The 103,627-nt window shown below is 40.3% G+C and overlaps 1 protein-coding gene across 2 annotated transcripts; it reads right to left on the bottom strand.

The window, feature by feature from the left end:
• Nucleotides 1–11,483: 11,483 nt before the first annotated feature.
• On the bottom strand, nt 11,484–92,225 carry PAPSS2 (3'-phosphoadenosine 5'-phosphosulfate synthase 2). 2 transcript variants are annotated; one of them, XM_037497351.2, is made up of 12 exons: nt 91,984–92,225; nt 47,679–47,796; nt 43,191–43,426; nt 41,750–41,888; nt 41,072–41,190; nt 40,838–40,951; nt 38,534–38,645; nt 30,124–30,329; nt 19,969–20,104; nt 17,570–17,838; nt 15,993–16,222; nt 11,484–15,421 (listed from the first exon to the last, which is right to left on the bottom strand). In XM_037497351.2, the coding sequence occupies exons 1-12, from the start codon at nt 92,008–92,010 to the stop codon at nt 15,280–15,282; spliced, it is 1,848 nt and encodes a 615-aa protein (XP_037353248.1). In that variant the 5' UTR covers nt 92,011–92,225; the 3' UTR covers nt 11,484–15,279. The 2 variants fall into 2 exon arrangements, with proteins under 2 accessions (XP_037353248.1, XP_054546597.1); XM_054690622.1 differs by lacking the exon at nt 91,984–92,225 and adding an exon at nt 65,302–65,385.
• Nucleotides 92,226–103,627: the final 11,402 nt, after the last annotated feature.

Genomic DNA, 103,627 nt, shown 5'->3' with positions numbered 1-103,627 from the left:
TATCTCAAATTATTCTCAAACTTTTTAAAATAAGAGTTCAGTAACTCATTTGAGTCAATTCACTATATAATTCTTCTGTGTCATTCTACCCACTCTTCCCCTACCCTCACCCTGCAGGATATCCCAGAACTCACTGTGTTTACTAGAGCTGGATTGGAGTGATTAGAATAATCTATATGGACCATAGTCATCTAACTTCACCTAGTAGCTGTAACTTGCAGCTTTGATCTTAAATGAGGACGTCTCAAGCCTTGAGTGTGCAGTATAACGACAGTCTCATTAATGGGGATATCTTTTTACTGGAATTGTGTTGTGGACAAATGTTAGAACTTTCTTCTGGATAAAGATGAAAACTTGGGTGTTTATTTTCTAATTCTTTTTAGCTTCTCTTATAGTCAGAATATTGATTAGAATTCCAGTATGCTTAGTCAGCACCATCTGGATGCTCAAATAAAGCCTTAAAATCATTCCATTTAGAATGGATAGAAATCTTTAGAGGGCCTTCATTATTAAATTTGAAGATTTAATTATTAAAGACAATCCCCTTAGCTCTTCAAAAGTTAAAATTGTTTACATTATAGGTGAAAATTCTAAGTTGGCACCTTCATGAAATTGTATTGAGATGTTACGCACAGATGCCAGATGCAAATGAGAGCAAAAATAAACCACCAGTGTGAAAAAAACAAAACATCCTCAGTAACACTGGTGTAAATTTTATACTATTAATTACTAACAATGCATGTTGGCCTCATTACTAAAGCCACTGAACTGGGAGTGTATTTTTATGATTGTTTATAGTTATAAATTGAGAAAACACTTTCAGTTGGAAGCTTTCATGCTTTGAAATATAGTTGTAGTGAATATTAATGCCATCATGGAATGCATTAAGGAAACAGGTTTGCAAATCCTAACACCTTAGATTCAAACCAGAGGCAAAAGGGCCTCCCTGGTGCGCAAGGGGTTAAAATGCAGCACTATGAAACAGTCTGCAGCCACTGCAGCATGAGTTCATTTCCCAGCCTGAGGTGATCCACATGGCGCAGCAGATCTTTCCTGTCTCGCCTGTTGCTTCCCTCAGCAGTGTATTCCAGTCAAGCCACCTGTTCTGTTCCCCATTCTGGTGAACCCTTTCACCCCCTGTACCTCTGGCCTGTACGCCAGCTCTTGTATGCATAAATAAATCTTTTTTTAAAAAAATAAACCAGAGGCAAACACAGCCAAGGTACAGAAACAATCTAAATACCTAGAAACATATGAGTACATGAAGATGTATGTAAACACACACGCAGTAGAATACTACTCAGCAATCAAAAAAGATGAACTCACGCCATTTGTAGCAACATGGAACTGGAAGGGATTATGATAAGTAAAATATGCCAGAAGGAGAAATACCTGATAGTGTTACTTATATGTGGAATATAGAGAAGTCAAGTAAAGCACAAACTATAAAACCAATCCTTGAACAGTGATCAAAGGTGAGGCATCCAAGAGAGGACAGGAGAGCTGGAGGGGAAAGGGGGAGAGCACAATGGACTATGGTGGAGAACTATGGGTGCATTGGTGTCAGGAAAGCTCCCATGACCATATCTAAGGGTAGAATTGCTGTATTGTGAAAATATTAACAAAGATGTGAAACTGGTAATTAATAATTTAAAAAAAAGCCAGTATGGACATAATGACAAAATTTGGAACTGAGCCTAGAACAAAGCAATGTGTGTCCCATTGTTATGAAGATGCATAGCTTCTAAAAACTCTAAGAATAACCAAGATACTCAAATAGGGGATGGTTGTATATCACCCAGTGATACAAAGCAAATTCCTTTGCAGATGTGTCTGAGGGAGACAAGCTTTGTCTTCTGGGCCATAGCTATGGTCTTGTAAAAAAAGAGTACTAGTTAGGGTTCTATAGCAAGTAACTAACTAGCTGATCTTAGCAATGAAGAATTTATTTGAAGAATATGGAGAGCTCATGAGGTCGAGGGGGAAGCAAAAGAACTAATGTTGCTTTTATATCTTCCCTGGATTATTTTTCCAACTGTTTTTAAATTGCCTCATTTGAGATTCAAAATTCTGAAAGTGAAGGTGTAAACCCAGGTCAAAAATCACCCCTTGCAGTCCTGTGACTCTATGCAAATGACCCTCCAGTAACTCTTGGCTTTAGTGTTTAAGAACAAATCTCTGTTAATTCTTCTAATCCATGAGCAGGGGATGTCTTTCCATTTCTTTGTGTCTCCTATTTCTTTTAACAGTATTCTATAGTTTTCTTTATATAGGTCATTTACCTCATTTGTTAGGTTTATTCCCAAGTATTTGATTTTTTTTGTTTCAATAATAAGAGGGATGGTTTTCTTGATTTCTTCTTCCAATTGATTGTTTTTTGTCTAAGAAGGCTACTGGGTTTCTGTGTGTGTGTGTGTGTGTGTGTGTGTGTGTTTTGATTTTGTATCCTGCCACTTTACTAAACTGATTGATTAGTTTGATTAGTTTTTCTGTGGAGTTTTTGGGGTTCTCTATGTATATTATCATATCATCTGCGAATAGTGATAGTTTTACTTCTTCCTTGCCTGTTTGGATTCCTTGTATGTCTTTCTCTTGCCTTATTGCTCTGGCTAGGACTTCCAGTATTATATTGAAAAGCAGTGGTGTTCCAGATCTTAATGGAAATGATTTCAACTTTTCACCATTGAGAATGATATTGGCTATAGATATGGGCTTTATGATGTTGAGGTTTGTTCCTTGTATCCCAAGAGTTTCAAGGGCCTTTATCATAAATGGGTGTTACACTTTGTCAAAAGCTTTCTCAGCATCTATTGATACTATCATGGTTTTTATATTTATTTTTGTTGATGTGTTGGATTACATTGATTGATTTTCAGATATTGAACCATCCTTGTGTCCCTGGAATAAATCCTACTTGGTCGTGGTGAATTATCTTATGGATACATTTTTGAATTCTGTTAGCTAAAATTTTATTGAAGATTTTTGCATCAGTGTTTATTAGAGAGATTGGTCTGTAGTTTTCTTTTTTTGTGTTGTCCTTAGTCAGTTTTGGTATTAGTATAATGTTGGCTTCATAGAACATGTTTGGTGTTATCCCTTCCTTCTCAATTTTTGAAAGAGTTTGTGAAAGATAGGCACTAATTGGTTACTTAATGTTTGGTAGAATTCATTTGTAAATCCATCTGTTCCTGGGCTTTTGTTTTTGGGGAGGGTTTTGATTACCATTTCAATTTCAAATTGGACTGTTTAGGTGTTCTATTTCTTTTTTTTTTTTTTTTTTTTTATAGAGGCATGCTTTTTTTATTTGTTTGCTGGTTTGTTTGTTTTGTTTATACATGCACTGGGTACAGTCAGAAGCGCGGGAGGGTGAGAGAATTCACCAGAGCCAGAGCGGTGTTCTATTTCTTTTTTATCTAGCTTTGGGTGATTGTAAAGTTGTAGGAATTTGTCCATCTCTTCTAGATTGTTGAACTTGTTTGCATATAACTGTTCAGAGTAGTTTCTAATTCTTTTGATTCCTGCTGTGTCTCTTGTGATTTCTCCTCTTTCATTTGTGATCCTATTTATTTGTGCTTTCTCCCGTTTTTTCCTTTATGAGTCTGGCTACCGGTTTGTCTATTTTATTTATTTTTTTGAAGAACCAACTTTTGGTTTTATTGATCTTTTGGATTTTTTTAGTTTCTATTTCATTTATTTTGCTTCGATTTTTATTATTTCCTTCTACTGGTTTTAGGGTTTTTTTTTTTTGTTCATTTTCTAGTTCTTTGAGATGTGAGATTAGGTTGTTTCTTTGAGTTCTTTCTTGTTTCTTGATGTGAGCCTGTATTGCTATATATTTTCCTCTTATTACTGCTTTTGCTGCATCCCATACATTTAGGAAATTGGTGTCCTCATCGTTCAACTCAAAGTATTTTTTAATTTCTTCTTTGATCTCCTCATTAATCCAGTGGTCTTCCAGTAGTGTGGGTTTCAATCTCCATGAAGTAGGAGGGTTCCTTGCCTTCTTTTTATGGTTTATTTCTAGTTTGATGCCTTCATGGTCAGAGAAGATGGTTGGTATTGAGACACAGGGCAAGCTAGGAATTACGCAGTTTTAGGGACAGTGCAGGAGGGGACCTCTGAAGAATTTAGGGAGGCTTCAGAGATAAGGACAACCAAGGGAATGTAACCAATTCCACTAGGAAAAACAAACATTTCAGGACCAAGGACAACATTGTTAAAGCTGGTACTGGTTTCCTTCAGGTGGTAAAGGGAGGCAGAGATTGGAGAAATGGAGAGTGGTTTAATTTATGGACAACTTAGAAGGGCAGCTGTTTAACTTCAATGCAGGGATGCCCATCCAGAGGACTGGGCCATAAAGATAAAGATGCAACAAATGGGGAAAGACAAAGCTGTTAGATAAGGAATGTGAAGATCCCCCACTCAGTAGCAAATTAAGTGAGACAGACGAGAACTAACCAATCACAAAGAGACTGGTGGAGCTTTAGAATAATCAGGGAAAAAAGGTCTATATTCCCTGAGACACAACTTCACTTTGGCTTCCTTGCCCCTCCCAGGCCTGGTTTCCTGGCCTGGGAGTCCCACTTTATTTCTGTTCTTTTTCTCCTCAATAAACTTTTCTTTCTCTAAACAAACCTGTCTCTTCTTGCTTGCTTGCCTGAGCGTCTGCGAAGTTCCTGCTGCGGCTTCATGAGACACCAACCTGTGGGGGTCTAGTGGCTGGGACTCAGCGCTGCCCTGCAGCCTGGGATCCGTTCCTGGCTGGGAGACTAGACCTGACAATTCCGGTATCAGTATGATTTCAATCTTGGTGTATCTGTTGATGTTTGTCTTGTGTCCCAGTATGTGATCGATCCTTACTTATTTTTTGTGTCCTTACTTTTTTTTTGTCTCATTGAGCTATCCATTGTTGATAGTGATGTGTTGAAGTCTCCCATTACATGTGTATTTTCTCTGTTGTCTGTTTTCAGAGACAATAATAGTTGTCTGATATATTTTGGTGCTCCTTCATTTGTTGAGTATATGTTAATGAGTGTTATTTCTTCTTGAAGTATTGTCCCCTTGATCATAGTGTAGTGACTGTCTGGGTCTCTTTTTAACTTTTGGAAATCTGTTTTATCTGATATAAGTATAGCTGTGCCTGCTTTCTTTTTTGGTCCATTTGCTTGTAAGATTGTTTTCCATCCTTTTACTTTCAGTCTATTTTTATCTTTTGTAGTTAAATGTGTTTCCTGGAGACAGCAAAAGGTTGGGTTTTGTTTCTTAATCCAGCCTGAGACTCTGTGTTTTTTTATTGAGGAGTTTAGTCCGTTTACATTTAGAGTTAATATTGATAAGTTAGCAGATGTATTTGCCATTTTGTTTTGTCTTTTCTGTGGTTTATTTATTTTAATAAGATTTATTTATTTATACAATAACAGGGTATAGGCCAGATGTGTGGGATGGTGAGAGGATTCACCAGAGACAGAGTGGGGAACAGAACAGGCAGACTGACGAAATACACTGCTGAGGGGAGCAGTGGGCGAGACAAGAGAGGTCTCTTCCACCATGTGGGATTCTTGCCGGCCAGCTGGGATTGAACCCACGCTGCAGATTCTGCGGATAGCTTCACAGTGCAGCGCTCAATCGCCATCGTCTGTGGTTTTATTTTTTGTCTTTCATTCTTACTCATCTCTCTGTTGGTTCTGGTTTTAGGACTCCGTGTTACAGTATTTTTTGGAGTGGGGGTTTAGTCGTAATGAAATTCCAGAGTTTCTTTTTGACTGGGAAGGTCCTTATTCTTTCTTCATAGAGGAAGGTAAGCTTTGCAGGATAGAGTATTCTTGGTTGGCATTTGTTGTCTTGAAGTCTGTTGACTATGTCCCTCCACTCTCTCCTTGCCTGTAGTGTTTCTTCGGAGAAGTCTGGTGTCAGCCTGATTGGTTTTCTTTTGTATGTTATCTGTTTCTTCCCTCTTGTCAGCTTCATTATTTTTTCCTTGTCTTGGATTCTTGGGAGCTTTACTATTATATGTCTTGCTCTATTTTTCCTTTCATCATGGAAGTTTGGTGTTCTTGCTTTTTGTACGTCTATTTTCAGCTCCTTCACGTTTGGGAAGTTCTTTTCAATTATTTCCTTGAATATTTTCTCTCTTCCTTTGTCTCTCTCCTCTCCTTCTGGGATCCCTATAATTCATATTTCCTTTCCTCATGGAGTCAGATAGTTCCTGAAGTCTTTCTTCATTCTTTTTCTTTCGTACTTCTCTTTCCTTTTCTGTTTTGGTTCTTTTTATTTCTGTGTCTTTGAAAGTACTTACTCGTTCTTCCATTTCATTTATTCTGCTTTCATTGCCTTTCCCAGATTTCTTCAGCTCCTCCATTAGTCCTTTGATCTCTTGCATTTCTTTCACTTCCCTCTTTAGGGACTCAATTTCATTCTTCTGATCATTGATTCTTTTTCTTTTTTTATTTTCTTTATAATTTTTTTTGTATCTTTGTTCATTTTTAAACAATATTTGCTTCCCCCACCTCCTCAGGTGTAGTCCCCATAGAATTTCCTTCCCCAATGCACCCGTGCACCATCACCACAGTCCCCTGTGCTTCTCTCTCTCTCTCTCTGATCCCTCTCCCTCCTCCTCCCCTGCAGTATGTCTCTGATTTATAATTTTCTGTTTTTGCCTTGTGTTTTATACTGTTATTATTTTTTTACACTCATGTCTTATTTGGTTCCCCTATATTCCTGCTCTAAGTGAAACCATCCAATATTTTTCTTTTTCCTTCTGGCTTACTTCACTGAGCATGAGCCCTTCCAGCTCCATCAATCTAGCTGCAAATTGCATGAGCTTATGTTTTTTGGTAGCTGAGTAATATTCCCTTGAGTATGTATACCACATTTTCTTGATCCAGTCATCTATTTTTTGGGCATTTGGGTTGTTTCTAGGTTTTACCTATTGTAAATAGTGCTACAATAAACATAGGGGTGCAGGTGTTTTTTGAATCAATGTTTTTTTGACCTTTGGGTAGATCCCTAGGAGTAAAATTGCTGGGTCATATTGTAGCTCAATTTTTAGTAGACTGAGGAACCCCGAGACAGCTTTCCATAGTGGTTGGACCAGTTTGCACTCCCACCAGCAATGTAGGAGATTCCTTTTTCACCACATCCTTGCCAACATTTGTTGTTGCTAGTTTTTTTTTTAAAATATGTGCCATTCTTACTGGTGTAAGGTGGTATCTCAATGTGGTTTTCATTTGCATTTCCCTGATGGTAAGGGATGTTGAACATGTTTTCATATGTCTGTTGGCCATTTGCATTTCTTCTTGGGAGAATGTCTTTTAAGTTCTTCTTCCCATTTCTTGACTGGATTGTTTACTTTGTTGAATCATGTGAGTTCTTTGTATATCTTTGTGATCAGTCCCTTATCAGTTGTATGGAGTGCTCAGTGATTAAAAATAATCATTGATTATTTTTCCCATATCATTTTTGACTTCTTTCAGTTTTTAATCATGGCGATTTTAATTTCTCTGTTGGGAAGGCTCAGAAGTTCTTCCAAGTCACTGTTGTTGCAGTCTGGTGGTTGATTTTCTTTTTGTAGTGAGGACTTGCTTGGTTGCTTGTAGTTTTTCTTCTCCCTGCTGCTTGTTTTCTGATTTGTCCTATGCATTGGGGCACTGTGTCTCTGGTACTGGCTGGCATCCTCTGAGTTCCTTCTGGGTTGTCAGAAGCTCTGACTGTGGGGACAGCCCTTTCTCAGTTCCACACAGTTTTGGTGAGGTCAGGATGTGAAGCTCCCTGTCTTAAAGATGGCACATCTGGGAGGCACTCCCCTGCGTCCTCGGTCTGCCCCAGCAGTGGCTGGATCCCCCTCTGGGCTCCAACTCATGGCCATTCAGCCATTCGCAGGGCCTGGCTTGTGCCAGTTTTCAGCTCACCTCTGACTGTGGGGACAGCCCTTTCTAGTTCCACAGTTTCGGTGAGGTCTGGACAGGAAGCTCCCTGTTTTAACGATGGCGTGTCTGGGAGACACTCCCTTGTGCCCTTGGTCTGCCCCTGGCTGTGGCTGGATCCCCGTCTGGGCACCAACTGGTGGCCAGTCATGGGACCTGGCTTGTGTGGGGTTTCAGCTCACCTCTGAGTGTGGGAAGAGCCCTTTCTCAGTTCCACACAGTTTTGATGAAGTACAGATGTGAAGCTCCCTGTCTGAAACATGGCACGTCTTATGCCTGGTTTTTGATTACTCCATGAGGGTCATTCACCTCAGTGATGGGAAGGGGAGCACCTCAACACAGGGGCTCTTGTTCAAGCTGCGTGTTATGTCTGCCCCATGTTCACCCGGTATTGTGCCCACAGCCATATGGATCTCGCACCCTGAATTTATTACTCTAGGTCTCAGTTTCAGGGCTATCAGATCCAAAACGCTGGCTGTCACCCTGTGCAATGCCCGCTGTTATGGTGTGTCCCACACCCCCATCCTGTGCATGGCTCTCAGTTCCAGAATGGAGTCTTGCTTCACGCCTTGTTTCCCTTCTTACCCCCGTTTGCTTGGCCCACCCCTTCTCAGAGCCTGAGGATGGTTTTGGGATCCCCCAACTATCAGGAAGTTAGTAATTTTGTTATGGTCACTAGGTGGCACCAGAGATCTTTCCTTGTATCCTTCCAGAGCTGCGTTTCCCCCGCCCCCCCCACCCCGTGGGTCTCAAGGGAACAAAGTGGGGGTGGTGTGGAGCGCCTCAATGGCGTGGGGGTGCTGTGTCTGCCCTGTGCCTCACTGTCCTGGGGATCCCATGCCCCAAATTTTGTGCCCCAGTTCTCAGTTCCGAAGCCCTCACATCCAGGTGGTAGCCCAGTTAGTTCAGTGTCCGTAGAAATGGCACCTTTTGCACCCGACTCCCACGTCCGAGCGCCTGGCTTTTTGATTACTCAGTGAGGGTCGTTCACCTCAGTGATGGCTCCCACATGTCTCCCCACAAACCTAGGCCATGGGCATGGGGACCTGGGCAGCCAGGACCCGCATATGCTTGTCGAGTGAGCACGCGTGCGCACTTTTCCCCGCACAAGCTTACCGGCTGGCCTTGGGCTGCTTGCAGGTCTTTCCACGGAACCCTTATCTTCCTCTAATGGTGCCCAGAGCTGTTCACTCACCTCCGTGGCGAGTCCCGCACAGTTCTCCAAGGTTCTTGTCCTCAATGTGGGGTGCAGTGCCTGCAGTAGTTCCCTTGCACTCACTGTACTGCTTGATCTGTAGTTTGTTCTTGTTTTTATCCCCTCCTTTCTGTTGGTCAGAGAGTGCCAGCTTTGTGGATGGGGGAGGGAGGGTAGCAGGGTTCTGAGCTTTCTTCTTTTCTTGTCCTTTTTTATGGCAACTTTCCTCTTCAGGCAGTTTGCCAGGGTAGCCCGTGTATCTTCCGTGTCCCGGTTCTCTCAGGGACCTGTCACTTTTCCTCCCTATTAACTTTTTTTTTTTTAATGGGAGGACTTACGCGCAGCATTTCCCACCACCATGTTGATCCGTCTCTCGCAGTTTGTTTTTGAAAGTGATGTGTTTCCACATTTCAGTCACTATTATCTGAATCTTTGCATCTAAGGCAGTGCTTCTCTTCCACACCTACATCCAGACTCAGGAGTCTGCTCCCAGGATAAAAAAAATACCTGCTCACCTCTGAAAGTTTCTCTTTGAAAGTCAGTTTATGAAGAATTCCTTACATGCACTGTCATTGGCTAGCCTCATAGAAAAATATTTTTATTTTGTCTGGATTTTTCTTGTTAATGTGGTAGTGAAAGTCTTTCACATCTTTCCATAGTCTAGTAGAAGAAATTATTTAAGTATTTATTGTAAGTCATGTAAAGTTCACCTCAACTTTATAGGTTTCAATCCCAGCTGTGGAACTTTTATAATGTTAAATTGTAACATGGCAGTGTAGCCTTGGGAAAAATCTTTTACTTCTATGGGCATCTGTTCCCTTATCTGTAAGAGGAATCATAATTTATACTTTCTGGGATTGTTTTCAGAACTATATGAAATGCTTTGGAAGTTAGGAAGTGAATATAATAAGGTAGTCTTCAGGATGTCATCTAATATGTCTGGGCCTCTACTTCCTCATTTGTACAATAACAGAAATGCTAAAATACATGTGCATTAAGTTCCCAACACAGTTTTCACTACCATACTGGCAGCAGCTGCCATCTTGACTGTAGTAGGGTTCTTAGCAATGCTGACCACCGGTCATCAGGGCTTCTACATGGGGAAGCTTTCTTAGCTACTGGTAAATGTATTTAATAGGCACAAACTATGAAACATGCCATTAAGTAGACAAGTCAAAGACGCTTTCATGTACTTAGTGTTTTCTTTTGATTCGATGTGTTATTTTTTCATTCTGCTGGAAGTGTAAGATTTGGCTTTGGTTATTTATCTTTAGTACCCAAAGATCTGGTACTTCTTATAATCCCTTTAAGATCTGAGGTTAGGATAGAGCATACAACCTCTTTTGTGGTTGATGGATTAATTTCCTCCATAAATGTGCAAAATACTTGGTGAATATGTAATGCTGTGATAGCCATAGAAAGGGGAGATTCTGTGTCCCCTGTCCCACCCAAGGAAGGGAGGTGAAGCTAGAAAAAGACTGAAAAAAAGAGAAAAAGGCAGAGAGAGATAGTCAAAGAAGACTGGAGGAGGCACATGGAGCAGAAAGACACATGAGGAAGAAACTACTCTTGCTTCTAGGCCTTGGACTAGTACCAGTGACTTGGGGCACACAAAAGGAGACTCTTGAAACAGACGTGGGTGAGAGACCTTCATCTTGATTTTGATTTTGCTCTTTTCCTTCCAGACTTGCCTGTGCCCTTCTGCCCTTTTCTTATGGTTCCCTACCAGAAGGTGCCCTAGGCTCATGACAAGATTTTTGGGCCTCAGCTGCCATCATTTGGGCCAGCCCCATTTGGCTGGGCATTTGCCCACAAGAGGATGGGTAACTTGGGATGCTTGATTTTGAGAATATACTCTTTGTCTTTTCTCAATTATTGCACACTAATTGTTTTAGTGTTTCTTTTCCATTGCATTAAAATTATTTTCCATTGAAGGTCTTATTCACTGGAGTATGTTTGTCTTTCTGTGGTGGATGGCAGAACTCACCTACAGTGGGCAGTTTTGGGGGTCCTGGGGTGCCCCTCCTCACTGCCCAATAACAAATATAATCAGTCCAATTTTCTTCCTAGTTTAAAACACCATATCAGTATTGAAGTCATTTACATGAAAGGAATACAATATTTCAACCTGTTAGCTAAACTTTACTTTTAAAATATTTATGGAAAACAGGCTTATGCAATAAATACAAGTCAATATTTTTCATTACCCATGAAATTGTATGACATATTATTTTCTTGCATATTATATTAGTGAAAGAGGTACAGAGCAGATTTAAGCTTCTGAAACAAACCAACTATATTAAACAACTTTATGCAATAAAATGTATTTTATTAGTGACAGCAATCACAACTATGCTAAGACATTAGAGGAGCTGTGCCCGTCAGTCTGTTGCTCATGTATTTAAGGTAACAATATTGCATTACTTTTAAAAACATCCTATAATTTAGATTCTTCATAATTGAGGCTGGCCTTCCCTGCAATTAATCCAAATTGGAAGGTCTGTAAAAAAGACATTTAATGGCTGGGGTGGGGTAAGGAAAGGTGGCTTGGTACAAAGGGTAAGCCACTGAAAAATGATGTGAACAGCTTGTCTCTCAGTTCATTGCAGCCACCATTGCTGACCCTAGAAAAGTATTTTTATTACGTCTAGGTTTTTCTCATGTCAAACTAAAATGTCCAAACTCCAGCCAATGACCAGTTATTTTTAGTAATAATTTCAATAAAATTTTTAAAAAGCAAAAAAGAGAATTCTGTGCAGTATATATTAGGAATTGCTTGTATATCATTTTCATTATTTAGTGAATATGTAGGATCACTGACCCAATAATAGTGACTATTCATCATAGAATTAAATGCACGTTAAGGGGAAGATAAATAAGTGGCTATTCTTTTATCTGTGTATAGTCAATCCTTGATGATTTATGCATGTTAGTATTGGAGATGCTTAAATATGCTTAAGTCTTCATATATGCTTGTCATTCAGAATCTCATAAACAACATTTCCTAATCCATCAAACCTTTACACATAAGCATAGTTGACCAATCTGGCACCATCTGATTTCTTAATTCCCTACCTATAAGGAAAGAATGTTGAAGATTAGTGCTAAACCTGAAAGTCAGGAAGTGGAAAGGAAGAAGATGAGGAGAAAACAAAGAATGTGCTGTTCTGAAGTACCAAGATATATTTCTCCTTGTAGGGAAGAGTTGGAAAGAAATCTCATGTTGCTATGTTTATAAGGTCCACCACTATCTGACCAAATGATTTGCTTGCTTCCAGAATTTTTTCTCACTGTCCTGTATACACCATCACCACCACTTATATCTTCATGTACTTAAGCACACATTTCCTGCCCTACTTTGTCCTACTATCACTAGGAAGTAAGGATCTGAGGGGAGGGGGTGGGGAAGCAACAAACAACAACTCTTAGTTGGCTATTACACCAGTTTTATTTGGTGTGCGGACTAAAAGCAAGAATTTGCATGAAACCTTCAGGGCAGAAGGGAGCTGGGATTCAAGGAGCACAAGAAAAACTCTGAAGGGCAGGCCTGCCTGAAGGCCACTGAACTGGTTAGAACAGGTGTTTGTGCACACAAGCAGCAAGTGATGTAGTTTCCAAAGGTGTGGGAATTGCTGTGAGCAAAACATAGCTACTTCTAGTTTTGCTGCTAAAACTCCTGGGATGGAGAAAAAGACAGCAAGTTGAAAAAAAGAGAAAAAGGCCAGATTCTTGTGCAATGACATTGTGAGGTGAGGCTCCTGAGTAACTCCATTATCTCAGAAAGTATCACCGTAGTGCTTGACTGAGCCCATGTGTCTCTGACATGGAGAGCAAGGTTTGTTTGGTTGTTTTATTTTTATTTATTTATGCATACAAAGAACTGGGGTACAGGCCAGAGGTGTGGGAGGTGAGTGGATTCACCAGAGACAGAGAGGGGAACAGGACAGGTGGATTAACTGGAATACACTGCTGAGGAGAGCAGCGGGCGAGACAGGAGAGGTCTGCTGTGCCATGTGGGTAAGTTCCCTGGCCGGGGATCGAACGCATGCCTCAGTGGCTGGTGATAGCTTCATAGTGCTGAGACTTTAACCTCTGCACCACCAGGGAGGCTCTGGGGATCAAGGCTTTATTTATTTATTTAAGATTTATTTATTTATGCATACAAGAGCTGCGGTACAGGCCAGAGGTGCTGGGGGTGAGAGGATTCACCAGAGACAGAGTGGGGAACAGAACAGGCAGGCTGACTGAAACACACTGCTGAGAGGAGCAGCGAGCAAGGCAGGAGAGGTCTGTTGTGCCATGTGGATAGTTCCCTGGCCAGGGATCTAACTCGAGCTGCAGAGACTGCAGATAGCTTTATAGTGCTGTGCTTAACCCCTTCTGGCACCACAGAGGCCCTGGGATCATGGTTTTAAAAATGACATGAACAGGGAAGGACACACACTTTTTAATGATGATCTGAAGGAAGAGTTGCTGCTGTTGTTTTTCTCTAGTTATAAAAAGTCACAAAACCATCAACAAACAGTCTGACCAATCCACCCTGAAAGGTATCGGCAGAAAATAGCCTTTGTTTTGAGAAATTTATTAAAATAAGAACAAGCATCAGTTGTACACAGAAAGTCATTTGCACTAAACAAATAGAGCAGCAGAGCGATTTTAAATATATTTAAAAATCACAAAATATATTGGTTAAGGCACTACATCCTGTATCATGTTTTCAATAAATACGTTCTTTGTTAAAAAAAAAAAGGCAGTAGTGAGTACCTCTGATTAAACCGGCATAGACATTATGTTATTAAAAACAGTTAAACTTTGCTGTAACCCTTGTAATTCATTCTCAAAAGAACTTTCATTAGCTAAGAGCTTTTCCTTTAAATCTGAGAATATGAAAAAAAAATCACAGTTTTCTCTTTCCAGTTTAAGCCTCTTCCAGAGAGACCTACGTACAAAAGCTATTGGTTTCTTCATATTTTTCTTAGGAACAAGAATTATACATAAAGGATAAAAGAGAGCCACTCAGGAAGCAAAGAATTTAAAGGCTGGATGTCTCAACAGCATGAATCTTGGGGAATGTGTTGTTTTCAACTGCAAAAGATCAATTGGGTTTAGAAAACTCTGGACCTTCCAGCGTCTAAGAAGACTGCTTTGTAGGTGCCTGATGTTCAGGGAGCTTTGGTAAAGCATCTGAGGAGTCTGACCCTCTCCTGTGTTGTGTGGTATAGACAGCACCAGACTGGGAGGCAGGTGGTAGGATGTTTGTTCCGCCACCATTACTTCCAGTAACTGTTTTGTTACAGTACCCAGCAGCTCACAAAACAATGTATTTCAATGGTTGGATTCATTGTTTCCCACGAGCTTTAGTCTGATACTGTGAGTTATTCTTGGCTACAGCTGATGTAAGCAATCAGTGGGCATAGCCTGGCTCAAGGAGCACAGTGACCACAGCAAAGAGGAGAGGAGGGAACTTTCCGGAACCTGACCAGATTGAACATGGCATGTATCTTCTCAGAGCACTCTGCTACCGAGTTAAAAGTCACTGTTTAACTGGAGTTATGTTATTCGTGGAAGGGCATTAAGACATCTTTGTGGTAGAAGTAGGTTGTACAGGTCTCTGAGATTACATTCACATTTCACACATTTGTTTTCTCCAGTCAGATCGTTGTTCAGCACACAAGAGACTGGGCAGTTAAGCTGTATACAGACTTGGGACGAATTATTAGCAAGAATCTTGACATGAACCACACCTCATTTAGGGTGAGACTCAGCCAATTGTATAGAAAAGGCTGTTCATCTTACTGATTTATTTTACTACTGGTATGACATGGGGAGAGTGTGGGGTGTCAAGACTTAACCTGGAAAATAGGCCTTATGTTTTGGCCAGTAAACTAGACACATGATCCAAGTTTTAGGAAATCTAGGACCTACCTGCGCAGATGCATAATTTTATTCTGAAATAATATTGCTTACACCTGCCAGGATTTCAGTGTGACTTTTTTTTTAAATATATATTGAAGTTGACTTTAAATTACAGACACAATTTTATAAAATCCTAACTTTAGAAATCAGTCACTGAGAAGCAATTGCATATAAAGCATCTAATCACAAAAATAGAAAAGGCAATCAAAGAGCACTTCAGTAAGAAACTCTGGAGCTGAAGGCCAGCTAGTTGTTCTTCTCCAGGGACCTGTAATAATCTGTCAGCACTTTCCATGCTTTGGGGGCCATGAAGCCATCAGGGGGATTTTCTCCTTCCCGGGCCAGCTTCCTCATACGAGTTCCTGAGATGAAGTCAAACTGGTTGTGCCTGTCACAGGATAGCAACAGAAAAGGCAGTGGAGGTAAGTCACTTTTATCTCGAAGATTCCTGGAGTAGGGTACGAGATCTTAGACCACATTTTTTCTTTCCGTAAAATGCTACATCTTCTAAAATGGATGGTTTGCTAGCTCCTCAGCTTAGTCAAGAAACTTGCAGAAGAAAAGGGAAATAATGGCAGCCACCCATTCAATATTTACTGGGTACCTGCTCTGTTCATGGAGAGTACCTTCTTTCATTCAGCCTACTATTACAAGCTTTGAACAATATAAATACTCTGAAATCTCTTTTTACGTTGACTTCCTTTACTAAGTGTGCCAGGCACAGTGCCTGTTCAAGGAATGTATGCAGATTTATTAAAAGAGATTTATGGACCATCTACTATATGCAAGGAGCTGTGCTACAACTTAAAGGGACACAAAAGATCAGGGCTTGACCTTCAAGGGATTCATTCAAATTCGGAGCACATGGAGTTGCACACGAGTTTCTCAAAGATACAGAACCTGCCTCACCATTGCAGTTGTACAGACACTGGTTAAAGAATCTCCCCCTGAGAACACACCTTGCTGGGTCATAGAAGTCCATGGCTTTTTTGGTTTTATTGTAGGCAGCCACTCGGAATGGGATGATTTCCACAGAGGTGAGGCCAGGGGCCATGCTCAAGACCTTGCCCCCGTGAGTGGGTTCATACAAGTCCTTCTTGGTCTCAGGGTGGGGCATTCCTGCAGGGTCTCGGCCCACAATGTAGAAATTTGCCCCAGCAACCATCCGGCACCTGCAGTGCCACTGGACCTGGGAACATCAAGGACATTCTCATCATCATTCTCATCATCACTGGTCACCTATAGATATGCCTTTATTCTGCTTTAAAAGTAATTCAGCGATGTGGGTCAATGAATAATGATTGCAGGGAAGCCAGTCAGGTGTGTCCGAGAGTCTATGCTTTCTTCATCATTCTTTGTTATACTGGGTAAGGTAGGAACTTTTATTTTAACCTCTTAGCAGCTGAGGTGGTGTTTCCTAATCTCTCTGATCAGGCTATCAGAACAGGAACACTTGCTCTTACTGTTCTACAGAACTATGTGTATTTTACTTTCCAGTCCCTCCCTAATCAGAATAAATCATAGTTTAAAGGAAATGACAAGCTCCAGTAACCCTTATTTTCTGAATGCCAGTTATAAGCTAATTTTACCTGCTATACCAGACCTTGATTCCAGTTCAACACAATATTGGGACTTTAAAATGAGTTGCCTTCTTTTAAGTTCAGATAGAAATCTAGTGGATGGAGAGGAGAGCTAGGAAACTGGAACTTTGATCTGGCTGAAGAACATTAATTTATTAAACTCAGTTTGGGGCACTTGGTGTTGAGACCCTTTTAATTCATCATCCTCCTGCAAACTTGTTCAAATTCACTGCACTGGTGGTACAGTAGGACAAAGAAAATCTGTTTGATAGACTCACAGTGTTATGATGAAAGGGAGATACTAAGCTTTTAAAGAAATACTTTCCCTTCTAATGCAGCTCAAAGGGCAAAGCAAATCACTTAAGAGTTCCAAACCAGAATTTTGGAAACTAAATATTAGGCTAGCTAAAACTCACCCTATAACCTAGGTCAGATGCATTATTGACCTCATTCATATGTCAACCTCCATACTCTCAAAGGTATTTATAAGAGGTTTGATGTCTTTAGCACTTTTATAAATGCTAAATGGAAATACTAATTCAGTTGGATAAAGAGACAAGAAGATTGTGGAATCTAAAAAAAAAAAAAAAAAGGGCCTCCTCTGGTGGCACAGCGGTTGAGCGCTGGGTTGCGAAGCTGCCCGCAGCCTCTGCAGCGCCGGTTCAATCCCCAACCTCGGTGTGAGGGTCTCACGCCATGCCCGCTGCTCCCTTCAGCAGTGTATTTCGTCACTCTGCCTGTCCTGCTCTCCGCTCTGGTTCTGGTGAATTCTCTCACCCTCCCGTGCTTCTGACTGTACCCAGTGCTTGTATAAATAAATAAATAAATCTTTAAAAAAAAAAAGATTGTGGAATCTGCTCGTGAGGAAGAAGGAACCCCCAAACTCATTTGCTTTTCTAAATAGAGTTTGAGTCTATACTTCTGAGTGGTGTAGCCTAATTCAGGGAACTGCTCACCTCTGTGGGGCCAGCGTATAACATGGGAGATGGGAAGATGGCAACGATGGTTGACTTGGGATCCAGGACTCCTTCCTCCAGCACAGCTGCGTGCTGCTTCATCCGCCAGTCCAAGGGCACATCATCATCCTTGGTCCAACCACCCAGAGGGTGGAGCAGGAGGACTGGGTGCTTATACCCTCTCTCCAGGAGCCGGCGGCGGGTGTCCTGCATCAACAGAGCATGGCCATTGTGGACAGGATTTCGCAACTGGAATGCAAACACCGCATCTGGGAAAGGAAAGTGTGAAAAGGAAGGTCAAAGAAATACACAGTGTTTTGGTATCAGCAAGAACCAAAAGGAGGGCCTCCCTCGTGGTGCAAGGGGTTAAGACACAACCTATGAAGCTATCCGCAGCCTGCGAGCTAGCCATATGGTGCAGCAGACCTCTCTTGACTTGCCTGCTGCTCCCCTCAGCAGTGTGCTTCGGTCAATCCACCTGTCCTGTCCCCACTTTGTCTCTGGTGAATCCTCTAGCCCCCCACATCTCTGGCCTGTAACCCAGTTCTTGTATGCATAAATAAATAAATCTTAAAAAGGAAAAAAACCAAAAGGAAAGATGCAGCTATGTTTATTGTTCAGTACATTTATTATTGATATATCCACTTGCTTATGATAAACCAGCTGGAGAATTCCCCTGGGTTGTTAGGGGTTTAATCCAATGGTGCCAACCAATGCCAGACTGCTTAGATAGGGGTGGACACAAAAGAGGTAACCCTAAAGAGAGAGTGACTCACAAATGAAAAACGTTTGTTGCCAGGACCCTTCCTGCCAACCAAGGCTAAAGCAGGGGCTGGCATTAAGCCCTCTTGCACCCTACTCCCAGGCTCATTTATCCAGTGGGGTGGATACTGATGAGCAATGATTTCTGCTGTTTATCTAAAGATAAAAATTATTTCATCTTCGCTTTAAACAAATCTTCAAAACTCCATTTAGTGATGGATTTCTGAGAACCTTAATTTTTCTTTCTGGTTATGAAATAAATGACTATAAATCGATTATGGAAAACTTGCTAACTAGTAATAAGCTCTAAATGCAAAGGGAAATTTTCCCCAAGCGTTGGTCCAGGTTTGTAGTATGGTCATCTGAACTTTAGTACACATGCTGCCAGAGACTTCTGCTTCTGATCATATGATTTATGCTACTTAGCCAACTTGGCTAAGGTTTTAAAAATAAACTACAGTTGACTCTTGAATAACTTGTAGAATCCTAATCCCTAGTCCCTCAACTCTCCACTCCTGTCCACACATTCAAAAATCTAAGTATTAGTTTTATTACTGGAGAGTCGACTGCTTATGGGGAGATAAATAGGGTTATACAGTATTGCATCATGAGCTCACTGCAATAGCAACAGGAGGTAGCTGCAAAATTATCACAGTCATGTAGTATGCAGTACAGTTAATTATATGCAGCTTACATTTCTCTTGAAATGTAACAAATCTTCATTTGTTTACATTTCTCTTGAGTTCAAATGGTACCATGTATGGTCTATAAATGTGCATGCAAGGTTTGATGAATTTTAACTTTTCATAATAGATTTGCGTATAAAATAGTAAATGTAAAATAAACTTATTTTCAAATCTCCAAGAAGTTTTCCAAAATATTTTTTAAAGATTTGTTTATTTATGCATACAAGAACTGGGGTATAGGCCAGAGGTGCGGACAGAGTGGGGAACAGAACAGGTGGACTGACCAAAATACACTGCTGAGGGGAGCAGCGGGCAAGGCAGGAGAGGTCTGCTACACCATGTGGATAGTTCCCTGGGTGTGGATCAAACTTGTGCTGCAGTGGCTGCTGACAGCCTCACAAGTTGCATCTTAACCTCCTGCGCCACCAGGGAGGCCCAAGTGGCTCAGCAGCGGGCGGCAAGAGGTGTCTGCTCGCCATGTGGGAGCCTCACCTGGTGGCTGGGGATGGAACTGACGCTGCAGAGGCTGCGGGCAGCTTTGCAACCCAGCATTCAACCGCTGCACCACCAGGGAAGCCCCAATATTTTTATTAAAAAAAAGTTCATGTATAAGTGGACCTATGCTGTTCAAAACCATGTGGTTCAAGGGTCAACTGTATCATATTTTATTTATTTTTCCAAAATTAAACTATGTACATTGTTCTGCAGTTTGCATTTTTGCTCAAATACATGTTGAATATCTTTCTCGATTAGGGCATATTTTTAATTGCTGCATAGTATTCCAATATACGGCTGTAGTTGAAATCTATAAATTGTTTCCATATCAACTGGTGATTCCATGTACTTTTTTTATTTTTAAAATTATAAATATGCTTATAACTGGTATCCTTAGTTCTTTAATCAGAGTGTGGTAAGGAGTACTAACAAATGCTCTACAGCCAACTTACATACCAGCATTCATTTCTTTAAATTTCTGCTTGAGCTCCAGTGGTGTCAGGCGGTATTGGTCCAATCCATCATTCCATTTTATTCTCTCCAGCACCTGAAGGTCTCCACCAACCAGCCAATCCCCACTTTCCATCACCATCTAGAAAGATCAATGATAAAGTTGCTAGTGATTAATAGAAACATTGATTTCTATTTTATCTGAAAATTTTCCCTTCTATGGACTAATTTTGGATTCCTGTTGAAAAACAATTTTCAGTTCTCTAGCATCTCCAGCAGAATATATCTCAAACTCCCTTCATACTCTTAAAAATACTCCCTTCATATACCTCAGTCTCTTCATATTCTTAAAAATTATTGAGAACATCCAAAAAGCCTTTGTTTGTGATGATTATATAGATATTGAATAAATTTTTTAAATCATGATATATATCGTGATATATATGTGTGATACATATAATAATGATATATATATAACTTTATTTTAAAAAGATTTTTATTATTTAATATATTTTTTACATCATTCTTCATTTTTATACAATGTATGCTTTATCATCTTGGGTAAAGTCCCCATGGAATTCCCACTACCAAATCACCTGTGTACCATCACCATAGTCCCTTGCGCTCTTCCCACCCTCATTATTTTTTTTTAAAGATTTATTTATTTATTTATACAGTCAGAAGCGCGGGAGAGTGAGAGAATTCACCAGAGCCAGAGCAGGGAGCAGAGCAGGCAGAAGGACCGAAGTACACTGCTGAGGGGAGCAGCGGGCGGCAGGAGAGGTCTGCGCGCCATGCGGGACCCTCCTCCGGTGGCCGGGGAGCAGCCGGGGATCAAACCGGCACTGCAGTGGTTGCGGGCATCTTCGCAACCCAGCCTCAACCACTGCGCCACCAGGGAGGCCCTGATTAGAAATTAAAGCTGAGAAAGTTTTAAGATATTTTTAATAAATGTTTGTTAAACATAATACTAATAATGATAACCCTATTACATATTAACATAAAGACATAAATAACATTTTACTTATAGTGAAAATATTTTCTAAAGATGAGGAAAAAATGACTTTGTTTCACATATTTGTAAATCTCTTTTTTTAAAGATGTATTTTGTTTATTTATGCATACAAGAGCTGGGGTGTAGGCCAGAGGTGCGGGGGGAGGTGTTGACAAGATTCACCAGAGACAGAGTGGGGAGCAGAACAGGCGAATCTACTGATATACACTGCTGAGGGGAGCAGCGGGCAAGTCAGGAGAGGTCTGCTGTGCCATGTGGGTCAGCTCCCTGGTCGGGGATTGAACTCATGCTGCAGTGGCTGTGGACAGCTTGATGGTGCTGAGACTTTAACCCCTGAGCCATCAGGGAGGCACCCTGACTTATCCTATTTTCAATAAGGACCCAAAAGAGAGGTCCTGGAAAAATAAAAACCAGACGAGATGTTTTCTACCAGCTAATTGTGCTGAGCATAATCTCTATGGAAACTCTCAAAAGAAACATCCTTCTTAGTTATCTCCAATTTAAAAAGGAAAGGACAGGTGCAAAGAGCAGCAAAATGTAGCCAAATGAATATCTCAGGCTTTTTTACTGAATCTTTGACAGTGATGCAAAGACCATTCAATGGGGACGGACAGTCTCTTCAAAAATCATGTTGAAAAAACTGGATAGCCACGTTCAAAAGAAAAAGCTTAGGACTTATTTTATTTCATATGCAAAAAAAAATCAACCAAAAGGACTAAAAACCTACATATATGACTGAAACCTACAAAGCTTTCAGAAGAAAAACTTCATGACATTGGACTTGACCATGATTTCTTGGCGATGACACCAAAAGCACAGGCAAAACCAGAGATATGGGACTACTTCAAACTTAAAAATGCAATCAGTAGAACACAATCAACAAAGTGAAATGACAACCTATGGAATTGGAGAACATATTTGCAAATTATATGTCTATCAGGGGATTAACTCCTGCCTGGAAATGTGGGTCCCCACCGGCTGCTGGGATTTGCTGCCTGACTGCCAAGTGAGACCTTCCAGTTGGGATACTGCCCACTCCCAATTTGGGCTAACTCTGCACCTCCAAACAAGCTTAGCTTATCTGAACCAATTGCCTTAAGCAGTCAATGGACTGAGTCTGATTACTTTGGGCATAGACTTATTGCACCCCTCAGTAGCCTACCTGATTGTCCTTGCCCCTAGCTCCTCCACCCAATCCCTTGTCCTCATGAAATGGATCAAGAAGAGGATGATGTTCTCCCTGGGGCAGAGGGATGTGTTGGAAGCGCTACTTACTAAGACTTGTACCTGGATATCTTCATACTAGAGAAGGTGGCGCTGAAAACCTGCCCAAGTCCAGGTGTAGGAACTGTCTCATACCACACACAAAAATTAACTCAAAATGGCTAAAAAACTTGGATATCAGATGTGAAACCATAAAACACAGAAGAAAGCATAGATAGGCAAAACACTCCACAGACATATGCTTCAGAGAAATCTTGAACAACAAGAGAACCAAAAAAGAATATAAATTTTGGGGACTGCATCAAACCAAAAAGCTTCTGCACAACAAAACGAAAACAAATAACCCAATCAGAAGAGTTAAATAGGCAGAAGAATTAAATAGGCACTTCTCCAAGGAAGACATACAGATGACCAACAAGCACATGAAAAAATATCTGTCACTTATTGTCAGGGAAATGTCAATCAAAACCACAATGAGGTACCATCTCATGCCTGTGAGAACAAAGGTTTTCTTAATTTGCGGTCATCAAAAGCACCCTAGCAACTAAAGCACCACCACATTTTGTATAACCAAACACCACCAAAAATAAACAAAACTAAATCTTGAGGGAAAGGAGGGATGGACCTATCACCTTAAACAGAGGTGTTCCAATGTTTTAGCCAATACTTGGTTGAATGTTAGGAATGGATGGTGTCTCAAGTTCACTCACATTTCATGACAAACAACTAGTTGACACTGAAAAACGTTTCAGGGCTGTGTGAACTGTGCCTCTGATTGTCCTAGATACATTACTTTAAAAAAAAAAAATGTTTGGAGCCTCCCTGGTGGTACATGGGTTACATGCTATCGCCAGCCACTATGCCAGCCAGCCACTGCAGCATGAGTTCGATCCCCGGCCAGGGAGGTGACCCACATGGCACAGCAGACCTCTCTTGTCTCGGCCGCTGCTCCCCTCAGCAGTGTGTTTCATAGATCCACCTGTTCTGCTCCCCACTCTGTCTCTGGTGAATCCTCTCACCACCCACACTTCTGACCTAGACCCCAGTTTTCATATGCATAAATAAAATAAATCTTTAATGAAAAAAATAATGTTCATAGGAGTAAAAAGGTAGTTTAAGAGATAGTGTGTCACATAAATGGTACATATGTGGTTTTTAATCATGCTAGACTTCAAAACTGTGATCTCTTCTTATTGTATGCAATCTTGAACTCCACCTCTGCAGAGGTGCTTCTGTGATTAAATAGATTATAAACCAAATGAGAACAACTTCATATTTACCTAAATAAAAATTATCTTTTACTGGCGGTGAGTTACACAGAGACTTTACAACAACAAAATATCTTTGGACGAGGAGAGTGAGTGAAGGGAAACAAAAGGACTCTAATCACCTGCAATTTATGATTGGTACCCCTAACAATACAGAGACCTCGGTTAATTGCTCTAATCCTGACAAAATTATAAACTGAGATCACTGTTGTTTATACTTACAGATGTTAAATAGGAAAGTTATATTTGAATAAATCTTTTTTCCCTGGACTTGGCAGATATGTATAATTACATTTAAATGGATCTAACATACACATACACATAAGTAAGCAAAGAGTGGGAATCTAAATTGGCACAGTGTATGTAAAACAGTATGGTGGTTTCTCAAAAAATTAAAAATAGATGTACCATATGATCTAGCAATTCCACTTCTAGGTATCTACCCAAGAAATACAAAACACTTATTTTAAAAGATATCTAAACCCTGTATTCATTGCAGCACTATTGATAATACTGAAGATAAGGAAACAACCTGAGAGTCCACTGACAAATGATTGGATAAAGACGTCTTGTACTGCTATGAAAATAGGGTTTAGGGCCTCTCCAGTGGCGCAGCAGTTGAGTGCTGGATTGCGAGGCTGCCCGCAGCCTCTGCAGCGCTGGTTCGATCCCTGGCTGCTCCCAGCCACTGGAGGAGGGTCCCACGTGGCGCGCAGACCTCTCCTGCCGCCCGCTGCTCCCCTCAGCAGTGTACTTTGGTCCTTCTGCCTGTTCTGCTCCCCACTCTGGCTCTGGTGAATTCTCTCACCCTCCCGCGCTTCTGACTGTACCCAGTGCATGTATAAACAAACAAACAAACAAACAAATAAATAAATAATACATGCCTCTTTAAAAAAAAAAAAAGAACAATGATGTAAAAAATAAATAAAATAAAAAAGAATTTAAAAGAATATCAATAGTGCTGAATGGTTGTGAAACTCTGGGTAGAGAGACTGAGTAAAGGATTTGATTGTGTTTTCATGGTCCCCTTCTGTACTTGGAAAATTCACTTAACAAGAATATTGTCCAATACTCGTACTAATACATTTCCTTTCTTCTCATTGCTTAGAGTTAGACTACAGATAAAATTGAAAGGACTTCAAATCCCTGAGCATACAGTAACTCATTGTGGACACTAGGGGTCCACCTAATAACGATCTACTGGTGAAGGCAAAGTTGAATTGATGTCTTCTACTTCCCAGTCTGAAAATGTGCCTGTTTGAAGTGCAATGATGAAACAATGCTTTTGGTATTTCTATGATGGAGTGGGACAAAGCATGTTCCCTTTCCAAAACTGCCCAACTGTTCCCAGAACTACAGTCTATCATGAAGAGCGCTTCAGTGGTTAATTTCCTAGGACTTTGTGGCCTAGAATTCCTCACCTCCTTCCAATTCTGCCACAGGAGCTAGAAAATTTGCAAAACTGGACACACAGGAATGACAACCAGGCTTTAAAAAAGTCTAGTGAACTAGTAAAGGGGCGTGACACACAGACAATAGGACTACAAAAAGGAGAAGAGGGTGAGGTCAAACACTAGGATGAAGACTAGAAAGCTGTGGTGAATAGGTTCAAAGAGGACAAGGAGAGAAAGACTGGAAAGTGACAACCTGGAGAAGAGGGCATATGCAAATTGAAAAGAGAGGCGCAGGCATGGGTGGGAGGGTGGAGGGGTCAGAATATAAAAGGGGGCAAGGGAAGGGAAAGGAACCAGAAGGAAGGTAAAAAGTGGTGTGTTCAGGAAAATAAGTTCATGCTGTAAGAACTCAGAGAACAGAATTGAGAAAAAGAAAAACTAACAACTGACACATGTGGAGAATATATATTCACTCCTGTGATTTTCTTTTTTTTTAAATTAAATTTAATTTTTTTTTAAAGGAGAACTCTTTGTTTGTTTGTTTGTTTGTTTATTTATTTATTTATTTATACAAGCACTGGGTACAGTCAGAAGCACAGGAGGGTGAGAATTCACCAGAGCCAGAGCGGGGAGCTGAGCAGGCAGAAGGACCGAAGTACACTGCTGAGGGAGCAGCGGGCTGCAGGAGAGGTCTGCGCGCCATGTGGGACCCGCCTCCGGTGGCCGGGGAGCAGCCGGGGATCGAACTGGCGCTGCAGAGGCTGCGGGCAGCTTCACAACCCAGCGCTCAACCGCTGCACCACCGGGGAGGCCCAATTTAATTTTATTTTTAAGATTTATTTATTTATTTATTTATTTATACAAGAACCAGGGTACAGATTTGCAGGAGGGTGAGAGGATTCACTAGAGACAGAGTGGGGAGCGGAACAGGCAGATTGACTGAAACAAACTGCTGAGGGGAGCAGTGGGCGAGACAGGAGAGATCTGCTGTGCCATGTGGGTAGCTCCCTGGCTGGCGGGGTGGGGGGGGGATCGAACTTGTGCTGCCGAGGTTGCAGATAGCTTCCCAGTGCTGTGCTTATCCCCTTGCACCACCAGGGAGGCCCAACTTTTTAAAGACGGAAAGGAGTACAGAAGTGCCCACGGAACAAGTCCTTGTTGAGGGACTAGTAGCTACAAAAGTAAGAGAGAGGATGACGTAACATCCTACTCAGAATGACTAGAGGAGGGAATGTGTTAGGTGGTGGTCAGAGGAGAGGAGGTGGTGAGACAAAGCCATATCTTTACAAAGGAGTTCTCACATAAAAGTTGAATGGTTCACTCTAGTGAAGAATGGAGAAAGAATTAGAAGTCAAAATAAGACACAAGACAGGGGAGAAATGAAATGGCCTTGCTCAAACTGGAATAGAAGAGAAGGGAACAAATTCAAGCAATAACTACAAGGCAGAATGATCAGGACCTGGTGGTTGAATGAACAAGGGAGAAAAAAGAAGCAATAATGACATCATGTTTGGGACAGAGGCACTGTTTGATGGTGGAGTTGGTCACCGACATAGGGGATACAGGAGGAGGAGAGAGGTTTGGGGAGAGGTGCACATGGTGAGTGTGAGGTGCCTGCAGGATATATCCAGGTGGAGGCCTACAGGAAACAGCTCCTGTTTCCTAACAGGGTTCCTAAATAATCACCTAACACAGCCATTCTCGGTCATCGCAATCTATTAGGATCACAGGGAGCTTAAAAGCTCAACAGCCCAACTAACCCTAAGCCAATAAAATCAGAATCTATAAGGTGGGATCTAGTCCTGGGTAATTTTTGAAGCTCCCAGGTGATTCTGCTGATCTAATTGACCAAAGGGTCTTCATTGAAGAGCTAAAGACTCTAAAAACTCTCAATCCTAAACTTCCTTGGGAAGTCATATTCTGTTTTCTTGGTTTCTACATCTGTAAAATGGGAGTAATGATCTTAGGTGTTTCACAAGAGCATTGTGAGAAATAATTACTGTTTGGAAAAGCTTTGAGAGTCATGGATGAAAGGCGACACACAGGGCTCCTCCAAGCATTGTTTTTACAAGTTTCACCTGCTCCTCCTTGTGATTTTATTTATGCTCATGTTACCTGGTTCCATACTGGGAACTCAGGGAGAGGGTTGGGATGACTTGAATGGGAGGTCAGGGTGATGTAGTGAGGAGCTGTGCCATAGAGGCAGACCATTTATGTGATGACTCTGATCATTTTCCATGTAGGTGTCACTCCCAGTGCCCCATGGAAATAAATATGAGAAGGCCATATGATTACTTTTGGAAGGAATTCTTTTTGAAAGGTTTGGTATTCTTTAAAAAAAAAAAACAAAAAACAAAAAACATGTGCTTGGAAAGAGTTCTCCCAATCAAACCCATGTGTTGTGTGGTAAAAACACCTTCAACACTCCACATGAAGTATATACAAAGTAAGTGGTTTCTCTCTCTGGTTACCCATGGCCCATTGCTCACTGCAGGGTAAGGAAAAAGTATCAGGCTTTTCTGCCCTCCCGCCATTAGGATAGATGACGGAACCCTGTGGTCCTGAATTCATGCCTGATGGTGGGCACCTGGAGTGGGTACAACTGGGCTGAGAGACTGAGTTTATAAGGGCAGCATCTCGGGGACGCCAGCAGCAGGTGAAAGAAGAGAAACAGAGAGAACGCCAGAGAGCCCAGATAGAATGAGGATTTGCTGGGGGCTGGGAGGACTGCCAGCCTCCCAGCTCCCCAGCGCCCCTGCCTGCCATATGCCTGGTAAATCTAAATAAAAGACCTGCAAAAGCCATAGAGGACTCTGACTCCTCCTTTACCTGGTCTGCTGGATCAGAAAACCTGCTCAGTGTCATTCCTGCCCCTACACTCACCATTAGGGAATGTTCACAGAATCCCTCTAATGACCTAATGGTACAGAGTTTCTGAAAATATTGTCAAGACCTCAAGTCACACCACCACTCTCTCTGGCTTCTAGAAAATTCTGAGCTCTGCCAACATGCATTGCAAAATAAGATAAAAAGAAAGCATTGCTTAATAGCTTCCTTATATTTTGTGTGTGTGTGCTAATTATGTGTATGTAGATGTTAGACCCAAAATGTGGAATCACGCAGCAACGTGGATGGAGCTAGAAGGAATTATGCTCAGTGAAATAAGCCAGAAAGAAAAAGAAAAAATCGGATGGTTTCACTTATAACAGGAATATAGGGGAACTAAATGAGACATCAGTATAAAAAATAGTAATAACAGTACAAAACACAACAAAGCAAAAACAGACAATTGTAAGCCAGAGACATACTGCAGGGGAGGAGGTGGGAGAGGGATCAGAGGGAGGGAGGGAGGAGCACAGGGGACTGTGATGATGGTGCACGGGTGCCTTGGGGAAGGAGAGTCTATGGGGACTCAACCTGAGGGGGTGAGGGGAAGCAAATATTATCTAAAAAAATTTAAAAAACGATAAATGTTAATATAAAAAGAAGATACCAATACAGATGGAAGAAATGAATATATGGCAAAAAATTAATAATAATACCAAAGAAAAAAGTGGTATCAACTGGGTCGGCATCATGAATGGCCACTATTCTTTAGGTTGTAGAGTGAAAATAAGATCCTAAATCTATCTGATCATGATCGAAGAGAATAAAAACAGAATAAAAACCATCAGGGCCCAGAACACAATTCCTCAAATAGCTATCAGTCAATGCTCAGAAAATCAAGGACTGTCTGCCCACAACTTGGAGATACGTGGTCCAGCTGGCTTTTAAACTGAATGTGTGTTAAAATTAAAAATATTTATCTGCAGGATGGATACTTGTGTCCAAAAAATGAAAAATTGCTTTGTTTGCCCATAGACCTCTGCAGGAGCCTTGAAAATACACTTCCCACCTTGCAACAGCTAATAACTGAAACAAAACAAAACAGAGCAGAAGTTTGCCCAAACATCCATTTTGCAGAGTCATTGGAGCTAGAAGAAATGTCCAAGTTATTTTGAGTTTGGGCATCCTCCTTTTACAAATGAAGAAACTGAGGCCCAGAGAAAGGCTGTACCTTGTCTAAGCACAAGGCTTTCTAGTTTTCTTGGACCTCAAATTGTTCTCCATTCCTTAGAAATTTCTAGAAGTCAGTTTCTCCAGGAAGAGCATTTGACAAGTTATTTCAACCCTAATGCTCTAATTTTGAATGAAGGGTACATTTTGCATTAATTTCCATATATTTTTCTTTATGGTAAATAAAATGACACTGAGCAATTCCATAGCACCCTTTATTCCTTCTCTACTCATCACCAGCAACAACTGGATGTTGTAAAGGAATGGGAGGAGTTTTAGTCTATGGGCCTTCAGCTAGGACAGACTCAAAATAACCTTAATCAAATGAACACATTTTTTCCTTTTTAAAATGGGCAATAAACAAGTTTTTCAAAGTTAAAACCATGCACTGATGAAATTGTTATTCTTCCCTCTGGAAAGTCTTCCACTATCTGTGCTGGTTTTTATTTACCAAAAGGATGTCATTAACCTCCCTTCCAGGCCACAGAACATGAACTCTGAGACTCATTCCAGTGGTTGGCTGAAACCATTCTGCAAGAAGAAATTTATTTCCCTTGTGAATTTTCAAGATGAAGAAGACTATCAGCTTTAGCTGTGCTTTCAGGCACAGACACAACTATGATTTTGGTTCTCTATTTGTGATGCTAGACTGAATTTTCTACCTCGTCCAGTTTCCCATTAGCTGAAGAAACCAGCTGTCATCAGATCCCAGGACTGAGGAGCTTATTTAGACCAGGCCTCAGGCAGAAAGACATCTTTTCCCCTTTCCAAAAAGTTCTCCCAAGGCCAAGCCTGTAAAACCACTCTTAGAAATGTATTCTTGTGGGCCTCCGTGGTGGCGCAAGCGGTTAAGTTCTGCACTATGAAGCAATCCACAGCCTCTGCAGCATGAGTTTGATCCTCGGCCCACCAGGGAGAAACCCACATGGCTCAGCAGACCTCTCCTATCTTGCCCGCTGCTCCCCTCAGCAATGTATCTGTCTGTTCTGTTCCCCATTCTGTCTCTGGTGAATCCTCTCACCCCCTGCATCTCTGGCCTGTACCCCAGCTCTTGTATGCATAAATAAATAAATCTTAAAAAAAAAAAAGAAATGTATTCTTGTAACTCTGGTTTTTCTGTCCTTCAGGAAGGAATTTAAAGAAATTATGTTTGCCCTAAGTTGGAATGAATCAAGAAAGTCCTCCCAAAGAGTTTGCAACTTACTTTGATATGGGGGTGTTTTGCACATGCTGTCCCCCACACACGGGAGCAACGCTCTTCTTTTCTATGCTCATAGAATTCTGGCTCTTGTAAGATAGCCACCTTCCGCCCACCGTGAGTCAGGACAAACTTGCTGCACCCTTCCAGCCGTGTCTTGTCATCCGCAGAGACAGGGAGAACGATGGGAACGCTCAAGTTGATCACTCCATCTGTAGAAAGAGCCAGAAGATGCGTGAATATAGGCACAAGGTGCACAGCCCTGAAAGGATGCCTCGATGTACACACTGTCCCTCCCACATATATCCTGCAAAGGACATTAAGATCTAAATTCAACTTGGTTGTATTGGCTGCACAATTTCTTGAGAATCTATAATGAGATTTCCTGAAAAAGCCTCTCAACGCAAGATACGGGGCATTTGTGAAAGGATGGCCAAGTTTCAAATTGAGGAAGTGGCATCAATTATTTATTTGATATAGGGGACCGGGAGAATCTCCCTTTTGTGTCCCCTTTGTGAAGTTTGGTCTTGGCCTCAATGCACCAGAGACCCTAAGGTCCGTAAAAACCAAGTTAAACAAAATAAAGGTTGGCAAACACACAAAACCAAAAACCTTTCTTGGAAATGAAACTTGTAATGTTGGCAAACCTCTTATGGCCTGTTTAGGCACTAATTGTACTACCAACACACTGACGGAAAAAGACCAAAAAAAAGGACAATTTCTTGACATTTTTTGTCCACTGTGGTCCAGGCACAGTATCACCTTTAAATATTTTGAAAGTCACAGGTCTTACCAGCTCAACTAGCATTGAGAACTATCAATCAAAAACCATGGAGGAGTGAAAAACGACATAAAGTTTATTTACAAAGCTCATGTGCTGTCTTTGGAGAGTAAGCACCTCTCAACTTTGTACCAAGTCTCTTACTTTAAAAGAAACGAAAATACACTGTTCTGGTTTCTCGGTATAAGCACAAAACATTGGAAGGTATGGAATGTGGTATTCAGAGAATTTCCATTTTCACCTTCAAGAAATGTGAAATGACAGCTTGACTACAAAGGAAGAGGTAAGAATGCTACTTAAAAACTGACATAGAAACTTCCATGGTTAATTTTATGTGTCAACTTGGCTAGATTGCAGTACCCAGATAATGGGCCAATATCATTTGAGGTGTTTCTCTGAAGATATATTTTATTTATTTTTATATATATATTTATTTATTTGATATATTTTAGATGAGACAAACATTTAAATTAGTGGGCTCCATAATGTGGTGGGCCTCACCCAATCCGTTAAAGGCCTTAACAGAAAAAGTCTGATCTACCAGGATTAAAAGGGAATTCTGCCAGTAGATTTTGAACTCTAACTTTTCCCTGGGTGTCCAGCCTGCCAGCCTACTTGTAGATTTCGTAATTGCCAAGCATCCACAATTGCATGAGCCAACTCCTTAAAATCAACTCCTCAAAATCTCTCTCTCTATCTCTCTCTTCCTTAAACCTTCCTTCCATCCCACCCACCAGCAACTCAGTTTTGTCTCTCTGGAGAACCCTGAATAACAGTTAATACAGAAACTGGTATTGAATCACGGGGTCTTTTAGTGTGAGGGCCCACAATCCCATAAGTCTCCCAGCTCATAGGGCACCATTACATTGGAATTCATCTTAATAACTCTCATAACTGATGATGATGGAGTCATTTCTTAAAGTTTCTTTATGCTTAACATATTCTTTTTTTTTTCCTTATGTGAATAAGAAGTTGTTTTGGTTTATTTAGAAGGACATTTAAAAATATTTTCTAATTAAAATGGTTAAAAGCTGTAGTTGTTATTTATGTGAGGCTTAAAAGGATAAAATTGAGCTCCCTGGAAACATCTAATTTCTTTTTTTATTTTTTTATAAAGATTTATTTATTTATGCATATAAGAACTGGGCTACAGGCCAGAGATGTGGGTGGCGGGGCGGTGGGGGGGGGAGAGGGTGAGAGGATTCACCAGAGACAGAGTGGAAAACAGAACAGGCGGATTGACTGAAATACACTACTGAGGGGAGCAGCAGGCGAGTCAGGAGAGGTCTGCTGCATAATGTGGGTTGCTCCCTGGCTGGCTGGGGGATTGAACTAGTGCTGCAGTGGCTGCGGCTAGCTTCATAGGTTGCGTCTTAACCCCTTGTGCCACCAGGGAGGCCCTAATTTCTTTTTTTTTAAAGATTTATTTTAATTTATTTATGCATACAAGAACTGGGGTGTAGGCCAGAGGTGTGGAGAGTGAGAAGATTCACCAGGGACAGAGTGGGGAGCAGAATAGGTGGATCTATTGAAATACAATGCTGAGGGGAGCAGCGGGCAAAACAGGACAGGTCTGCTGCACCATGTGGGTTAGCTCCCTGGCATGGGGGAGGTGGGGATTGAATTCATGCCTCAGTGGCTGGTGATAGCTTCATAGTGCTAAGACTTTAACCTCTGCACCACCAGGGAGGTCCCCGGAAATAGCTCATTTCTTAATGAAGGAAGAAAATTTTTTTAAATATTACATAACTGTGTGCCCCCCCCCCCTTATGCAATAGCCCTGACATGCTAACAACTAAGTCAATTGAACTGACAGGTGAGATAATGGTGGCCCATGGTTAAGTGTGTAAAGAATATTGGGAATTTGGCAGGAGATACCAAGTTTAAGACTTAGAAGGGGATGAAAGAAAAGGGAATAAAGAAAACATTCAACTCCAGAGGAAACAAATGGAGTAATTTATGGATTTGAGGAACTTTCAAAATCCAGCATTAGAATGCCTCCAGTAGGTAAATATTTGAGATTTTAGTTCTATTCCTTTGAGACATAAGAATTCCCTTTGTAGCTATGAAGCCAGTCTCCAGCCTATGGCTTTGCCCATTTTAAGTATTCTCCAAAGTTATTAGGACCTTAATACTATTACAGGATATAGACAGCAACTGTTGGCAATAAGGAAATACTGTTCATCATAGAATTCTACCTACAATCTGCTCTGGGACCCTTTATAAACCGTACATAGAACACCGTGCATAGAAAGTATGGATTTTGTCATTCAAATAACTCCTTTGTTGCAAAGTTCATGGGTTAGTAAGAGTAGTCCAAGCCCTGGACTGCAGAGAATACTGAACTCAAAATCTGATGTTCTCCTGTGTTCAGTTTGCCCACTTGAAAAATGGAGTAATATACAACATATATGTCCCTGGGGTGCTAGGAGGGAGCAGACTGCCAAGCACTCTATCAACAGATTCATGATGAAAGATAATTAACCCACCACATAGTCTACTTGAGAAAAAGGAAAGAGAGAGTAACAAAAATGAACACCTTCCAGGATGCTGGTCATCTATTTAAATAGAAATCATGTTTTCTGGGAATTTTGATTACCAGTGACACAGCTAAAAGACCATGATATTTAACTCTGCTTATAAAAAGGGACTTGACCAAAATAAAGGAACAAAATGTAAAGCACAGTTTGGATGGGATGCTACAGAAAGGCTAGCTTTGACTGCACCAGGCTTGCAGTGCTGTCTTACACTGATTTTTCTGTGTTGAACCCAAGGAATACTTCACTTTCCTGTTGCAATCACCTCCTTCGAGCCAGTCGGTTCCTGGCCAAAGTAGCCTCTGCTCCACCTTCATCTTGGCCTAGAGTGAAAATCTGGAGTGCGGAAACAGGCCTTCCTAGCAGGTAGGAGATAAGAGATCTCCTGTCCACTAATGATGCCCACTGAGCTCCTGTAGCTACACATGCCACACGGTACAGCAGACTTAAGGCAGTTTCCCTATTTCTATCAACTTTTCTAATACCTAACCTTATCCAACAAATTAACTCTGTGTTGACACATCCTCCAAGGCTTTAAACATGGACTTGGGCTTTCAGTTTTTGTCAGGAAGGGCTTCAGCCTCCCGGGGAATCATCTTGATTATTCTATTGCAGTACATTTCACTTTGGAAAAGAGAATTATGTTTTTTAGCCACGGCTAGTTCGACACATAACTCCGTTCTATTGCATAACTATTTTTGCTTTGAGTAATTTTCAAACCTCTTGTTTTATTTAATATTGTACATCTTCACATCAGATGCCTGAACTGTTTCTTCATAAAAACTAAATTACTTTTTATTGCTTAACTAGGCTTTTTTTTTAAAGGAAAGCAATACCAAAACAATGTATTTTCAGAATTTTACCTTTTCACTCTGGTATGATGCAGAAGTTTATAGGCACAATAAGTATGTTTATTATGCGTTCTACAACTATCAATCATCATAGCTGGAAATTAAATTCATGCATAATCACATGTCTCAAACAAAGTACAATCATCCACAATCCAACCAGATGCATTCACTTTAAACTGCATCTAAAATTCTTATCCTTCAGCAATTAAAAATGTTGCATAAATGCAATAAAGATTTCTAGGTTTGTGAAAATAAATGAGGGCTAGTACTCAGAAATAATTAGCAAAGAAGATCACATTTTTTTAAAATATCAGGGACAAACTGTACAATGATAATTTACAAACAAGTTTAACCAAACTTTTGTTAACCAAATACAACAGTATAAACAACACCTTCATTTGACTGAGAAATTTCCTATTATTTGGACTCCATTTAATAGAAATACAGTAGCCTCCCTTCCCACCTCTTCCAGTTACCCACAGGCAACTGCTTTCCAAAAATGTTATTGTGCTATAAGATATTTTGAGAAAGAGACCATAGTCACATAACTTTTATTACAGCATATTGTTGTAATTGTTCTCGTTATTAGGTATTGTTGTTAGTCTCTTCCTTTGACTAGTTCATAAATTAAAATTTATCATACGTGTATATTCATAAGACAAAATATGGTATATATGGGTTTTGGTACTCTCTGTGGTTTCAGTCATCCACTTACAATGGATACCCCACAGGTAAGCGGGGGGACTACTGTATTATTATAACTGGTTGGATCATGAACTGATAGCAATACCAGCTAGTTCATTTGGATATTTTTTGGTTAAGTTTTTAACAGTTTCTAATTAGTGTACCATAACTAATCCCAATAATTTAATTACTTGGAAAGTTAGAGTACATACCAGGTAGGGCCATGCCTAGAGAAATACAAACACAATTAAGAAACATGTTTTCAGCTCTCCAACAAAATAATCTTAAAGCAACACAAACACATAACATATAAACACACTAAGCTCTTAGCTACCAGTATTTTTTTTTTTTTAATGGAGACTATATATGATAGCAAAAATTAAATAAGGGACCAGAAAAATGAATAACTATAAGAAAGCGAAAATCAAAATCAACAAAAAACTATGAACCAGAGACACTTTTTGGGGGGTGAGGGGCGGGAGGGGAGGGATTGGGGTCAGAATGGGGGGGTTGCAATTGTATGGGGAATATAAAAATAAAATTTATTATTTAAAAAAAAAACAATTGGTAAAAACGAAATTGTTATTGACTATTGTTCAATGCAATTGAATATTGATTATCTGATTCAAAATAATTATATGTCAGTAGTTCCTCCAACTCTGGAAAGTTATTTTGGATGGTGTAGACTGAGTACATTTTTTTAATTTAGGGGGAAATATGAACATTTAAGAAAATTAAAACCAATAAAATGTTTTGAGAGGACATGGTTGGAATAAAAAAAAAATTGCCTGCAGATTTTAGGTGATCAAAAAAATGTGCAATTGTTTGGTGGTGCATGAAAGTGGCCACATGTTTGTGACTGCAGAAATTATTTCAGGCTTTCAATGGTGGGGGTTCAAACTTTAACAAATTCATTAAATGATATCTATATGGATGATATATTAACCAGCTTTCTGATATATAAACAAATCACTTTTGGGGATTTTACTCTGCTTGCAACCCACAAGCCATCAGGCCAAGCTCTGCTATAAGACTGCCAGGTATATAGAAGGCAAGAGGTTTCTTGGCCTCTTCTAGCATCTTCAGAGCTGCTGTCCAAGCAGGAGAGAGGCAGAGCCCGGCCCCTTTTGTAGGAGTAGTTCCTGTTTTATCTATTATGTATATATTACCTCAGATTTCACTGAAATAGAGTTTTCTGACTTAAAAAAAGAAAGTGACAATAACTGATGTTGTGGGAAGAACCCATCGGACGAGGGGGCCAGAAGAGAAGCTGTATTGCCTGTTCCAGGGAGATGAGATCTGTCTTCATTACCTCTGTCTCAGCAATTATAATGAAGCCTGGCATATGGGGAACTCAATAAATATTTGTTGGCTGGCTGATGAACATCTTCTCTGTGTTCCTTCCAAACTGATGTGACCAGGGTCACATAATTTAGTTTCTTCAAGACTTCAAGTTCTTGGTGGCTACCAGAGATAGGAGGGCAGGGGATTGTAAAATGAGTGAAGGGGGTTAAAAAGTACAAACTGCCAACTATTAAAAAATTAGTAAATCATGGGAATGCAATGTACAGCATGGGAACTAGAGTCAATAATACTGTATTATATAATAGAAAGTTGCTAGGAGAGTAAATCGTAAATATTTTCATCACATGGAAATGAGTTGTAACTATGTGTGGTGATGGATGTTAATTGACTTTGTTGTGATGATCATTTCACAATATATACAAATACCACATTATTATGTGATATATCTGAAACTAATATTATGTTGTATGTCAATTACATCTAAATTAAACAGAATTTCTAAAGATTTCAAGTTCTTTTAATCATATGTAATAAGAGCTTGTTCATCTAGGAAAATTTACCACTGGGCCAAGGCTTCTTTCAATTTTTCAACATCCCAACAAGGTAGGTACAGTTATTAACATCCTCATTTTACTGATGAGGGAACTGAAGACAGAATTTAAGTGATTTGCCCCAAGTTCATAGCTCATCACTGGCATATAAACCCATACAGTTTGACTCTACAATTAATTTTCTACCCACTCTGATATTCTGCCTCTTCCTAGTTAGAGCTAGAGGTGGGCAACATGTAAATCCCTGATATCTGTTTTGATTGATTGATTTACATAGGAGTTTCTAGAAGGTGTTTCTAGAGTTTCTAGAGCTTTTAGCCTTCACTACAACTGGGGTTGCACAGGCATATCCAGGGGACTCTGGTTACAGGGTTTAAGTGGTAGGACCAGCAGAGAATCCCCAGGGGAGTCATGTAAAGTCCAAGGAACTGACCTTGCAGGTTGGAGAGGAATAGGATTATGAAACCAGCATGATATCAAACTCCCCCACCCCTGAGTAGCTACACTGGCAACTACAGCAGAATGAAAGGATGTACATGATTACAGGAGTTATTCCATTCAATCTTCTAAAGAATGTAGGACTCATGGAACCCACTAGAGAGTTCTTGACTAAGGTTGAGGGGCAGGGAACATTCTCATTCTATCTTAAGAAAGACTCCATGAATTCCACAGGTCTGCAGGTATAAGAGCTTTAGTGGCTGGAGTAAATGGGCAGGATCTGCACCTCTGTGGGTACAGAGAGTCACACAGATTGACATGGCAAGTGTGTGTGACTGTGGGTCTTATTGGGAATACAGGAAACACATCCCTTAAAAATTCCCATAAGAACTTTGGAAAGAAAATGTTTAGAACAAGAACATTTTCCCAAGGAAGAGCATCTGATTTTATTTTTCTTCCTAAAAGGTTTGGAGTCCTGTTCAGCATTATAAATTCAGTGTGATGGTACCACCTACCTTTCTCACTGAATTTTCCCTCCAGGTCTTAAAAGAGATGAATTTCACTTGCTAAATTCAGACAACTCTAAGAAAGGAATGATTCTCTTCCAGAATATGCTGGAAGGTTTATGGAAACATATGCTTTCATCCTTGACCAGATCAGTTCTCTAAAAGCCATTCAGAAAAGGCTGGACTCTAAAAGTCCAGAAAACTGCCTTAATACTACCCTGTTAGAGTTTTGTGGATGGAACCTCTGAATACACTTCATGTATAGGCATGCCTATTGACACTGGAGCATCCACCAAGGACAGCAGTGGTGAAATGATGCTTGACACAGTGACCCTAGAGGATGGGAGGGGACCTGCAGGTCAGCAACAGATGGGGGTTGGTCTCTGCTGCCACGGCCTTAGTCTAACAGCTACAATGGTGCTTCTGGCCATCTGTTGCTTCTGAATCAGGACCAATGAAGGGCAGGTCGAGGTGAAACAGACGTGGCCTTCTCTTGGCTTGTACAAGTAAAACCTTCATTTTCCAATTACTCAGTTTTAAGTAATCAATAACCCCTTGAGGATAACCAACCCCCCCCCAAAAAAAAAAAACCCAAAGCCCCAAAATGAAAGTGAATATGGAATAAATTGGAGACTCTATATAATATCTAAATATTTTCACAAGATCAACCAACCTAGGAGTAACATTTCTTATTCCTGTGATGATTTCTGGGAAATATTCTTTTCTTTAATAGCAAAGAGTAAGAAACCAAAAACCACCATACCATCTAGCAGGGTGTCAAAGTGTATAACCTGCAGGTACTCCTTCTCCCGCATAAAACCTTTGAGTGGAGTGGCCCAGCCTTCACTCAAAACTTGGACCCACTGAAGATCCAGCTGCAAAACACAAAAAGCAGTTGAACATTTCCATGAGCTCTGAATGTAGCCAACTGACCCTGGGCAGGCTGTACTTATTCAGTTGACAGAAGAAAGAAGATAGAACTGTGTATGTTTTAAGAGTTCCCATTTCTTACACTGCCCCATGATCTAAGGACCCAAATGTTTCCATAGGAAAGCTTGAGTCTAGAACTTTCCTACAGGAGAGTAGTGAAGAGTTTTCAAATTGAGATGATTTATTTGAATACTATAGGCTATATCTATCCCTGTGATGTGCAACTGGGTTGAAAATTCACTGTTCATTTTTTCTATTTTCACTAAATGCACTAGTTATTTGACTGAATTAGACAAAATCATTGACTCTAAGTTAAAAAGTCCAAAATTCTTACTGAAAGCCCTTCAAATTCTGACCACTGTAGTTCAAGTAAAGATTTTGCCTCTGCCTATTCACAACTTGTGGGCTATTTAAGAACAAGGCCAGATAATATGCAACCTAAACTTACATGTGTTTTCAGACTTAACCTCCACGGCACCTGGAAATGCCTATTCATCCTTTAAAACCCACCTCACAAACCACTACTCTGAAAGCTTTCCTGCCATCTCTAGGACCAAAAGAACTACTAGGTTCTTTGAAGTTCTTTTGTACCTTGAGATCATTTTGGGGCCTCCCCTGGTGGTGCAGCGGTTGAGCGCTGGGCTGCAAAGCTGCCCTCAGCCTCTGCAGCGCCGGTTTGATCCCCGGCCACCAGCAAGGGTCCCACATGGCACGACAGACCTCTCCTGCCGTGCCTGCTGCTCCCCTCAGCAGTGTGTTTTGAGTCTGCCTGTTCTGTTCCCCGCTCTGGCTCTGGTGAATTCTCTCACCCTCCCGTGCTTCTGACTGTACCCAGTGCTTGATAAATAAATAAAGAAATCTTAAAAAAAAAAGATCATTTTGTTATTAGCACAATCATTCTGCACTGTAATTATAACTGTTTTTCTCACCTGCCTGGAGCATTGGGGATTGAGAATTTATTTTGTAGAGACATGGAATTCCATTTATAAATATCATATGTATTAAAGTCTAGAGTCTTCATAATCTGAAACAGCTTGTCAATTTACTCTGCCTCTTATAGTCCAAAGTTTTATTAAATTTATTTATTTTATTACATTGTTGTTCATTTTTGTAGAGTATTTGATTTCTCCCTTTAGTTCCCCCCCCACCACAGCACTCATGATCCATCACATAGTCCCTTGTGCTCTTCCCTCCCCTGTTTTGAGTCCTCCCCTGCTCCCTTGACATTGGCCTCAGATCTATGTTCAGCTTTCAAGTTTTGTCTTTTCCCTGACTCTTTGCTTGAGTCTCTATAGCCCACATGTAAGTGAAACCATCCGATATTTATCTTTTTCCTTCTGACTTATTTCGCTTAGCATAATAACCCCTTCTGGCTCCATCCATGTTGCTGTAAGTGGCATGAGATTATCTTTCTTGATCACTGAGGAGTATTCCATGTATACATATATATATATACACATGTATATATACACACACACACCCCCCACATCTTCTTGATCCAAAAATGTCCAAGGTTTTAATGGAAGACAAAACTGCTACCAATGAGGACACAATCCACCATATAGACAAATGAATACTGACCCATAAAAAGTCAAGAGCATGTGTAGGGCAGTTACTGGGATTGTACTTTAATATCTCTAAGATAGTAAAATGAATGCAAACAAAGCTGTTTCTCCCTCTCTCCTCAGACTGGACTCTCCCCATTGAGGGAAGAATGGGATTTTCAGAATAGACAAAGACTGAGGCATTCACAGTACTTTAGATCAGGATCGCTTTCAGTTTACTTCAAATTCCTTCTGATTTCCCAAGAAACACTTGCATTTTGAACACAAACTGTGTTCTCAGAAACTGCCAACAAGTAATTCCTGCCTGATGCCTGTTCTCTGGCATAACTGAAGATATGACAACTATGTAAAATGGTCCTATGCAAATTACCTTCCCAATCTGCCTTTGTAATGGCGTTGATCTCTTGGAGACAGATTTGCTTGGAAAAGAGGATTGAAAAGCTCGGCAAAAATGAAATATGTAATCTTGCATCTCTCTTACCCACACTTTTCTTGTTATTAAGAGCAATTGTCAATGGATTATAATGACTGATATTGAGCCTAATTTTCCCTTGGTCAGGCTGCACCCTTACCTGAGTAATTGCTAATGTAGGGAGAGTTTCAGCCTCAGCTCGAACTTGACTCAGTTTGTTTTCTGGCACAAAGAGTTCATGGATGCCCTTGATTATAGTATGGGGGACAATGCTCTGAAATGAAACAGAATGGATAATAATTTCAAGTGAAGATTCTAAAAAAAATGATTTTTTATGTAAATAGATAATTTTACATGACTGTTTTAAAAATAAAAAGACAAATGGTCTACCCACCTGTTCTTGTAAAAGTTCCACTACCTGCTGGACACAGTCATTCACTGAGGACAAGTTGGTTTTAAGCACAAGCTCTGGAGCTTCAGGTTTCTCATAATCCGAATCAATACCAGTAAATCCTGCAAGGCAGAAGAATGGAAATCACAACTGCCACTGACAGAACAAACGTTTCATCAATTTGCATAACACATGGAATAAAATCAGAGTAATGTGTTAAACTGAAGATTCAGATTATATCAATAACAGAAAAGTTATACCGATGACCTCAAGTCATAGGTAAGAAAATGTAGAGCTGAATTTTCAATATCAAAAGCCCCAAATTATCAACAAAATCTGGCAAGCTAAGGTCAAGTCCTCTGCAGCTGTTTTGACTCAAAAAAGGAAGATTTGAAAGGAAAACTCTAAAATATTCTCCCTACATGTAACACATGCACTTTATCCATTTTAGTTCTGCAAACTTTATTGCTTATGGCTGAAGTAATAGTTCTTGGAAAACACAAGCCCATATTTTAATAAGCCATGGGCATATTGATTATATTATGATTCATTAAAAAGGTGTGTATACTTATGCAATTTTGGAAAACAGATTGGAAATTGCAGAAAGATTTCTGGCGACAGACTAAGAAGGAGAAGTAGCAAAAATGACTGGCAAAGATTCCACTGAGCATGATCTCCTACCTTTGATCTCCCCAGCTCTGGCCTTTTTGTAGAGGCCTTTCACATCTCTGCTTTCACAAATGTTTAGAGGCGCATCTACAAATATTTCAAAGAATGGCAGTCCAGCCATTTCATGGATTTTGCGGGCATTCTCTCGATCCTGGAAAAAATTGTGTTAAAAACGTAACAAGAGCTTTCACCATGGAATTCTTTTTCTTTCTAGTTTTTAAAAATTAATTAACTTATTTATTTTTAACTGAGGTTACATTGGGGTATCCCCATCAGGTATTACCACCACAGTGCACCCACCACTAAGCCTCCCCTGCTTCATCATCACAGACCATTATGCCTCCCTCTCTCCCCCTTTTTTTCCCTCCTCCACCCCTCCTCCCTGGGTGTCTCAGTTCTCTAGTCAGAGATCAAGGGTTAGTTTTTCAGCTTCTCTTTCTCTGACTACTAATTTAGTTACTTTATATTCCACATATTTGTGACACCATCCAGAATTTCGTATTCCACAGCCTTGTGTTAATACTGGTGTTTGTGGTCTGCAGAGATTGCAAGAAATTAGTCCTTTAGAGCAAGTCTTTTTTTTTTTTTAAGTTTTTTTTAAATTTATTTATGCAAGAACGCTGGTACAGGCCAGATGCGTGGGAGGGTGAGAGGATTCACCAGAGATAGAGCGGGGAACAGAACAGGCAGATTGACTGAAATACACTGCTGAGGGGAGTGTGGGCTAGACAGGAGAGGTCTGCTGCACCAAGTGGGACCCTCATGGGTCAGCGGGGATCGAACCGGCGCTGCAGAGGCTGCGGGCAGCTTCACAGCGCGGCGCTCAACCACCTGCGCCACTAGGGGAGGCCCGTAGAGCAAGTCTTGAAATTTCACTCTAGTAAACAGTTCTCTTGAGAACTTTCAGAGAAAACCATGGTAAAGAATCTCTACGAAAGGACAGGGTGGCAACAGGGGAGCATCTCATTCAAAGAATATGTTCAAAACACATAGTGTCTTATTTGTAACTCTGAGAAATTTCTTGTTTTAAAAACAAGAAGAGTGACACTCCACCTTGGTGATTTCAACATTAAATACACATAACCGGATGCCTTGGCAATGTACAGCCTTTTTTTTTTTTTTTTTTTTTTTCAAGCTGAGTATCTTGAATTTAGAGAAATGACAGAACTTTGGAATTTTTCTTGTTTATCTCCTTTCAGCTCTGGCCAAGGGTAACTTCCAACTGGGAACTGGGAGGGTTTATGTCAACTGGTGTCCTGGCCTCTGGGACATTTTTTATATAAAACCAGCATTAAGTAGAGAAAATGGAGGATCAAGTGAGGGAAGGAAGAAAGGTTGGGGAAACTGAAAGTGTAACATTCCCTTGGGCCGCCGACTGCCTGACTCCTTTTCTTGGCAATTTGAAGAACAGATTCTGCGTGTAGAAATCATGCGCAATGTCGGATGATTTTACCTTGGAGAAAGGAGAAATGAAGCTGGTGATGCAGACCAGACCAGCATCGGCAAACAGCTTGGCCACCTCGGCAATCCGGCGGATATTTTCTTCTCTGTCACCAGGAGAGAATCCGAGGTTCTTGTTAAGGCCATGACGGACATTGTCCCCATCAAGGGAGTAGCAAGGGATGGCATGGGAGACCAGGTATTCTTCCAGAGCAAAACTTACTGTTGTCTTTCCAGCACCAGAAAGACCTGTTCAAAATAGGCAAGACAAGGCAGGCATTGTCCCTGATTGTTTAAGATGGTAAATTATGACTTGATCCTAATTTTTACCTAATTTAAGTATAATCTCAAATCAAAACCATGAGAATCTGGAAAAGGCATAGTTTACTACCAGATAAACTACTTGCATTTCTTTCAAGTCTCAAAATAACAATTTGTTCCTTATTAGGATTATAGCCTTTCAAAGCAATTGGGGTTCATATATGGGAGTGTCTGGAAGCTAGATACAGTACTTGGTGCGTTCAATCTTACATACCCAAGTGTTTTGAAGATTAGAAAGTTGTACACACAAGGCCAGATTCTGTCTTCACTTGAAAAACATCGGGAGATCTGGCGACAGTATTCTCACATCCCTCATGACAGCTGGAGTGGAGGGGACCACTACCCCTTGGGGATCAGGAGGCCCAACTCTCAGTTTGATGTAGCTCAAGAGCCATCTAATCACAGAGCCCACACACTGTCTTCATGCTTCTAAGATTTTTTCAAAGTGACCCTCAACATATTAAGATGGAGAGCCCTCCTGAACAAGGCATGGATGTGTAGGCATATCTCATTTTATCTCACTTGGCTTCACTGTGCTTTGCAGATACTGGGTTGTTTTGTTTTTTTAAGTTACAGATTGAAGGTCTATCAGTTCCATTTTTCCAAAAGCATGTGCTCACTTCATGATTTGCCAGTCATATTTAATTAAGGTGTGCACGTTGTTTTCTTTAGGCATAATACTATTGCACACTTTTTTTTTTTAAAGATTTATTTATTTATGCATACAGGGGTACAGGCCAGAAGTGCAGGGGGTGAGAGGATTCACCAGAGACAGAGTGGGGAACAGAATAGGCAAACTGAGTGAAATACACTGCTGAGGGGAAGCACTGGGCAAGACAGGAGAGGTCTGCTGCTCCATGTGGGTGGCTCCCAGGCCAGCTGGGGATCGAACTCGTGCTGCAAGGGCTGTGGATAACGTCACAGTGTTGTGCTTAACCCCTTGCGCCACCAGGGAGGCACATATTGCATGCTTAAGAGACTACACACAAGTTCCATATGCAGCAGGAAACCAAAAAATTCACATAACTTGCTTTGCTTTAATACTTGCTTTATCATGTTGGTGTGGAACACAACCCCTAAGATCTCTGAGGTATGCCTGTATTTAGAGACACCATAAATGCTTAGGTGTTTAGAGTCTTTATAAGGAGTTACTTTGTGTCTTCAAAACACAATGACTGGGAATACACTTTATAATTTCTATATAGGGGGGAAAGCAACATGCTTAAATTACTTAAGAGCCTAAAATCTGAACTGCCCCAGAAAAGTTAGCACTCTACAAATTCTGTTGTTCTAAAGAACACTGAGCCTGGAGAATATTCCATCATAGCAAGCCACTCTCAGACCCCATCTGGGGAAGGGACGTGGTGGTGGACGAGGAAAAGTTAGAGAGGAAAGGAGAGTTTGAAAGGAAGGTGATACGTAAAAGGTAAACAAATATTTTTCATATTTTTAGTAATGTTTTAAAATTGTGCTCTTCTAATGACAGAGAAGAAATGGTTGCCTGAAGAAGGTGTTGATGATCATTGTAAATCATTGTTGAAGACATTGTTTATTATATTATTACTTCATTCAATTTCCTTTGGATAAAGACTTAGGTAGAAATTCCTAAGTCAGGTAGAAATTAGAAATTCCTAAGTTAGGTAGAAATTCCTAAATCAGACATAGATTTATGTTTGATGGGTATAGGAGAAATGGGATTCCTGAGTGTGTGGTGTGTTCTCTCTCATCGAAAAATGAGAGAAATAACAAAAATTCCTTTTGATTTTGTTTCAGCTCTCAGGGACATAGGCACTAAATCGTAGTAACTGTATTAAACCAGACTGTTGGCATAATTATTTTAAGACATTGGAATAACCAAATTATGTTAAGCAAGTGCTCTACAATGGGTCAGGTACTGTGTGAAGTACATATTTACTATATTTCGTTTAGTTCTAGCTATACCTCTATGTGTTCAGACACTCTTATTCTCATTTACAAATAAGGAAACTGAGGCTTAGCGAGGTTAATTAGCTTGTCCAAAGTGACACAGTTAATGTAGGTGGAGCTGAGGCTCAAGTCCAAGTGTCTGGATTTGAAGTAGTTGATTCCCTCTAGTCTACCTGGTCAATATTCTACCTCTGTTATATGAGAATAAAAAAATAAAGTAAGAGGGGGTGATCTTTTAGGAGTAAGAAAGGGGACATATTCACTTAGATTTTTTTCCTCTTTGACCAGAGGAAAAATGTATGTTCCACATGCATGTTCCACATTAGGAAAAAAAAGGACTCTGTGTATACGTCCCAATTCAAAAGCCCTGCAAACACTTAAAGCCCAATGTCTCATCAAGGCAAACACATAACAAGAGAGAGAGTTCTGGAGTATGTTGTACTTTATGTAATGCTACTCTTCACCTCAAGGGAGTGGGGGGAGACATTTCAGGAACCATGCCACATGGGCACTGCTGTCGGGATATGGCACTGTCTGTCCTCACACTGGAAACTGCAAGAAATTGAATCCATTGAATGAAATAAAAAAATGGAAGTATCACAGAAACTAGGGGAAAAGTTGAAAAAGAGAATGAGACTGATTTAGCCAGAGACAGGAAAGACTCAGAATAGCAAGAAAAGATATAAGGCAGGTCCCTGCCTTCAAATTTCTTAGAATTTCATCAGGTTAGAATAAATCAGCATTTAGGAGCAGATGGTCATATATAGGTTGATTTCATAATCTGGGTAAACATATCTTTGCATCTCTATTTGAGACTAACATAGCTATAAAATAAACTGGGTTTTTTCTTTTTAAAGATGTGTTTATTTATGCATACAAGAACTGGGGTACAGGCCAGAGGTGTGGGGGGTGAGAGGATTCACCAGAGATGTGCCAGAGGATTCACCAGAGACAGAGCGGGGAACAGAACAGGCAGACTGACTGAAATACACTGCTGAGGGGAGCACTGGGCAAGACGGCAGAGGTCTGCTGCACATGTGGGTAGCTCCCTGGCTATCCGGGGATCGAACTCATGCCCTGCTGCAATGGCTGTAGATTGCTTCACAGTGCTGTGTTTAACCCCATGAACCACCAGGGAGGCCCATAAACTGGGTTTTTTCTTTTGAGTCCTGGTTATGTCAGAATATAGTCTTCAATTTCCTCTACTAATGCTCAGAGTATAAGGTAGTGGCTCAGTACTAATTCCAGTTCTGTCACTCAACCTTAGCATTGATATTCTTTCTTTCTTTCTTTCTTTCTTTCTTTCTTTCTTTCTTTCTTTCTTTCTTTCTTTCTTTCTTTCTTTCTTTTTCTTTCTTTCTTTCTTTCTTTCTTTTCTTTCTTTCTTTCTTTCTTTTCCTTCCTTTCCTTCCTTCCTTCTTCCTTCCTTCCTTTTCCTTCCTTCCCTTCCTTCCTTCTTCCTTCCTTCCTTCCTTCTTCCTTCCTTCCTTCCTTCCTTCCTCCTTCCTTCCTTCCTTCCTTCCTTCCTTCCTTCCCTTCTTCCTTCCTCCCTCCCTCTCTCTCTCTCTCTCTCTTTCTTTCTTCTTTCTTTCTTTCTTTTTCATTTAACTAGGACAAGTTTATTAGGAAAAAGAGAGGCACCTGCATTGTCACAGGTGGGCAGGAGAGCTACCAGCTTTGACATTCTGTGGTCATAAAAATACAAGAAAAGGGAGATCATTTGGTGACCTCATGGGGGGTGGGTTATTTTAATAAACGTGTGGCAATCCTCAGCAAAACAGAAATCACTAGTTTTCCTTCTTGCACAGATTTTAATGCCTTTTTAAACTAAGTGAAAGTCTCTTAGTATGTTAAGTGAGAAAACAACAAAGAAGATCTCTAAATATCTCCAAATATAAATATTTATGGACAGCTATACCTTGATGTCAAATTTGAGATGCCCCATTCATACCTGACAGCAAGTGTGTTTAGGCACAAAATCCAGAGCTATAGAATTCCTGAACTGAAAGGGACTATCATAATTGACTCATCCCATCCTTTCTGGTCAAAGAGGAGAAAATCAACAACTAGAAAAATTCTGTGACTTAAAGTCCTATTTCCCACTGATGGTAGAATTAGGTCTAATATTCAGGCTTTCAGCTACAACTCTCAGTCTCCTCCTAATGTTAAACTAAACACACACACACAAAATAGATACACAATGTGCGAAACAAGTTAATTCCCTTAAACTGAGAGTCATATCAACATGGCATACCTGTCAACCACACAGTGCATCCTCGGAACCCTCCCCTTGTTCCAACCACCTGTCCTCTCTTGTTCCTGCTCACGTGGTGGGCTTGATAGACGACATTGGTGGCCTTTTGCTGATTTTCCTACAAAACAAGACCAAGCACAACATTTGATTAATTCAATGTGAAGCATAATATAAATATACTAAGGTAACATTACAGTCATTGCCTTCCCAAACAGAAATTTTTTTCTAATTGGCTACAGTTACATTTATTAATTCTCCTTTTTATTGTTGCAGCAGAGTTTCTGTCAGGAAACCACCCTGCACTCAGAGAGGGGGAGGGAAGTTCTTTATGCTGGTGGGCTCAAAGGAGATCCTTCTGCAATGTCTGAGCCCTGAACAACTAAGTTTCAGGGTATTTATTGACTTAAAGCAAGGGGTACAAGCAGCTGGGAGAACATGTATCAGGCATGTGGCCTTGACAGAGGTAACAGCCATTCCCTGAAACTTTTCTTTTACATGTTCTGTCCTAACTTCAGCTGGTCAGGCTAACATTTCCCACTTCAATTTACAAACAGACATTACCTTTTTAAAAAAAAAGGTTTATTATGTTTTTTTAAATTTATGCATACAAGAACTGGGGTATAGGCCAGAGGTGTGGGGATAAAAAGATTCACCAGAGATAGAGTGGGGAGCAGACCAGGTGAATCTACCAAAGTACACTGCTGAGAGAAGTGGGGCAAAAACATTAGAGGTCTGCTGTGCCATGTGGGTTAGCTCCCTGGCCAGGGATGGAACTCAAGCCTCAGTGGCTGGTGATGACTTGATAGTGCTGAGACTTAACCCCTGCGCCACCATGGAGGCCCACACAGACATTGCTTTCAGAATACCTATCATGAGCTTTTGAAAGTATAATTTGAATGAGGTCATTTTTGATACAATGTAGAAGTTCTGGTTCTATGATATTTTAGAATGTGAACCTTTTGGAAAAGGTGAGGGGAATTGTTTGTTTCTGTAAAAGCATGTTCTCCTCAAAGTCCTATGGGCATGAATTTAAGCTAATCCAGAAGCTCCAGCTGCTGAGGAAATATTAGTGTGAGGCTGCTTGAGCCTCTCTTACTGAAGAGCCAGGGAGAAATCCCTGTCACAGAATGAAGGCTTAAAGGCCTCTCACTCCCACCCAGACATCAGGGTCTTTCGAAAAGTCCTGCAGAAATGGAAATACACCTGTTAGTCTTGGAGACTAATTCAAATCTCACGTCTTTACTTTGACTGTGATAAAATCAGTTCAGGGAGGTACAGATAATCTGACCCTAAATTTATCAGAAGATACATGTGTGATGAATAAAAAAGGTAAAATGAGCCAATAAATACAGTTTTTGGTGGATATTTTTTAAAATAATGTGTGGGGCCTCCCTGGTGGCGCAGGCGGTTGAGCGCAGCGCTGTGAGCTGTCCGCATCCTCTGCAGTGCCGGTTCGATCCCCACTGGCTTCGGAGCAACCCACATGGTGAGCAGACCTCTCCTGTCTCACCTGCTGCTCCCCTCAGCAGTGTATTTCATCAGTCTGCCTGTTCTGTTCCCCGCTCTGTCTCTGGTGAGTCCTCTCACCCTCCCATGCCTCTGGCCTGTACCCTAGTTCTTGTATAAATAAAATAAATCTTTAAAAATAAAATAAAATAAAATAAAATAATGTGTGACCCAACAAGGGTGGTGCAGGAAGAACCCATAAAAGTAGTTAAATTAAAAGGCGGGGAGTTACCCATATATGTCTTTGGTGTGGTAACTGAATTTCTAACAACAGATGTAATCCAAGTTGCTGAACTATAAAAAAAAAATCTGTGGAGTCTTAAGTACCACACATGCACACCCACCAGAGCTAAGAAAGCATCAATATTCATTGAGCAAGACCAGGAAGTCTTAGAGAACTCTGTGCCACGTGAGGGTAACTGATATATTCTGGAGCAGATTAAATCACTTCTTTATGCCTCCTCCTTTGAGGATAAAAATAACAAAGGTTTTTTTGGAAGCTCATATGAAAAATAGATGTGAATGTGCTCTGTGAATGTTAAGTTTATACTTTCAACAGGAAAGGCTGGAGCTTAATGGGTTAGGATCAGGACAATGGTTTCAGATCAAGGAGCCCAGTGTTGGCCCTTGGGGACTCAGAACAGCAGCACGCACATTTGGTGGTAGCCTGCCTGCTAGGAAGGCATAGAGCTGGTGAAGGGCCCCCCATCAGGCAGGGATTGGCATTAGCAGAGAACAAGGAAGAAAGTATTGAAAGCTGGGACCAGCTTTGTCAATTACCTAAAACCCTCCAAAGTTAGAGGCAAAGCTCAAGAGAACCCAATGCTAGGGAGGATCTGAATATAGAGGCAGAACAAGGCACACTAGACAGTAATGGCTGGCATCATCCCCATAAATGGGGACCAATAAGTCTAGTCTGAGAGACATTCTAGCTATCTTTTCACTAAGTGAACAAACCCCCTGATGTTATCCTGAGTCTCTTGAGTCAAGTGTACTGTACTACTCAAAGATAACATTAAGAATTTTTGTCTTCTATTTCCTTGTTAATCACTGCCATAAAATTCAAGAACACTGTGTCTGGATATCAGTTCTTCAGTTCATTCACTGACTCATTCCCTCAATGTTCATGTAAATGAGCTATGTTCCAAGGACCATTCCAGGTACTGAGAATCTAGTATTAAACTAAACAGAATCTCTGGCATCTCTTGGGGGAGTGGGAGATAAAGAAAAAAAGATCAAGAAACTGGGATCCCACTCTCCAAAGGAGGGCGAGATCCATATATATATATATATCTGTATCTTATATGAAGATATATAAATAACACCACCGAGTCAATAATAGAAGACCACCCAACATTTAAAAATGGTCAACATGTTTGAAGAGTCACTTCACAGAGGTAAATACACAGTGACAAGAAAGCATTTGAGGAAGTGTTCAAGGACATTAGTAATGACAGAAATGCAAAATAAAACCAAAAGGAGATGCTACTGATAACATTCAATGATATCAAGGTCTGCATTCACATGATAACAGTGAAAGTATAAAGTGGTCCAACCATTCTAGAAAAAAACCTGGCAGTTTCTTATCAAACTAAACATATACCTCCCCTATGACTCAGCAATCCAATTCATACACATTTAGTCAAGAGAAATGAATACAATTATCTATAAAAATACTTGTATAAAAATATTCCTAGCAACTTTGGACAAAACTGAAAATAACCAAGTGTCCCGCAATAGAAAAATAGATAACAAAAACCCCACATAAATAGAAAAAAAATCTACACAGAAACTCAAACTGGGAACTGATTATATAATGGAATACTATTCAGCAAGAAAAAGGACACATGTAACATTGTTGATAATAAATGAAGGCATTATGCTGAGTCAGAAGGCTTTTTTTTCACAAAAAGCCACATATGATTCCATTTATATTAAGACCCCAAACAGGGAAAACTAATTTACTAAGACAGTTGCCCCTGGGTGATGGTCATACTGTATGTTTTGACAGGGGTTTGAGTACACATCTGTTTGCATTTGTTAGAACTCACTGACTGTATATTGTAGATGAGTATTTCATTATATGTAAATTCTACCACAGGCAAAAAAAAAATTGTCTTTAAAGCAAGCATGCAAGAAAATACATATTAAGATTCAGATGGTGAAATATATTGTTCAACACCGGTGCATTTATGCACAAGAGACTGATCTTAGTCAAAGCATATTCGACTTGCCACTGTCCATCTGTGTGCATGAATGCCCACAAGAGCTTAATTTGTCCACAAGAGGTTTATTTTCTCTCTTTTGGCTGTTTCTTTTCCCTTCAGGCAGAGGTCCAGAATAAACTCCAGACTTTGTGAGTGTTCTGTGGAAGCTTTGCTATGATCTTGTTAATTGCCTCCCCAATAAATGCTTGGTTTTCAAAACCAGTTCAGAACCCAGCGGAAGGAACTACTCTACTATAGTATTTAATAGTTGATCTCTGAAATTTGGTTTTTATTACCTTTATCTTAATCATGGGTGTTTTTATAGATTTTCTATCACTTCAACAACATTTAAACAAATAAAAAAATCGTTTCAGATCACCAGGTACAGGGATTTTTTGGTTCAGGAAGAAATTTTGCTTCTTATTTATCTCAAATTTGCCTTTTATTTTCTCCAAAACACTAACAGATAAAATAGAAGCAGATGTTTTGAACTGCAAAAGGGGAGGGGCAGCCAAAAACATTTTGCTGCTGAAATCTCCATTCCCTTCGAAAGAGCATGTGGTGTTCTAAGCTTTGGAAAGAATGTGGCTGTCAGAAAGAGGATTCTTTCTATGGAAAACAAATCACATGCTAAGGAAAAAATGCCTGCCTCCCCATGTGTAGAAACAGCACACAGACATCCTTGGTACCTGGTCTGATGCTGTCACTTTGCAGGAAGTGGCCCAGAAACCACAAAATTGGTGCATACTTCTTTCTATTCTGGATTTCTAAGGAAAAAATTACAAAGGTCTCTGGTCCAGAAACACTCCTTCCACCATGCACAGGAATCACATGATTTTGGGTTTTGGAGTCTAGAAAACCTGGGTTTAAAATCTGCTTCATAGCCTGCTTGCTCCGTGACTCTGGGCAAATTATTAACATTTGAACCTCCATCTCTTGCTCCAGAAAATGGGCCTAAAATAGTTTCCTCACAAGCTTGCTGAAAGGATTGAGTAAAATGATTTTCTATATAAAATATAGATGAAAAAACTATAGACATATGACAAGATGTTGAATCTGATGAGGCCCACGCAGCATTTAATCTAATCTGGAGAAATCATGGTCGTGTGAGAAATGTAAATCACCCAGATTTAGAAGTGTTCTGGGGATTTGGATCCACTCAAAGGCAAATCTGGAGAGGGAAGAGGGGACTCGAGGTCAAATCAGATAATGGAAAAAGTAGCACTTGATAGGGGTGAAGAGTCACATGCACAATATTGCTGTTGCTTCCATTACCATTATCTTTGACCTCGGGGCCAGCCAATGAGAATGTTCTCTAGACTGTGCTGGCTCTCACCCAGGAATCCTTAGTTAACAGTTCAGGGATGCCCTTCGCCCCAGGTCAGCCTCCTGAACTCAGATTCCAGACATCATGACCAAGTCCAGGAAAACAGTGTCTCTGCCAGGTCCACCCCTCACTCTCATTGGTGGTACAGATAGGAATGTGTGAAGGGGATTCTGGAACTCAGGTGAGTTCGGAGGGGTCAGGAAAGAAGCCTCAACTTTGATTTTGCATGACTACGAGGAAAAAGCCACATGGGGAAAGGATTGCAAGATGGCTTGAGGGGTGGGGGTGGGGGTGTCTTGGAGTCAAATACAAGCATGTGTCACAGTGCTATGAAAGGAAGGACCACTGGAGAAATAAAGAACAAGGAAGCTGGGAACCATGTGTCAGGTTATGAATTCCCCAATGTTCAAAGGTTTTGTGTATATAATGTCTTCAATAAAAAATGAGCAAGTGGATTTTAATTCCCTCTACACAATCCTACCTCCCACACAGCTCAAACAAATCCACTTTACTTCTCCAGTTACAACACTACCCTATCCCCTTTGAATTTAGCCCTCACTCCAGTGAGGCTGTGGTTTCACTGATCTGCTGATTAGAACTGTCCTGCAGTGCCCTGGCCTTGCAGTTGCAGTTCATTTAAAGATTCATTTTCTGAAAACAGCAACCTCCATAACTGCCCTCTCATCTCATAGCTGAAGCTCTACTTTCACATGCATTATGTCACTTAGTGACCAAAAGCTGGGAACTAAGGCTGGGTGTTGTGACCTACTTACAGATCTGAAAACTACCAGATAAAGTCACACACCTGGAAGATGCAAGACCTGGCGCCTGACTCTAAGTGCAGGTCTAACTCCATTCCTGACCGCGCGACCTCTGTGTCACAACTTCCTCACTGAGGATTGAGATAATGTGCAGGTCTGCCTCTATTTACAATGGGTTACTTCCCAATATGCACATTGTCAATTTAAAATATAGGTCGAAAATGCATTTAATTTTCCTAACTTACTGAACTTCATAGCTCAGCCGAGACTACCTTACACATGCTCAGCACCCTAACATTAGCCCACAGTTGGGCAAAATCACCAATCACAGAGTCTATGTGGTAGAGTGCTGGAGAGCCCCTGCAATTTATTGAATTCTGTACTGACAGTGAAGAACAAAATGGTCATCTGGGTCTCATCCTTCATGTACACAGCTGAAAGCGCGCGGGACCTGAGGAATGTTTGAAATATTAAACTAAAATGAATTACTGGATGAAGGGGATGCACAGGGACTGAGTCGGCAGTTACTTTCTCTTCTTTTTTTAAAAAAAATTGTACTACTGAATTTATTTTATTTTTTAATTTTTAAGATTTTATATATTTTTTACATCATTTCTAATTTTTGTACAATATATGAGCAAGGTTTAAAAAAAGGTTATGAGCTATTTCATAGGTCTCATTATGTATCCCTAGTTCATTTTCCAGAAAGACAAAGCCAATTGTTAGACCACCATAATATAGCTGATACTAAATATTCCAACTAATTTTTGTAGTTGCAATTTTATTGTCCTCCTCCCAGATTACCTTGTATCTAGCTACTAGCAAAAATATGCCTTTTTCCATGCAATATTACTTATGGTTTTGTCTTTGTTTCTTTTGATATTAATTAATTGCAGTCTGGTCACTGGCCTCATCTCCTTTTTAAAAATATATTTTGCTTTTTTACTTATTGTTTTGTACACCACATTTGTTATTAATTACAATATGCACTTTTTGTTTACTTGCTTTTCCTTTGATATATATTTTATTATATATATATCACAGAAAACAATTTTATAGATATCATAATTTAGGATATTTTAAGAATACTTGAATACTCCTGTTATTTGTGTTATCTTCCATTTGACCATTCATTCTAGCTGCGTCAAATATGTTCTTCAGATTTTTATCTTTTGATACGATTGAATTACATAAAAGGATTTATTGAATTGACAAGTGCCATGTGTGAAAAAGATATTTTAAAAGGAAATATATCCACAATTAAGTTGATTTGTCTTTTAAAAGCCACCATTATGACATAAACCAGAGGCTGATGTCAAATGGGCAAGAATTTTAATGTGAAAAAGCAAAAACAAAAAAAGTGGAAAAAAATAGTTAAGGCGCCTTAAAGAAATTCTGCATGGCTTTGCTTATTAAAATATTTTACAGGACCTCCCTGGTGGCGCAAGGGGTTAAGACACAACCTATGAAGCTAGCCGCAGCCACTGCAGCATGAGTTCGATCCCCAGCCAGGGAGCTACCCAAATGGTGCAGCAGACCTTTCCTGACTTGCCTGCTGCTCCCCTCAGCAGTGTATTTCAGTCAATCTGTCTGTTCTATTCCCCACTCTATCTCTGGTGAATCCTTTCCCCCCCTCATACCTCTGGCCTGTACCCCAGATCTTGTATGCATAAAAAAATAAATCTTTAAAAAAAATATTTTACAGTATTAACTTTTTCCCCTCAAAGCATCCAAAACCTATGCAAATGTTGGAAAGCCAAGGATGGCAAATTCAGTTTGCAAGCATCAATCAGATATTTGCTACGGAAAATAAAGATGTCTTTCTCTCTGTGGGATTAGACTTGGTATCAGAGGTCCTCCAGATTTAGTGTATTTACCTTGATGGTAACCCAGAGTCTGTACAAACATGGATTATCTAAACAGGAAAGGCAGGACCTATGGAGTCTCCAGGGCTTGGGGAACGCAGTCTTTTCCAGGTACCCTGCAGAAATAGACTTATGACACTGCTTTGAACCACTTTTCCTTCCCTTGTGTAGTCTCAGAGTCTTCCCACTCTTCTAACACATCACTGACTGTAAGAAGGTACTGTGCTCTCTGCTTTCCATCGGGCTTTTCTGGCCATACACCCTGGAGTCTGGATCAAGAAGATGTGGTACATATATACCATGCCTTATTGTCTTTTGATCGCAGTCACACAAATGGAAAAGCTAGGAAGAAGGTAAACTAGGTGTAGGGCTATGGGAGCACTGTACCATTTTCTAAATTTTTCTCTAAATCTAAAACTGTTCTAGGGGCCTCTCTGGTAGCACAAGTGGTTAAGATGCAGCACTATGAAGCTATCCGCAGCCACTGCAGCCTGAGTTCAATCCCAGGCCAGGGAGCTACCCACATGGTGCAGCAGACCTCTCCTGTCTTGCCCGCTGCTCCCTTCAGTCAGTTTGCCTGTTCTATTTCCCGCTCTGTCTCTGGTGAATCCTCTCACACTCCACACTTCTGGCCTGTACTTTAGCTTTTATATGCATAAATAAATAAATCTTAAAAAAAAAAAAATCAGGGCCTCCCTGGTGGCGCAGGCGGTTGAGCGCCATGCTGTGAAGCTGTCTGCAGCCTCTGTGGGTTCAGTGCTGGGCGGCCGGCGAGAATCCCACATGGCGAAGCAGACCTCTCTTGTCTCGCCAGCTGCTCCCCTCAGCCTGCCTGTTCTGTGTTCCCTGTTCTGTCTCTGGTGAATCCTCTCACCCTCCTGCACATCTGGCCTGTACCCTGGTTCTTGTATAAATAAATCTTGAAAAAATAATAAAAATAAATAAAAATAAAACTGTTCTAAAAAAATCAAGTCGATTTTCTAAAAACACTGCACTTTACTAAGATCTGGCAATAACCAAAACATTTCACAATCACTTTAGCTTCTGCTCTGCTGGGTTCTTTATCCTTCCTGGCCATATTTCTTAAATAGCTAATTTTGTTCTTTTACTTCTTATTGAAGAATTAAAATTACTTGGGGTTGTTTGAGAAACTGGTAACACCTATCAGTGCCCTCTTGACCCTTTGCCCCTCCAAAATGGATACGAATTCATTCTCACATTCAGCCCTTTATATTTCCCCAATGCCCCTACTATGACATATGCAGCCCTTACATTTCCATATGGAATGACTAAATAAGATAAAGGAGGAAAAAAGGAAATTGAAAGCCCTTGGGAGAGGAACTCAAAGGAGCTGTGTTTTTGGCTTCAAAAACAGGAAAGTGGAGGAGAAAATATTAGGTGAAGCTTATTGCAGGGTAAAAGCAAACACTTTTGGATCAAATAATCCCGGAATTTTACACTACCCTAGAATGAACTCAGGTTGGTGAATTACATAGCTGGAAGTTGGGGGTATATGTGCATGGAGGTACCTTTCAGAACCTTCAGAAGAGGAGTTTACACATGCACAGATGCCCCCGAATCTTCACAGCTGGACCCAAATCCTCCTTCAGTGACTTGGACAGGGATCACTCACACTCACACTGAGAAAGAAGCAGGTGGAAAGATAATAAGAACAGGGAAAGTTCTGGCTGTTTCCATGGTTATACTGGGGATGGCAATATTCCTGGTATACTAGATTTTATTTTAAAAGCATTTCCTTATGATGAAACTTTCCCAAGTTCCCAAATACAATTTCTAAAGTAAACCTTGGAACATAACTTGCTTTTAAAACAACTGAGGGTTTATAGACCTACATTCTTCTCTAATTTTGCATCATTGATCCATATTCTTCATAGTTATCACTCATATAAGGGTCTTTTATCCCAGTTTTCACTGTGCATGCCCTGATTCAGGCCTTCACTATCTCATTTCTGTGACTTCGACGTGAGTATCCAGGCCTGGCTTCATATCATGTGGTTACCAGGGCTCGGGATGGCCTTCAGATTTGGACTGGACGCTCTTGCCTCATCTGTGTCATGGCCCCTGATAGAACTTGTTCCAGGTCCTCCTGCCTCATTTTTCATTCACAGCCGCATTTCACTCCTTAGATCCCACTGATATTACTGAACTGCTTGTCTGACTCTTACCTTTGCTTGTCTTCTTGCATAATTTGGACTCTCTGGCTGCACTGCCCTCCACTGCTCTAAATAAATATCTCACTTGGTCTGCCCTGATTGTTTTGGACCTTATTCCTGGGCACAGTCCCCATGCACCCTGTTTCTTCAAGGTTGTAAAGGATCCATCACATCCATCCCTTGACCCAGAAGCCCTGCCTCTTCCAACTGACATTTACATTAATTTTTTATAACACTCTCGAGTCATGTTACTCTTATATTTAAAACTTTCAGCAGCTTCCTAGCCACCACAGAATAAAGTTCTAATTCTTAGCTTGGGACTCACGGCCCTCCCTTAGTTGGCTCCTATGACCTTTCAACCACACTTCCTACTCTAAGTTGCAGAAAATCTGGTTTAAGCCAGAGGTTTAGTCAAGGTTTCCTAAATAGTTCACTCATTCTGGCTTTGCACATTTTCTTTCAACTCTTCATACCTGAACAAATCTCTGCAGACATATATATACCTGCATACTAATCACTACATACATAATTTTCTATAACCTACAGTACAGACACATCACCTGTTCTTCAGCACAAATTCCACAGGTTCAAGTTGCCTTCCTTAATGCTTTTCTCCTAAACTCTCACCCATTATCTGCGTACTTAACTGTTACCTATGTCTTACCCATTTGATTTTCTGCCTTTTCTACTTTAATTCAAGTACTTGGACATTTTAGATTTATGGCTCATGTTTTACAGCCTCGTAGATTTAAGTCATGTTTCAGACTTCACTGTCAACCCTGCATGAGGGTGGCCATGGCTTAGTAGCTTTGATTTCTTGATAGGGCTCAGGTAAGAGGAAATGATTTGGATTTTAAAGTTGCACAGTTTAGAGTCAGTTCAAATTCTGGCTCCATTAAAACCTTGAAGGAATTAAGCCTAATCTCTCTAAATCTCACAAAATTGTAGGATCTTAATTATTGCTAACTGTTGTAAGGATGAAAGAGAATTAGCAAAGGTGGTACTTTTGGCTCCATGAAGTGCTCAGTAAATGTTTGTTGAATGACTCATAAAAGGCTAATAAATGTTTTGTTGGCTGATTGACTGATGTGGATATTTTTAAACAAACTCTGGTCCTCCCTGGCACAGATGCTTTAGTGTAAGTACTCAATAAAATGACATCTTTCAAACTTTGATATCTGTCACCTTTGTTATGTACTAAAGTCTTCCTAAAGTGAGACCTACTATTTCCTAAGCTTCTCACAGACATCATTATAGAACACAGCTCAAGCAGTTCAAACATAAAGTATATAGAACTCCACTTACAACTGCACTTGTAAAATATTCTTTGAAATATGCATCACAAACCATGTATAACAATTTGTGATTCTAGTTCTCAAAAGTCTCCCATATTCTTTGAGAATGATTTAAGTTGATGTGACCCAACACATTTCAGTTTGTGCTGAAAGCCAAGTCATCACCTAAATCCAGTGAGCCACATACTCTCTGAGTACAACCTTGCATGGATTATTCCACTGTTTTTTCCTTCACAAATATAACATAAACAACCCAAAGTTAACCAACTCAAACATGTTATTGTGAACTAAAATAGTTCTCCAACTTGAAAAGGTCTGAAATCACCATTCTGAAAAGTTTACATCAAAACGCTGGCACTTTCATATTTTGCTCTCTCTGAGATTAAGAACAATGAAGTTAAAAATTCCTCTGTTCCACTGCCTGTACCCTGCACACCGGGAGGTTGGTTCCTAAAGATAAGAGAGGTCACCAAACCCATCATGCTCTGCAGTCAACATAATCACTGAATTCTGGAGCAGTCATTCCTGACCAGTTCAAAGACATCCTTTATTGTGCAATATTTTGATGATTCAATTAACGGAACTCAGAAAAAGGAAACAAGATCAGAAGGCACACTCCCTTATTCAATCATCAGTTGGACCCCAGAAAAGGAGTTTGCCTTTGTGAGGCAGAGCAAAGCAAAGGCCATTAGTGAAAGACACAGATTAATGCCTTTATTAACACTTGCTGTCAGTTATTAAGAGTAGAAGACTCTGGGGCCTCCCTGGTGGCACAAGGGGTTAAGATGCAACCTATGAAGCTATCCACAGCCACTGCAGCACGAGTTCAATTCCCGGCCAGGGAGCTACCCACATGGAGCAGCAGACCTCTCCTGACTCGCCCACTGCTCCTCTCAGCAGTGTATTTCAGTCAATATGCCTGTTCTGTTCTCCACTCTGTCTCTGGTGAATGGTCTCACTCCCCCACATCTCTGGCCTGTACCCCAATTCTTGTATGCGTAAATAAATAAATCTTAAAAAAAAAAATAGTAGAAGACTCTGGACCTCCCTGATGGCTCAGGGGTTAAAGTCTCAGTGCTACCAAACTATCACCAGCCACTGTGCGTAAGTTCAATGGCTGACCAGGGAGCTAACCCATATGGTGCAGCAGACCTCTGTCTCAATTGCAGCTCCTCTTAGCAGTTTATTTCAGTAGATCCAGATAATCTGCTCCCCACTCTGTCTCTGGTGAATCCTCTTACCCACCCCTATCTCTGACCTAGACCCCAGTTCTTATATGCATAAATAAATATATAAAAAAATTTTTAAAAAGAGGAATAAAATATCAAACTGGACATAAAATAAAATGTCAAACTGGACACTTATTTAAGTTACTGTTTGAGTAAGTCCAGTGAGCCACATACTCTCTGAGTACAACCTTGCATGGATTATTCCACTGTTTTTTCCTTCACAAATATAACATAAACAACCCAAAGTTAACCACTGCACCCAAAGTTAACAGTCTCTAATCCACTGCAATGAGAATTCTATGCTGAGTAGTAGGCCCAAAAAATTCAATAAGCCACTGCATATGAAGAGTTTAAAATTGTGCCTAATCAATACTTGCTATCATGACCCTCACTGACAAGATCTTCAGTGTTTATCTTACTTGATCTCTTCCCCCCCACCCCCCCCCCCCCCCCCCCCCCCCCCCCGCACACTTCCATAAGTGAGATTGCCCACCTCCAGCTACTGACGCAACCTCACCTGCTACTCTAATTATATCAGATTGCATTCCATTGACTCAAGTGAACCAGACTAAATCAATTAGAGTCCTTAATAATTGAAGCTGTACAAAACAGACATCCTATCAGTCATATATTCAACCTTTGACTGGAGGTTCATGCAAAATCTGGACTAGAATTGGCAAATCAAGGCATTGGAACAAAAACTCTGAGCAATCAATAATCCCTAAAGCGATGTTTTCCTTCTATTTTATCTCATTGGCCACTATTTTCTGGAAAACTCTGCCTTTCATTGGTTTCCAAGGTATCTTTCTCTCCCTGTGCTTTTCTGCCTCATCACCTCTTCTTCACAGGCTTCTTTACACATTCCTCTTCCTTTACCTGCTTCACTTCCCTCAGGATTCTTGTAGTTCTGCCGCCAGCACCCTCTGCTCTTCCATGTACACCCCTAGTGAATCTCTCTTATTTCCCAAATCTCTCTATTATTGACATGCTGTGGGTTGCCAAATCTCTATCTTCAGATATGCAAATGCCTGGCAGGTATGGTTCCTCAAAACCACTGAAACTCAGCACAATGAAGATGAAACCCATGTTCTTGTCATCATTCCTTGCTCCTTTATGAATATTCCTTTCTGCTTGACTACACTTCTCTTCATTACTTAAACTCTATTTCTTAAACTTAAATTCTATTTCTTTCTCCTTCATTAAAAACAATTACATCACCAAATTCTGCTAATTTTAGCTAAGAAATGTCACTCAAACCATCTCACTGTTGTTACCTAACATTTCTCACAAGAACTTCCCTAATAGCCTGCAAACTGGACTTAAAATCCCCGTGACTTCTAGAAAAATCTACTGAGCTCACGACGGGGCATGACCTCTTTTTTCTGCTTATTGCCTTTCTTGGCATCTAACTGCATGAAGCAGTCTCACAAACCCCATGCATAGTCCAGAACAAATATTTTTCCCATGAGTCCAGGCTTTCACTCACATTCTCCTGGCTTGGCATGTTTTTCTCAGGTACCTGCCTGCTTACTCATCTATGAAGGTGTGGCTTAAACATTCTTGGGAGGCTTCTGCTCATATTCCCATTGTCTGTGGGTGGGACTTCACATCTGACCACACAGTATTTCTTTCCTACTGAGAGTTCGTTCCTTCCCCAAAATGACATAATTGTAAGAATCTGATGGAGCATTTGTTAACAACACAGATTCCCAAAGCTCTCCCTAAGAGATTCTGATTTGAGTGGTCTGGGGTAGGCTCAAGAAACTGTAGTGTGTTTGTTTTTAAAGTGCCTTGGATAATTTTGAGGCTTAGGCAAATCTAGGGAACACTAAAGATAGTAGAATACTTAGGTTATTTACTGCCTGCCTCACCAGACTGGGAGTTCTGTGGAATTGGCTCTGTTAGGGGGAGAGGATGTCCTGAACAGATTCCACAAATAAGTTTAATGGACTCCCCCACATCTACTCCAGACCAAAGATACCCAAGATGGGTTGCCCTGTAACAGTTCCACTCACATTTGTTTGGAACCCTATTTCTGGAATATTGTAGGAGTTGAAAATTTACTGAATAAATGGTATTTTCACTCATACTAATTTGTCAACCCATGATAGCTGAAAAATTTGATTAGTTTATTCAAGTGTTTATTATGGGCAGAGAGATGTAGGACCAAGTGCTGAGAAAGTTTTAGAAAAATGTGCCTACCCAGGGACTAGCACTGGGTGAGAAGAATAGAAATTTGTTGTTGTGTTTTCAATCTTGGCAGAGTTACAGATTTAGGAGCAGCCATACCTGTTTTGATTCCCTGATGAATTCAACCATATTAATTAAAAAAAATCACTGAGCAGAAAGAAAGACAGACATTCTTGCTCCATACCCCAGTTCCCTCAATAGGATGTATGTTCTCTCAAAGCAGCAGAATGGTAGAAAGGTTAAGAGCTTGGGCACTATGGGTAAGTTGGTGGTGGATGCACCACAGTGGTGATACCTGATGAGGGTATCCAAATATCTCCTCAATTAAAAGTAAATAAGGGGCCTCCCCAGTGGCGCAGCGGTTGAGCGCTGGGTTGCGAAGCTGCCCGCAGCCGCTGAAGCGCCGGTTCGATCCCCGGCTGCTCCCCGGCCACCGGAGGAGGGTCCCATATGGCGTGCAGACCTCTCCTGCCGCCCGCTGTTCCCCTCAGCAGTGTACTTCGGTCCTTCTGCCTGCTCTGCTCCCCGCTCTGGCTCTAGTGAATTCTGTCACCCTCCCGCGCTTCTGACTGTACCCAGTGCTTGTATAAATAAATAAATAAATAGTAAAAAAAAAAGTAAATAAGGGGCCTCCCACAAGGGTTAAGCACTATGAAGCTATCCACAGCCACTGCAGCACGAATTCGATCCCAGGCCAGGGAGATAACCCATATGACGCAGCAGACCTCTCAAGACATGCTGCTGCTCCCCTCAGCAGTGTATTTCAGTAGATCTGCCTGTTCTGCTCCCCACTCTGTCTCTGGTGAATCCTCTCACCCCTCAAACCTATGGTCTGTACCCCAGATCTTGTATGCATAAATAAATAAATCTTTAAAAAAAATAAATATTTTTTTTTAAAAAAAGAGCATGGACCCTGGTACGGTCTTCTGGTTCTTCTAGATGCCAGCTGAATGCCTTGAGCAAATTCCTTCATTAGTAAAATGGTTTTCATAACAATTGCTGCCTTAGTGAGCTCTCATGAGGATTAAATGAGAACATGTATATAAGACAAAAATAGGGCTTGGCCAGTAGTTAAACCCTCGCTATAAGTTAGTTAGAATAAAATAAAGTGTTGCTCCTAATGATAATTAAAGCAGTTACATTACTAATAAAATAATTATAAAAACAATAATTAAGCAAATGATCGTAGTCACTCTTATTAAGACAGTTCTCACATTTCCTCCTGTGTTTGCCTGGTCAGCCCACTTTCACACTATCTCTTGCATCTTTTCCCTTCATCTCTCACATGCTTTACTTTCAGTTTCTACACACAAGTTAATCTGAACCCAAGTTCCTCAAATGACTTAATTGTTCAAAAAGCATCCATATTCTGTCCAAAGTCTTGCTTCTACTCTCAGCTCCTATCTCCACAGTCTCCTTGCCTCCCACCTTGAAAATAGGTAATCACTTTTGTTACTTTCTTGTGTATACTGTCAGTTTCTTTATTCAAATAGTTCATTTTTAAATATGTATATATTTATTTATACTTCCTTTCCTCACTCTGCTTTTTCAGATCTGTCTTGGTAAATTCCATATAAATATAGAATTTTTCTTATTCATTTTACCACTTCACAGTGTTCCATTACATCAATATATCATAACATATTATAAGTTCCCTTTTGGTAGATGGTTAGATGGTTTTCAATCTCTTATTAAAGCAAACAATGTAGCAATGAGTTACTTTGTACTTGATATCTCATACACAGAAATATGTCTCTGGGATTAATTCTTAGAGGTGAGATTACTAGGTCAAATACTAGTATGGGCATTTGTAATATTGCTACATACAATCACATTGCCCTCTTTAGAAGAATATACCAATCTCTACCTTCAACAGCAATACATGGGTGTTTCAGGTTCCCAAAAGCATTGCCACAAAGTGTTTTATGAAGACTTTGGATTTCTTCCAATTCTATGGGTGAAAAATGGTATTTCAATATTTTAGTTTGAATTTCTGTTATTATGAGTGATGTTATACACATTTTATTACATTTAGGACTATTTTATATTTCATTTATTATTTTTTTGAACACTTATTGATACCATTACCTCATTTTTGTATTACACTGTTGGCCTTTTTCTTATTGATTTATAGAAACTTTTCATATAGGAGGTAATGTTCCCACTGGCTCTTTGTCTTTTGACTTTGTGAATAATATTATTTATGGTGTTGCTTGCCATTTCTTTATTTTTATCAGTCCTTGCTTTCTTTTCGAATTTTAATTTTTCTGATTACACTACTGATTTAGCAAATACATATACAGTGTATCCCATATACTATTTGGGACATACTTATACTAAAAAAATTATCCATTTTTTATCTGAAATACATAGTCAACTGGCCATCTTGTATTTCACGTGGCACTATTTTTTTTAAAGGTTTATTTATTTATTTATACAAGCACTGGGTGCAGTCAGAAGCGCAGGGTGAGAGAATTCACCAGAGCCAGAGCGAAGAGCAGAACAGGCAGAGTGATGGAGTACACTGCTGAGGGGAGCAGCGGGCGGCAGGAGAGGTCTGCGCGCCATGTGGGACCCTCGCCCGGCAGCTGAGGATCAAACCGGTGCTGCAGAGGCTGCGGGCAGCTTCACAACCCAGCACTCAACCACTGCGCCACCAGGGAGGTCCTCATGTGGCACTATTAAGGACAGAGCTAGGTAGAGATTACTAAGGGCACATGCTCAGAAAATAAGGCCTAGCGATGAATCATTTGTCACTTGAACATTGAAGATGTTGGTCTCTGTGCTTTATCCCTTTTGATGTCCATTTTTAAAAATTCTTTTTTTAGAAACTCTTTTCAAAGGAATGTTCTTCTTTGCTGGTGTCAATCAGAGGGGAAAAGATGATTTGAAAGTCTTGGTTCCAAACTGTTAACTGGTAAAAACAACTCCATTTCGGAAAATAGTATGTGTCATCTTAAGAGACTACAATTTTACAACTAGTTCTGAAATTTCAGACATAAGGTTTAGATAATTTCTCCAACAAAACCTAATACCCTATATTAGCATCATGCAGCTTTCACACATTACCTTGAAATTAGTGAAGAGCGGGTTCATTGGCAGAAGGGTGGTTGAGTTGGAATACAAAATCTTGGGAAGAGCCTAAGGAGAACTATATGAAGACAGTGAAAGAAAGAGAAGGAAATTTCAGAATTCAAGAAGACTGAATTCAAACATTGCAAAATAGCTGCATCTAACCCCTCTATCAACCAGTGAGTAAAATGACTTCATGTTTTTCTAGGGAGAAGGCTGAGGTAGGGCCAAGGATTTTCATTCTTCCAGCTGGCATGCCTCACAGATTCCACAGAGGAAACGAGTAACTGGAAGAAAAGCATGAAGTTCTACAAAGAACAGCCTATACTTTGAACTTTTATAAAATGTCTTTAAAAATTTATATGTACCTATGTACACAAACACAAATTTTGTCATTAAAAGAAGAAAATCTTCCATCAAGATTTGAAAAGTATCAAAATTGTTTATTTTCCAGAGTAGGAAACAAAAATGTAGGATCTGTCTTTCTGAGTAGGGTCATCTGGCCTCTGAGTAAAGGGCATGCAGGTCTCCTCTCAACTCTCTTTTCATCACCCAGAATTGCCAACAAACTTCTGTTCTAGTCCTAACTGGTCAGGAAATGATGCAGCAGCAGATCATCTGATTTTCTGCTGACAAGAGAACTGGGGAGTGGCTGGCTTTATTTAGGCCCCTCGGTTCCCATCCAGGGGGAAGTCAAGAACAGATCTCCTCTAAACTTCCTAGTATGGGGTTTCCTGACACAAGACTAGGAAATAGATCTTTCCTTTAAATATTAATTTGTAGCCTCTCCTAGAATATCTCTTAGGAAGAAAAAGCATTTGTGAGAATTTTCTAAAAAACATAAAGTGTGAATTAACGTTGCTTTTTCTATACAAAGAAGTCTTAATAACAGAAAAGAAATTCTCAATATAGGGAAAATAAACAAACAAGCAAAACTGCGAAACAGTCCTTGGATTTCTTTACATTCCACATGGCAAAAAGTGGAACTTAAGCAATTAAAACCAAAGATACGCCAAAATAACAGGGCCCAGTTTGAGCCTACACTGTATTTCCCAGGAATTTGGACACATGAGGTGAATAGATGGGACCAGCTGTGAGAGTCCCTACTCTGCGCCTAGTAAACAACACTGTAGACCCAGGGGGAGGAGGGAGGTTATGTGAAGCCTTATGACAGATCCGTCTCCTGGTCTAGCTCCTCAATCTCAAACTTGAATCCTTTAAGGCAGCAAAAGAAAGATAGAAACAGACCAAAGAACTGTTTCATGAAAGAGCTCAGTCAGGCACTGAGGCGTGTTGGAGTGAAGGTGGAGAGTATGGGGTCTCAAATCAGGCGAGTTGGGTGCCAAGACTTTCTAGACTCTACATGACTTGAGGTGAATGCATTCCAAAGATGAACAAAGCCTTAGTTTCCCATCTGCAAAATGGATGGAATAAAGGCACCTATCTTATGGGGTAGATAAAACACTGAAAGACTTTCTACTGCCTTTCAATAGCAGTCTGGTAAATAAATCATAAACACTACACAAAAGGAATGAACAAATTACAGTGATACACAATAAGGATGGATCTTACAAGACATGAAAGCTAAGATTCAGAAAGAAGAGGCAAATAGTCTATAGGGTTCAAGGTCAAGCTGACACTGTGAGTTAGCTGACTGTGCACTTGACATGTCAAACCACGAATGGAATTCTCATGAAACTTGTAAATTGCTTCCTGTGGATATACACAGGCTGGGAGGGTTGCCTGAGAAACACAGCTTACCTTTGCATCTACAACTGGAATGACATGATCTACCTTTAATCTCATGCCCCCATGGTTGTTTTCACAGAAGCAGACAGAAAGTGACTTCTGCAACAGTTACCCTGTTAATCAAGTCAAAACCTAGGTCCCGGGCCTCCCTGGTGGCGCTGCAGTTGAGCGCTGGGTTGCGAGGCTGCCCGCGGCTTCCGCGGCGCTGGTTCAATCCCCGGCTGCTCCCAGCCACCAGAGGAGGGTCCCACATGGCGCGCAGACCTCTCCTGCCGCCCGCTGCTCCCCTCAGCAGTGTACTTTGGTCCTTCTGCCTGCTCTGCTCCCCGTTCTGGCTCTGGTGAATTCTCTCACCCTCCCGCGCTTCTGACTATACCCAGTGCATGTATAAACAAAACAAACAAACAAAACAAATAAATAAAAAACATGCTTCTTAAAAAAAAAAATGCTAAAAAAAAAACAAAAAAAACACCTAGGTCCCATCATGAATATCAAGTCCTCTGTAGCAAATGAAGCCATTGCTGATTACATGTTGAAAGTAGAAGACAAACACAACATGTAAAGTGGGGGTGGCTGCAATGCTCCCTTTTAGCGTCCTCTACATAGGTAAGTGGAGGGGACTGGGTATAGTCAGGAGTTCAAAGGGAAAACAGGATGAGAATGAGAGCTAAGTTTCAAAACTAGGATTTTTTTTTTAATGGATTAACCAATGAGCTCACTTCACTCTTCATTAATATTGCACCAAAATCATCACCAACTATTTTGCTGATTTTGTGGACAACGTGTATTGATACGATATAATTATAAATGGATTGACAATGACTGTGCCTTCTGTATATCAAGTCACTATTTTTGCTGCTATGTAGTATGCAAGAGATTTCATCTGAATAAGCAGAAGCAGTTTTAAAAAGCTACTAAGATCCTGAGTCTCTGGCCATGTGCTTAAACCTTTATGAATTAGCACGAGGACCAAATATTTCCAACCACAGTTTCTCAGGATTGTTATGCAGCCACTTTGCACACTAATGAAAATTTATTCCACAGACTCTGGTTCTTGTCAGATGATGGAAACGGTGTGTCAGGCACATTCCTTCAGACATGAACATATTGTTGAAACATCATGGTTCAGGCCAGCCTAGATGGCATGTGAAAGCCACATAATTTGGAATACACTGCACATATAAAAATCTACGGGGAAATTACAAACGGTGTTTCAGGGCTTAAAGTCCTCGCTGCCATTTACCTCCATGCCTTGGATGAAGAAGAGAGGCCTCTAGATGATTCACTGTCACTCTCAGCACAGCCAACTATTCGACTCTACCTCTCAGGCTCTTGTGTGACCCTGCTCTGACTACACCCACGTCCTCCACTTATCTATGTAGAGGAGGAAAAAGGAAGCATTGCAGCCACCCTCAATTTATGTGATCTGCATATCTTCCAATATCGACACATTCAGCAATGGCAGCACTCGCTACAGATGGCTTGACATTATGGTGGAACTGTTCTTTGCCATTTCCTGATCATTTCTAGTTACTATTTCCTTTCTTTTTCAAACATGTTTTTCGATGCCATGCCTCATAACTTTTCTCCAATGCAAATATTCTGTGTAATTATCAGACACGTTCTTTCTATTTTAAGGACTTAATCTTTTTTTTTTAAGGTTTATTTATTTCTACATAGAATATCTGGGTGTTGGCCAGAGGTGGGGGAGAGGATTCACCAGAGACAGAGTTTCAGTGAGACCTACTGAAATATACTGCATAGGGCAGCAGCGGGCAGCAGCGGGCTCTCTGGCCAGGATCAAACTCAGGCCGCAGGGAATCAAACTCTGGCAGCAGTGGTGATAGCACTGAGACGTAACCCCTAGGCCACCAGGGAGGCCCCTTAAGGACTTAATCTTAAAGCTACATCTCAAGAATGGAGAACATTCTTTCTGGTGTAAGGTGGTATCTCATGGTAGTAGATCAAGAAGATGTGGTACATATACACCATGGAATATTACTCAGCATTCAAAAAAGATAAACACATGCAATTTGCAGCAACATGGATGACGCTGGAAGGGATCATGCTCAGCGAAATAAGCCAGAAAGAAAAAGAAAAATACCGGATGGTCTCACTCATAGCAGGAATCTAGAAAACTTAAATAAGGGACCAGGAAAATGAATAACTATAAGAAAGTGAAAATCAAAATCAACAAACAACTATGAACCAGAGACACTCTATGGGTGTGGGGGGCAGGGAGGAGAGGGATTGGGGTCAAAATAAGGGGGTTGCAATTGTATGGGGAATATAAAAATAAAATTCATTAAAAAAAAAAAGAATGGAGAACAACTTGAATCAAATTAAAGCAGTTTTATAGCCCTAGGAAATCATCAGTGTGTATCACTGGTGTACATTCTAAGATGACTTGTTTGAATGTTAGATGTGAATCTTTCCCCAAAGCAAAGGTTTTCTTGGTTCAATGGAAAAATCAGCCTTTAGTGCTGATGATGTCAATTCAAAGGAATTCAAGTGTTACTCAATGATGTGTACCTTCCTGAGATGCTGTCTCTTTGTGGATTTGTACCAGTGAGACTCTGGGAGAGGGGTAAGGTGTTACCCTTTGTTATTCTGGAGACTCACAGAAAAGAGCTAACTCAGCAAACCATGAGCAAACAGAACTTTAATATACATAACTAACCAAATGAAAATCTGGATCAGATGAGCACGTTTGTTTCCTTTTCCTTCCCCTTCCCTCCCTTATTTCTTCCATCCCTCCCTCCCTCCCTTTCTTGCTCCTTCCATTCTTCTTGTGTTGGGCATTTGTAACACTTGAGTGCCTTTGAATTGACACAGTAAAAATATGAATTAAAATGCATGGATGTCATTTACATTTTCCAACATTACACTTCCTCTATTATTTATATAGATGTCACATTTTCTGGCAGCTAGAATACTAGAACTTTAGTTCACACGCTAAAGATGACAAATGGTGATTCAACTAAGATTGGGTAATTAAAAAATATTGAAGATAAGATTTCATGACAAATAATTCGGTTGAGTGAGTGCAGCAATGCAGTTGATGGATGATTTGTGCCAAATGTTATATTATTTATGGTCAGTAATAGTAGAGCCAAACCACCTCATTTTATTTACTATAAAAATCTGGAATGAGGGCCTCCCTGGTGGCACAAGGGGTTAAGATGCAACCTATGAAGCCACCCACAGCCACTGTAGCACCAGTTCAATCCTTGGCCGGCCAGGGAGCTACCCACATGGCGCAGTAGGTGTCTCCTGACTCGCCGACTGCTCCCTTCAGCAGTGTACTTCATTCAATGCACCTATTCTGTTCCCCACTCTGTCTCTGGTGAATCTTAACCCCCACACACACCTCTGGCCTGTACCCTAGTTATAATATGCATAAATAAATAAATCTTTTTTTAAAAATCTGGAATGACTGGAAAAAATAGGAATGAAGTGGCACTCAACCTCTTTTTTTTCTTTTTTAAAGCACAAGAGGCACATAAGTCTTCAGTTATTTTCCTTGGTTTAATATATTTTTTTGATACAAGCTCTCAGAGTAAGAGAATAAAAATCATGCATTGTTGAACCCTTAACTGGCTGGCATGCTTTCCTCTTTGTACCCTCTACATTTTACTGGATAAAACCAAGGATAGCCTAAGGTATAATCATCCCAAATGATTTATTGCAGTAGAAATGTAGCACAGTTGCTTAGTACAAGATACTCACTTCCCAAAGACCTGAATTCAAATTTGGATATTTTTGAGTTCTTAAATTCCCAAAGAACATACTGATACTCCATGTGTATACTTGAATCTAAATCATGTTGGTATAAGTTACTTTGTCTGGGAGGATCCTGACTGAGAAGTTGTAGATCATGAGGTCACACATATATAACCACCACCGTCTGCTGTTTTGCGCCAGCTAGTGCTTACAATTTTCATTTGAGCTCTAAGTATGTGCCCTGCTGTTATTCTTTCTTTGGCAGTTGAACGTTGAATTGGAGATTTCTTATTTTTGTTCTAAGGAGTACTAAGCAAAACAAGCAATAAAAAGGGGAATGGAGCATGCTAGTGTTTGAATATGCTCTCTTGTTCTAATTCTGTGCATTATTAATACTTAGATACATGCAATGTCAGCATGGAAATCGGTCTTCACAGATACTGTGGTTTTCCAGAAAACACTCACAAACAAATAAATGTAACAGACAACATTCCATTTGTTAATGGACATATGTGAATAAGCAGCATACAAAACAGGCTATTAGAAACTGGTTAAGTCCTCCAAATTCAAGTGTGGTATATAAATGGCCACTGTTAATGTTCATAACTTAAACCTGGGTACCTGGTCAAAGTAATGCTTGGGAAACACTATTAAAATTGAGCTAAATTGTCAAAAAATAAATAAATAAAATAATCAACTTGATTCATTTGAGACTTCAATCTATAATGTCATATCAACATTTCACAAATTTTCTTCAGATTGTCTCCTAGGATAAGGATTTCTTTGAAATAATAATGGTTGTGTTGTAGAGCAACCCCGATACAAAACGGGGTGCCTGACTGTGGGTCCTCACCCGCGCGCTTAAAAGGACTTATCAATGCTCTACTGCAGGCACACGTGAAAGGTTAATAAAAGGTTTATTTACAAGGGAAGGGGAAATGAGGAAATGTACAGCTCTGGGAGAAAAGTGGGAGACAAAGTTTTAAATGAGTCCTACCCGATCCACCGATCAGGAATCCCAAAATGGCGCTCTCAGAGTTCACCGCCAGCCAGGAGCAGTGAAGCCAGGAGGCGAGGGATTGCGAGCCAGAGAGACCCCAAGGCCCACGTGTTTGGTTTTTATATCCAACCTGGCTGCCCAACTCCACCCTCAGGTCCCAGCCACCCTCCCTTTGGTGGTGATGGGATTTGTCTTTCCCAATGTCTTGATGGCTTTAGTCTGGGGTGGGGGTGGAGTCCACAAAGCCTGTATGGAATTAACTCAGGACATCATTTCCCCCTAACAGTTGTTGGCCAAATAAGCCTGGGAAACATTTATAGGGTTGCCAACAATATGGGTTTGACCTTTTGGTAAAATAAAACAAAACTTATTCAACAGAAGATTTGCTTTCTCTTAAATTTTTAAGTGGATCATCTTCATGTTATCTGCCTGAGTACATGCTATCTATGAAATCCTGTACAAACAAATCCTTGAGAAGGAAATACTAAAGGAACTGATATCTTTTTGTAATGTAGAACATTTCTTATCTTGTTTATGCTATTACAAAACGAAGGGTTTTTTTATTATGTTAAGAATTAGATAACTAAATATCATGTTAAAGGTTATCATTGAAAGGAGGGGGTATAAGGGGAAGAGAGGAGAAAGTAACAGCCAGTATAAAGTGTTTAGAACCTCTCCACTATCCTCCCACCCTTCATACCCACTCTTACAGGATAATTATTCTGATCTAATAAAACAAGCAACTCTCATTCCATGTAGTCATATGATTCCACATGACTAAAGAACAGGTTCCCATAATTTGTACACATTCAGTGAATAATGAAATGGATCACTGAGGAGGTTCAGCATTTTGGGGTCACTTCATTCCACTGGTGTTCAGCATAAATTCACCTTTTGTGGAGGTTATTATGGTTCTAGGTAACTCCTTTGGCACTCAATGGTCAATTTCCATGAGTGGCCCTTACTTTGTTTATTAACAGTAAATTCCTTCATCTGCATAGACTGGTTTATGATTTGAAGAGTACTCTATGCTATTGTTGTACGTGATTTTCACATTCCTGTAAAGTATAAGCCCTGACTTCCACCTAAGTGTTCCTATATCTACACTATCCTGGTCCTATGCATATTTGTTCTTGCAAAGGTCTGTCCTTAAGAGAGATAATTTATTTTTCATAAGATTATAAAATGACTCATGTTTAATCACTTCTTTCAGTACAATCAAGCAATTATTTATGCCATTCACTAGTCTTATCACTGTCTCATTCTAATTTTTTAAATTGCTTAAATTATCCTTAACAATGACATGTCCCTTCTTCAAAAGCCTACTTGTGTCAATAACTTACCTAACTGTGTTCCAGAATCCTTTGTGTTCACTGTTCAGAAAAGCCCCAAACTGGAAACCCAAATATCCATCAGTTATAGATGGATAAAGAAAATATGACATATCCATACAAAAGAATTTTTTAACCTTGAAAACATTCTGTAAGTGAAAGAAGTCAGGTATAAAAGACCACAGGTTTTATGATTCCACTAATAGGAAGCACTGACAAAAAGGAACTAAAAATTGGAGACAGAAAGTAGACTGTTGGCTTCTTGGGGCTCAGGATAAGAGCCAGGTGGCGCAGTGGTTGAGCTCTGGGCTACGAAGCTGCCTGCAGCCTCTGCAGCGCCGGTTCAATCCCTGGCCACCTGTGAGGGTCCCACATGATGTGTAGACCTCTCCTGCCATGCCAGCTGCTCCCCTCAGCAGTGTATTTCGTCGGTCTACCTGCTCTGTTCCCAGCTCTGGCTCTGGTGAATTCTCTCACCCTCCCGTGCTTCTGACTGTACCCAGTGCTTGTATAAATAAATAAATAAATCTTTAAAAAACAAACAAACAAAGAAAACAGAACAGAAGTGAATGCAAATGAGCACAAGCGATCTTTTTGGTGACGTAAATGTCCTAAACTTCTGTTGTGGTGACGGTTGCACACCTCTGTATATTCACTAAGACTTTGAATTGTAACCATTGTTATCATTACATTGGATAAATTTTACAATATGAAAGTTGTATTTCAATAAAATTGTTTTAAGAACAATCATTTCTTCATTCTTTGATGAAAACCTATTTTCATCTATTTTTTCATTCAGTATCTCTTCAAATTCTTATAGAGGTTCCAAAATATACAAGTTTTGTCTGTGACCTATAGCCTAGAAACAAATCTCATGTTTGATAGTTTCCTTAGTTTGATGAGACTGTGGTTCTCCTGATTTCAAGATTTCACAAAGCCAGGTCTGAGCTGTAAAATGTTCACAAATGCTGAAGTTGAGGCTCTCAGGAATACACAGCTAAATAAATTTTGGTATATTAACATGACAGAATATTATGCTCAACCTTGGCACTAATAATCCTTTGGGCTTTGTTGGGGGGGGGGGCTGTCCTACATGTTTTAGGAGGGTTAGCATCTACAGTTCCCACATCACCAGTTGTGACAACCATTGAAAATGTCTCCTGATCTTGTCTAGTGTCCCCTAAGGGGCAAAACCATGCCGGTTGAGAAGCACTGCTATGCAGCTGTGAGAATAAACCAATTCCTGTCACACACAGACAATGTGATGATTCCCACAAACATAATTCAAGGGCAAAAGAAGTCACACAAAAGAGTATATAACATACAATTCTGTTTACATAAAGTTCAAAACCAGGCAAGAATGGTTGAATTGTTACATCAGGAGAGAGTTTGTAACTGGAAGGAGCTTCTGGGATTCAGGCAATATTCTGTTTTGTAATGTAGGTGCTGGTTACACAAATGTATTCACTTTATGAAAATTCTTTGGGCAGTACACTTAAGATTTACATATTTTTCCATATGCATATTATACTTAAATAAAGTTTTAAAAATTGGGCCATTGCTGCTGCTGTATAAAAGAGGGCATTTTAGGTATGTCAGGAGGGACCCAGCACTTTTCTAACAGAATGCTAATTCATCCTTCCACAGACCCACCGTGATTCCTGGCCCTGACTCCTGAACTGAAAGACAGAAATCCAGTGTGTTCCACTGATGAATGACAGCTTGTTTCTGGAGTATGTTGTTATCCAGGTGCCAAAACCAATAGAGCTTCCCCCACGCCCCCCCCAAATCCATTTTCAATTCAAACTTGCAACGCATAGGCCTAAAATGGGTTATAGTGTGAAACTAGGCTAAGTAAGACCAAATAAAGGAAGGTTCACTCCAGTATTAATGAAAATAGTGAGCCTAGTTCCCAAATCTGAGAGTATTACAGTACTCAAGCTGCTAACAACTGTTATTTGTTAGTGAGGAAGAATCAGTTGTACAGATTCATTCATGTTCTCACTCTTGCTTGGGCCCTTCCTGACCAATACTTGAGGACCAGGGGCAAGAGTGTGGTTTGTCCCACAATGATCTTTGATCTAGGCAGAAAACCTGCCAGTGATTTAAGACTTGTCATTAGCTTGAGTTATCTAATTTTTTAAACCTAAATACCTGCATTCAAAGACTGCATTTCCTTTCATTCACTGCATTAAGAGTGAATAATTTCTGTGAAAAGAAATGCTCTATAAGAGAGCACGTTATTAATTTTTAAACTTAATGATATAAAGTTGATCAAAACCTAAAAACAGATAAACCAAGGCCAGAAGTCTATTAGCGATTAGCGTGGGTGGAAAAGGCACAATGGTTGAAGCATGGTGATCTGAGGTAACCTGCCAGGGGTCTTAGTAACAACCTTTGGCTCAGCTCCTAGCACGCAACTTAGTTTCTGGTATGAATCTTGCTTCATGTTAGACCATGTACTGCCATGAGGCAGAATGGACCTGGGGGGGTCTCATGACTACTGACCATTTACTCATTCCTTGGTATGCAACTATACAGCAAACCTCTTGGTATGTAGCCACATCATATCTGACCATGTACAGGTGCCAATGCAAACCCACCAGGAACCTTATAGAAACTGAAAGTGTATATAAGTCCCTAACTTCCTATAAATAGGGCTCTGCTCTTGGATGTGAATTTGCTGAGTCAGCACCAATGCAATTAAACCAGCTTCTTGTTAGCCCTGGTGTTTAAGTTTCCCTTCTGCCATGTTATAAATTAACTTGATCCATTTGTGTAATATTAGATAATAACTATTCATATATCAGTGCACACCATTTCTATGTATGAGCTAGTTATATGTGTTTTCCAGTAATACACATTTTTTAAAAAGATTTATTTTTATTTATTTATGCATACAAGAACTGGAGTGTAGGCCAGGTACAGGGGTGGGGGGAGTATGAGAGGATTTACCAGAGACAGAATGGGGAATAGAACAGGTAGATCTACTGAAATACACCGCTAAGGGGAACATCAGGCAAGACAGGAGAGGTCTGCCGTGCCATGTAGGTTAGCTCTCTGGCCAAGGATCAAACTCATGCTCCAGTGGCTGATGATAGCTTGATAGTGCTGCGACTTTAATCCCTGCACCACCGGGGAGGCCCCTCCAGTAATATACATTTATATTCACAACTCACATAGAAAAGACAGGCTCATTTTTGAGGTTTCTTCAATATGGGTCTTTAATACTCAAGTCCAGCAAATGTGACAAAAGAATCCTTTTGTATTTAGTCCCATTGGACCAAACCAGGTTCAGCAGTGAGGTCTGGAGACCTCATGATCAAAATCCTAAAGTTACTTACAAAAACGGGCCACTCTTTTCATTGCAATATAGGGATGGAGCAAATTTCCAGGGAAAAAGTCACCACAGCCAAGAACAACTAAGAAAAAATGTTTTCCAAGTTTTCCAGAAAGCAGCCTGCTCATTAGGTAATGGTAAAACAGGACACGGATGGCAAGCTTTTAAACATTACAGCTGGAATATTTAATTTTTAATATCCACAAGGAATGCAGCAATCACAAAAGTCTGCACTAACGAGTCAATTTTTGGGGAAAAAAAAAAAGAAAGAAAAGAGCATATAGCATTCTGAAGTAGAGAAAATCCATCTACTACTAGCTAGCTAACTGGGGGTGGTGGAGGTGGGAGTGCTCACGTCACAATCCACATTTGTGTGGTGCAGGATTAGGCTAGGTGTGGTTCTCAAGTCAGGGTGATCAAAGGAACTTCCTAGCCAGCTGTTAAAGAATCCAACACGGACCAATCAGATTCTCTGGGAGTGGTGTCCAGGTTCAGTATTTTGTTTAGCAGGGTTGAGAAACACCAGACTAGATGATCTCTAAAATAATCTCAAAGGTCCCACCCAGATCTCAATAGAAGTTGAGAAGAATAAATAAAGGGAAGATCACAATGAATTCAGGGAAGAATTCTGAATATCAGCATAATAAATGGAATATAAGGAAGCATAAAGCCTTGGCAGGTATAAAGTGACTTTTAACTAGAGGCTGGCAACACACAAATGAGACTGAGAATAAGGTTCTCATTTGAGTCCTTCATGAACAATAAATATACTTTATTATTAAAACAACAACAAAACCATTCAAAGCACAGACATGAGAAGTGTTATGTCATTAAAGTCTGATCGCATTTGTACTTTTTACCCCATTCCAAATTTAAGTATTTCTTTAATGTTTTGTGTAGTTCTTAAAAAGTGTACAGAGACTTATTAGATATTTAAAGCACAGCAAAAGTTCACTTCTGAATATATATATATATATCAGGCTCTGAAAATTCTAACTCAGATCTCTTTAATACAAACTACAAATCAAAGACTGTGAAAGTGGTAGGTTTTTTAATTTCTTATTGAATAATATCATGCAACTATGGCAAAAAGCCAAGATAATTGTTTTATGAGGACATATACACTCCCTGTTTTATGAAAGAGAGAGATAATGCTAAATGACGACAGCCATAACCAATACTATGACTAATAAGGCAGCCTGGGTAGATTCATAGAAGTGATTTGTTTGAATGAAGATTTAAAACATAAAACTTCTCTATGTGGCCTGATATCTTGAATATTGGCTAATAGGGCCTGAATTCTTAAGCTGCAACTATCAGACTGTAGGGGAATCTGTTTATCCTCTGAAGCTGAACATAAAAAATGTGTGTGCACCCAGGCACAGAGACTTCTTATCCTTTTTTGAGTCAATAACCTCTTTGGTATCCTGTGGGTTCCTTCTCAGAAACTTGTTTTAAATGCATAAAATAAAGCACAAAGTGTTGCAAAGGGAAAAAAAAAGAACTATAGTTATAAAAATTGTTTTAAAACATCATAGCACTGTAATAAATGTACTTCTTTATCAATATATTAAGTAATAAGATCTAGTTGTTTAGATAGCTATAATAATTTTGCAGCAAACTGAATTTTGTAGAAATAAGGAACAAAGACTTTTTTATTATATCAGCAACACACAATGGATATGAGAAAATCTGTGACTTTTAGTTGGTGACATGTTCACAAGCACAACCTATATGTAGTCTTTTGCCTGTACTTGTCATTAAAGAAAGTGGTACATTTCTGTTATAGTTTATAAGAAATATTTTCCCCATTTAAGTTGACAACCCTTCTAAGTTCTGTAGACTCTAGATGAAGAAATCTGGCAAACTTGGGTTGTATCTATGTCTTTTTCTTGATGCCTCCAGGAAAGGGAGAACATTAGACCACAAACCACTCAATGATCCTTTCAAGGATTAGTTTCTATAAGGCCCTGAAGACACAGAGCCTGGACAGTCACAAAAATATACGGAGGAGGTGAAGAGCTGTCTGAGGTGGGACCATGAGGCAAGCTCTGAATTTCAGGAGCTAAAGTTCAAATATTTCTTTAATATTCTGTGTAGTGACTTATTAGATATTTAAAGCACAGCAAAAATTTGTTTCTAAATGGATGAGAAAAATAAATGAGAAAATAACATAGGGACATAAAGTGAAATGGCACCCAGCATGAAGTTGGTGCAAAAAATGGAAAATTAACCCCAAATTCACTTCTGAGCTTTGTGGTAGGAAATCTTATAGGGGAAAACTTGGACAGTCACAGTGCAGTTTCTAAAGGATTATACAAAAACACAAAAAATAACCAAAAACTCCTGAAATATATAACCTTTCTGATACTAAGACCCGACAGAAATTTTTCCCATAAATTTTATAAAGAGAACATCACGTATTGTAATGAATGAACAATAATCTCAATAATATCTTTACAGAAATTCAGATGTCAATGACATGCCCCCGGGTCACTCACCCACGTCAGAACTGAACACTGAACCCCCATTCTCAGCAGCAGGAGGTGGCAAACTTTTTTTAAAGTGTCAAATAATAAATATTTTCAGCTTTCTAGGCCCTATGGTCTATTGCAAATCCTCATCTGTGCTATGAAAACAGCCACAGAAAATGTGTCAATGAATGGGCATTGCTTTGTTTCAGTAATCTTTTTTTTATATACACTGAAATTTTAGACTTCATATGCTTTTCACATGTATGTAATGCTTCCTTTGATTTGTTACCCAACATTTAAAAAAATAAAACCATTCTTAGCTTATAAACCATACCCAAATAGGCTGGGGTTTTAGGGATGAACACAATGTAATATACATATTTTTAGAAGTACATATATCATAGATAATCTATATATGTGATGTCATACAATATAATTACATAATATATGATTTATTATAGATTTATATGACATGTACATTTATATAAATATATGTATATATAATATAAATATATAATATATAGAAATATCAATGTATATAAAATGTTTATATAAATATATATGCATTGATTTGTTATGATGCACAACTGAAACCTACATAGCATTATAATTCAACGCTAATGCAACCAAAACATTTGAGGGGAAAAAACCAAACCACCAACACAGCAAAAAACAGACTGGGTCTAGATTTGTTTCACAGGACGTAATTTACTAACCCCTGGTCTATAGGATCAAATTTCTCCCATACATCTCCCCTGATTTTTGTATGCTTCTCTTTCCTTAAACCTCTATCTATACCAACTTTTTTTTTAAAGATTTATTTATTTATTTATTTATTTATTTATTTATTTATTTATTTATATAAGCACTCGGTACAGTCAGAAGCGCGGGAGGGTGACAGAATTCACCAGAGCCAGAGTGGAGAGCAGAAGAGGCAGAAGGACCGAAGTACACTGCTGAGGGGAGCAGCGGGCAGCAGGAGAGGTCTACATGCCATGTGGGACCCTCACCTGGCGGCCGGGGATTGAACATGCGCTGCAGAGGCTGCGGGCAGCTCCACAGTCCAGTGCTCAATCGCTGCGTCATCAGGGGAGGCCCTATATCAACTTTTTAAAGTAATAAGTCTCCCTCTATTTCACATGCCTCTATACACAATTCCAAGCAGGATAATATCCTGTAGACACACATGGGTCCAGAATTTTTATGTTCCTGGACATAAGAAGGTAACAAAAGATGAATTAGCAGCAAAGAAATGACTCAGTTCCCAATCTCATTAAAATAAATACACACACAAAAAGGACAGAAAAATTCAAATGTACACACTTTCTCTATCTCAGAGATCATGTGTTTTTTAAAAGCAAATAAGAATATGTATAATTATCTGAATCAACACGTGTGCTGTAGCATTTATGACATTAGCTCTTACACTGAAAATGAGGCAATATCATGTTTCATGGCACACAATTAACTTGGTACAATCTCTAAAAGAAACCCTTCATTCTAATTATCATTCACATGTCCCTGAGCCTCTGCCTGTTGGGAAACAAAATACTGAACCACTGAACACTGCTAACGTAGGCTGTCTCTACTATCGTATTGGCTCATCAGAAAGCCCAAGCGAATTTACCTCATCTCTTTATTTAATGTCCTCATCGACGATTTGTAAAACATACAACTACTGATTCTAGAGAGCTGCTAGGATAGTTAATAAGAATTTATGAAGAAGCCTTGATGAGTATAATGAAAGAAAGGTATTATGAACATGCAGGGAAAACTCGCTATAGTTCAGGGAAGTGGCAATTACTCTCATGGAAACACAACATACATTAAATGAAGTCTCCCTAAAATATTTCAAAACCCCATAATGACAATGTTCAACATGGGTCTTCACCATCCCTCCCAACACTGGTCCTTCCAAGCACTAGTGTTCAGTGTTCCATTGTAGGCTGTGTTTTGTTACCTCTGTGCATTTTTAAAATATATTTCTGCAACTGGTTTCTGGTAATGAGATTGTGTCTATTACACAGTCTCCTTAAATCAAGAAAGATTAAAATTCTGTGCTGAGCTGTAGAAATACCAATGAAACCTCCAGTACATCCAGAGAACAGGCCCATAGCTTGTGGGACTTTGGGAACTTGTAGCTCATGAATACTCAACTGTGCAGGGCTCGCATAATGAACAAGGCAAGGTCTAGAGTTACATGTAAGTCACTGTGATTATTTCTAAGGACACTTATTCTTGAGTGTATGCATTCACTTGCCGGAACACTAAAGCTTTGTATTATTAAGGTGAAATACTGGGTTCAATTCCAAACACTACTGTTCTTAAAACTGGCCACAGAGCCTCATCCAAACTAACATTTATTGCCTTTAAATAACTGCCTTTAAAATTAGCATCTGCTAAAAATCCACATCTTCTACGGATTATACAACATTCCAAAATCCCCTGAGGAAAATCACTCTCAAAGTGACCATATCATCTTTTTAGCTTCTTCATTACATTAATCAGCACCTACAAAGCCAAAATTAAAATGCATGTTTAAATAATCAGCATAATCTTCATTATCTAATAGATGAACCCATTACATCTGTTACATTAACAGAAGAATAAAAGAATAATGGAAAACATGGCATTTATATCTATTCAACCTCAATAAGGCTTATCATTCTCCACTATAAAATGGGGATCAGAACATCAACTACTTCATAAGTGAGTGTGAAGATGAGGTAAGATGCTACATGGAAAATAAATATTTGTTCCTTCCCCCACTTAGGGGCCCCGGAAGGATCAAGAAGATATCTTTCCGGGCCTCCCTGGTGGGGCAAGGGGTTGGGCGCCGCATTGTGAAGCTGTCCACAGCCTCTGCAGCATGAGTTCGATCCTCAGCCTGCCAGAGAGCTACCCACATGGTGCAGCAGACCTCCCCTGTCTTGTCCGCTGCTTCCCTCAGCAGTGTATTTCAGTCTGCCTGTTCTGTTTCCCCCTCTGTCTCTGGTGAATCCTTTCACCCCACCCCCACACTTCTGGCCTGTACCCCAGTTCTTGTGTTCATAAATAAATAAATCTTTTTTTTTTTTTAAAGAAGATATCTTTCTGAACCTTGAGGGAAATTTATAATGTCATCAAGAATTAATATCATTATGTGGTGTTTAAAAGACTTACTAAATCACCTCCAAACACAGAAGAAAATGAAAGGAAGCAGGCATCCATGAGTCCCACATTTTTTCATCACTATATGTAGCTAACTGTAAAGAAAACACACCTTTTTGACTGCATTTTTTATACAAGGTGTCTCAAACTGTGAAGACATGGTTTCTGTGATTTAATTTATACTATCAGCACTACTCTCTTTATTATAATATACCCCTTTCCAGAAAAAGAGTTCAGTCCCTGCAATCATACCAGCCAGTGCTGCTCTCCTCCACATGAGTGTGGGCTCAGGCCTCTACACAAGTCTCTGCTGAACCAGAATCCAAATCTTCACTTAGGTTATGGCTGAACTTTCCTGATTTATGGTGACAGAATAAGAGAACTTTCCAAAATGTTTCTTCCAAACACCATGGAAGGTACCTTTTTTTTTTAAGATTTATTTATTTATGCATACAAGAACTTGGGTACAGGCCAAAGGTGTGGGAGGGTGAGAGGATTCACCAGAGACAGAGTGGGGAACAGAAGAGGCAGATTGACTGAAATACACTGCTGAGGGGAGCAGCGGGTGAGGCAGGAGAGGTCTGCTGCGCCATGTGGGTTGCTCCCTGTCCGGTCAGGGATCAAACTCATGCTGCAGAGGCTGAGGACAGCTTCACAGTGTTGGGCTTAACTTCTTGTACCACCCGGGAGGCCCAGAAGGTACCTTTTATAACCTCACAATATCCAGGCATTTGTCTTTAGTCCCTGGTAGAATGGAAGCATTATCTTGTTGCCAACATCTTTAAGTCTTGACTTCTAGTTTAACAATTTTTATTAAACATTGTTACTGAAAATGCACTGGTGGTCTGGTTTCCTTTTGTCACCTAAAAATCACAGTTACAGTGTGATTTAAGTATTAGCAGCTTTAGTGGAAACATATTCTGCTCTTGTTGCTTAATGCTGACATGGTGGTAAAGCTGGGCAACAAAAAACTATTACCCATGCTCGTTGAGTTTGACAAAAAAGAAAACTGATTCTCCAATATGGACACCATAAGAAAGAAATGTGTGTGAAGCGAGGATAATATGCATTTGCTAGGCTATGCCAATTACTCTTTTTTAAAGTTCTGGGGAATGTCTCTAAATAGAATTCATTATTATTATCATGAGATATTAGCATTAGATGGCTGCCAAAATATTTTACAAATGAAGCAGTAATATATTACTAGTTACCTAATCCAGCTGTGTTTTCTACTTGGCATAGTTTCATTTCCTCTATGAAATAAACAATGTATTAACCACAGAGGAGCTAATAAAGTTTTAGCTCCTCCTGTGGGTAACTCTCTAAAGACCTATTTCAGTTACATGAGTCCCCATCACACTATTTGCTCACCAGCTTGCTTCGTGAGTTGGGGAGGACTAAGTGAGCTAAAGCACTAGAACCACTGGAACCGCCTGTGGCGTAACAAATGCTCAATGCCGGTGATAAACAGGTCACAACAGAGTAGGGATTTTCTAACAAAACAAGCTCTAGAAACCAAATATGCAAATTCTGCAGTTGGAATTTTAATGTCTAGGTTTTATTAGATCTCTTCTTATATGGCTAATATACACACAAAGGATAAATGCAAAAAAAAGTTGCTTTATTTGTCAGTGATTACTCAAACATTATTGTGTTAGTGACCCAAGTGGCTCAAGAGCTTTAGTTATTCATATAATTTAGTCTCTATTGGGATTCAGCAATTTCAGTAGATTTACCTGGCAGGCCTACTTAGTCACTATAATCAACTTCATGGTATTTTGTGAACTTAGGAAACAATGGAAGTGGGTGAATTTAGAGATAAAACTGGAAAGTCTGAGTATTAAAGACTGAGGCTTTAGTGTGTAACTGAATTTCACCCAACATTCAGGTAATAATTTTATCTAATACTAGCTATCATTGGCATCTTTTCTTCTTTTTTCTTTTTGATAAAATGATTAAGCCGTTTGATAAGGCTTAAGGAAAAGCGAATGAGATTAAGGGAGTGGATTGACTTTCATCTGAAGAGATACAGGTTGATCAATCAAAAATATCTCAAAATAGTAAAGCTATATTTTCTATCTCCAGAATGTCAAACCAAAATGCTAAGTTTAGAGGAGAATCATGATTTTCTGATACCAATTCACACTTCTTTCTTTATTTTTTAATTTATGGAAAATATTTCTCAGTCAATAAAAGAAATGAAGCTGTAGAAAATGGGTAGGGCCTCTTTCAAAGGGCATGTGATAAAGAGAAAGTGCTAGGAGTGCAGTTCGAGATCAGACCAGCAGCTTCGTGGCTGTAGGAGAGTGTTTGACAAAGCCCTAAGCACTGTCCATCAGCTGTGATACGCAGGGCTTGAGGTGAACTTTTCATTTCCCTTCCAGAACTAAAATGTTAAGGTTCTTTTAAAAATGCATTTTAAAAACAGGAGCAGCATGAATAAAAAGCAAATAATGTCTAATTTTAACATAGTAGAATAAAAGAGTTTAAAAATGTACGATAAGTCAGTTGGGAATTTTATTGCTTTTGGCTCAGTGCCACTGTAAGATTCATTGAGCAGAAGGTTGAAAGAATATAAAGGTGGTGGGTGAGGTGTTGCAATTAGAAAAAGTAAATCCTGTCTTTAGAAAAGGCTTAAAGAGGGAGTTTGAATGAACTGAAAAACTGTAATTAAAGACTATAAGGCTTTAGTAGCGATAGTTAATTATGGTAAGCACAGACCTGGTTGGGTCATTCAATAAATATTTGTTGAGTGATTGAAGTGAACAAATACATAAGTGAGGATTTGACAGGAACTAAGGAGAGGAAGGATTTTAGAGAACCCGAGGAAAACAAAATAAGATACTAAGGGACCACCAGTGGAGGACCAAAAATTTAATTTGGGTTTTTAATAGGAGGAAAAATGTGAAAATAAAAGCATCACCAATGTTTTGAGCTGCTGACTTTGGTAGAAATTGGAAAGGCATGAATTATATTCTTATCTATAAATAAATAATGATTGGGGAAGGGTGCAGATAATTGAGGTCACGGGGATAAATGTCAGACTTTACGGTTGGTAGTTTAAGCCATTAAGTCAAGTCTGCAAGTGACTTTTAAAACATACAGTCAACATTAATAAAAAAAAAAACAGGTGATTGTATTATACTGGATAAAGTTGTTTAGTGAATAAAAATCAGTAGTTTTATAACAACACATATAAAACAGATATTAGCTATATACTGAAAACAAAAATTAACAAGTATAGAAATGATCATCTTTCATGATGTAGTTTCTGATATGATATGAGAATATAACTGTTTTAGAAAATCCAAGAGTTCAAAGGCGATATACTTTTATTGCCAACAGTTCATACCTGGGTTCAACAGCTTGAGCTTGTCATGTTTGTGTTGCAGTCATATTTTTACAATGCTAGTCATAGCAAAATCAATTTCTAGAATAAATTTGAAATGCAGAAAAGAGTGGCTGATAAAATTTTAAAGGAAATGATACTAGCCAACAGATGGAAGTCACTTCACATACCAAGTGATGTCAGAGGCAGGTTATATGTCAAGCTGTAATACAGTTGCTCTTTTGTAGAGAGAAAAAAATATTTCCATCATGTGCACCAACTTATTCTAAATTGAAAAAAATTATTTGGTGATCAAAACAGTAGGAAGAAGGAATCAGAAAACCAAATTTCTCACAAATCCAATGTTTGTAATCAACCTTACTGAAAAGCTTGATTTAATCTTCATGAGGAGAGGAACAAAGGGGTTCAGAGGCCAGGGTGAGTTTGAGAAAGCAGTGGTGTCCTGTGTATGGTGTTGGGCTTGGGAAAGAGTTCGCTGTGCCAGCAGGAGCCATGGCGTATGCCCATCCAGACAGACCCGGGAGGAGAGGAGGCATGGATAGGCTTTAGCAGTCCCAGAGTGCCTCAAGGTCCCAGCAGGATCACACTAGAGCAGGGGCCCAGTTCCTTCTCTCCTGGGAGTAGCCAGGAAGTGTTAAGAACTTCACTGGGTGGAGTCTCATTGGAGCAGCGTGGTGACCTCAGAGCACTCCAGGAGAACAGGAAGGAGAAGTGTTGAAAGGGCCTTTTGGACAGGTGTGCACATGAACTGAACTGACACTGAGTCTGTCCCTGGATACTACACACCACTAAGGATGGTTATTACCTAGACAAGGGGAGCACCCGCACCTGTGTCTTAGCACTTTGTAGGAGAAAAGGGATTCACCTAAATATTTCTGATTTAAGTTTACTTGTTTTCAAAGTGCGCCCTTTGTAAGAACACTATGGGTCAGGTAAGGCAAAAACATGATAGGAAACATTAATGACCACAGGACTCTAGAAGAGAGAAAGATTTTTGTTTCCACCAATGAGGGTCTAGGTTACATAAACAGATCCTTCGATGAAAATAAATGAAAATGCTGGGTATATCAAATAGCTGAGAAGACGGTAGGAAACCAGCAGCCCAAAATCTGTGGGAAAACAAGAACTCAAGAGCTAAGCAAGCAGGGAGGTACTTTTCTCTGGATAGGGGCAGATTTGCTGATGGGTCATATTTGAACTGATTTTGACAGCCTCATAGGGGAAACAGAAATCAATGACCAAAACTCACCCAAGGCAATAAAAACCTGATTGAGGTTCCAAAGAGTCACATCCTAAAAATAAGAGTGAACCAGAATAAACCCACGTCCCACCCTGAAAAGCTGCAAAGAATTTGCCTTGGCATTGAGAGTGTAAGTAGGGGGGTGGGACCCCTGAGAAGCTGTATTCACAAGCTGGCCCTTGTGTGCAAAATTGCAACTCAAATTTACATCACCTGGGTGGTCTAAAGAACTTTAAGCAGTAAATTTAGGTCAAAGTGGTCTCAGACTAGTAGTGTGGCTGAAGCACCTGGCAAAAGCAAAAGCAAATCCTCTGAAAAAAAGGCCATTCATCCTAAGCCCAAAGAATCCTTACAAGTAATTTTTCAATGGTCATGACAAACACCCAGGCAAAAATAAGCAAGCACACAAGAATAGACAGACAGATGAGAGAGGGAGGATTCTGAGGGAAATATATAGATCCTAAAAGCAAATTCATCCTCTAATGAATTCTGTAGCCATTTATGCACCTTTATTGAAAGGCTCAATACCAGGTTACTGGCCATCCATGCCAATTTAGCTGTTATTTGACAAATCCAGGGGATGAAATGTTAGCAGTACATTTTTGTTTATTTACCTTTAGTTCCTGTGTTATCTTAAGACTTCCAAATACAAAGACTAATTAGTGCCCATTATTATACAGTGATAGATTTGCTAAACAGTAATCTCCTGGGACCAAGACTGACATCATGATTCCTTCCCAGACTCTCATCCCCTGAAGTTTCTATGTTCAACTTAAGCCTAATTATTCCCTAAGCAAACCACAGAGTCACATGCATTAACAGAAAAGTGATGAAAGACAAAGATAACTATCTCAGAGACATAAAACTCAGAGTTAACTGCATTTATCGTTAACTATAAATGTCCAAACAATGATCTTGGAATAACAGCACAAATAGGACAACATTAATTTTAAGGTGGATCTGGAAATAGTGAAGGCACAGAAAGGGTGGTGAGAAGTTGGTACAATATTTGCTAATATATCAATTGCCTTTCTTGCACAAAGTTCTTGTCTTGCTTTTTAAAAAAAAAAATATGCATACAAGAGTTGGGATGCAGGCCAGAGGTGTGAGGGGGAGCAGTGGGCGAGACAGGAGAGGTCTGCTATGCCATGTGGATCACCTCCCTGGCCAGGGATCAAACTTGCAGTGGTGGCTGCAGATAGAGGCCCCCCAAAGTTCTTGTCATTTAGGTTATCAACCCTTTCTTCTACCAGCCTTTCAGAGTAAGGATTCAAATTGTCAGCTCTGTATCTCTGCATTGGTTTGCTCTTTTTTAATATTGTGGAAGTTGTCATTTACTGGTCTTCTGAAATGGTGTCTCCTGTGCTTTCTTCACCTTGCTTGCCAAAACCTTGGCTATGTGCTGTAACAATAACTACAACAAGAAGCTACTCATTCAGGATACTTATTCTGGGCCTGGAAAACTCTGCAACATACTTTTTTGGGAGTTTTTTTTTTTTTTTTTAAGATTCATTTATGCATAAAAAAACTGGGGTACAGGCCAGAGGTACAGGGGATGAGAGGATTCACCAGAGACAGAGCGGAGATCAGAATCGACAGACTGACTGAGATACATGCTGAGGAAAGCAGCAGGTGAGACAGGAGAGGTCTGCTGTGCCATGTGGGTAGCTCCCTGGCCAGCCAGGGGATTGAGCGCATGCTGCAGAGGTTGCGAATAGCTTCACAGTGCTATGCTTAACCCCTTGCACCACCAGGGAGGCCCTCTGCAACATACTTAATTTTGTGTATTTTTTACAGCATTTTTCATTTTTGCACAATGTATGCATTTTCATCTTGGTTATAGTCCCCTTACAATCCCCACCACCCTTGTTTTGATCCTACTCCCTTCTCCGCCCCCACGGAGTTATTTACTCCAAAAGCAACTGTAAAGGGTAAGTCCTTATCACTCCCATTTTACGCATGAGGACTCTATGGGCAGATATCTTGAAGCAGAGATACAGAGGGAACAAGAGTGTGAGTTGAAAGTCGGAGGGAGCTGCATTCAAATCCTGCCCTGGCCCTGGCATTTCTCCTCTCCTTGAGATGAGACTCAGTTTTCTGGGGTGAAGGCTGTTGTAGGAATGTAATGCGTGATTGAGTGCCTGGCCGATAAGAAGTGGTTACTTCTCCTTCTCTCCAAAGGGTATTTTGCCTTAGGCAGAGTCTTCAAATCGTTTGAAAAGTAGCTACTTCCAAGATACTAAAGTAGTATTATATCAAATCTTAAAAATAATAAATACAGAAGGTTCATCAACTTACATTAATGGAGAACTTTATAATTTGTTTTTTTTTTTTTAAAGATTTACTTACTTTTATACAAGAACCGGGGTACAGGCCAGATGCGCGGTAGGGTGAGAGGATTCACCAGAGACAGAGTGGGGAACAGAGTGGGGAACAGGCAGACTGATGAAATACACTGCCGAGGGGAGCAGCGGGCGAAACAGGAGAGGTCTGCCACGCCATGTGGGATTCTCACCGGCAGGCCGGGATCGAACCCGTGCTGTAGAGGCTGCAGACAGCTTCACAGTGCAGCGCTCAACCGCCTGCACCACCAGGGAGGCCCAAGAGAACTTTATAGTTTTCAACACCCCTTCACTCATTCCCAATCATGGGCTTAGTTGATTCTTTGGAAACTATTTTAATATCTCAATTGGTTTTTTACAGTAGGCATCTCAGGCATAATAGTGTTGTCTGTGGGTCTTGACAAATGCTAATCCAGGAAATGATGCAAGAAGAGATGAGGCCATTGCCTTTCTTTTCAGGCCTCTTGGAATAAGCTGTTTATTCCTTGTCTTAGGTATCTCTGTGTGTACATAGGGGGCAGAATGTGGCCAGGGCTGGAGGTAAGTCAAGGGCTGAAGGTAAGGGTAAGTCAAATGGTGGAGGGATGTGACAGACAGCTGTCTTTGGTTTCCATGGTAAAGATGGCCAGCACAGAAGGAATATATTACCTTCTCTTGTAAAAAAAATACTATACTAGTGTTCTCAAGTTTGTAGAAAATCATCTACACTCTCATTTAAACCAAAAATATTCACTCTTCCTAGACAGCATTCTGAACCAAAAGGCTGTTGTTCATCCAGAGAGGTACCAACAAGTCCTGGGAAAGATGTATCCATCCCAGGACACTGCTCAGCACACAGTAGGGGCTCAATAAGTATTTGAAGCTACTGCAGGCACTGCCATGAGAATTGACTGTCCTGTGTTAATGATACAGAAAAATGTAACATAATAGTGTTCTGTGGGTCCCTGAAAAGATCAGCTCACCCTCATTTCTAGGATAACTTCCTAGATCAGCAAGGTTCACTTCTCAAATTACTCATCAGTTCAGAGGTCACAAAAGTAGACAGATTTTGTGTTGATCTCCTAGGTCTCAAAATACATTTTGAGTTAACATGTAAAGTTTGAGAGATTTCACATGCTCTAATAGCTGGCTTACTTTTACCTAAGCCCTTGTGGGGACTTGTGCTGGTGCTGGGATTATAATCATGTTGGCTAAACAGAAGAGCAGAAGTAATGCTAGCTGTATCAGGTGTTAATTTAATCCTCTGCAGAATATGCACACACCCCAAACAAAGAATAGAATACGTTCAAAATGTGTGAATACAAAAACCAAGCCCTCTGGCCCTCAAATTCCTCACTGTTTCTGACTACATAGTTCCCACCATCAGTTTGCAAAGCCTGTGTTCTCAAAGCCTCCACTTCATGGACTTTTGCAGACTGGAGGCAGGAAGGGGAACGACCACCTACCCCTTCATTAGTAATGTTGGACAAAGGCCCCATCAGAACAGGAAGGAATTCTTGAAGCAAGCAGGGAGGACAGGATAAAAACTCTCTAATAATAAAAAGCTAGTAAGTGTCACAACAGCTTGTCACTTAGAAGATAGCATTTAGAAGTTTATAGATATTAATAAAATTAAATAGAAATAAAACAAAAGTGATATTCACCGGACAGTATTTTTTAAATACCACACTGAAAGTCTCCCCACTTTAAAATCACACCTATAAAAGGCAGCTGGACCCGACCATTCTCCCTTTTCAAATTGATGTCACTTCCCTCCTACTGTCCCTCCTGCTGGTTCAGGGTGGTGCCCAGTAACCACAGAGCCCCAGCCCTTTTCCCTTGTAGCTTAAATCCACATTTGTAGTCCTTCCCCAAGTCTTATTTTTTTCGACTCTTCCCTCTGCCTCACAGCAAACAACTCAAAGCTATTTCTGTAAATAAGTATTATGTAATAATAACAATAAACATTTGCTGAGCATCTACTTTGTGCCAGTACAAATCTAACTCTTTGAGAAAGGTTAACCCATTCACTGACCACCGGCATCATCTGAGGCTGGTAGTGTGGTAGTTAAAGACGAGTGCTCAGCAGTCAGACTGCCGGCGGGGAGGTAAACAGGCTATCAGACCACCTCTGGTTTGCCAAAATACTGTCCGCAGGGCGCCTTCCAACTCTAAGACTCTATGATCTCTGCTGCCATTTTTAAGGATGCAAAATTTATAAAAGCTCCTATCGTGAAATGAGGGAGGAACTTTTCTTTTTGACAAGCCCTCTATTTTTCCCGAAAGTGATGGCCCAGATTAATTTTGGATAAAATCTAGCCATCCCCCTGAAAGCAGTCCCTTCACCTGACCACCAAGCTGAGGAATCCCCCATGACTGAACTTGAGGAGTTCAGTAAATGGCTCACGTTGGGGAGCTAAATCCTGCCGCTGTGGAAATGCAGTTTCCTCCGTGGAAGTCTAGACCCTTGCAGATCTATCAAAGTCCCTCATGAAAATCCACTCCGAGGAGGTTCCGCGGACAAAACCCCCACGCCTGTCGCGGACAAGCGCCCGGGGCCAGACCCTGGAGATGGGGGTCAGCTCAGCCCCACCACCCGCTCGCCCCGCGCGGAGACCCTAGGAAGAAAAGGCGAGTCTGGAAAAGCTCTGGGGAAAGAAAGGTAATCTCCTGCTCGTGGTCCTTTCTCTCGTTCGGGACCCACTTGGCAAGCTCCGGAGGTCTGCGCCAGGCGCGGCCGGCGCAGGGGCGCAGGTTCCCAGAGGCGGGGGGACGGAGCGGGGCAGCCTGGCGAGGACCGCGGGGGATCCCGACCCAGCCGGGCCCTCCAGCTCTCCCTCCTCCGCGCCTGCTCCTCCTCCTTCCCCTGCGCCGCGCGCCCCAACCTCCGCGCCGCGGCTGCCCGCCTCCTCCCCGCGAGGGTGGGATCCGAGTGGCCGGGATGGGGGGAGGTCGGCGCCGACCGGAGGAGGGAGGAGGAAGGCCGGCGGCTGGAAGCCTACCGTCTTCTGCTTCTTGACCCCCGACATGCTGGCTGGCTTTGGCGGAGCGCGGCGCGCTGGAGCTCGGAGCCGCTCCCGGGAGCCGAGACGCGAGGCGGCGGCTGCTGCTTCCAGACTCGCGAGCAGGAGGTATAAAAAGGCTCCGCAGACACGTCGCACTTCCCTTGACCAGCCCCCTGCTCCTACTCCTCCTCCTCCCGCCGCGCTCCTCTCCGCCCCGTCGGCTTTGCCAGCAGCGCCCAGCCCAGGGGACCCGGCGGCCGCCTGGGCGGGGTCCCGGGCGGGCTCCCTGCTCGTGGGAGCTGCTCCGCCTGCTCAGGTCCGAGGCGGATCCCCGCCGTCCGAGCGCCGCCTGGAAGGCCCCGCGCGCAGCCGGGACCAGCCTCGCCCTTTGTCCGGCCAATCCCAGCGGGTCCCGAGCTTCCTCCACGGTCTTTATCAAGGAGGCTTTCCTGCCTCTGGAACAAAAGTGTTTATTCGATCAAGGGGAAGGATGCTTGAAACCACCGGGCCTATGGGCCCGGTCCTCTGAGGGCATGGCCGCCTACCTGTTGGTTGGCAGCAACAGCAGCAACAGTTGACATCGAGGGAAGCTCGCCGTGCCCTCTACCCAGCTTTGCCTTAAGCCTCATGCGCCCACACCCCAGGCATTGACTCCTACTTCTCCCCATTTTGCAAATGAAGTCATTGAGGCTTTCAGGCGTTTCCAAGACCGGCCTGGCAGTCTCTATAGTCCAGCTTTCTAAAGCAGTGCCATCATAGGTGGTGATGATTCTTGCCCGTGTGTTATGCACATTCCCCGCTTTGAAGCTCACAGCATTTTCCTCAGGGTACATATTGGTCAGCTGAAGCACTGCCCTCTTCACAAAGTCAGTAAGCAGGGCCAGCCCCAGAAGATGGATAATGATGGACCAGTGACTTGTTTCTGTCTATCCCTGAAGTATTCCTATAGTACTCCTGTGTGTGCAACAACTACGATGGATCCTGTAGGGGAAGAGTAAAATGACCCCCAAATCGAGGAGATTTATGGTCTAGATCCTAGGCCTCCAAGGTTTTATCAGATGACAGCATGAGGCAACTCTCTTATATAACCTGATGGCATGTAACAAGTAGAAGTAAGGAGGAAACTATAGTTAGTGACTAACCATAGTGACAATTACTGGGACTCACACCTCTTTGTACAACTAACTGGTTGCATAATACCACAAACAGATCAATAGGCTAGAACTGGCTCAAGAACTATGAAAACACATTAAAAGCCACTTAGTCCTCCTGTGAAAGGACTGGAGAAGTTATACTCTCAGGAGGCAAGAGATGGGACTTTGTTTTCATACCTAATCGTATTCTGGAAGACTGCCAGCTTTCCAGACAGAAACCTGAAGGTAGAGTAGCTATTGGCTGCCCTTCTCCAAGGGAAGGTGGGAAAGAAAAATAAAGGAGTCAAAAAACTTTAGAGACATGTTTGTGCAGTCTTGAAACGAATGTATATTTATGTTCTTACTCATTTTGAAGAAGCTACCACTCCCTTCAACTGTGAGCAGCTAGAGGGAAATAGTGGGTTTGAGTGTCTGCTCTGCACACAACTAGGACATTTTGGATTGATGTGAAGTTTTAACAGTAACATCCTGTTCTAATTTCATTGCAAAAGTCTTTTTGTATCAGTTCCAACTACATGTTGGACACTGCCAGATCTTGTCCTAAGAAAAAAGTAAATTAAGTGTGGATGGAGAAATAGCAGTTTGCATGATTGTTGTATTTTATATCACCTCTCAAGAGACTGTTCTTTCTTAAAATTTTTAAAAATTTTTTTACATCATTGTTCATTTTTAAACAATATTTGCTTCCCCCGACCCCCTCGGTGTAGTCCCCATAGAGTTTCCTTCACCAATGCACCTGGGCACCATCACCTCAGTCCCCTGTGCTCCTCCTTCCCTCCCTCCCTCTGATCCCTCTCCTGCCTCCTCCCCTGCAGGATGTCTCTGATTTATAATTGTCTGTTTTTGCTTTGTTGTGTTTTGTACTGTTATTATTTTTTTTTTACACTGATGTCTTATTTGGTTCCCCTATATTCCTGCTATAAGTGAGACCATCCGATATTTTTCTTTCTCCTTCTGGCTTATTTCACTGAGCATAATTCCTTCTAGCTCCATCCATGTTGCTGTGAATGGCATGAGTTTATCTTTTTTGATTGCTGAATAATATTCCATTGTGTATATGTACCACATCTTCTGATCCAGTCATCTACTTTGAGGCATTTGGGTTGTTTCCTGGTTTTACCTATTGTAAATAGTGCTGCAATAAACATAGGGGTACAGGTGTTCTTTTGAATCAATGTTTTTGTGTCCTTTGGGTAGATCCCTAGGAGTGTGAAAAGATAAGAGCAACTAGCAGCTTAATTTATGGAGTCCATGATTCTAGCATGCCTGCACTGGTAGAAGTCTCATTCAGAAGGAAGCAGTGAGATCTGTCCATTCATATGAATACTGTCCATAGCTTTCTCAGTGGTGTTCCCTCCCAAACTCCACTGTAAAACACTGTGGCCTAAAATAGAGCAATTTATAATTCTTGCTATTGTTGATAACATTTGCATGAGGAATTTTTTTCTTCCTATTTTCTCATCTTTTCTTCCTTCCAGTATCTGACTAGAGTTTAATAGTTAATTGTTAGTGAGCAGAATGAGGGATATCCCTGGCCCCCCATACTTGCATGCTCTAAATGGGTTCTGCCATCCATCACATAAAAACAAAGCATTCGCTTAGTGCAAAAGAACTTTAGTGGGATTAATATGCATAGAGAGAAAATAATGGTTTGCAATAGAACACCCAAAGTTACCCATTTCTCATGGGTAAATGTTCAGCCAAACGTGGTGGGCACAAAGCAGATTGCTGAGGCCCAAAAATCTTGCCACAAGTCTAAGGCACCTTCTGGCGGAAACCATAAAAAATGGGCAGAAGGGGCCAGGCAAGAAAGGGATGAAAGGAGCAAAATCAAAACACAAATCAAAGTAATGGCTGTCATTAACAACCTCCCCATGGGTCTCTCACCTATGTCTTTTCCAAATGTTGCTACATGCCTTGCTCTATGTGTCTCCTTGCATGTTTCCCATGTCTCTGGTGCAAGTGCCAAGCTGAGAAGCAACTGCACCTTCTTCCTCACATGTCTCTCTGTTCCATATGCCTACTGCAAGTCTCTTGTCCAAGTCTTCTCAGCTCCACCCTTCATTAAGTGGGGCAGGGAACATGGAACCTCCCCTTTTTGATGGAGATTACACTATTACATAATGAGATGGTGATTAATACTTAATCCTTTTATTGGTTAGAAAAGATAGAATCACCATATGATCCAGCAATTCCACTCCTAGGTATCTACCCAAAGGACACAGAAACATCAATTCCAAAGAGCACCTGCACCCCTATGTTTATAGCAGCACTATTTACAATAGCTAAGCTTTGGAAACAACCCAAATACCCAAAAATAGATGACTGGATCAAGAAGATGTGGTACATATATACTATGGAATATTACTCAGCATTCAAAAAAGACAAACACATGCAATTTGCAGCAACATGGATGGCGCTGGAAGAGATCATGCTCAGTGAAATAAGCCAGAAAGAAAAAGAAAAATACCAGATGGTCTCACTCAGCAGGAATCTAGAAAACTTAAATAAGGAACCAGGAAAATGAATAACTGTAAGAAAGTGAAAATCAAAATCAACAAAAAACTATGAACCAGAGACACTCTATGGGGGGTAGGGGGTGGGAGGGGAGGGACTGGGGTCAAAATAAAGGGGTTGCAATTGTATGGGGAATATAAAAAAAAAATTATTATTAAATAAAAAAAAAAAACTACAAGTAAAAAAAAAAAGAAAAGATAGAATCAATCAGTTCCCCCAAATAAACAAGGGAAACACATATACAAAGAGGCATAGTGTTGGTGGAGATTTACGCCACAGATTCTCCAACACATTTAAGGCATTCTCCTTACATTTTAGTGGAGGTCTAACTCAGAGTAACCTTCCCTGAATGGTACTTTCATGTGCAAGTTTAAATGCAACAGTTGTTGTGGGTCAAGAAACCCTTCATGATAATCTTCTAAGATCCACACAGTCTTCCCAGATCTACTGAAATAGACTGCTGAGGGGAGCATAGGGTGAGACAGGAGAGGTCTGCTGCGCCAGGTGGGTTAGCTCCCTGGCCGGGGATCGAACTCATGCTGCAGAGAGCGTCATAGTGCTGAGACTTAACCCCTAGTGCCACCAGGGAAGCCCACATGAACTGAGACTTAAACAAAGGGTAGGGCTTTGCCAGCCTTTCTTCCCTGCATGCAAAGGCAGCTACATGAACATACATGGTATGTTCAGAAAAATATAAGTATCTGTCACTGAGCTTAGGAGATATAATAAAATGGTGGGAGATGGTTGTGATTGAGGTCATGCTGTGTACTCTCAGACAGCAACATGATTTTGCATATTCTCTACTTCATGCTCATCAGAGTACACTAGCATGTGGCTGGCCTTCCATTTGTTCAGTAGTGATTATGGGGCACTTCCCATGTTCAAGGATAGGTCACTGTCCTGAAGTGTCCCTAGTCTGGAGAGGAAGATGGATATTTACACAGATAATTCCAGGGGACTGCGGTAAGTGTTGGAATAAAGGGATATTTGAAGTAACAACTAAAACACACCCCAAAAGGCGGGCAATTGGTAACTGCTGGACGATGAAGAGATTCTTATGGGTGGTGACAATTTAACCAAAGTTTTAAGGAAAAAGCTAGAGGAGGGTGCTCTATCACCCCACCAGTGGTCCAGGCTTCCTGGTTTGATGTTCCTAGTTGCACGAAGCATTTATTTCCTACCCCATTATTCTATGTGCCTCCTCTCTAAAGTGCCAAGTCATTAAGACCCAGGTAGAGCAGAGAAATGCTGCTGACAGTTGACTTGCACAGCAACACTGACACCCTCACCAAAAGTCTGCAGCTTTGGCAGCTTAGGCAGGCAGAAGAAAAAAACACAATTGCAGGCAAAGCTAATGCCTTTTTTGTCACTTTTTTGGTAGAATCTAGTCCATTTTTTTTTCCTACTCTGTAATAATTTAAAAAGAAATACACTTTGGTGGGGCGGGGGAGTCGGCAAATCAAGTAAAGGAGGGTCATTTGTATGGTGTGGATGGAAAGTAGACTTTTGTTGGAGATGATAATACAGCTGTATACAGATGTTGAACATGTTGTACACCTGAAATCTGTATGTTATAAAGAAATCCTACTTCAATAATTTTTAAAGTACATTTATTAATATACAGACATTATGCAAAACAGAAAGAATTAGGGAATTTAGGGAAACTAAATACTAAACTAAACTAAAACTAAAAAAAAAAAAACCTCTGTGAAAACATATTTGTTTAATATCAGGCAAATAAACTACCTCAGTCAATTAGTTGGCTGAGTTTTTTAGTCTTCAGCAGATCCTTTTAATAGATGCTTACCAAGGTGGAAAATAACTTAAACATTACAAAAACATCTAATTAAACTTATATGATTTAACTATTAACTATTTTATTTAAGTTAAACATTAAATACTAGAAAAAAATCTAATAACATTTAGTTACATTTTAAGTAGTAAAAAGACATATTCTGAAGGAAGAAAGAGGAGAAATTATGATATTTGACCCAAAATTGAGGAAATATCCCAAAACATGACGTATTCAAAGAAATCAGAATTACATTAAAGAAATTTGTCTTTAATTATGGAAGGGCAGAAAATTCTGTTGAGAAATAACTTACATTGGTTTATACAGTAAGTGCTATATTTCCCAGCATAACTGAAATGTGGTGATATAATAAATCTAACAATTATTAAAGAATATCATAGATACCATAAATAGATAATTTGCAAGGTTCTGGAATAGAATATGCTTTATTAGTGGGTCCCAAACCTTCTGGAAACATTTTATAAATTTAGGAAGTCACACCATGGAAATATAAGCAGTAAAAAACATAATCTCTCTTGCTCTTTTCTCCACTTCCATCTCTTTGGTCATGATTTTTGGTCTAATTTTTGAAACATAAAAATCCTTAAAGCCCTCAATTTATGGACTGAAATCTTCATTAAAGTATTAGAGCTTTTATAAATACTAAGCATTTTCTGTAACCGTAATAGTTCTATACACACTACAATTTGCGTTGTCACACACCTTCTGGAAGGTTGTGAACTCATCGTCATTTGCCTGGAGGCAATTTTTTATTTCTTCTTTGATTTCCTCCTTAACCCAGTAGTCTTTTAGCAGTGTGTTGTTTAGTCATCATGCTAGTGGTTTTTCCTTCTTTCTTTTTGTAGTTGATTTCTAGTTTGATACCTTTATGGTCAGAAAAGATGCTTGTTATAATTTCAATCTTCATGAATTCGTTGATACTTACCTTGTGACCCAGTCTATGTTGTCAATTCTGGAGAATATCCCATGCGGTCTTGAACAGAATGTTATTCAGTTTTGTTGGGTGCAGTGCCCTATAAATATCTATTAGGTCCATGTCATCTTAAATTCTTGGTTTAAGGCTATTATGTCCCTATTTATTTTCTCTTTAGTTGATTTTTCCATTGGTGAGAGTGGGATATTAAAGTCTTCTATCACAAATGTGTTTTTTCCAGTGTCTGATAGTAATTGCTTAATATATTTTGGTGCTTCTTCATTTGGTGAGTATTCATTGATGATTATTATGTTTTCTTGATGCATCATTCCCTTAATCATTATATAGTGTCCATCTCTTTCTCTTGTTATCTTTTTTAACTGGAAATCTATTTTGTCAGATATAAATATGGTTGCCCTATTTGCTTGTAGAATTGTTTTCCAGCCCTTTACTCTGAGCCTATGTTTATCTTTAGAGCTTAGGTATATTTCCTAGAAGTAACAGAAAGTTGGATTCTGTTTCCTAAGCCAACTAGATACTCGGTGTCCTTTAATTGGTGAGTTTAATCCATTTATATTTAAGGTGATTATTGATATATGAAAGGCTGATTCTTCCATTTTGTCCTTAATGTTTGTGGTTCAATCTATTTCCTTTCTCAGTCTTTTCTCTCTTCTGTTTAGATGTGAGAGCTCCTTTCAGTATTTCTTGGGGCCGGGGGGCGGTGGGGGGAGGCATCTAGTGTTTGCAAAGTCCTTCAGGTTCTCTTTGTCTGAGAAGGCCTTTATTTTTCTCTCATATTTAAAGGAGAGCTTTGTAGAATAGGCTAGGAGTTTTTAATCCTTGAGCATTTGGAACACGTCATTCCATTCTCTCCACGCCCATGGTGTTTCTTCAGAGAAGTCCAGTGTTAGCCTGATCAGGGTTTCCTTGTAGGTTATCTGCTTTTCCTCATGGTGTTGGATAATTCTTTGATCGTATCTTCATTGTTTTACTTTGTTTCTTTCTTTCCTATTTCTTTGCTTATTCACATCTTCAAGTACATAGAGATTCATTCTTCCATTTGGTCTTTTCCTCTTCCATAGATTTCTCCTGAATTTTTTATGTCCTCTATTATTCTTTTTATATCCTAAATCTCCATATTTTCTTATTTGGTCTTCATTTAAAAAAAATATTTATTTTATTTATACAAGAACTGGGGTACAGTCCAGAGGCGCAGGAGGGTGAGAGGATTCACCAGAGACAGAATGGGGAGCAGAACAGGCAGATGGACTGAAAATACTGCTGAGGGGAGCAGTGGGCGAGACAGGAGAGGTCTGCCGCTCCATATGGGTTGCTCCCTGGCTGGCCAGGAATAGAACTTATGCTGCAGAGGCTGCAGACAGCTTCACAGCACTGCGCTCAACCCACTGTGCCAACGGGGAGGCCCTGGACTTCTATTTATTGATTGTATTTCTCAGTTCATTCATTTTCTTCCATTTCTTTGAATTTATTATCACAATTTTTAATTCTGCTTCTGATAGAAAGAATAGATCTTCCATGTTTATGTGATTGGGTTCTGAATAGCTGATCTCTTTCTATGATGTGTATACCCCTATGGAGCCATTTGTTGTGTTATTCTATCTCCCCATTTATTTGGTTTGAGGCTCTTTCTGCTTGGAGGAGGATTTTCCTGACTGGGTGAGTCTCTGCCCTCCACACAGGATTGTGGGTGACCTTGGCAGCTGCCTTCAGACTTGCTCCCCCTGTTCTTAATACCCTGTCTTTTGTTCAAGATAAAAACTCCACACACACCTTGTTTTCATTTCCTTCATTTTAGAAAGACAATTCTGCTGTGGATAGGGGGAAGTTCTTTTGAAGCCCCAGGGTCTCAAACTATGTCATATATTTTAACTATCTGGGGAACCACACTTGACTAATTATTATTTTTTTTGCATTGCATTATTTTTATTTATTTATTTATTTTAATTTATTTTTTAATTTTTATATTCCCCATACAATTGCAACCCCCTGATTTTGACCCCAATCCCTCCTTTCCCCACCCCCACCCAAAGTGTATCTCTGGTTCATAGTTGTTTGTTGATTTTGATTTTTCTCTTAGAGTTATTCTTTTTCCTGGTCTCTTGTTTAGGTTTTCTAGATTCCTGCTATGAGTGAGACCATCCGGTATTTTTCTTTTTCTTTCTAGCTTATTTCACTGAGCATGATCCCTTCCAGCTCCATCCATGTGGTTGCAAATTGCATGTGTTTATCTTTTTTGAATGCTGAGTAATATTCCATTGTGTATATGTACCACATCTTGATCCAGTCAACTATTTTTGGGCATTTGGGTTGTTTCCAAAGCTCAGCTATTGTAAATAGTGCTGCTATAAACATAGGGGTGCAGGTGCTCTTTGGAATTGATGTTTCTGTGTCCTTTGGGTAAATACCAAGGAGTGGAATTGCTGGATCATATGGAAGCTCTATCTTTAGTAGGTTGAGGAATCTCCACACAGCTTTCCATAGTGGTTGGACCGGTTTGCACTCCCACCAGCAGTGCAGGAGAGTTCTTTTCTCTCCACATCCTCGCCAACATTTGTTGTTGCTAGTTTTTTTAATATGTGCCATTCTCACTGGTGTGAGATGGTATCTCATTGTAGTTTTAATTTGCTTTTCCCTGATTGCAAGTGATGTTGAACATTTTTTCATATGCAAGGAATTGAACCAGCACTGCAGAGGCTGCAGAGAGCTTCTCAGTGCTGCACTCAACCTGCTGGTGGGGAGGGAGGAGGTGGTGAGCAAGCCAGGTAAAGGAGGAAATTGAAAAAAAAAAAAAAGGAGGAAATTGTATGGTGGTGGGCGGAAACTAGACTATTGCTGAGCATCATGATGTGCAGATAGAGAGGTTGAATTATAATGCTCACACCTGAAATCTACATGCTATTAAATGGATATTACTTCAATAAAGTTTATTTAAAAATAAGGATTCGGGCCTCCCTGGTGGCACAGCGGGTTGAGTGCAGCACTGAGAAGCTCTCTGCAGCCTCTGCAGTGCTGGTTCAATTCCTTGCCGGCCGGGGAGATACCCACATGGCACAGCAGACCTCTCCTATCTCACCCACTGCTCCCCTCAGCAGTGTATTTCAGTCAGTCTGCCTGTTCTGTTCTCCGCTCTGTCTCTGGTGAATCTTCTCACCCTCTGGCCTATACTCCAGTTCTTGTATAAAATAAATAAAATCTTAAAAAAATAAGGATGCATCAAAATCATTTGGAGAACTTGCTAAATTACAGGCTGCTGTCCTTCCCCCACACCCAGTTTTTCATGTACCAGGTCTCCAGTAGGACATAGAGTTTGCATTTCTAACAAGTACCTAGGTGAGGTTGATAGTACTGTTTCAGGAACCAAGTTCTGCAGATCTTTTCCTAAATTACAGGTTTTCCAACTTACCCACACATTTTAATTTTTATAGGAAATTTGGAAAATAAGTTAAGTAGAAAGTGAAGAATAAATGTGTTGGGGAAACAACACATTTGAGAATTTTAAGTATTCCCAATACTCACACCACTACAGTGCAAAAAATCTCTAATTTAGAGGGTAAATGGGGAAGACACTAAACTTTGCCAGGAGTTCCCCTCTCTTCCGAATCATGATAATCACTTTGAAAGTTTGAAACAAAAAAAACTCAGCTGCCTGGACTGCCCTTCCTCCTTGCAGATCTTTGGGATGGAGCCTGCAGCAGAATATGCTAAAGTCTTAAGGTGATTCTTCTTTGCTGTCAGCTGGGGAACCACTAATCTAGCCCCCCAGCTTTCCCAATTCCCACAGGCACAAAAGTCCCCTGAGGGGCTTGTAAAAACACACATTCCTGAGTCCCACCCTCAGAATTCCTCTGAGATCACTTAACTCTAATTCTGGATAAGGTTCTTGGTGCTTTTTTGCTAGATGCTTTCTTTATCAGAAATTCTCTTTTTCTTTAAGAGCTTTAGGCTTTAGGACACCAAAACCAGGGGAAAATCTAGTAATCTTTCTTTTCTTGTTTTTCACTTTTTGTATATATTTATTTTTTAAATACTACTGGTTTACAACACTTATATGATTCAGAAATATGGGCCCCACCTCTTCAGGTGTGCACTACCATATCACATCTACCCCAAGGTCCCCTTAGTCTCCACCATAGTCCAGTGGGTCCCCTGCCCTTTCCCTTCTCTAATCTCCCCCTCTAGTTGCCTCACTTGTACAGTCAGATTTCTACAGTTTGCTTTTGGTTTCATTTTTACTGACCCTTTGTTTTGTTTCTTTGTAATCCATATACAAGTGAAACCATGTGGTGTTTGTTTTTTTCCTTGCGACGTATTTAACTTAGCACTATTTCCTTCAGTTCCATCCACGTTGTTTCAAATGACAAGAGTTCATGTAGTGATAATTTCTATTTTGATTGATTCCAGATTTTCTTGCTTGAATAGAATAGAGATTACTAGGTATAAAAATCAGTTAACACTTTTAAAATATTGGCCCACCATACCATTTTTAAACATTTATTGAATAACTTATCCATTCTTCTGTTGGCTTGTGATGTTTCTTCTGTGGTTCATAATGGCAGCTGTCAGGGTATCTGCTGGCAATTGTTGAGCAATAAATCTTTTTTACTCCACCATGGAAACTCTATGTGAAGCAACTCAATTACAAATTGTAATTTGGAAATTTTTGTCCATTTGCCCTTCCAGATTAGTTACGGAATCATTTTGTTAAGTTCCCTGCCCTATTTCTTAAAACTGTATAGGGCTTCTATCAAATTGTTAACATGTAAATTAGACATTAAGTTGTCAAAAATTGATTAATAATCATTTTCTCTCTTGCACCTGGTATCTCTGTTGTTGAATCTCATATATAATAAATAACTCCTATGGAATTAAAATGATTTTTCTAAATCAAAACCACACTGAGATACCACCTTACGCCAGTAAGAATGGCACATATCAAAAAAACAACCAACAACAAATGTTGACGAGGATGTGGTGAAAAAGGAACTCTCCTACATTGCTGGTGGGAGTGCAAACTGATCCAACCACTATGGAAAGCTGTCTGGAGTTTCCTCAGTCTACTAAAAATGGAGCTACCATATGACCCAGCAATTCCACTACTAGGGATCTACCCAAAGGACACAAAAACATTGATTCACAAGAACACCTTTACCCCTATGCTTATTGCAGCACTATTTACAATAGGTCAAGCCTGGAAACAACCCAAATGCCCAAAAATAGATGACT

This window comes from Talpa occidentalis, unplaced genomic scaffold (genome assembly GCF_014898055.3).
Source record: "Talpa occidentalis isolate TD23 unplaced genomic scaffold, MPIMG_talOcc4v2.1 talOcc4.8, whole genome shotgun sequence".
NCBI classification, from domain to species: Eukaryota; Metazoa; Chordata; class Mammalia; order Eulipotyphla; family Talpidae; genus Talpa; species Talpa occidentalis.
Note: the sequence above shows the minus strand (reverse complement) of the source record. Positions and strands in the feature narration are given on the sequence as shown.

Bases quoted from the DNA above. Each gene is read 5' to 3' on its own strand.
- PAPSS2 (XM_037497351.2), bottom strand. From the start codon at position 92,010: ATGTCGGGGGTCAAGAAGCAGAAGACG. The intron at 43,427-47,678 runs GTATGCCATGTT...TATTTTGAACAG, and splicing joins ATGCACTGTGTGGTTGACAG to GTCTTTCTGGTGCTGGAAAG. The intron at 20,105-30,123 runs GTAAGTTGCAAA...TGATCTTTCTAG, and splicing joins CAAAACACCCCCATATCAAA to ATGGTGATGGAAAGTGGGGA.